The sequence below is a fragment of the Cricetulus griseus genome, chromosome 4, assembly GCF_003668045.3.
Source record: "Cricetulus griseus strain 17A/GY chromosome 4, alternate assembly CriGri-PICRH-1.0, whole genome shotgun sequence".
Taxonomy (NCBI): Eukaryota; Metazoa; Chordata; class Mammalia; order Rodentia; family Cricetidae; genus Cricetulus; species Cricetulus griseus.
Genome location: NC_048597.1, coordinates 113,337,858 through 113,439,328, shown reverse-complemented (window position 1 = coordinate 113,439,328; position 101,471 = coordinate 113,337,858). Strand labels below are relative to the sequence as shown.

Sequence of the window (101,471 nt, the reverse complement as noted above, 5' to 3'; positions counted from 1 at the left end):
TCTTGAGAACAGCAACAGAAGACAGCTAAAAGTTCTATATGCTTTCCATGTTGGACCACTATGGTTTTCTCTTCCTCTTCCTCCCTTTCGTTTGTTTGTTTTGTTGGTTTTTTGTTTGTTTGTTTTCCAAGACAGGATTGCTCTCCCTCCTTCTCTCTCTCTCTCTCTCTCTCTCTCCCTCCCTCCCTCCCTCCCTCCCCACCCCTTCCTTCCTTTCTTTCTTGTCTGGAGACAGGGTTTCTCTGTGAAACAGTCCTGGCTGGCCTGTCACTCATTCTGTAGACCCGGCTGGCCTGAACACACAGAGATCCCCTTGTCCCTCTGCCTCCTAAGTGCTGTGTTTAAGGGTGTGAATACCAGGCTGGGTCTTCTTTTGTTTTTGTTTTTGAAGATAGGATCTCACATAGAGAACTCAAACTTGCTATGTAGCCAGAGACTACCTTGAATTTCTGAGCCTCCTACCTCCACTTCCTGAGTCCTGGCATTACGGGCACGCATCACCACATCTGTTTTTTGCAGTGCTGGGATTTGAACTCAGTACTTCTTCCATGGTAGGTGAGTACCCTATAACTAAGCTACATGCCCAGCACCCACTATGTTCTTGTTCTAGACATTTGAAAATGATTTTTTACACCAAAGTTAACCACTCAAGGAATGTCTGTCTAAAAAGAACAGACAACAAAAAACAGGGATACCTAGGAACAAACAGTATGATGCAATGGCTGAGAAGGTTAAGTTGCTTGTGGCCAATCCTGAAGATCTGAGTTCAATCCCTGGGACTCACACAGGCGAAGGAAGGAACCTTTCCAAATTATCCTCTGACCTCCACACGCAAGCTGTGGTATGTGTATGCCCACACACATTAAATAAATAAATAAATAAATAAATAAATATAGTAATAATGATTTTAAAAACCCACCACAGTGGGCACCTACCCATCTCACCCTCCTTTAAAATTAAACTCAGACATGAGTAAGGTAGCTTACTGTCCATTTTATTCTTAATAAAATGTGTTGCTGCGAAGCTCAGGCTGGCCTCCAACTCACACCAGGCTTCCCTTCCTGGGCTGGTGCCCCTCCAGGCCTGACTACTGACTCTCAGCTCTTATAACATCTGTGTCCAGAACCCCCAAAGGCACCCGACGTTCCTATTACCTTGAACCCCCAGTTGCCTGGGGTCCTAGGAACAGCAAAACCTCACTGAGATTGACTCTGTGATGAAATCACCCCCAAGAAGAAGCAGTCACCTCTCGGGTATAGGCTTCTCCCCTCAATTAATAGAGACATCTTCAGAAATCTTGTGGAACGAGAGCTGGGGCAACCATCATGCAGACCTCACCTGGCCCATAACTGCTTAATTACACAGAGCTCTCACACCAACCCACGTTCTTACTCTGTTTAAACCTGAAGTTCAAGTCAGTATCCCAAAGATGGATTTGGGGGCCACTGGTGGCCCCTTTGTCTCTGCTTTCCAATATGGAATTTCTTTTCTCTGGTTTTCACAATTTTCTCTCTTCTTCCTCCTTTGTTTTCCTCTATATTTTTTCCTTTATTTATTCTGTGAATATCTATATACACACAAGAACCACAGTGCTTGTAAGGAGGTCAGACAACCACATGCAGGAATTGGTTCTCCCCTTCTATCTTGTGAGTGGCAGGGAGTGAATGCAGGCTTTACGTCTTGATGCCAAGCCCCCTTACTCACTGAACCAACTTGACAGCTATTGTTTTTATTTTTGAGAATGGGTTTCCTGTAGCCCAGCCTAGCCTAGAGCTTATGACTGAGGATGACCCTTAAATTTTGTGGTTTTTTTTTTTTTAAAGATTTATTTACCCAGGTAGTAGCGGTGCACATCTTTAATCCCAGCACTTGGGAGGCAAAGTCAGGAGGATCTCTGTGAGTTCGAGGCCAGCCTGGTCTACACAGCAGGGCTACACAGAGAAACCCTATCTCAAAAAAGAAAAACAAAATAACATAAAACAAAGAGATTTATTTATTTAATGTGCATTGGTGTTTTTTCTGCATGTATCTCTGTGTGACAGTCCTGGAATGGAGTTAGACAGTTGTGAACTGTCATGTCAGTGCTGGGAATTGAACCCAAGTCCTTAGGAAGAGCAGCAAATGCTTTCAACTGCCAAGCCAGCTCTCCAACCCTTGATTTATTTATTTTTTTGTCTTTTCTTTCTCTCTCTCTCTTTTTTGATATAGGGTTTCTTTGTGTACGATTTACTTATTTATTATGTATACAATATATTATTTATTATGTATATTATGTTCTGCCTGCATGTATGCAGGCCAGAAGGGGCACCAGATCTCATTACAGATGGTTGTGAGCCACCATGTAGTTGCTGGGAATTGAACTCAGGACCTCTGGAAGAGCAACCAGTGCTCTTAAACACCGAGCTATCCCTCCAGCCCTTGTCCCTGATTTTTATATCATTCTTGTTTGTTTGTTTTTGAGACAGTTTTTCCGTGTAACAGTCCTCTGTGTAACAGTTTTTATTTTATGTGCATACATATTTTGTCACCAAGTGTATGTGTGTACCGTGTGCATGCCTGGTGACTGTGGATCCAGAAGAGGGCACCAGACCCCCCTGGAACTGGAGTTATAGATGTTTGTGAGTCTATGTGGATGCTAGAAACCAGCTCCAGTCCTCTGAAAGAGCAGCTAGTGCTCTTGACCTTCCCAAGTTTGCAAGTTTTAAAAAGTCAAACACTGCTGAGTAAGTGTTGTGGGTCATACCTTTAATCCCAGCACTTGGGGGGCAGAGACAGGTGGATCTCTACAAGTTTGAGGCTAGCCTGGTCTACATAGCAAGTTCCATGCCAGCCAGGGCTACACAGTGAGACTGTGCTGGTTAGTTTTTGTCAATGTGACACAAACAGACATTACTGAGAAGAGACAATCCCAATTGAGGAATTGCCTTTAGCATGTTGCCTATAGGCAAGTCTGTGGGGCATCTTTTTTTTTTTTTAAATTAATGATTGATGTGGGAGGCCCAGCTCCTGTGGGAAATGCCACCTCTAAGCAGGTGCTTATAGGTGGTATAGGAAAGCAGGCTGAGCCAGGTGGTGGTGGTGTACACCTTTGGTCCCAGCACTCAGAGGCAGAGGTAGGCAGATCTCTGAGAATTCAAGGCCAGCCTGGTATACAGAGCAAGTTTCAGGACAGACAGGACTGTTATACAGAGAAATCCTGTCTTGAAACACAAACCACCCCCTCAAAAAAAGAAAGAAAGAAAGAAAGAAAGAAAGAAAAGAAAAAAAAAAAGTAAAGGAAGTAGGCTGAGCAAGCCTTGAGGAGCAAACCTGTAAGCAATGTTCCCAGATGGACTCAGCTTCAGTTCCTGCCTCCAGGTTCTGGCTTTGAGTTCCTGTCCTGACTTCTTTCTCTCCATGGTGAACTGTGATGTGTAAGCCAAATACACTTTCCTCCCCAAATTGCTTTTAGTCATGATCTTTTTCATAGCAATAGGACACACACTAAGACAGAGACATAATCTAGGGGGAAAAAGGCAGCTTGGTGGGGCCTTTCTGAGTGGGTGATGTAATGCTGCCTGGAAATGGAGGCTGGAATGACAGGCATCCTGACCAGTGTGTCTGCCACACACTTCTTGGCTAGCACTGAAGGACCATTGATTCAGGCCAGAGTCATCCCCCAGCCTGACCTGCACCTGGTCCTGGGGGGAGCGGGAATGCATAGTGACTTTAGAGTCATAGCTATAGCCAGCAGCAGTCACTTTGCTACTTGCTGTTTCCTCTGTGAGCTGTGCACTGTGGCACTTCCCATAATCACATAGGCTCTACTCTGTGTGTGCATGCATGTGTTCGGATAGGTATGCGTATACATGTGCATCTGATTATGTGAGTGCATGTGGAGGCCAAAGGCTGGGGACAGGTGTCTCCCTCAATCGCAATTACATCTTCATTATTTTTTGTTTTGTTTTTGAGACAGGGTCTTTTATGTAGCCCTGGACAGCCTGGAACTAGCTATGGAGACCAGGCTGGTCTCAAACTCACAGAGATCTGCCTGTCTTTTCCTTCAGAGTGTTGGGATTAAAGCTGTGCACCACCATACCCAAATTTACCTTAAAATTTTACTTGTTTGGGCTGGGCAGTGATGGCACATGCCTTTAACCACAGTGCTCAGGAGGCAGATCTCTGTGAGTTCAAGGCCAGCCTGGTCTACACAGCAACGGCAGGTTCCAAAGCTACAACAGAGAAACCCTGTCTTGAAAAACCAATATATATATATATATATATGTATATATATATATATATACATATATATATATATGTATATTATATATATTTACTTGTTTGTTTCATTTATGGTGTTGTGTGATTTTGTTGTTGTTGTTTTTGTTTTTCAATACAGGGTTTCTCTGTGGCTTTGGAGGCTGTCCTGGAACTAGCTCTTGTAGACCAGGCTGGTCTCGAACTCACAGTGTGTGTGATTTATGTATAGACATACTTGCTATGGTGGACAGAGCCACCTTCATGGTTGGTTCTCTCTTTTCACCTTTATGTAGGTCCTGAAGAGCTAACTCTGGTTACCAGGGCTTGCATAGCCAGAGCCTTCACCCATTGAGCCATCTCACCAGCCCTCTATCTATCTATCTATCTACCTATCTATTTGTAAAGGAGACACAGAACCTGGAGGTTGCAGGGAGCCCCAAGGACCCACACACAGGTTAATCTTGCATACTTCCACTGCCTTGTAGCTTCCCCATCTTCTTTAGTAGTCAGTTGTAAGGCATCCACCCATCCAGCAAGGCCAGTCTCAAGCTGAGCGTGGTGCTAAGTGCCTGTAATCCTAGCATTTGTAATGCAGTTAAGATGATGCTGAGTCCCCAGCCAGCCTGGACTATTTAGTTCTCTCTGTCTACCATGTGGGTCGCAGGATTGGACTCAAGTTTTCAGGCTTGATGGCAAGTGCCTTTACTCACTAAGTGATCTTGTTGGTCCAGCCTAGACAACTTAGGAAGACACTGAAGAAAAACAAAAGAGAAAAATAAAATGGAGCCTGGCAGTGATGGTATACATCCTTTAATCCCAGTACTCAGGAAGAGAGACAGGCAAATGTCTAAATTCAAGGCCAGCATGGTCTATATAGTGAGTTCCAGGACAGCCAGGGCCACACAGAGAAACCCTGTTTCAAAAAACCCAAAACAAAACCAAACCAAAGGAAAAACCCCAAATGAACTAAAATGTAGCTTTCCTCCCTCCCTGGGCAGTGTTTTCTGGTGGTGAGGACATATGTGTGTAGTGTATGTGTGGCATGTGAGATGTCTGTGCCCATGTGGGGGAAGAGGTCAGAGAGTGCACGTGATTTCCTGCTTACTATTCTCTACCATGTTTGCAGAGACAGGCTTTCTCATTGAACCTGGATCTAGGCTGACAGTCAGCACACCCCAGTGCTCCCCACCTACAGCGCCGATATTAAAGATATTCACAGGCTGGAGAGATGGCTCAGAGGTTGGGAGCGCTAACTACTCTTCCAGAGGTCCTGAGTTCAATTCCCAGCAACCACATGGTGGCTTACTACCATCTGTGATGAGATCTGGTGTCTTCTTCTGGTGTGCAAGCATGCATGCAGATAACTGTATACATAATAAATAAATAAAAATCTTAAAAAAAAATAAAGGTGGGCTGGAGAGATGGCTCAGAGGTTGGGAGCACCGACTGCTCTTCCAGAGGTCCTGAGTTCAATTCCCAGCAACTACATGGTGGCTCCCAACCATCCATTATGAGATCTGGTACCCTCTTCTGGTATGCAGATATACACAGAAGCAGATTGTTGTATACATAATAAATAAATAAACTCTTTAAAAAAAGATCATTTTTAAAATAAATAAATAAATAAATAAAGGTATTCACAACGCCACACCCAGCTTTTTTGTTTATTTTAGACAGGGTTTCTCTCTGTAGCCTTGGCTGTCCTGGAACTCACTCTGTAGACCAGGCTGGTCTCAAACTCACAGAGACCCACCTGCCTCTGCCTCCTGAGTGCACCACCAAGCAGCATACCCAACTTTTTACGAGGGTTCTGGGAATTTGAACTCAGGTCCTCATTCTTGCATGGCAAGGGCTCTTACCCACTTGGTTTTCTCCCAGCCCCTCCCATTTCTCTTTGTCAGGACCTTTCAATGCAGCCCCAACCAGTCTCAAGTTTTATCCTGTCTTAGCTTTCTAAGTGCTTAGATTACAGGCCTGTGCCACCACAGCTGGTTTATCTGTGAAATATGAGTACAGCCCATCTGAAATGAGGCCAGCTACAGATGAAAGAAGGGAGTGTGGCTACTAAATTAATTAATTAAATCAACGGATTAGTGAACTTTAAGACAGGCTGACCTTGAACTGGTTATGCAGCCACAGATGATCTTGAATTTCTGACCTTCCTGCCTCTACTTCTGAGTTTGGGCAATAAAAGTGCACATCTCCACTCCCTAGTGATATAGTGCTAAGGGTGGAACCCCAGGACCTCATTCATGTTAGGCAAGACTCTACCAACTGAGTTACATTCCCAGCCCTGTCAGCTGGAGCTTTCAAGACAGGGTCTCTCGGTGTAACAGCTCAGGCTGACCTAAAACTCCCTCTGCAGACCAGGCTGGCCTCAAACTCAGAAATCTGCCTGTCTCTGCCTCCCAGTTCTGGAATTAAAGTCATGTAGCACCACTGACTGGCAATAAATATAAATTAAAAAGAAATCAGATATGCGTTGGACATCATTGCACACACATATAATTCCAACACCAAGGAGATCTTGGCAGTAGGAAATTCAGTTCAAGGTCAGTATGGCAAACACAATAAGCCCCTATCTCAAAAGAAGTCATTAGGCCTGAACCCCCAGCACTCTGAGAGGCAAGGCAGGTGTACCCAGTCCAAGGCTGGCATGGTCTAATAATAGACCCAATGCTCCCAATTCCTAGATTATTCACCATTACGATGTAGCCATCAGAGGCAAACGGTGAAGCTTCACTGGCACCATGCTTGCTGAGCGTGCATGAGGTTATCTCCTGTATAAACCAGGTGTGGTGGTCCACATTGATAATCCTGGTACTTTAAAATCAGAGGCAGGAGGATCAGAAGTTCAGAGGAAAAAAAGGTCTTCAGTAACTTGGTGAGTTGATGAAATTCAGCATGGGCTACATGAGACCTGTCTCAAAAACAAAAGAACAAAGACTGAAAGCTCCCAGAATGGCTCAGTAAGTATAGGACGAATACTGTCAAGCCTGAAATCTTGAATTTAATCCCTAGACCCCCAAAAGTTCTCCTTTGACCCTGATACAGGAGTCATGGCTCACATGTGCCCACAGACAGACATACAAATAAACAAATGTAATTATGGGCTCAGGACATGGCTCAGTGGTTAAGAGCACTAGCTGCTCTTCCAGAGGACCTGGTTTCAATTCCTAGCACCTACACAGCAGTTCACAACTGTAACTCCAGTCCCAGGGGACCTGACACCCTCACACAGACAGACATGCATGCAAACAAAATGCCAATGCACAAAAAAATAAAAACAATACAAAACAAACAAACAAACAAAAAACCAAAAACCAGCACAGGCTGGTGAGATTGTTTATCTCAGTGGTTCTCAACCTTCCCAATGCTGTGAACCCTCCAATCATAAAATTATTTCATTGGTATTTCATAACTCTAATCTTGCTACCGTTATGAATCATAATGCAAATATCTGACATTCAAACCAGGGCATCGAGACCCACAGGTTGAGAACCACTGGCAATAGTTGGTAATCATGTTTGTCATAAAACTTCCTAAAGACCTGAGTTCATATACCTCAAACCCATGTTAAAAAAAAAAAAAAAAGGTTCACTGTGGTGACATCTGTCTGTAATCCCAGCACACTCCTCTGGCAAGATGGGAGGCAGAGACTAAAATGACCCAGATGTTCTTAGCAAACCTAGAGTAGGAATTGCTGCAAAAACAAGAGAGATCCTGCCTCAAAGTGAAAGGAGAGAGCTGAGGCCAGAAATGTGACCTCTGACATCCACACATGCACCAGAGCATGCCTGAAACTCCCCCCCCCATAACACAAGGAAGTAAAAAAATTGAATAGGAACCTCAGAAATGACTCAACAGGTAAAAGAACTTGCTGCCAAGATTGACAGGCTGAACCCCAAGACCCACATTATGGGAGGAGAGAAACAATCTAGGCAAGTTGTCCTCTGACTTACACACACACACACACACACACACACACACACACACACACACACTAAATAAATATATGCAAAAAAATTTTACTCTAAGATGTGGTAGCTGGAAAGATATCTCAGTAGCTAAAAGCTCTTGCTGATCTACTGTCTTAGGGTTTTCTATTGCCTTGAAGAGACATCATGATCACAGCAACTTATAAAGAAAACATTTAACTGGGGTGGCTCACTTACAGTTTCAGAGATTCAGTCCATTATCATCATGATGGGGACAGCATGTGGTGCTGGAGCTGAGAATACTACATCTTTCAGGCAACCGGAAGTCAACTGACTGTCACATTGTGTGAAGCTTGAGAAAATAGACTTCAAGGCCCGCCCCCACAGTGACACACTTCCTCCAACAAGACTGTACCTACTACAACAAGTCCACAAGTCCTAATATGCCACCCCCTTTGGGAGCCATTTTCTTTCAAACTACCACATCTATTATAGGGTACCCCCATTCTGTTCCCAGCACCCACATCAGTTGGCTCACACTTGTAACTCCAGCTGCAGGGGTATCTGGTACCCTCTTCTGGACTCCATGAGTACCTACCTACACACACACACACACACACACACACACACACAGACCTGCCTGTGATTTTTTGTTTTGTTTTGTTTTTAAGATAGGAGGATGTCTCCTTGCTCTCTAGCTTCCACCTGTACAGGGGTCAGATTACAAGCATGTACCACCAAGCCAGGCTAAAACTCATAAAATGGTGTATTTACCAAATAGGAGTCATAATAGCGTCAGGTATCTAGGCTGCGATAAGCAGGAGGAAATCACCTGCTAGACTCAACGGTATCTATCATCTAGTGATCTTACTTAGCCTTAGGGTCGGTGAAGTCTAAAAGTATGTTAAGCTTTGAGATACACCCTGGAGTTTATCTACTAGAATTTAGGTCAAATAGGAAAGGTCAGGTAACTGGCCCAAGATTAAGGGCCTAGATATAGGTCTTTTTTTTTTTTTTTTTTTTTTTTTTTTTTTTTTTTTTTTTTAGATTTTATTTATTTATTTATTATGTATACAGTCTTCTGCCTGCATGCCAGCAGAGGGCACCAGATCTCATTCAGGGTGGTTGTGAGCCACCATGTGGTTGCTGGGAATTGAACTCAGGACCTCTGGAAGAGCAGTCAGTGCTCTTAACCGCTGAGCCATCTCTCCAGCCCCTTGATATAGCTCTTAATACAGATAATTCTGGCTGGAGACCAACAACATTCCATTTCTAACGTACTGTACAGCAGTCCGCAGTATCTCGAGATGGCTACATCTCCCTTAGAGATTCAGTTCATATTGCCCAGCTACACAGAGAAACCCTGTCTCATAAAAAGAAAAGAGAAAAGAAACAAAAAAAAATGTTATTTTAGGTGTTATGGGTGCTTTGGTGCATGTATGTGTACCACATGGATGTTCCAGCGGGCCAGGAGTTGCATTTCCTGGAACTGGAGTTACTGAGGGTTGTCAGTTGCCACATGGATGTTGGGAATCAACACAGGCCTTCTTAACTTTTGAGCCATCTCTCTACCCCGGAGAAATGGCAAAGTAAGCATAGTCCTCGCCGGGCGTTAGTAGCGCACACCTTTAATCCTAGCACTTGGGAGGCAGAGGCAGGCAGATCTCTGTGAGTTCGAGACCAGCCTGGTCTGCAAGAGCTAGTTCCAGGATAGGCTCCAAAGCCACAGAGAAACCCTGTCTCGAAAAACCAAAAAAAAAAAAAAAAAAAAAAAAAGTGTATAGTCCTCAAAATTATTTCAGTAGTAAGAAAAAATAAACAAGTGAATGAATGAATTCGAGCTATACCTCATTTGTAGTGATTAGTAATGTAGCCATGATCTAAATTGCACTTCTGGTTCTCATGTGCCTTTGTGTGAATGGTTTAATTTTACTCATTGCAGAGCATTAGGGTACTTAGGGTGCTTAAGCCCCTTTTGCCTTGACTGGAGAGATGGCTCAGTAGGTAATGTGCTTTCTCTTCAAGTATAAGGAACTGAGTTTGATTCACAGAACCTATGTAAAAAACACCTGGGTGTGTTAATATTCACTTGTAATCCCATTGCTGGGGAGACAGAGACAGGCAGATCCCTGGGGTACAATGGCCAGCCAGCCAGCCAGCCAGCCAGCCAAGCCTTGTCTGTGAGTTCCAGACTAATGAGAGACCCTGGCTCAAAAAAACAAGATGAGCCAGGTGTGATGTACATGTCTTTTTTTTTTTTGTTTTGTTTGTTTCTTTGTGTAATCCTTGGTTGCTGTTCCAGAACTCCATCTATCGGCCAGGTTGTCCTCAAACTCAGAGATCCACCTGCCTCTGCCTCTGAGTGCTGGGAGTAAAGACATGCTGGTGGCACATTTGGGAGGCAGAGGCAGGCAGATCTCTATGAGTTCAAGGCTAGCCTAGAGTACATAGTGAGTTCCAGGACAGCCAGAACTGCATGGTAAGACCCTGTGTCAACTAAAACACAAACAAAAAAACCAAGGTGGATGTAGTGGCATCTTGCCTTGCCAGTGAACTTGTAGTGGTGGCCACACCCTTTGGGCATGGTTTCAGTTTCGGACATGACCCATTATAAGATAGAGGAGGGGCTTGAGCTTTCTTGGGTTCTGGAGAGCATCAGAAGGGCGGAGACTGCCTCTTTTGGAGCAGGAAAACTGTGGCTGTTATTTACTCTTGTCTGTGTAAGTGTTTCCCTAATAAACACCTATTTATCATTTATCTTGGGTCTGGTGGACTCATTTAAACCCTGCCTTCAGGTGGATGTCACCTAAGAAAAGCACCTAAGGTTGGCCATTGCCAGGAAATCTGAAGCTCTCTTTTGACTTCCAAGGACACCAGGCACACTTGTGATATGCATACATGCATGCAAGCAAAACACTCATACACATAAAGAAATCTAAATTTTTAAATTCTTATTATGTTTCTAATTATGTGTATGTCTGTGTGTCTGCATATGGGTATATGTAGGCATAACTATTCATCAGGACTGTTGGCCAGTTCCCAAATAATCACACAGAGACTTAATATTAATTATAAATGCTTGGCTGATAACTCTAGGCTGGTTACTAACTAGATTTTTTTTTTTTTTTTTTTTTTTTTTAGACAGGGTTTCTCTGTGTAGCTTTGTAGACCAGGCTGCCCTCGAACTCACAGAGATCTGTTTGCCTCTGCCTCTGCCTCCCAGGTGCTGGGACTGAAGGTGTACGCCGCTGCCACCACCACCCTGCTACTAACTAGTTCTTACAACTTAAATTAACCTGTATCTCTCATCTATGCGCTACCATGTGGTGGTACCTTTTTCAGCATGGCTTCCCTCCAAATCTCCTGGCAACTCCACACACTGCTTTTGTCTGCAAGTCCAACCTAACCCTTTCTTGCCCGGCTATTGGCCAGTCAGCTCTTTATTAACCAATGAGAGTATACATAGCCATTGTGTACAAAAAAATTGTTCCACTGCAGGTATGCACACATGTGAGTGCAGGTGCCCAAGAAGGCCAGAAAAGGGTGTTGGATTCCCTGTAACTGGAGGTACAGACAGTTGTATGTAGCCTGATGAGGGTGCTGGGAAGAACTCAGATCTTCTAGAAGGGCTGTATGTGATCTTAACTGCAGGGCAAGCTTTTGACCCTCTTGTTTTTTTAAAAAAAAGGTTGTTTGTTTGTTTGTTGTTTTGTAACTGATTAAGTCATTTTGAAGGCTTCTTATTTTTACATTTTATTTGCACATCTGTGTGTATGAGAGAGAAAGTCAGATAGAGATTGAGTGTATGGTTTAGATCAGAGGACAACCTTTAGGAGTTGGCTCTCTCCTTCTACTATGTGGGTTATGTGGTTCAAAGCCATGCTTGATTCAAGTGGCTCTACCCACAGAACCATCTTACTAACCCTTTCCATGTTTTTAAACCTTGCTTATAAATTGGGTGTGTATCTGATGCTCTCCTGCAGTCCTGGGAGGTAGAGGATCAGGAGTCCAAGGCTACATAGGCTAACCTAGACTTTGTGTGTCCCTAAAATTTATTCATTTATATTTTTATGTGCATTGGTGTCTTTGCTGCATCCCCCAGAACTGGAGTTAATAGACTGTTGTGAGCTGCCATGTGGGTGTTGGGAATCGAAGAACCAGTGTTCTTAACCTCTGAGCCATCTCTTCCAGCCCATGTGTGTTCCTATCTTAAACCAAAAACTTTAAACCAAAAATTCAAAGTAGCTTAAGGACATTTCCAGGGCTTGTAACTGCTCTGGATATGAGTCATTCCTATGTCCAGGGCATCCAGCCTGGGAGTGACACCTGCCCTCTGGTCATACAGTAATTGTCTCCCTTATCAGATCTAGGCTTGAAGTCTTTCTTGTGTTTTCAATGGTTGCATTCAAGGAATGCTCATTTTCCTAGAAAATGGCCTCAAGTTCAAGTGTACTGATGCTGTATCTTCTTGTTCTTTTGGCTAAGATAAAGGGAATAAGAGTACTCATTCTGGCCAGGGTTTCAGAGGCGATTGCCTTTAATCCCAGCACTAGGGAAGCAGAGGCATGTGGATTTCTGAGTTTGAGGCCAGCCTGGTCTATAGAGCTAGTTTCAGGACAGCCAGGGCTACACAGAGAAATCCTGTCTTGAGAAAAAAAAAAAAAAAAAAAAAAAAAAAGAGTACTGATTCTGGTTTTTCTTTTTACTGTTTTGTACATGTATGTGTATAAGGTAGTTATACCTGTGTGTGTATGTGTGTTGATATGTGTGTGCACGGGTACATGCCAGCCAGAGGTAACACCAAGAGTCTTTGCTTCTTCACCACCTTATTTATTGAGACAGGCTTTCCCAATTGAACCCAGAGCTTGCCAATATGGGAAGTCAGCCAGCTTGCTGAGGGACTCCGGTTATAGAGATCTGCCTGCCTCTGCCTCCCGCCCTGCCCTCTGTCTGCCTCTGTCTGCCTCCCAAGTGCTGGGAGATTAAAGGTGTGAGCCACCACAGCCGGGCTGAAAGTCTTTTCTGTAAGTGAAAAATTTCAAGTTAATTGAAAAGTCAAGATGTGTACATACCTGTAATCCTAAATATTCAGGAGACGTAGGCAAGGGGGATGGAATGGTTAAAGCCTTCCTGGGCTACAAAGTTGACTTGGAGAATAGCCTGGGCAATTTAGTGAGACCCTGCCTCCAAGTAATATGTAAATAAAGGGCAGAGGAGACAGTTCGTGGTAGATTGCTTTGCCTAGCATGCTGGAGGCCCTGGGTTCAATTTCTATCTCTAAATCTGAGAAAGAGAAAAAGAAAGAAAGAAAGAAAGAAAGAAAGAAAGAAAGAAAGGAAAAAAGAAAGAAGAAAAAATGTCAAGATCTACAACAAAGAGTCCTTTATCAAACTGTGAAGGAAAATGATATCCTCAGTATGCAAAGATTATAGTCAAGATATTTGTATAAGCCTTTGATATCAGCACTCAGGAAGCAGAGGCAGGCAGATCTCTGTGAATTCGAGGCCAGCCTTGTCTACAGAGTGAGTTCTGGGACAGCCAAAGCTACACAAATTCTGTCTTGAAAAAACGGGGCGGGGGCAGGGGTGGTGGTGGTTTGGAGAAAAAAAAAAGGTATTTGTATAAAGAAGATGAAAAGGGTTTCAACTTTGGAGTCTGAAAACATGAACAGAAAAACTTGTTTGGATTGTAGGCAATTGTGACTTGTCAGGATGCACTAAGTATAAGGAGATTTCAGTCCAGGCATTGAGATGTATATCCGGTAATCCCAGTCCTCAGAGGCTGATTAATAAGGATGGAAAACTGGAGGCCAGCTTGGGCTACAGAGTGAGACCCATTTCAAAGCCAAAACAAAACAATGACATCCAACGAATCTTCACTTGAAAGGACTGATTTTGTGTAAGAGACCATTTACTGCAGGAAGAGATGGTTACATTGGAACGAGTTTGGACTGGAAAATACAGGAGTTACTGGAGAGGTACTGCCGGCTCATGGAGGAGTTTGAGCGCATTTCCAGCAGTGGAAAAGGCTGGCTGAAGATCAAGGATGCCATCCAGAGCCAGTCTTTCCCTGTCAGGAAAGGGGGCAGAAGGGTGTGGACAACTTTAGTGTTTTCAGTGATCTTCACATAAATGCTATGACAGTATATTGTTACAAATGGTTTATCATTATTAGTACTATTATAATTTAATGCAAGGTCTCCTGTATCCCTGGCTGGTTTCTGACTCTCTTTGTGGCAGGGAATGATGTTGAATTTCTTATCTTCCTGCCTCCATCTCCCAAGGGCTGGGATTACAGAAATGTCCCACCATATCTGGTTCATGCAGTACTGAGGGTAAGGGTTTGCGTGTGCTAGGCAATCACTGTACCAACTAATCTACATCCTGGTCCTAAATCTTCAATTTTACTGTGATTTACTTATTTATTGGTTTTTCGAGACAGAGTTTCTTTGTAGCTTTGGAGCCTGTCCTGGCATTCCTGGCCTCAAATTCACAGAGATCTGCCTGCTGAGTGCTGGGATTTAAAGGCATGTGCCACCACCAACCACCTGGCTAATGTTACTTATTTTTAATCTTTTTATTATTTTTTTTGGGGGGGGATTTTTGAGGCAGGGTTTCTCTGTGGCTTTGGAGGCTGTCCTGGAACTAGCTCTTGTTTTAATCTTATGTGCCTAATTAAAAAAGCAACTTTGGCCAAGTGTTGGCAGGCAGAGGCAGGAGGATTTCTGTGACTTAGAGGCCAGCCTGGTCTACAGGGTGAGTACCGGGATACGCTCCAAATCTACAGAGAAACCCTGTCTCAAAAAGCCAAACCAAACCAAAACAACAAAAGCAACTTTGTAATGTTTCCTTTCTTTGTTTGTTGTTTACAGTTTGAGACAGGGTGTTGCAGCCGTGGCAGACCTGAACTCCCCACTTGGACCAGTCTAACTTGTGTCCATCCTCCTCTCTCTACTGCCTGAGTGCTGGAATTTCAGGTGTGCATCACCACATCCTGTAGAACTATTGTCCTAAGCATGTATAGGAAAAAATAGTACGTAAATTCGGACTGATTTAATTTCAGGCATGGATCTCAGAACACAGCCCCCGCTGAAAAGGAGCAGGAATTTGGTTACATATTCCAAAGATCAATGAAATCCAAGTGCAGAGAGAAAGTTGTTCTTTTGACAACTTAATGAATAGCTCTGGACAGACTCGACAAAGTTGAGTCAGTCACAATCGGATTAGGCAAGGAAACGAAGGGTGTAAAGATTGTTAGGGGGAAATAGTAAAAAAACGTAGGCGGCTTCTGTAATCAGATTGCTTCCCAGGGATCCTTAAAGACTTTGTGGAGTGCAAAGAAATCCAACATGGAGATTCTAGACGAGGCTTTGTGGGTGCGGTTTCATGCAAGAAAGTCGACCAGGGAACGCCAATCCTTGAACCCGAATTCAAAGGCAGGGTTTTGGAACTACATCAAAAGACCGGCTTGCATGGAAAGTTTTCCAGCAAGCGACAAAGAGGCTGGGAGGCTGGAAAAAGCCTTGTGGCCGCCACCTACCGAGAAGCAGCGGGTGGGGGAGGGCGCCCGAATACTCGGCTGGCGTAGGGGGTGGGCAGAAAAAGAGAAAAAGGAAAAAAACAAACAAACGAACCAACTCCACAAATTCACTCAATTTAGTGCTCTGCATTAACAAGTTCTTCAGACACGGGCTTTTCAAACTTTTGCATTTAAGTTAGACGAACAGTTAGTTGTTACTCTCTAAAGTCACTGATCTTACCAAATAGTTGAGAAGTAAAAAAATATATATATATAATGGACGGAGGGGCTTTAAGTTAAATCTCTTTGTAGTTGTGGGAACAATTGGTATTTTCCCAGTTTTCTTTCTAACTGTAGAGGTGTGCAAAAGACTCGAGAGAGGAGAAAAAGAAATCACGAGTTACCCACCCCCTCCCATCCGTTGTCTGTACCAAGTTAGGGCAAGTTCGTTCTGGTTGCTTCTAAGGCCAGCTTTGAAAACATTGAGTTCTTTGTGTACGGGAGCTGGGGGACTTCCCTCTGCAAAACAGGCGATAGTCCAGCCCTGGGGCTCCCCTGGTCTTTGCAATGTCCCCAACTTTGCAATTTGTTAGGGAATGTAGGTTGCAAACAGTTATTTAAGTGGAAGTTGTGGCCTGCAGCAGAAGCAAGGTGGGGAGGACACACACACACCCCACTCCCCTCCCCCATCCGGACGGCCGCGCAGGCCCCAGGTGCAGCCATGTTCTCGCTCCCACCACCCGCGCTCCTCCATCGACAATCCTAGCCGGAGAGGGCCGGGCGCCGCGGCGCTTCGCCTCGGCCTAAAGGGGGGCGGTGGGGAGAGAATCTGGGTTCATCGCGCAAGGCTGTCTGGGAGTTATAGTTCGGGGTACCCACCCGCCGTGTAGGTGAGCGCCAGTCTAGAACTACAACTCCCGGTGGGCGGCGCTGCTCGTGCGCACGCGCAGCGGCACCTTCGAGGAACAAAAAAAAAAAAAAAAAGCAAAAAAAAAAAAAGGGGAAAAAAGGAGGAGGAGGAGGAGGAGGGTGAGAGAGAAGCTCGGAGAGCAGAGAAAAGGGGGCACCGGCGCCCCCCCGCTTCCCTGCACGCGCTCGCCGCCTGCCTGCCGCGCTCACCCCCGGGCTCCGTCCCTCCGTTTCCCCCCGCGTGAGGCGATCCGAGCGAGGAGCGAGGCCCCGCCGGGGGCGGCCATGCGGCGGTGACAGGAGCGCGGCCGAGACGCAGGGCCCCCCTCGCCCTCTCACCTCCACCCGGCTCGCCAGCTCGCCTCCGCCGAGGCCCCTCCGGCCTACGCCCGCTCGCTGTCCGCGTCCCCCCTCCCCGACCCGACCCGACCCTCCCCGGCTGCACTTCGGGTGAGTCCCCTGCCCTCGCGTCCCCTCCGGCCTCGGGGCGCCGTGGCCGACGGGGGCGTCTTTATTCCGCACTCTGCCCCCGTCGGGCTCGTGCGCACCGCCCGGGGCGTGAGAGTTGGGGTCGCCCGGCGCGTTGTGAGTGACGGCGGGGACAACTTCGGGGTGAGGAAGAGGACGCGCCGAGACCCCCCTCCCCCCCTAGCCCACTCCACTCGGGGGCCTGGGCAGCGGCTTTGGGGGGGATGGGGCGGCTGAGGTGGGGGGCCGACGGCAGTTTGCACGCGCGCACCCGGGGCGCGTGGGGGAGGGCTCGCGGCGCTCTGCGCGTGCGTACGTGACAGACAGACGGGCGCGCGCGCGCGTGGGGGGGTCGCGGGACGGGGAGGGAGGGGCGGTCTCGCGCGAGCAGCCCCCCGCGCGTGAGCGAGAGAGCGAGCGCACCCCGCGGGGCCGCGCAGCCTTCTCCTTCGCTCTGATTGGCCGATCCGGCTTCCCGGGGGCGCGCGGTGCCGCGGCCCCTCCTGAGTGAGCCCCGTGGGGTCGCGCTCGGGCTCGCTGTGTGCGTGCGTGTGTGTGTATGTGTTTGTGTGTGCGCGCGCGCGCGCGCGCGCGCGTGTGTGTGTGTGTGTGTGTGTGTATGTATGTGTGTGTGTGTGTGTATGTATGTGTGTGTGCGTGTGTATCTGGGGCTCGCAGCTCTTAGGGCAGCAGACCGCGCGCGATTGGCCGGCGGGCACCACGGGGCGGGGCGTCGTCGGTGCCCTGGTAACTGCGGCGGGGGCCCTGGCAGGGGGGCGGGAGCTGCTAGGCTCTGTAGCCTGCGCCAGTGCCAGCGCCCGCCCTGGCCGGCCGGCGCTCCGCCCTGCTCCCAGGTGGAGCGCAGCCTTGTGGGCTTTGTCCGAAGCTGTTGCCTTGGGATCCCGCGGGGACACGACTTTTCTTTTGGCGGGGGTGGGGGGGGGGAGTAGGGGGAGAGGAGATGGAAATAAACACAATGACCGGAAGGAAGACTTTAGTCTTGAGGCTGTGGAAATAATCAGTCTGCGTCGGGGTAACTGGGTACAAAAGAAGGGATGGAAAAAAGTTTACTCCTGCACCTCCATTTCTTTTTCAAGTTTCTACCTTTTATTGGGGGTGCGGGAAACTTCAGTATGCCTGGTTGGTCTGGAACTTATAGAGATCCGCCTGCTTCGGCCTGGCGGGTGCTGGAATTTAAAGGCCGGTGCAACCACGTCCTGCCCAAGTTTTGCTTATTTTTTTTTTTTTTTTTTTTTTCCCAGACAGGGTTTCTCTGTGGCTTTGGAGCCTGTCCTGGATCTAGCTCTTGTAGACCAGGTTGGTCTCGAACTCACAGAAGTCCGCCTGCCTCTGCCTCCCGAGTGCTGGGGTTAAAGGTGTGCGCCACCAACGCCCGGCTGTTTTTTAATTTTTAAGTAAGGTATTTTGTATCTCAGGCTACCGTGGAACTCGCTTTGTAGCTGAGGCTTGCCTTGAGCTTCCGATCCTTGTGAGTGCTGGTGCTGGCATCACAGGTCTAGCTCTCAAGTTTTGTCCGCTAGTACATCTCGGTGCCTCGAGGCTTTGTGCTCCTTGACTGCTGAGAGTGCAGATCTGAGATGGTGCTGGTGGAGTGCCTGCTGTGTTTGGGAACAGGAGGTGAAGTGTGAGGCCATTGCATCCCGGCTGCTTGTGTGCTAGCTGCTGGCTCAGCCTGCCTGATTGTCTCTGGGCGTTTACAGGGCAAAAGGGAAGCTGGTTTGCAAATAAGGGGGTGCGGGTACGGTACCCACAGGCACCTGGTTTTGGATGTGGAATGGCTGATACTTCCTACACCAGGGTTTTTTTTGTTTGTTTGTTTTAAGTCTGTTGCCTCGGGCTCCTTTATGCCTGAGTCTCTGGATCTTGCCTCACACCCTGGAGGCACGGAAAACTTTCTCACTCATCTGCGCTCATTTCTGTAAGGCCTTTTATGTTGTGGGATTATGAGTTCTTTTCTTTTTTGCCCTGTTAAAATGTGGATCACTTTCTCTTGTCCCTTGGGTCGTCCTTGGGTAGGGGCATGCTAGTACCCATATTTACCATTTTGGAGTATGAAACACAGTAGCATGCGCCTTATTCAAGCACTCCTATTGAGCAAAGCTCTCAGCACCTTGAAGATGGACTGGCATTCTACCATTAAGTCACACTCCACCCCTGTTTTACTTTTTGAAATAGTCACTAAGTTGTCCAGGTTGGCTTTGAATTACCTCTGTATCCCGGGTCATCTTTAAACTTGTCAATTCCCCTGTCTCAGCTGCTTGAATAGCTAGGATGATGGACCTTAGGGGGTTAGGTTTTGTCTTTGTCCCTTTACTTTTTTTTTTTTTTAATCTATATATTTATTTTACATCCCGGCTTCAGTTTCCTTTTCCTCCCCTCCCACAGTCCCCTACCTTCCACCTCTTTCCACTCCCCCATTTCTGTTCAGGGAAGGGCAGATCTCCCATGGATATCAACAAAACATGGCATATCAAACTTGCAGTAAGACTAATACCTCCCCATGTATTAAGGCTGGGTAAGGCAACTCAGTATGAGGAGTGGCAAACTCTGGTTAGGGCCCAGTCTCCATGTCCTCTGCCAGGTGCCAAGTGTATGGTGCCATAGCAGCTGTATTTGAATATGTTTTCAGTGGCAGGTGTACTCCTTAAACACTTGATTAAATTGTTTGTAGAGAAGTCCAATTATAAAGAAATCAGGTACTTTCTCCCTGTAAGCAGGGCCCACATGACTTTTCATCTGGGAGCCGCTGGTTCTCTATCCCATGTCTGCTTCTGTAGAGGACCAGTGATGTCATTCCATAGGCTATGGTTCTGCAGGTCTGGGTTGGGGCCTTGGCCATGTCTCTAATTGTGTGTAGCAGTTCTCCTGCCTCAGCACTCTGAGTGCTTAGATTATAGCCATATGCCACAAAAACTTGGGCTGGGCGGTGGTGGCGCACACCTTTACTCCCAGCACTTGGGAGGCAGAGACTAGCGGATCTCTGTGAGTTCGAGACCAGCCTAGTCTACAAGAGCTAGTTCCAGGTCAGTCTCCAAAGCCACAGAGAAATCCTGTTTTGAAAAACAAAAACAAAAAAAGTGAATTCTAGGACAGCTAGAGCTGTTGTGCAGAGGAAAAAAAAACAACCAATCAAATAAACACAGGTTCTAAATGAAAATAAATGGAACTGTTTATTATAGATTGCTTGGAAGACTGGTTGGGAATTTTGTAAACAGTTATTTCTTTTTTTATAAGTTACTTTATGTGCATTGGTGTGTTGCCTGCATGTATGTCTGTGTGTAGGTGTCAGATCTTGGAGTTACAGACAGTTAGTTGTTAGCTGCCATTTGGGTACCGGGTCCTCTGGAAGAGCAGTCAGTGCTCTTAATCACTGAGCCATCTCTCCAGCCCTGGTTGAGAATTTTTAAAAAAGTAAATGGTAGTTACAAAATTCACAGTTTGAAAAGTGGCTTTGGGTTCAAGTGCTGAGTTAACTATGAAATCTAAGTAACACCGACAGTTATTCCTCTCTAATTTATTATTTTAGTCATGGCACATTTTTTTCCTGTTTCCCCCACTTCTCTTCTCCCATCTTCCCCTCCATTCACAGTGTTGGGGAGCAAACCCCAGGCAGTTCCCATAGACATTTATTACTGTGTCTTCTCCCAAGTGTGCTGGAAGAAAGCACCCCACACTTCCACTGAGGGTAAGGGTGGGCATGTAGGCCAGAATATGTCACTTGCACTGTTGTGACATGCAGAGGCTGCCTTTAGGATTTGTTACTCCCCAGCTTTCTTCTCTGCCCTTGGCGGTTTTCCCTCTGTCCTCAAAACTCCACCGGTACAACTCTCCCGTTGTTTCCTTTGTTCCTGCAGCTCTTGCCTGTTTCTGCACTACCACTGCTCATCACCACTTTGGGCAGTGAGAAAGCCAGAATATTTGGCCCAGCTAGAGATCATTGGATGGCTTGGAGGATTTTCTTGTTGTGACCTGATTAAAAACAATAGAGGCTGGTTGTGGCCGCTCACCTTTTCAGTCCTAGCACCCTCTCAGGAGCCCAGCCTGGTCTACATAGCAAGTTCCAGGAAAGCCAAGGCTACATAGTGAGACCCTGTCTTCAAACCAAACCAAAGTAGAATGGCTGGGTATGGAGTTCTGATAGGGCACAGCTGAGCAGGAAGGCTGAGAATCTTCTTGTACTCTCTTCCTTAAGTAGAACTCTGTATACCTCTGTATGCATTATATATGTGACAAACACACACATATACATACACACATAAACATCCACAAACAGACCAAAAACATATTTAGTGCTCGAGGGCCTTTACCACTAAGCTGCATCTGTTATTTGGGTCTTTTAAAGCATCTGTTTACTCAATGGGCAGTGGTGATGCACACCTTTAATCCCAGTACTTGGGAGGCAGAGGCAGGTGGATCTCTTGAGTTCAAGGAGTTTCAGGACAGACTCCAAAGCTACAGAGAAACCCTGTCTGGGGAAAAAACAAGACAAAACTAAGTAACTAACTAAGTAACTAAGTAACTAACTAACTAACTAACTAACTAACTAACTAATGCTTTGGTTTACTCAAAACTTTGTATCTTTGAGAGCTAACAAAGATTGAATGAGGGCCCCAGCTCATTCTGAGAGCTGTTCTCCTAGCCATACCCAGCCCCCATCACGGGTGGATGTAGTAAGCTACTGGAGCTCTTTATACCGAGCTGTTTTTGAGACAGTGTTTCACTATGTAGCCTTGGCTGGCCTGGAACTCAGTAGATAACCAGTGAAATGTATGTTTGTTTTTGGACGTTGTTGACTTTACTTTTGTGTTGCCTAGACTTTGGATATAGTAAGCTACATCCTGGCCCTGGTCTTAGATTGTAAAACATGTGAAATTACATTATCATTTATGGTTTTGACTAAGAAGGATGGCAACATAAGCCCTGTCACAGAAGAAAAAGGACAGAGAAACCAAGCATATAAAACTCATTAACTTCATGCATATCATCCCCCCAGCCTACCCATAGGGTTTCTCTGTAGTCCCCGTGGTCCTGGAAATCACAATAGATTGGTCTCAAAGTCAGATCCACCTACTCCTGCCTCCGAGTGATAGGACAAAAGGCGTATGCCACCATGCCTAGCTATTTATTTGTTTGAATGTTTCCTTTGGGAAGAGTTTGCATAGATCTGTGCAAAACTCTTCCTACCATAGAACTACATGTAAGAAGTGTTGGCTCCTTAGTGAAGAAGGAAGCTCCAGGATACATCTGATGATGCTGAGCCAGAGCAGAGGCTCCCCGAATGAGTGTCAACCCTAACTTGTAGCCCTAAATTTACCCTGCTATTTTTTTGTCGTTGCCACCTTTTCTCATTTGACTATTTATAGACTATTCATACAAATGTATAAAATTAGGTTACATTCAGCCACACATTTAAGAAATCATATTCATCGAAAAAGGGTTGGTTCAGTTGTTAAGGTGCTTGTCAGGCAAGCGTACTAACTGGGGCTTGCTCTTCAACCACCCACATAGGAAAGTCAGCTGCAGCATCACTGGTCTGTGATCCTACTGGGGAGGTGAGGACAGCAGCATCCCCAGGGCTGGCTGCATATCCACTCTAGCTGAGCCTGTGAATTCTAGGGTCAGTGAAAGACTGTCTCAGAAACAGATCCCTGGCTTCTACATGGTGACAGACATCCATCACACACTCAGAAAGATAAAGTCACACTAAGGTATGGCTTAACTTCAGCCTCCACATTTACTGAAGATGTATATGACTTGGCAGGGTGCATTCACAGCCAAGAAGTTTTTGTGTTGGTTAAATATACATCTAAACATCTAAAGCCAGTGTTTACAAAATACCAGTGTGGGGCTGGACAGATGGCTCAGCAGTTAAGAGCACTCGCTTGCTGTTCTTCCAGAGGTCCTGCTTCTGTTCCCAGCACCCATGCTGGGCTGCTCCCAGCCTACAGCTCTAGCTCTGGGGTGTCTGATACCCTCTTCTGATCATGTGTCTCACACATAGACATGCATTTCCTCATAAATAAAGTAAATCACCCTCCTCCCCAGGCAGGGCTTCTCTGTGGAATAAGCCTTGGCTGTCCTGGCACTTGCTCTTGTAGACCAGGCTGGCCTTGAACTCACAGAGATTCTCCTGCCTCTGCCTCTCAAGTGCTTGGATAAAAATAAATCTTAAAAAAAAAAAGAAATTCAGCTATGTCTTTAAGAAACAATGTAAGATAACATGTTAAGCATGAAAACTAAAATAAAAAAGCAGAAGAGATTAAAATAAATACACCACCCTGTACAAATATACCACTAGTCATGGAAAAGCTAAAGTGACTACTAATTCACATAATAAGACTGGAAAAAGCTGTGTTGTTTAGGCATAGGAGAGGCATATCTTGATCAAAGGTCAGTTCAGAAGGAAGATTACATTAAAATAGTGCTCAGTGACAAAGCGACAAACTACATGGTGCTGGGACCCAAACTCTGGTCCTCCTGGAAGAGTGGAAAGTGTACTTAACTGCAGAACCATCTCTCCAGTCCCTGCATTTATTTTTATTTCATTATTTATTTATTTATTTTTGTGGTACTGGGTTGAGCCTAGGGTTGTGTGCTGGGCAGTGGCTCTGCCACTGAGCTGCATCTCTAGATCTTGGGCAAAACAAGTGCCTGGTTTATAAATTTTTAAAAATAGGCATTTGGAATAAGGTGAGCAAATCATTGTGCATGTGAAAGCACTGATTCACTCTGATGCTGTCCTAGTTATTCTGCTTCATCAAAAATAGGTTATTTTATTTAGTACACTGGTAATTAAAGCAGCTGGCTGGGAACTGAGCCACTTTTAATTTATTGGGTTTAGGTTCAGAGTTTGTTTATAGGTATGTAAACAAACAGACAAAATGTGCTTTAGGTATACATAGTCTCCTTTAGAACTTTAATTTAGTAGGCGTTTTTAGTAATTCAATTTTTAAGTACAAAGTACTTAGCCACATTCTCCTAGCAGTCTTGTAGGGTATGGGTGCATACATAGGCTATTGCTGTTTTCTAGGCTATAAAAAGGTCACCCGGATGCAGTTCTTCACATGCAGGTGATTTTGCTGTGTAGAGTAAGGTCAGAGAACACACTGTGTGTTGGCCTTGAAGGCTCCTGTTCAGAATGCTGGACTGTGTGGTTGAAGAGTTAGATGGTGGTAAAGTTCTTGTTGTGTGGGCATGAGGGCCTGAACTGGATCCTGCAACCGTGTTAAAACGACTTGCAGGTGGTGTGTGCTTATAATCCCAGTGCTGGGAAGTGGAGCAGGTGGATTCCTGGTCCTTCCTGGCCAGCCAGCCTTCAAAAAACAAATTGGGCACCTAAAGAACAATACGGGAAATTGACCACTGGTTCCACACCTGTGCTCCAGTGTGTGGGATGCACACGGGGTGAGGTGGCGTGGGTGTTGATTTTCTTCTCTTTCTCTTGATTTTTGAGACAAAGTTTCATGTAGCCCAGACTCCAGTCAAACTTGGTATAGCTGAGAATGGTCTTGAGCCTCTCTGATCAGAGCTCTGGCCTCACCTCCCAAGTGCTGGGATTACAGATGTATGCCATCACACCTGGTTGTGGGCATCTTCTTGACTGTTTCCTTGATTCTTCTAGATAAATAGAATTTCCCCTTTGGATCATGTTAGAGCTTCATCAAGGGCTTGTGCTTAATGGCTCTCATTTTACCTTGATCTTTAAAGCAGAGATACTTCAATTCTCTGCTCTTCATACCCTAACCCTGAGGATCTTTATGAGATAGATTTATGTAGGTATACAAATCAAACCTTTGTTAGTAACAAATCATGAATATATTTTAAGCAGTTTTTGGTGTTCATAAAATTTTGCTTTTTATTAAGGATGGAATCTGCTGCTGGGTGTAGTGGTCCATACCTTTAATCCCAGCACTTCAGAAACTGAGGCAGGCAGATCTCTGAGTTTGAGGCCAGCTTGGTCTACATGGTGACTTCCAGGCCAGTCCTGGTTATCAAATGAGACTTTGTCTTAGTTCCCCTGTCACACTCACCCCATTTAAAAAAAAAAAAAAAAAGAGGGATGAGTGGGTTCTGGATGTAAGTGGCCTAGTCCAGCCCAGGGCTGCATTCATTGCCTCTAGTGCTGGCTGGGACACCTGGCATTTCCAAGCAGGCCCTGAGCAGTTTATAAGGCAGGTTCTCACTGTAGTCTGGGCTAGAAGTCACTTTGTAGCTGTTCCCATACTCCCTGCCACCTCCTGCTTTAGCACCCCAAATTACCATAGTGCCGTTTGAATTCTGGCTTCTGTCCTTCCTTCCTTCCTTCCTTCCTTCCTTCCTTCCTTCCTTCCTTCTTTCTTTCTTTCTTTGTTTCTGTTATTTTCGTGACAGGATCTCATGCAGCCCAGTGGATGGACTTCATTTGTAGTTGAGTAATTTCTGATCCTCTGCCTCTCAAGAGGCATGTACTACCACTCTCAGTTTATGGGATTGGGGGGGGGGGATCATACCCAGAGCCTCCCTTATAGCTTTCTGTTGACTACAGTGTATGGGGTCTGAAAGGTTCTGGAAAACTGAAGGTGTCTGGTCTGTTGGGTGGGGCTGGATTCCTCTTGCAAGAGTTCTGGGCCTGATGGCAGAGCACCTGCCTTTCACACAGGGGCTTCCAGGGGTGATTCCTAGCACTGCAAAGCAAAACAGAAGCAGGCAGCTGGTGACATGATTAACCTCCTCTGCTTTTCCTTTCTAGGGTGCTGGGGATGGAGCCCAGGGCTTTGGCATTGACCATATCCCTACTGCTGTTCTTAGGTTACAAGGAAAATGTGTTTACCAATTATATCAAGCAGATGACAGCCTTTCATAATAAACATCAAGATTCCAAAATAAACCAATAACATCAATAAATTACCTTAAATGCATCTAAAAATATAAACTTTTTTGTTTGTTGTTTGTTTTTTCAAGATAGGGTTTCTCTGTGGCTTTGGAGGCTGTCCTGGATCTAGCTCTTTTGGACCAGGCTGGTCTCGAACTCACAGATATCCACCTGCCTCTGCCTCCCGAGTGCTGGGATTAAAGGTGAACGCCACCACTGCCCGGCCATCTGTTTCTGTTAGAATCGTGATAATATGTGAAAATCTTCAAAAGCTGTCTTTCTTTGGCTAACTATAAAAATTTCCTTTTTCGGGCTGGAGAGATGGCTCAGAGAGCACTGGCTGCTCTTCCAGAGGTCCTGAGTTCAATTCCCAGCAACCACATGGTGGCTCACAACCATCTGTAATGAGTTCCCTCTTCTGGCATATAGGCATATATGTAGGCAGAACACTGTATACAAGATAAATAAATAAATCTTTAAAAAAATTTTCCTTTTCCTTTTTGGTGCTACTGATATTAACACCAACAATCAATAAAGGCAAAAATACAGTCAGAAAAAAATTTTGTGGAATTAATTACTGGATTGTTTTGAGGTGCAACAGATCAGAATTCTGAGGACACAGATGAACCTGATCCCTGATACTGATCTCCAACAGGAAACAGAAGAAGCTCTGAGAGAATGGTTGGTGTCTGTTTTCAGAGATTAGAGAAGGGACCTCATCTATTAGACAGTCGCCATCTGGGGCTGTGAGACAGCAACAGCACAAAGAAATCATAGCAGGGAACTAAAGAGGGAATAAAACAATCGATAATATAAAACACAAGGTAGGAGAATCAATGGTATAGAAGAAGGCACCGTGGTAGGTGTCCCTTATTACTCCCGTTTTGGCCTTGTGTAATTTGGGTTTGTTGGATGGGAAAAGCCACGGACAAACAGTGGGTAGTTTCCAGGATGCTTGGCCTGCAGTAGCAGGATGTGGGCTCCAATAGGCTGGACTGGGAATCCTCCTTGTGTCCAGTGCTTGCTTAGCTGCCCTGGCCTCTAATCCTAGTCCCCTGCTTGGGTTCACATAACTTCTCTGTGCTTTAACAATGGCCCCAAAGCTCAAGAGTGCTGCCCTGAGTGTCTCGATATGCTTGAGGAGCTGCTAGGGGCCTCCATTAAGCAATTAGTTGAAAGTCCTGACTACTGTAAGAACAGATCTTGGATTTGACAGTTTAAGTGATGAGAAGAGTGAAATCAACACCATGTTTGTGGCTCTCTAGAACACTAATGTCATGGCCACAGTGTCAGACAGGTTCCTGGTACAGATGGAGAAGGCGTTGAGCCTATAGATGGAGGACACACCCTGGGCCCAGGTGCACAGCTGTGGTAGCTGGCTAGGTGCCTGTCACCCCAGTAAGGGCTGACTGCACAGATTCTGCAGCAAGTAGGGATTACAGAACCCAAAAGCCACTGCAGAGGTGGCAGCTCAGACACTGGCTGTGTTTTATGTATAGTGGCAGAAGTTGGCCAAAGAGCAAAGATGTCCCCATTCCGGGCAAGTCTTCATCTCCATGACAGTGGGCCTAAGGGTGAGTACATAGAGATGATCCCACTTGGCTGTCATCACAGTGCATTTCGATAATTGCTGTAATCTCTCTGTACTTAGTTTACAATGAAACTTTGGCCTAGGTGTCTGTGAGCAGCAACAAACCAGGATCTGCAGGGTTTTGCCCAGTCCCTGATGGTGATGATGATGATGAGGAGGATGTCTTCTGTCTGCCTAACCTACTTTGCCATTCCTTTCCCATGATACTGCTGCTGGCTTTGCTTGGTGAGAACTGTGTAATTTGCAGAAGATTGGTGCTGATTAAAACCCGTCCTGGGTGATCCTATTGTGGATAGCCATTGAGATTGGTCTGGCCTAGGCTCCTGACCAACAAATTGTTTTTGCGTTGAGGTCACAATAGAAGCATGGGCAAGCTTGTTGCCTGAGACTCTTGCTTGTGCTTTGGAAATGGAGAAGACAGACAATATATTTTGTGTTCTTGGACCTAGCTGCTGTACATGGAATCCATGCAACCTTGAGATATTAACTAAAGTAATAAAACTCTGTTTTTATACTTGAGTTGGCTTGAGTTGGGAATTTGTAACCTCGAATCTAAGATCTGCCTAATAATTCATACTGTTACCTAGACAAAAAATATAGTTACACCAGGGCTAGAGAGTTGTCTTAGGTTAAAAACACTTGTTTTTCTAGAAGACCTGGGTTTGACTCCTAGCACCCACATTTTGGCTAGCAACTGTCACTTCTGACCCCTTTGGGTACATGATGTACAAACATATATATATAGGCAAAGCACTCTTACACATACAGTAATAGATCCAGCTGGGCACAGTGGCACATACCGTTATCCCAGCAGGGAGGCAGAGACAGGTGGATCTCTGAGTTTGAAGCCAGCCTGGTCTACAGAGTAAGTTCTAGGGCAGCCAGGGTTACACAAATCTTGTCTTGAAAAAGAGGGTGGGGGATGCATACATTAAAGAATATGTAAAGCATAAGGGGACTATTCATTCTTACTGAAAATGCACTGAAATTACAAAATCTTTTTTTTAAAAAAAAACCTAAGAGGGCTGGAGAGATGGCTCAGTGGTTAAGAGTACTATCTACTCTTGCCGAGAAATGAGGTTCAATTTCCATCACTCACACGGTGTTCAATCATCTGTAACTCCAGTTCTAGGGGATCTGATGTCCTCTTCTGATCTCAGTGGGCAGCAGGAATGCATGTGGGGCACATACATACATACAGGCAAAATACTCATACATGTAATAAAAGTCTTAAAAAATTAAAAACCTACATTGTTACCATAGAGAGGCATTTGGAGAGAAGTGGAAGAGGGGTGAAGCTTGGGGGTAGAGTGCAGTGCACTCCTCTAGCACAAGACAAACATTCAAGGGATTTTAGAGTTCCAGTAATAGGAACGGGAACTGCCTACCATGCTCTTGTGTGGAAAGCACTTTGGGATAAGAAGCTCAGAAATCAGCATATGTATCAAATTCGCTGGTCAGACAGGACACCCCTTCAGGTGAGAGACAAGTGGTTAGGGTGATGAAGGACCCTTGTTTGTGGGTGGTCCAGAGACTTCACCTCCTGTGGTCATCCCAGGAAGGAACAGTTTCATTCTGACTTCAAATTATAAACGACTTTAAAAATTTTAAGATAAGCTGGGTGGTGGTGGCACACAACTTTAATCCCAGCACTCGGGAGGCAGAGGCAGGCGGATTTCTGTTAGTTCCAGGACAGCCTGGTCTACAAAGCTACATGGAGAAACCCTGACCCGAAAAAGCAAATTAAATAAATAAATAAATAAATAAATGAAAAAAAATCACATAAAGATAAAATTAAATATCTAAGTATAGGAAATATGAGCAAGAACCATTAGAAATAATAGAAACAACTCTGCCCAGGCTGGAGATCTTTTAGTTACCAGAGACTCGTGAATATTCTTTTAGGTTAGAGGTAGGAGACCCTAGCCTAATGTGACAAATAGTGAGATGGAGGGTAAGTACAGAGGAACATAGTTCAGCACAGAGAGGAAAGAATGAGCGATAACCAGATGGTTAAGAGACCTCGGGATAAAATAATGACTAATGTACAGTGAAGTTGAGCCTTTTTGTTTTGAGATAGAGTCTCAGTATGTGTTCCTGACTGGCCTCTGCCTCCTGAGTGTTCAAGGTGTGAGCCACGATGCCTGGCTGAAGCTGAGCCTTGATGGGAGAAGGAAAATGGCACACTCTGAAGAGGTGGTGGCTGAGTTTTCCTGAGCCAGACACTAGCCATAGTTAGTCCTGTGAGTAACAGACACTGAGTGAAAGGAAGTCTGCACTAGACTGACACCGAGTAGAGCAAAGACAAAAACATCTCCCAGATATGCAGAGGTTTTGTGCACAGGGGTTAGCTTTGAAGGATGCTGTAGATGACTTTTCAGTGGAAGACAAAATATGATGACTCCAAAAAAGATGAAAGGGCTTCAGTGTGCAGAACAGAAATAACCATTAGACCAAGTTTCCATTTCAGTGAAAATGCTCCACAAGAAGGGAGAATTTTTAGCAGACAAAACCAGAGTTTGTCACTGGAAGGGAATTCTGAAGGATTGATGTTAGGCACAAGAATAAGCAAAGAGTAGCATAAGTAAATACATGATTGTTTTACATAGATATTAGATCGTTTCAAACAAAAGTAATGCTGTATTAAAAAGCTCAAGAATTATGGGCTGGAGAGATGGCTCAGTGGTCAAGAGTACTGATTGCTGTTCTAGAGGACCCAGGTTTGAATTCCAGCACCCACCTGGGCACTCACAAACAACTATAACTGCAGTTCCAGGAGATCTGATACTATCTTCTGGTTACCACAGGTACCAGGCACACATGTGGTGCACATACATGCATACACATATAGGTAAAACACAAGTAAATAAAAGAATAAAATAAAAACACCCAGAATTAGGTCAGCAAGATAGCTCAGCAGGTAAAGACACTTACCACCAAACCTGGTAACTTGAGTTGGATCCCTGGAATCTACCTAGTGGAAGGAGAAAACAGATTGGTACAGTTTATCCTCAGACCTTCACATATGTTAGACCCCCCGGAAAACTCAGGTATCCGAGGTCCCAGGCCACGAATACGGTCACCCCAATCACCAGGCGGATTCGAGAGCTTGATGCAACTGCACGAGGCTTTATTGTAATTTAACGAGCTAACCCCATGTTAGCGAGGGTCTTTCACCCACCCGCCATGGCGGATGGCTAGAAAAGACGGCTCCTAGGGCCTCCCAAGAGATCTTATAGGACAGCGTAAGGGGAGTGTCTAGGGGTACGCACAGGCTCACGATTGGTGTGCCTCCAGGCTTGGAGGGCTTGCCCTGTGTTGATTGGTCAACTGGTTGTTATGGCCCATAGGCCCTCCCAGGGTGGTTGCTATACTTTGTGCGTCATTGCTGTGCGCTTGTCCATAAAGCACACCCAGGGTCGTAAAGCATAGCGCCACCAGCTAACTTCTGATTGGTTCCTTGTCACGAGGCAGGCACCTGACTTTCTAGTGTCTAGGACAAGGTCATAGAAGCACGTGTTCAGCCATTATGGCTGCCAAAAGGGAAGCTGGTCCCTTCAATATCCACAGTGCCACATCCCTACCCCTAAATTAAACAAACACATAAATGTAAAAAGAAAACCCAGAACCAAATAATGGAGGTGTTAATATCACCAATATCACTGTAACATTTTTCAGAATTAAGAACAAGGGTTGGGATGATTGGCAGTTTATACAAAGAGTATGTTAGACCCCCGAAAACTGAAGTATTCGGGGTCTCAGGCCAGGTTCGCGGTCACCCCAATCACCAGGCGGATTCGAGAGCTTGCTGCAAACTGCACGAGGCTTTATTGTAATTTAACGAACTAACCCCATGTTAGCTCGGGTCTTTCACCCACCCGCCATGGCAGACGGCTAGAAAAGACGGCTCCTAAGGTCTCCCCAAAGATCTTATAGGGCAGCGTAAGGGGAGTGTCTAGGGGTACGCACAGGCTTACGATTGGTGTGCCTCCAGGCTTGGAGGGCTTGCCCTGTGTTGATTGGTCAACTGGTTGTTATGGCTCATAGGCCCTCCCAGGGTGGTTGCTATGCTCTCTACGTCATTGCTGTGCGCTTGTCCGTAAAGCACACCCAGAGCCATAAAGCATAGCGCCACCAGCTAACTTCTGATTGGTTCCTTGTCACGAGACAGGCATCTGACTTTCTAGTGTCTAGGTCAAGGTCATAGAAGCACATGTTCCACCATTATGGCTGCCAAAAGGGAAGCCGGTTCCTTCATTCCCCCATTTTCTTTTCTGGAAATTCCAATCATGGAATTGCTGTCTCTCTAGCATCCCCATCAGGGAGTGATAGATATTGGCATCCCCATGTAAGGGAGTTCCTTTTGACTTAGCATTTTAACCCGGGAAAATGGACGGCGAAATTCTTTTCCAAACTGCTTCCTGCTGACTTTGGGACGAAGTTAGGGACCCCAGAAGGTTGAAATGCTAGTCAAAAGCAAAAAGGGATTTAGGCAATGGGGAATTCATCAGGGGCTTCTGGGTAGCAGACACTGTTGCAGAGACAGGGGGTGTCCATATCAGCTGAACTGGTTCACATCCACAGCAAGTCCAGGGCTCGCAGTCTTAGAACAGTCTGTAGTCAGCAACTGATATTCAGATGTCTGTCAGAAGCAGAAACCTGTTTAAGACATGTTTAAACTAGGAACAGAGGTTAAAGCTTATTTACTGAAGCCCACAGTGTAGAGAAAGCAGATATCTGTTTAAACAGCAAGAACATATTTATAACTTTGAGTCCTAGCAAAAACTGCAGATTTGGGATATAAGCATGTACATTTTTCTTCTGTCCAGAGAGCCAGGTATGGATTGGACAGAGGTGCCTTTGGCCTGATGAAAAGCCCTTTAAGTTTGTACTTAGATGACAACCAAAATAAACTTAAAAACTTTGAGCTCGTGCCTGAACAGTAGATAGTTACTATTTTATTAGCTAACATACTGACTAGTCTATAGTGGACCTGACTGCCTGATGCTGTCAAGCTGACAACCAGTAATATTTCAGAGATCTGAGAAGGGTATATTTTGTCCGAATCTACTAAAAAGTGACAGAAGCCAGTCTATATACAGTTAGCCAAACCCAAGTTTCTCCATTACCGCTGGAGGCAGGTGTCTCAAAGACCAGCAATCCTCGCCAGGCCTATACTGTGAGAGTTTTTTCCTCTCTGTGGAAGAGGGACATGGAAAAGACTGACCTTGTTTTGTCTAGGCAAAGGGGTGCAATCAATTTTCCAGTGTCCAGCAGCTTTGTCCACAGTCTCGGCCAGGTTCTGGCAGGCGGCAGGTATCACATCTGAGCATCTCGCTCACTGGTCCAGGTGCAGGAACTGAGGTGCCTCGTAATCTTCTTTGGAGACTTTGGGTCACTGTCCGGATCTGGCAGTCTGTCTGACATTATAAACTTTAAAGATAACAATTTAAATGCCATATTCTGAAGATCTCTGAAGCATTAGAGGTCTGTTTGTCTGTTTTAGTTACTTTTCTTAAGCACACATTAAGCATACAGGTGGCTAGGTAAGGTCTTATTTCTGTAAATGATTTAGTCTGACTGTAACTGGTTTTAACTTAGTAAAATGTTTGAAACAGCACAGCTGAACTTAAAACTGTATAGAGCTACCTTATATTCCTTAAACAGTAGCTTAACTTCTTTCTGAGGCAGGGTTTTTCTGTGACTTTGGAGCCTGTTCTGGAATTCAATCTGCCGGACCAGGCAGGCCTTGAACTCATAAAGATCCATCTGCCTCTTATTCCCGAATGCTGGGATTAAAGGCGTATGCCACCAACGCCCTAAACTTAAAGGCGTGTGCCATCAACACCCTGAGCTTAAAGGTGTGTGTCACCAACATTCTAAACTTAATTTCTGAAAACATAAACTGTACCGTCTTATATAGATCAGCATCTTTTATAAAACAAGAACTTTACATTGTCAGGCTTTGCTTAAAAATAATTCTAAATTGAAGCTCTTTAAGTACAAACTTTAATAAAAACAAACATTTGAAAACTGGTTTTAAAAAGAAATTTAAATTCCCTTAAGGTCTTTCTGTAATATATAGAAGCATTAACATTTTAAATCTTAATTGAAAAACTTGTTTTTAAGATGGTACCTCTAATTTCCATGCGGTCATCTTTAGTCAAGATGGCGGTTTAAGTATTCTTTTTTAACTTTAGCAAAATGGCGACTAGTCAAGTCATGTGACCAGTTGGCCATGTGCTGGCTAAACCAGGAAACAGAACATTTTAAAACAAATATACATAAATTACTTGAGAAATAAACAGGACTTTTTAAAACAGAATTAGCTTAATATGGTTAAAATTTTAACTTATATTACCATTTTTAAAATTTACTGTTTGTAGACATGAGAAACCATAGCACAGTTTACATTTTTTTTTTTTTTTGGCTTGTAACAACCTTTTCTCTGACCTTCGACAACTTTCCTTTGACCTTCTACAACTTACTTTAACCCTCTATAATTTTCTGTAACAATCTTTTTCTCTGACCTCCAACAACTTGCTTTAACCCTCTATAACTTTTACCATTTGTTTTAACTCTCTATAATCTTTTATTTTATTTCTCTGACTTTCTTAGACATTCTTAGACAATTTTTTTTATTATTTAAGTCTTTTATATTTTTTTTTTTAATTTTTTAGTTAACATAAAAATTTTGTCAAAGTCCCTTTTATAGTTCTTAATAACTTTAAGGCCATTTAGATGTCCGGATCAGGCCAGATAAGTTCATACGCTCTAGCTCCATGTGGCTCAAGGCAGAGAGACCTGGGGTAGGGGTGCTGCTGGTAACCCCAGACCCTAGGCCAATACAGGGGTGGGAAAAAGACTCCTGCGGCCCCCCTGCATACCATGTGTGTAGAGCACAAAGAAAGATGAGTAGTAGATGGTGGCCTTGTAGCCATATTCCCTCAGAGCAGGGAAACACCCGAGACAGCCGCTGGGGCAGAAACAGCCCTACTGGGCATGCCTCATAGACCCTCAGGTGGGAATAGAAAGGGGGTGTTGTGGTGGATCCTGAATAGACAGGAAAGAATAGACGCCAACCCAATCCGCCCACGCTGCTCATAAGGCAATGGCGCCAGGAAGACGGCGGCAGAACCTGGCGGCTAACTGAGGCGGGTCCAAGTGTCCTTGGCCCGCGTCCATACCTCTTGGGTCCTGGGTGTCCTCAGAGTGGCAGTCTGTCCTCCGGCGCATCTGCCGATCACAGTTGAGGTGGCGCCATGTGCTCAGAGAAGAAAAGACCCCTGACCCCCTGACCCATGCATGCCACGTGCATGGGCAATGTGGGACAGAAAGAGATGCTTAAGAAACACATAACACAAATGACAGCACATTAGACAGCACAAACATTAGACAGGACAAACCGCGGCAAAGAAATGGTGCCCCAAACCAAAATTACAACCAAACCTTGGACTTTCATCCAGGGTGGAACCAAGGTTCTCGCAAGTCTGCTTACCCTATGGTTCAATTACAAATTCTGCGCAGATCAAATACAAATTACAAATTCTGCGCAGATCAAATCAAGCAACCCTCGGACTTTCATCCAGGGCAGGACTTCAGGGTCTTCCCCAGAAGTCCGAATTACAAATACAAATTCTGCGCAGATCAAATACAAATCATGGCACCAAACAAAACAGCAAGAGACAAAACAAGAAACATAGAACATTGAACATATACAAGTTTCGAGCTCCAATCATCTTACCTCCAAGATCGAATCCACTCAGGTGAAGGCTGATCGCAAATCCCGGACGAGCCCCCAAAATGTTAGACCCCCGAAAACTGAAGTATTCGGGGTCTCAGGCCAGGTTCGCGGTCACCCCAATCACCAGGCGGATTCGAGAGCTTGCTGCAAACTGCACGAGGCTTTATTGTAATTTAACGAACTAACCCCATGTTAGCTCGGGTCTTTCACCCACCCGCCATGGCAGACGGCTAGAAAAGACGGCTCCTAAGGTCTCCCCAAAGATCTTATAGGGCAGCGTAAGGGGAGTGTCTAGGGGTACGCACAGGCTTACGATTGGTGTGCCTCCAGGCTTGGAGGGCTTGCCCTGTGTTGATTGGTCAACTGGTTGTTATGGCTCATAGGCCCTCCCAGGGTGGTTGCTATGCTCTCTACGTCATTGCTGTGCGCTTGTCCGTAAAGCACACCCAGAGCCATAAAGCATAGCGCCACCAGCTAACTTCTGATTGGTTCCTTGTCACGAGACAGGCATCTGACTTTCTAGTGTCTAGGTCAAGGTCATAGAAGCACATGTTCCACCATTATGGCTGCCAAAAGGGAAGCCGGTTCCTTCAAGTATAGCTACCACCATCTTGATGATGGCCACAGGATCTAAAGTAAACCTAGCTCCCCGGAGTGTTGGTAAGTCTGGTTAGTACTTTACACATTCCTGCCGGCCATGATCATCTATCAGCTCTGAAGATGCGGGTACTGTTTGTTTCAGTGCTGAGAATTTTTACAGTGTTGCAGTAGGGGCAGGAGATGTTGCTCAATGGTTAAGAGAGCTAGTTGCTCTTGCAGAGAACCTTATTGGGTGGCTCACACCTGCCAGTAACTCCATCTTCAGGGGCTCAGGTGCCCTCTTCTAGACCCTTCAGGCACTCCAACAGGTGCAGATACATACACAAAGAAATGGTATGCACTGAGCGGTGGTGGCACACACCTTTAATCATAGCACTCGGAGGCAGAGGGCAGATCTCTGTGAGTTTGAGATACCAGTCTGGTCTACAAGAGCTAGTTCCAGGACAGCCTCCAAAGCTACACAGAGAAACCCTGTCTAGAGGAAAAAAAGAAAAAAAAAAATGAAAAGAAACAGTATGCACACACTCTCCAATCCACACCTTTAGTCCCAATACTAGGGAGGCATAGGCAGGCGGATCTCTGTGAGTTCAAGGCCAGCCTGGTCTACAAAGAGAGTTCTAAGCTATTAAACTGAGAAACTCTGTCTTAGAAAAAGAAAGAAAAGAAATAGAATCTTTAAAGTATGTTGAAATAGAAAGGTCAAGGCACTTTCACTAAGATGTTGAGAACTCCATGGCATTATTCGTTAGACTGCTGTGCCTGTAGGTAGGTACTTATTGTTCTTTGAGAATGTGGAGACCCATTAACAGCCCTCCCCCCCCAGACAAGGCCACCACCCAGCAGTAGCTCCATCCCCAGCCCTGTAGGCTCTTGGCATTGTGTCACTTCTCACTGACACATGACTTGAAGCTCTCTTTGTAGTCTCTTCTCAGACAACCTGTCATTTCCTTCTTTTTCTGTAGGTGTTCTGTGCCACTAAACAAGATGAGAGACTTGCTTACTGGTTGAGTGTCCTTGCTTTTCAACCCTTGCCTAGCTCAACCTGTTACTGCAGGTACCCGCCATGGTGCCTCTAGGGGCTATGAGAATGGAAATGCATGTGTTGGTCTCTTAGTCCAATAAGACTTTTTGTGGCAATGAAAACACTCTGTATCTAGGTGCAGGTGGCTTTTCTGCACTTGAGATGTGGCTAGTGGTCCCGAGGAACTGAACTTTTAATTTGCTTTCATCTTAGTTTAAATATAACTAACTGCATGTGGCTGCTGACTCCCACACTGGAGGTAGGAGTCCCTCCCTGGGTTGTTTCTCTATTGCACACTCTCTGCCTTGGATGGTGGTCTTCTCCTGGGGAGCCAGACCCTCAGGGGACCCCTCCAGCAGGCATTGGAGATCTGATGTGCTGTGCCTGTGCATTCTCACTTGGGTTCATTTTTCGCTTCTTAGTGTTACTGGGCTGGAACCCAGGGGCTTGCACTGAAAGGGTCAGTGAAAGCTCAGCCAGCCCTTGTTTATAGAAGACACACCTGGCTACAGTCCTGGGCTCTGCAGGTTGTGGGAAAAGGTTGGAGGGACACAATCACCAGGTGAGGGGCTCTGTAAATGGCCCCCACAGGAAGACTTGCTCAGGAAATTGCCTCTTGGAGCAACAAAGATCAGGCCTGTGAGGTAGAGCCCCTGACAAAAGTGTTCCCCACCCTCAAGCTCAGTTGGACTCCTGCCCCCACAGTCAATTCAACTGCACTTTCCCTTCAAGTGTTCTGCACCCTCCTGAGTAGTTCCAATAATGCAATTAGCAGAAGGTGGTGGGTGGCACCTGTGTGCTGTTGCTGGGGGTGGCATCTGTCTCCCATTAGACAAAAAAGAAATACAATCTTTATTTGAGAATTTCACACTTGCTTGCCCTTGCATATAGTATATTTTTATCATGTCTCCCTTTTCTTGTTGACACGGTATGTAGCCCTGGCGGGCCTGGATCTCACTCACAGGGATCTGCCATGAGATTAAAGGCTCTCCAGTTTCTTAAAGCACATCAAGGTGACTTTAGGGCAGTTTTATGACAAGTGAGTCTTGAAGCCAGCAGTGGATAAGACATCATCCTAGTTTTTTGTTCTGATTCCAGTTGGGGCCACATGGCTTTGACAGAGTCCTGTATGTGTAAAATGAGAACATCCTTTATTTTTTATTTTTTCCATTTCTGGAAAGTTTAAAAAGTGAGCTTAAGAAATAATATGAGCTTTCAGAAATGTCAGGATATTTTAAAGTAGATATCTGTGGTTATGGAAAAATGATTATTTGATTATTTCACCTCTCTTTTATATTCCAGTATTTATACAGGTTTATTCAAGAGAAAAGAATGCAGCACGGGCTTCCCTGTGTGCTGTTTGCTGTTTGCTGGCTGTGACTCCATCACCTGTCCAGTCACCATGGGGGGCCTTAGCATTGCTTGTGTTTGCAAATGTGAGATGGGGCCGGTGGTGCTATGGTTTTCAGTACAGAGCCTTTCTCCTAAGCAGGTATAAGTGAGCACTTGGTGGTACCTGAGTCTAGTGTAACAGCTGGTTCCTGAGGTCAAGGCAGGCCCAGTCAGACCCAGCCCTCCATTAGAAGGAGTCAGTCTTCCTCTAGGAGTGATGGAGGAGGCCTGTGCTCCTCTCAAAGCAGGACTCCGAGTGCTCCTCTGGAGCCCTGTGCCCTTGCCGAGGGCATTCTCAGCAGTTCAAAATGCAGTCATATACATAGGGAGGATTTTAGAATAATTTGCTATTTCAGTCATCCTTCCTTAAGTTCATCTTACGATAAAAATTGTTGCTTAAAATAGAATCTATTTAAGTTGAAAGGGATAATGTTAACAGGCATATGATTTGCATACTATTTGTAGAAAATGAATTTTAGAGTATTTGGTTTAAATTTTACCTCAAATTGTCTTGTGTCTCCCGTACCATATGCTAATGGAGTGTCTGTGTGGTGCCTTTTTTTTTTTTTCCCCTTCGAGACAGGGTTTCTCTGTGGCTTTGGAGGCTATCCTGGAATCTCTCTGTAGAGCAGGCTGGTCTTGAACTCACAGATATCCACCTGGCTCTGCCTCCCGAGTGCTGGGACTAAAGGCATGTACCACCACTGCTCGGCGTATGTGGTGTCTTCTTGGTTTTCCTTTTAAATTAACTTTGGCAAAATAGTATCATAAAATTTCAATCTTGGCTGTTCTCCAAGTGTTGGGTTCCCTGGCATTAACTATTCACATTGTGTGGGACCAAAGTTTCATAATGGCACCTGAGTTATTCCTTTCAGTCAGTGTCTCCCCTCTGCTCCCACTTCCCACCATTTTACCTTTTTTCTTGCAGTTTGACTCTTCCAGGTCTTCTGTGGGACTGGAATCATAGCATTTGTCTTTATGTGTGTGATTTATTTCACTTGCAGTACTCTCAAGGACCATCTGTGTTATAGTATGAATCGTGTCTGAGTTACTTTTCCACTGCTGTGAAAAGCACTGAGGCAGCTTATAAAAGGAAGCATTTAATTTGGGCTCACAGTTCCAGAGGTTTAGAGTCCATGACTTTCATGGCAGAGAACATGGCAGGCAGGTAGGAATGAACGGTGCTGGAGTGGTAGCTGAGAGTTCTCATCTGGTCCATAAGCATGAGGGAGGGATAGCCAGAGATTGAGCTAATTGGGAGAAGCTTGGGCTTTTGAAATTTCAAAACCTAGCCCCAATGACACCTCCTCCAACAAGGCTACACCTCCTAATCCTTCTCAAACAGTTCCAGCAATTAGGGACCATGCATTCAAATATATGAGCCTATGGGGCCCATTCTCATTCAAACCACCACAAGTCAGAGTCTCTTTCTCTCTCTCTCTCTTTTTTTTTTTTTTTTTTTGAGGCAGGCCTTGAGTTTACTATGTGTCCAGGGATGATTTTGACCTCCTGATCCTCCTGCCTTTGTCTCTGAGTGGTGGGACCACAGCTGTGCACAAGTCCTGGGGATGGAACCCAGGCCCTCATGCATGCCAGCCAAGCATTTCAGCAACTGATCCTCATCTCCAGCCCAGTGCCCTTCTTTTAAAGGCTGAGTAAAACTGTGTGCATTGCTCACATCTCATTTTTTCACATCCTGGTAGCTTTGGAGTGTTGCCACTGAAGAGTGTACGAGTACAATCCCAAATGTGGAATGGCTGGATTGGCTGGATTACATAATTCTTGGGGGGGGGGAGGCTTGTGGTTTTCAAGATGGTTTATCTGTGTGCCTTGGCTGTCCTGACACTTGCTGTGTAGACCAGGCTGGCCTTGAATTCCCAGAGATCTGCTTGCTTCTGCCCCCTGGGTACTAGCATTAAAGGTGTACACCACCACTGCCCAGTAATTCCAAGGGTTCTTATCGTCCTACATCTTTCCCTGTGCTTACTATTTTATGTTTTTTTTTTTTTGTTGTTGTTGTTTGAAATTTGGCTGGGCCTTCTTGCTGTACCACAGTACCAAAACTATCTCTGAAGTGAGTGATGTACTGTGTTACAGGGGAGTTCTAGGTGCTACCCTGTGCCCTGCAGCCTATTCACTTCCTATAGAGAAGCTGCTTTACCCAGCCTCAGTACTGCCACCTGTTCCTCCAGTCAGTGCACATAGAGGGAAGTTGGTTGCTTTCCTGTGAATTGGATCATGAAGTATGGCTGCTCTCCCTGAAGAGCATGTCACTGGGTCGGGTTTAGTTGGGGTGTGATGCTATGGAAATGACATGCCATGGAAAGTTAAGCATGTATCTTATCTTAAAGGAAAAGCGTTTGGGCAGATATGAAGCTATAAGTGATGTGGGCTGAGATGAATCTCTGGGGTGTGTGGAGAATTGGACATGGTGGGTTTCCCACGTTCACTTTCTTGTGTTTTTCTTGTGCAGGAATCATGGCCCAAGTAGCGATGTCCACACTGCCTGCGGAAGATGAGGAATCCTCAGAGAGCAGGATGGTGGTGACATTCCTCATGTCTGCCCTGGAGTCCATGGTGAGACACTGGTAGTTCTGCCCGTGTCCTGTTCATAGTTGGATAGGATTGGGCTTCTAGAGAAAATACTTGTGTTTCTATGAAACAAATAAACAAATTATTATTGCAATGCTGGGATTAAACCTAGAGCCTTGCCTATGCTAGGCCAGCACTCTACTGCTGAGCTGTACCCCTAGGCCTCTTTACCTTCTTTGAGGCCAGCTGACCTTACACTTTTTGATCATTTTGTCTCAGTTTCTCCAAAATGCCAAGATTCTAGTGGGCAAGCACTCTACCAACTGAGTCACATCCTCCCACTCCAGGATTTGAGCTTTCAAGTCATAATTTATTACTATTTTTTAGAACTTTATTTTGCTGGGACTCGAGCTAGGCATGGCTTCCAGCATTGTGCCCTACACATCTCTGCCCCTCTCACTGGAGTAGCCTTAGGAAAGTCGATCCGAATCTGAGTGGAACCCCAGCATTTTTGAAGCTGAGGCAAGAGGATCTTGTGTTCTAGCACAATTTGGGCTGTATAATGAGCCCTGTTTCACTATAGCAAGAGAAACTCCAAAGCAGCAGAAAACCGTAGGAGTGGAATTGCATAGTGGCTGTCATGGGTGGGCTTCAGAGATCCTCTCAGGACTGTGGTGCTGATCTTCCCGCTACTATTCATCTAGCATCACTGTGTCACTGTGTCTAGAGGTTGAGTCCTTCCCCTTTGTAGCGGCAGCTGACCCTTTGGACCTTGCCCGCCCTCCCTCCCTCCCTCCCTTCCTCCCTCCTTCCCTCCCTCCCTCCCTCAGGCCTTGAAAGTGCAGGTCAGCACACCTGAGCTTGTTTCTTGAGGCATCGAACCTTAGACCTTCTCCTCATTCATCTTTTGTTTTGTTTTGGTTTTGAGACAGGGTTTCTCTGTGTAACAGCTCTCACTGTTTTGTATACCAGACTGGCCTCTAACAATATTAAGGTGGTTTTAAGTGTTAGACTTTTAGATTAATTTAGAAAGAAATGGTGCTTTTAAACAGCTACATATAATATAACTTTGGCTGTTTCTGTTTCAGTGTAAAGAGCTGGCGAAGTCCAAGGCTGAGGTGGCCTGCATCGCTGTGTATGAGACGGACGTGTTTGTTGTTGGAACTGAAAGAGGACGTGCTTTTGTCAATACCAGAAAAGATTTCCAAAAAGATTTTGTAAAATATTGTAAGTGGAGTGTTTTTATCTTGTGGAGTTTGTAAATTTCAAATATAATTATTTGTAGATAAGCCATCTTAAACTTTTTAAGAGTAAGTTATGCCAGAAAAAGAAGACCCTTCTGACATGTTTTTAGGCGTGGGTCATGTGGAAGGAAGTGTGTGAGGAAGGCGCTGGGCTGTCTATGGGGTCGCCGAGTGCATTTGCTGCAGGAGTGGACAAAGCTGTGGAAGACAAAAGACCAAGATTGAGGCTAGGGGAAGCCTAAGTCTCCAGGCCTGTGAAGGGACGGGCACTGGCTTAGGGTTTTTTTGTTTGTTTGTTTTTTTGTTTGTTTGTTTTGTTTAGATTTAGATTTCTGGTTTTCATTTTTTTCAAGACAGGGTTTCTCTGTGTAGCTTTGGAGGCTGTCCTGGAGCTCACTCTGTAGACCAGGCTGGCCTCAGACTCACAGAGATCCACCTGCTTCTGCCTCCCGAGTGCTGGAATTAAAGGTATGCACCACTACTGCCCAGCTCTGGCTTAGGTTAATAGGGCTCCTTGGTCTCTCCTTACCCCTCCTATTTCTGACAACAACCTCCAAGCCTTTCCTATTGTTTCTCTTCAAAGTTGTCTTCTAGGTAGAAGAAACCAGCATCTCAGGGCCTGCCTACCATTATTCCTCTAACTTTCGTTCCTCCCTCCCTGAGCTTGTGGACAGGGTAATGGCCTCCCGCTGCTTCATGGTAGAGTCTGTGGGGTGTAGATCCAAGAGAAAGAACACTCTTATGTGGTGGCTCTTGGGGCAGATTCAGGTGTGGCAGCATTGTGGGCAGTGTGTCTCAGTCTCCATCTTCAGGACCAACTGTAGAAGCAGAGGGCGTTACAAGAGAATGCTAGAAGTTAGTACCTGTAGCCTAGCCAGGGCAGTTTTCCCAGGGAAGTACTGTATCTCCCTAGCAGTCAGGTCAGGCTGGTCTCGAGATGAGTCCAGGGTCAACTTTCAGGTACTTTGATAGCTATTGGAATGGCTGTCGTCACAGCGCGAGGCCCTTAACCATATAGCTTCTACAGAAGAAATTTAACCATCATTGAAACAATAGTGGGTCTGTCTCTTCGGGCTGCAGGTAGGCTCTGCAGGTCATACTGAGCTAAGGTCATGATGTCCTATTATCTGAGTAGCATTCTTATCAGGAAGAAAATCATTAGGGAGAAATAGTTGCTTAAATAGTATCTCATATGGATTTAAACCTAATGCCCAGGGCATGTGTTTCCTTAAACTATTAAAGAAACAGGCCAGCGGGTGAGACTATAGAGATAACCTGTTGTGAAGAACAAGACAAAACAAAATAAAACATGCCATTCATTCTACTCCTTGGCTATACTTCCCTGCTTGGGTGATAGAGACCATACAGGTAGCCAGCATATAATCACATTTATATTTTTTTACTGTCAAAGTCAGTTGAGGATCTGATCCATAGCATCAAATTGGGCTTGAGAGGAACCTCTGTCTCCTTTCGCCTGCCTTTTAACAGTTGTCCCATCTGTGTGAGGAAATTCAAAGCCCTCACTTGACCACGGCTTGGCTGGAATTCATGGGGGGAAATTTCTTCTGTATTGACCCTTCTCTTTGTAGACTGGACACTGGTTACAGCTCACCAGGTAGGGTCTCCATGACCTCTCTGAACAAAAGAACAGATGACTCTACACAATTTTTTGTTTGTTTTTTTCACACAGGATTTCTCTGTGAACCTGTAGCTGTCCTGGAACTCACTCTGTAGACCAGGCTGGCCTCAAATTCAGAGATCTGCCTGTCTCTGCCTCCTGAGTGCTGGGATTAAAGGTGTGCATCACTATGCCGGGCTGTGACTACCCACAATTATAGAACTTGAGAGATGTCCTAGTCCTGAGACCTATTAAGCTTTGAAGGCAAGGGGAAAAATAGTCTCCCTTTTGATCCCTCTGACCATGTTAACGTAGCCTCTAAATATGGCTATTGAACACCCAGAAGGAACCAGTCTGGTTGTTTAACTTTAGTGAAATATTTAGATGAAGCTTTGGCACAAATGAAACAAACTTTGCTTCTGTAAGCTAGTTCTTGTAATTGTTACTGAGAGTAGACCAATACTCTGCTGATTTAAGCAGAGGTTTGACGTCAGTGGTTTGAACTTTGATCTTTTGTATATCTCATTTAACTTGTTCAGACTCCTATAATTTGCTATGTTTCCCAGCTTTCTTTTCTGGAAAAGCATCCTGCCATCTTGTGAGACAAATAACATTAACAATGAGCAGTCAGCGAGCCTGGCTGTGATGATCTTTTACAGGTTTCTACAGCTGGTGTCATGGCAGTTGTTTGGCTTGGAAGATACTGCTATGTGGCTCCACCTTAATAAAGACACATTGAACCCAGACTACAGAAATGATAATCGGTAGTACCTGTGTGCATGCGTGCTGTTAGACTATGTTCCCAGGGAAACCTTACAGAAAACACAGGCTATCTTTATAAAGTACGTAGAGTGATCTGCCATAACCCTGCTTTAGGTTCTGAATGGGTGCGAGTAACAGATACACAAAAGGCGTTTGTTCCTCTGTAAACCTGAACCTAGCTAGCGGTTTACACTGTGAGTCTGGCGACAGCTGGCTGGACCCAAAGCACCTGTCTGACCTCTTTATAGTTAGCATAGATTTTTTTCCAGATGATTCTTGATAGCTGTTGGGTCTTGCATGGGGAATGGGGGTTGATAAGCTTTCCTTTTAGAGTCTAATTTTATAAGGTCACGAGTGAGTGGCACTGTCTTAGTTACTGCGTTTTTTTTTTTTGTTTGTTTGTTTGTTTTTTGGGTTTTTTGTTTGTTTGTTTTTTATATGTTTGTTTGTTTTTGCTGTGATGAAACACCATGACCAATGCACCTTATACTAAGAAGCATTTAAATGGGGGATTGCTTAGAGTTTCAACCTGGCAGGGAGTGTGGCAGCATACACTGGAGCATTAGCTGAGAGCTCACATCTGATCTGCAATCTGTAGGCAGAGAGACAGAGACAGGCAGACTGATTGAGACAGACTGAGATTGGGCCTGGCAGGAACCTGGCATGGGTTTTGCAACTTCAAAGCCCACCCCTAATGACACATCTTCTCCAATATGGCCACACCTCTTAATCCTTCCCAGACAGTTGCACCAATTGAGGACCAAACATTCAGTCATAGGACCTTAGGGGGGGGGGCATTCTCATTCAAACTACCACAGGTAGCAAACAACCATGATCAAAAGGAGGCTCAGACTAATATAAATACCTGCCTTTACCTATGTCTAACCTGAGACCTGACCAGACTTGGGGTGACCAACTGCTTGGAAGCCTATCATACCGTCTCTTATCTTTAGGCTGAGATAATAAGAAGGCCCTGTGGATAAGGTGTGTCCAAACTGCAAGGGAATCATCCTATGGAATATTGGGTCCTTAATTCCTGACAAAAGGTCTGAGGGTCCATTTCTGCCCAGTGTGTGAGAAGGCAGCTGAGGGGCAACCTTTGAAGAATCTTGGAACTAGTTTGCTCTATTTGCAGAGAAATAGAGAAGAAAGAAACTGCAACAAGTAGAGCCTGTGACATAGACAGTAGTCACAGGGTGAATTCTCAGTGGGGAGAGGTCTGAAGCTGTCTCTGGTGTGACGGAGGGTGACTGTCCTCTTATGTCTGGCTAGCTCATGGCCATTGTTTCCAGGCCAAGGGCAGGCCCAGTGGTTGGTTTCAGAGGTAAAAGGGCAAGTATTGGAAACTAAAACCAGATGCTGCACACCCCCTAGGAGGATCACTGCAGGTGCTCAGAACAGCGGCCTGATTTGAAGTCACCAGACTAACTAAGGCTGAGTATAGGCTGGGCATTTTATAGGATCCTGGGTCCTCCCTTTCCCCACTGGAGATTGAACCCGGAGCTTCATGCATGACTGGCAATTGTCAATTGAGCTATGTTCCTAGCCCTCTGTTTTCTTGGGATATGGTCTCTTATAGCATCCCTGGCTAAGTGCCATTTTTTTAAAAAGATGTATTTATTTTTATTTTATGTGTATGAGTGTTCTTGTTTGCATGCCACATGCATGCATCACCCATAAAGGCCAGAAGAGGGCATTGGAGTCCCTGAAACCGGTTTCAGACGGTTTTAAGCCACCATATGGGTGTTGGGAGTTCAACCTGTATCCTCAATTTTCTTGCCTCAACCTCCCCAAGTCCTGGGATTATAGATATAAGCCACCTCACCCAGCTAAGTTTTTTTTTGTTGTTGTTGTTATCATCATTTGTTTCTTTTTTTGTTTTAAAATTTCTTCTCATTCCTTTTCCCCCTGAATTTTTATAACAAATTATGTTAGAATATAGTTCCTGGGCATGGTGGATCATGCCTGTAAACCCAGCACTTAGAGACAGAAGGACTGCTGAGAGTTCAAGACCGTTGCTGCCTATGTAGGCTACATTGAGGCAAAGCTAGGTGATTTCATGGTACCTTATTTTAAAAAGGGAAGGGAGGTGGGGTGGGGGGTGGGTGAGTGGGTGAGTGGGGGGAGGAAGGCTAGAAGAAATAGGCATAATAAAAATACTCTTACTAAAAACCAGGTAATGAGGAGGTGGCTGGCTGGCTAGTTTGTGTCAGCTTGATACTGACGAGTTCCCTAGGAAGAGGGAACCTCAATTGAGTAATTGCCCCAGCAGATTGTGCCCTGTGGTCATGTCTGTAGAACATTTTCTTGATTGATGGTTAATATGGGAGGGTCCAGCCTATTGTGGGTGATGCCTTCCCTGAGCAGGGGATTGTGGGTTATATAAGAAAGCAGGCAGAGAGCTGGTGGTGATGGTACATGCCTTTAATTCCCAGCACTCAGGAGGCAGAGACAGGCGGATCTCCGTCAGATCCGAGTCCTGTGGGATCTACAGAGCAAGTTCTAGGACGGGCTCCAAAGCTACAGAGAACCCTGTCTTGACAGCCACCTCCCCCCCCCAAAAAAAAAAAATCACTGCTGTGATTTCCCCTGATGACGAGCTGTTGGCTGTAAGCCAATAAATTCTTTCTTCCCACAATGGTGTTCATTGCAGCAACAGAGAAACAAACTTTGCACCCCTGATTGTTTTACAGGCGTTGAAGAAGAAGAAAAGGCGGCAGAGATGCATAAGATGAAATCTGCAACCCCTGCAAATCGGATGAGCGTGGATGCTGTAGAAATTGAAACACTCAGAAAAACGGTGGAGGATTACTTCTGTTTTTGCTATGGTAAAATCTCAAGTTTGAAAAAAGTGCATTACATGATGGTATTTTCTTCTCTTAAAAATTGTGTTTGCTTGTATACACGTGTGCATTTGTGGGTTTGAGAGCTTTCGTGTGAAGGTCCGGACAGCTTGGTGGAGTTGGTTCACTTTGCCTTTATGTGGATTGGGTTTGAACTCAGGTTCGAGCAGTTACTGGCTCTTCCACTGGGCAGCCTCCCTGGCCAGTAAGACACATTTTCTAAGTGGTGGATTTTGTAATTGATTTGACATTTATCTAACATATTTTTACAAACAGAGTAGATTAATTTGTGAATTTAAGAGATTAAGTCAAAAGAATTCAGAAAAACATGTAACTTATTTATTTTTACCATTATTGGGCTGGCATGGTGGTATGTGAGTGGACCTTTGAATTTCAAGCCAGTCTGGTCTATATGGTGAGAGCCTATCTCAGAAAACAGAAAAAAAAAAAAAAAAAAAAAAGAACTACAAATTTTATGGTTCTTATTATTTGTATGTTCACGGGAGGGATGTGCATGCATGCCATGGTGTGCGTGCGGAGGTCAGAGGACAGCTTTGTGGAATCTGTTCTCCCACGTTATGTGAGTTCTATGTTCAATCCGGCAACAAGGCTTGCATGTCAAGGTCCTTTACCCTTTGAGCCATTCCACTGGCCTGAGACTTACCTGTTTTTGATATCAATGCTGGTCCTCAACTCTCTGCACCACAACTCTGCATTAGCCCCGTCATTTGGTACAACAGATTGTACTGTCATCATTATAGTTTATTTTGGTCTAGGGTTGAACCCAGAACCTCACTAAGAAATCATTTGACAACTGAAGTGCACTCCATCTTCAGCCTGATTTTCTATTTATTTTTTTATTGTAAGACAGGGTCTCAATGATTCTGGTGCTGGCTTTGAACTCTCTTCACTTCAGGCAGGCTTTGAACTTTCTTTTATCCTCCTGCCTGAGTCTTGTACTTTGTTGGGCTTATAGATACACCACACTGGCTAGAGAGTAAGGGACTTTGTGTTTTCTGGCCTTTGGATTGATGTCAGCTTCCAGGGCTAGTTGACTTGGGAATCGAAATTTAGTGCTTTGAGTGCTATTTGAATTACTCATTTAAGTTACTGTAAAGTCAGACACTGAGAGAAAAGTCAGAATGACACTTATTGATCTTTTATTTTGTTGTGTTGTTGTTTTTATTTTTTCAGACAGGGTTTCTCTGTATAGCCCTGGCTGTCCTGGCACTCGATCTGGAGACCAGGCTGACCTCAAACTCACAGAGATCCACCTGCCTCTGCCTCCCAAGTGCTGGGATTAAAGGCGTGTGCCACCACTGCCCAGCTAAGGCTGGGCATTCATAAGTAAGAATAAGTCTATTTATTTGGGAGCTGGGAGGCTGGCCCCCAACGAGAAAACAAACAGAAAAAAACCAAACCAGCTACAGTGGCAGTGTGGGTGCTAGGAATCAAACTCGGGTCTTCTGGAAGAGCATTGCTTCTGTAGCCTCCCATCTTTTTTATTTATTTATTTTTTGGTATTTTGAGACAGGTTTTCTCTGTGTATAGCTCTGGCTGGCTGTCCTGGAACTCACTTTGTAGAGCAGGCTGGCCTCAAACTCACAGAAATCCGCCTGCCCTTATTCTTGAGTGCTAGGATTAAAGGCATTTCCTTTTTGAGACAGGTCTTACAGAATCTGGAGCTCCCTGATTTCATGGACTGGGCAGCTTCTGCCTCCTGAGTGCTGAAACTAAAGGCGTGCACTATCACTGCCGGCTCCATGATTCCTTTTATTCACCACTGGGATTACAATGAAACTACCCTGCTCCACTTTTTTGTGGGTGCTGGAGATCCAAATTTGGGTCTTCATGGTTTAATGGTCATCACTTTAAATACTGAGTTATCTTCCCAGCTGCAGTGATTCAGTTTTCAATGGTGATCATGGGGTCATGATAATTCCATGTCTTCCTCCCACAGGGAAAGCTTTAGGCAAATCCACAGTGGTCCCTGTGCCGTATGAGAAGATGCTACGTGACCAGTCGGCTGTGGTGGTACAGGGGCTTCCTGAGGGTGTTGCCTTCAAGCACCCTGAACATTACGATCTTGCAACCTTGAAGTGGATTTTGGAGAACAAGGCGGGGATTTCGTTCATCATTAAGAGGTGAGGTGCCTTCTCCTGTGTTTTTCACAGTTTGTACATCCATTTTGACTGAATTTAATCCAGATGCTGTTTGTGTCTATGCTTATGCTAGTTTTGTGTTTTCATACATGGCTTCATGTTTTTTTTTTTCATGCAGACCTTTCCTTGAGCCAAAGAAACACCTTGGTGAGTTCATTCCCTTGTTTACACATTAGACTGCTGGATTCCTGATTGCTTTTGTTTCGTTTTGTTTGTTTGTTTTCTTTAAGTTTGTGATGTAAGACTTTTTTGTTTTTGAGATAGGGTTTTTCACTGTAGCTTTGTAGACCAGGCTGGCTTTGAACTTGCAGAGATCTGCCTGCCTCTACCTCCTGAGTGCTGGAATTAAAGGCATTCGCTGCCACCAACTGGCTGGTAGTTTCACTTTATATGTGTTGGCACCATGTATACTTCTGTGTACTTATGTATTTTATTTGTGCAGATGCCAGAGTTAGCTGGTACTGGATTATTCCACCATCATCCTCAACCTCATATTTGGGACAGAGTCTCTCACTGACTCTGGTGCTCACCAACTGGCTAGTGAACTGTGGGTTCTGCCTATTTCAGCTTCAGCTTCTGTTGAGGGTACAGGGAATCCAAACTCAGGACTTCCATGCTTGTGTTACTGATCCTTAAGCTACTGAACCATCTCTTCAGCGCTGGGTTTCACATAAAAAAAAAAAATTAAATTTAAAGACATCTTGCAGGAGTTAGTTTTGTCCTTTGTATGAATCTCTAGGGACCAAATTTGGGTTGTCAGGCTTAGCAGCAAGTGCTGTTGCCTGCTGAGCGGTCTTCTCTGACAAGCTGTGTTTGGGGCTGGGAGGGGATTGAGTCCACAGTTCTTACTCATCCCTCATGCTGACATGCTGTGTTGCAAAAAAGGAGAGCATCACCAGACTTTGGGGTATGGACATTGGCCTAGCAAGTAATACAGCTTTTTAGCTCCTGGATCCAGGTCTGCAGCCTTTCCTTTCCGGTGGTGCTAGCAGTGGGACTTAGCATGTCAATGCCAGTCAAATAAATGCTCTACTGAGCGACACCTCCCAGATCTATAGTCTATTTTGGGTTTGTATATTATATTGCAAATTGTAAAGGCACAAATTTGTCTTTGCATCTGGGTCTCCAGCATTCCATAAGCAATCAGTAAAGAGGCACTCTCTCTCTGTGTTGTCTTGGTAACTTTGCTGGAAGTCAGCTGACCCAGCCTGTATTTCTGTGTTTTCTTCACAGCAAATGTGTGAGTGGAGAAAGTGTCTCTCTCCTTCCTGCCACAGTGTGCCTTTTGTTTCTTACTCTTTGGTCTGGTTAGGGTTCACACCGAATGCTAGTGTCTGTAGTAGATGTCACCTTGATGTCCGTGTTAGGAGAGAACAGTCTTCTCACCTCCACATTGTTCTCCTGTTAGGCCAGCATTCCTCTTTGACCATTAAGGGGGAAGGTGTCAGTGTGGGGGGTCCTTTATAAGACTGAGAAAGAAGCAGGGTTGTGGCCTAGGCCTGAAATCCCAGCACTCAGGTGGCTGAAGCAGGAGGATAGACAGCTTGATGCCAGCACTGACTTCATAAAGAAACATTCAGGGCGGGCCGGTGGTGGTGCATACCTTTAATCTCAGCACCTGGGAGGCAGAAACAAGGCTAGTCTGATCTACAGAGGGAGTTCCAGAACAGCCAGGACTACACAGAGAAACCCTGTCTCAACCCTCCAACCCACCCCACCCCCCCAAAAAAAATAAACAAAGAAAAATTCAGAGTGTTTGTTATGTTAAAGGTTTAGATTATGGCCACAAAAGTGGCACAAACAGCTTGCAGGACCACAAGTAAAAGTACATGCTACAAGGCCTGATGACCTGAATTACATCCCTGGGACCCAGGTAAATAAGCTGCATGTGTTGGAATGCATTTGTAATGCCTTTGCCTTTGCTTTGAAATGGAAGGCAGAGGCAGGAAACTGTAGAAGCCCATAACAAGCCCAGTAGTCCTGAGTACACAGAGCAGCAGAAAAAAAATAGGAGAAAGACCCTGCCTCAGTAAGAAGTCCTCTGACCTCCCATTGTGAGGTGCACTTGGACACATGCTTATGCACACGCATGGTGGCAGACCTGGGGAGAAATGGCAGGTACTCTGAGTGACTTGGAGGTTGTGTTGGTGTGGCTGTGCCAGCTAAGGAGCATCCCTTACTCTATGGGCTTTTCTTACCAGTGATCATTCATTTTTGTGATCAGTCTTTTACTTTAAATACTGGAAGCAGTCAATTAAATTACCGAGTTAATTAAATTTTTGTCCTTGCAATCAACCACAATATCTTGAGAGTGTTAAGCACATGGCGTGTCAGTGACTTACATATCCAGTCCCTATTATTTTATTTTGTGTGTGTGTTGTGTGTATGTGTGTGTCTCTGTATAAGGGTACATCTAGATGTGTGTACACACCTCTATTATGCTACATTTTTTTAAAAAAAATAATTGAATTTATTTATTTTGGGTGTGGGTCTGGGTACATGTGTATCACAGCATGTGTGGGCCAGACAGCCTTATTTATTTGCTTATGTTTATTTATCTGGAAGCTTATCTAGAGACACTCTTGTTCTATAAAGTTAAGATCCTCCTGTCACAACCTCCTGGGCAACAGGAACTAGATTCCTGTTAAATCCAGACCAAGCTGGATTTAAACTCTTAGAGATTGCCTGCCTCTAGAGTGCTGGGATTAAAGTCATGTACTATCATGCCTGACTAAAATAAGTTTGTTTATTTAGTTTTTAAAACCAGTGTCTAACTTATTCTCAGATATTGGGGGATGGTCTGGTTGTTTCTCGTTTTTTTATCTGACCGACTTTTACAATGGCATCTCATGGTCCTTCTGCCCTAGTCTCCTTTAGTGTTGTGATTACAGAAGTACCATCATGCCCACCTAGGGATCTGATTGAATTTAAAAAAAATAGTTCTTTTGAGCTGGGTTTGTGTTTCATGTTAGGGAAGAGTGAGACAGGGAGATCATTTCTTGTTGTGTCCTGTAGAGTGAGTTCATGGTCATCCTGGGCAACTTCAGGGAATATGTATGTACCAAAATAAAGTAAAGCCAGTTGCATGGTCTGTACTCACAATGGAAGGAGAGAAGCAGTTCTTGCATGTTGTCCTCTGACCTCCAAGCTGAGGTCCTTGCACAACACCTGCCTCCCAGTACTCACACAAACAAGTCAATATATTTTTAAAAGTCTAAGGAGGACTGGGCATGGTGGTGCACATCTTCAATCCCATCACTCGGGAGGCAGAGGCAGGTGGATCTTGGTGAGTTTAAAGCCAGCCTCGTCTGCATAGTAATTTCCAGACTAGCTAGAGTGACATAGTGAGATCCTGTCTCAAAAACCAAACAAAAAATGAAGCAAGGTAAAACATGGAAAAAGAGCTGGAGACAGAGTTAGTTGCATGTGGAGTTCTTGTGGTCCTGATAGGCAGAGGACTTGAGGGCACATAGGTTCAGTCCTCAGTACAGTTAAAACAAAACAAACGGCATCTTACTTTACCACGAAAGTCGTTTTAAAGTCTTTTAGTGCCTTCTAGGGGTATAAAGTACAGTTAAAACAAAACAAACGGCATCTTACTTTACCACGAAAGTCGTTTTAAAGTCTTTTAGTGCCTTCTAGGGGTATAACTGACATTCAGTGAACTACAGACTTATAAAGTACACAGTGTGTGTGCCATAGGACCCATCACCACAAGATCTATTTCTTTTTTCTTTTCTTTTTTTTCTTTTATTGGGTTTTTTTTTTTGGGGGGGGGCGGCTACAGGGTTTCTCTGTAGCTTTGGAGGGTGTCCTGGAACTTGATCTGTAGACCAGGCTGGCTTCGAACTCTGCTGTATCCTCAAGCTTTCGTTGAGTCTTTTCCTGTCCCTGTAGGTTTACTTGTACATGATATGCATGCGTGGTGCCCACAGAGGTTAGAACAGGGCATCAGTTCCTTTGGACCTGGAGATTTGGATGTCTGTGAGCCATCATATGGGTGCTGGGAACCAAACCCAGGTCCTATAAGAGCAGCAACTGCTCTTGACCATTGAGCCGTCTCTCCACCCCAGCATTTCCAGATTTTTACATGAGTAGAATGATAATGTGTGTTCTCTTTTGTTTGGTTTCTCATTTTGAAATTATCTCTGCTTTGTACTAATAGTTGATTCTTATTTTACTGTTGTGCTGCCTGCATATCCTCCTGTGTTCCTGCCAAACACACTTAAGAAATAGTGGAAACAGGCCTCTCTGTGTAGCCTGGGATTCATGCCTCTGCTGCCACCCACACCGTTTTCCCCCCTGGATCTTGCTCTGTGGACCAGGGTGCCCTTGAACTCAATGAGTTGTGCCTGCCTCTGTCTCCCGAGCGCTGGGATCAACGGTGTATGCCACCACAGCTGACAAGTCTTTTAATTTTGTATACTTTGACATTTTAAAGTGTACCACAAGTTGGGCAACTGATCATTAACTGTGAACACTTCTGTCATATCTCCCAAAAGCCCACGCTGAGGGAGACCCACAGGCCTTGCATATCCCACTCAAGAAACGCTTCATTTCTGAATTCAGCTCACTGACACAATACAATTTTGTGTGTGAGATGAAAAGTGGATGAAGGAGTTTAGAGACTATGTTTGCACGTCTTATGAAATTTCTCCTGTAGGTCCTCCCAACCCCACCTCAAATCTCCCACAAGCCAGGTCATATATGGTAGCTTATGCCTGTAATCCTGGCTCTGTTTGAGGTAACCGATTGCCGAGAGTTGAAGGCAGCCTGGGTTACATAACCCTAGCTACAAATACAAAAACAGCAACAACAAAAGGTGTTGGATGTGGGCTTCATGGTGGTGCATGCCTTTAATCCCAGCAGCTGGGAGGCAGAAGCATCCAGATCTTTGAGTTTGCTCAACCAGGTCTACAAATCCAGTTTCCAGGACAGCCAAGGCTGTTACACAGAGAAACCCTGGCTCGGAAAAACAAAACAGAAACCAAAACAAACAAGAAAGGTGGGGAATCGTTTGGGAATATTAAAATATTAACCCTACTTGAAATGTTGTTAAACCCGAATATAATTGGCTTTTGTTTGTAGGTGGTCGAGTGATGGCATCAGATACTGAGCGGACCATCCTGTCTCCCAGTGGAAGGTAAACTGTCTCTTACCAGCATTTTAGTACTGTGTGCCCCAGAGTTGCCATAATAGACAGCCTTGTGCCACATATCCAGAGTAAAGTGTACAGTTGAACACTTAGTGGTAAAAATGCAAGTTTTGTTTTGAGAAAAATCCTTACTTTCTAATAGCCTAGATAGTGTCATACTGGAATAATCCTGCCTCAGGCTCCTGAGTGCTGGCATTACGGGTGTGTGGCACCAAGAATGTAGGTTTGACTCAGTAGTTGTGCACAGGGGTACTACTTATGTAAGTCTGGACATCGGGGAAGCTGTTGACTCTGGTTCGAGTGGCTCTCACAGTTGCATCCCATGATCCAAGTTTCTTCCTCCTTTCAGTTGTGGCCCGATCAAAGTGAAGACTGAACCCACAGAAGACTCTGGTATGTATGAGTAAATTAGAATTTAATATAAAATGCAGTATTTTCCTTGGTTGAGGAGGTTCTATTTTGAGTCGCTATTTATTGTGTCCTGTGATGCTGACCAGACTGGCCTTTCATGAGCTTCCTGCCTCAGCATGTGTTACTCTACCCAGTTTCATTGTAAGAGATGCCCCTAAAGCCTTATTTACAATTAGTAATTAATTTTGTGCATGTGCCTGTATGTAAATGTGGTATATTTGTATGCATGGGTCTGGGGAGAGGTTGTGTGCCTTGCATGCTTTAAGGCCAGAGAGGGCATCCAGTGTCTCCTGCTCTAGCTAGTCCTTTGAGGCAGGGTCTCTCAGAATCCGGGCCTGCTGATTGGAAGCCCCGTCGTCTTGTCATTGCCCCACTCAGAGCTGAGGTTCCAGGCTTTGGCTGGTTTGATCCACCTGTTATGCCAGTTCTGAGATACTCTAAGCTCTGGTGCTTAGGATTGTGTAGAAGGTATCCTGAACCTCTGAGGTGTCTGTCTCTCCAGCTCCCTCACTGTGGTTTGAATTTGTAATTTCCTCATGGGAGATGACGCTGAACATTTCTTTCATGTGCTCATAGAGAGAGAGAGAGAGAGAGAGAGAGAGAGAGAGAGGAAGGAGAGAGAGAGGAAGGAGAGAGAGAGAATGAGACACACAGTGGGGGTGAGGGAGGGAGACAATGGATCCAGGCATGTATGTACCATGGTGTGCCTGGTGAGATCAGACAACAACCTCAAGTGTTGGTCTGAGACATTTTGCTACTGCAGAGGCTGGACTCTTTGACCTGTGATTTTCCAGGGATTCTCTGCCTTCCATCTCCCTGTAAGAGAGCTGGTATTACAGACATATACCATCAACTTGACATGGGTTCTGGGGATGCTGTCTCCAGTCTTCATGCTGTGTGATTCACTTACTGAGTCTTTTCCCCAGCTCTTGTTGGCTCTATTTTTAACTTGTGGTTATTGATTTTTTTTTTCCCCAGTTGTCAGAAGTTCTGCATATCTTTTGGATACAAGTCAGAAATCTGGTCTTGCAAATGTTTCTTACATCCTGTACTTGGTCTTTTTATTTTCTTTTATGGTATCTTTCAAACTCAATAAATGTGGTTACTATGTTTTCAAGGTTTTTTTTTTTTTTTTTTTGATCTTAAAACATGTTTTACTCTTTAATTTTCTTTCTTTTTTGCCTTTTCCTGTGGTTGCTTGGTTTATTTATTTATTTATTTTTTGGAGACAGTGTCCCTCTATGTAGCCCTGGTTGTCCTGGAACTCTTTATGTAGACCAGGATGGCCTTCCACTCCCCATGTTCTGAGATTAAAGGTGTTTTCCACCATGTCTGGCTTATTTCATTGAAATTTTTCTATTTTTGAGGTTATAATTACATTATTTCTTCCTCTCCTTTCCTCCCTCTCTAACCTTCCATATACCTTGTCTTTCTTTCTTTCAAATTCAGGTCACATTGTTATTTACACACGCAGACACATACTCCTAACTTGCTGGGGGTAGGGTTAGTATCAGTTTGTGTACTGTTTATGTTTTAGCAGAGAAGACTTTCTTTCTAATCTCAGTATTCCTTAGTTGCTTGTAGTTCTTTGTTTAGAGTTAAAGTCTCATGGGTTTCATTTTTTTTTTTTTAATTTAATTTTCAAAGTTAGCATTCAATGTGGTGGGCTTATCTGTGGCATTTTTTTTTTAAATAATTTTTAAATCTGGAATGGTGTTGTACACCTTTAATCCCAGTACTTAGGAGGCAGACAGCCTAGTCTACAGAGCAAGTTCTAGGACAGCCAGGGCTTTACAGAGAAACTCTGTCTCAAAAGCACACTCACACACAAAACAAAAACAAAATAACATCTTTTTTTTTAAAGTTTATTTTTGGTTTAAAAATTGTATGGGGTCTGGAGTGATGGCTTAGCAGTTAAGAACACTGGCTGCTCTTCCAGAGAACCCAGGTTCAATTCCCAGCACCCACACGGCAGCTCCGTTCCAAGGGATCCAACACCCTCCCTTCACACAGACACACATGCAGGTAAAACGCCAATGCACATAAAACAAAAATAAATAAAATTGTTTGTATATTTGTGTGTGTCTGTGTATATCTACGTGGATGTGAGGGCAGTGCTTATAGTGACCAGAAGAGGGAATCGAAATCCCCTGGAGCTTGAGTCATAGGCAGTTGTGAGCTGCCAAATGTAGGTCCTGTGAACTGAACCCCAGAACCTCTAAAAGAGCAGTACATGCTCTTAACCTCTGAGCCATCTATCCAGTCCTGTCACTGTGGCGTTTTGTACAGATACCATTGTAGTTTTTCTTATCCCTTCCTCCATAGTACCACTTAACTATCCTCCTGCCCCGTTTCTGTTTTGTATGGCTCTGTGGCTCTGGCTGTCCGTTAAGCCTCCCTCAGCCTCCCAGGTGCTAAAATTAAAGGTATGCCTCTCTGAACCAAACACAATGTTTATTTTTATTTTCTTTTTACCTAAAAATATTTGTCCAGCCTAAAGTCAACAAAGCTTTGCAGTTAGGTTTCTTCTTAGGGTTTCTAGTGTTAGCTCTTAGGGTTGGTCTGTGGGATGGTGATACTGTTGTTTAGGCACGCTGGGAGGTAAGAGAATAAACCACTCAGCCTGTGTGGATGTTGAAGACCTTCCTGCTCTACTGAGGGACTCGAGTCTCTGTCAGAGGTAGTGGAGTTTTACCTCACTCTCCTTCCCCACCCAAGAGCAGTTGGGCAGCCATGTCCCTCTGGTACCTTGTGTTCTAAAGTTTCCTTTGTCTGTTCTGACTGGGCAAAACGAGGTATCTGTGCTTCTCTTCAGCTCACCTTTTCCCATAGAGCTACTTGATTTTTACTGTGAAGTTTGTTCAGGTTGGTCAGTCCGTTGGTCTGTCTGTCTATCAGTTGCCGAAACCTTGACTTGGTTTGGGTTGCAGATGCTTTTCTTCAACCCCTCCCTAATAAGCGTTTGCCCTTCAAAGTCTTTAAATGTATAAGGATTTGAATGTACAGTACCCTGGAACTGTGACCTACTGGAGACTGTCACTTGTTTTGTAGGCATTTCTCTGGAAATGGCCGCTGTGACAGTAAAGGAAGAGTCAGAAGATCCTGATTACTATCAGTATAACATTCAAGGTAACAATTGTTTAATGCAGTCTTTCTTCCTGACACTTGCTGGCGGCCTTTAGCTCTCTGAGCAAATCCCCTTCTTTGCCACGGTGCCTGTTCCTAGTTTTCCATTACAGTCAGGAGAATGTGAGAGTTCTGGTCCACATCCGTGTCTTCATTTGTACGGTCAGTCTGGTTCATCTTAGTGGTTTAAATGTGGCCTGGTAGCCCATGCTTGCATTCTCAGCACTTGGGAGGGAAGCCAAGGCCAGCTAGAGCTACACAGGGAGACCTTGCCTCAAACAAAAATGTCAGTGACTACTTCAGTATGTGTGTTGTGACTTTTTCACAAAGTTCTAGTTTGCACTTGCCTGGTAGACTTGATTTTTCTTTAAAAATTCTTATTGGATGTGGAGTAGTCTACAAATGCCCAAAATATTTCATGGTGTTTAAGTGTGCAAATATCTGTGTATGTGTATTGCTGAGTTTCAGTGACAGTCATTTAAAAAAAAAAAAAAAAGTTGGGTAGGGCCCCTACATGTATGGAGGTGAAAGGTCAGCTAGGAGTTGGTTCTTTTCCTTACACTGTGTGGTTCCTGGGGATTGAACTTGGATCTTTAGGCTTTGTGGCTAGTGCCTTTACCCCCTAACCTATCTTTTGGGCCCCACATTTATGTTATCTGTAGTTAGTTTTGGACAGTTTTACTGACTGTGATACAGAACTTAAAGCTGAGATAATCGTGAGGATTATTTTTATGGTTTTAGAGGTAAAATGTTCAGAGTAGCTAGACTTGGTTGTTAGTGTTTGCTCATGTGTACATAAAGGTAACAGGTAGACTGATCTTTTAAATAAAATATGCCCGGGGCTGGAGAGAGGGCTCAGAGGTTCAGAGCACTGGCTGCCCTTCCAGAGATCCTGAGTTCAATTCCTAGTCAACTGCATGGTGGCTCACAACCATCTGTAATATGATCTGGCACCCTCTTCAGGCCTGCAGGCATACATGCAGGCAGAATGCTGTATGCATAATAAATCTTAAAAAAGAAAGATTAAAAAGAAAGAAAATCTGCCCTTTAGTATTTCTTCATTGTTACCATTTTTATTGCCTGCTGTGAGTATTAGTCCCCCACGGCCCTCTCCCCATGTGCACACATACCCTTAACACCCACACTCGGGAGGTGACATTTTATTTATTTGATATTTTTTCAAACCATCTCTTATGTAGCTCTGGCTGTCCTGGTACTCATTAAATAGGCCAGACTGGCCTAAAACTTGCAAAGATCCACTTGTCTCTGCCTCCTGAGTGCTGGAATTAAAAGCATACGCCCTCACTCCTGACCTCACTTATTTTTTATGAGTATGTCATTGTACAGAATGATGGTTTGCTTGGCTTGCCTTGAGCCCTTGTGTCTCTGAGGGTGGTCTCTATCTAACTTGTGATGATACTCTTGTCCTGTCCCCGCCCTCTCCCGCTCCTGACTGTTTGGTTTGGCCATTTGTTGTTCTCAGTGATTGTTTCTTTAGTGCAGTTGAAGAAGTTTAGCTACAAGTTCAGCTGGCCATTTCCCAGGCCAGCAGAGCAGTGCCTTGTGGGTATTTCCCTTTTTTCTTTCTGTCTTCTTCTTTTCCACACTCTCCTTTCTGTGCTGGAGATTGAAGCCAGGGCCTTGGGCTGCTGGGTGAGCAGGTGTTCTGCCCCTGAGCCACACTACAGCCACCCCAGAACCCCACAGTGTCTCTCCTTTATACATGTCCCTTGCTTGTACTGTGTGTTAATGTCTTTGTGAAATTCCCTGTGTGCTATTGCAGACTGTTCAAACGCAGTGGTTCTCAACCTGTGGGGATGAATCACCCTTTCTCAGGGGTCACCTAAGACCATCAGAAAACACATATATTTACGTTATGATTCATAACAGCAAAATGACATTTTTGAAATAGCAGTGAAGATAATTTTGTGGTTGGGGTGTCACCATAGCATGAGGAACTGTATTAAAGGGTCAAAGCACTAAGAAGGTCGAGAACCACTGGTCTAGGGTGTTTTTTGTATTGTATTTAGATAGTGTTTTGTGTTCATGTTTTCTTTTATTGTGGATATGTGGTTTTGCTATGAGCCCAGGTTCTCAAACCCAGGATTCTCCATACTCTTGAGTGTTGGTGTTACAGACTATGGTTAGTTGCTGTTTATTTCATTTTATTTAAGAAGTAGCCATTGAAAGTAGTGCTTTGCTTCTTTAAATTGATTAATTCTAAAAAGCTTGTGTAAGGCTTTAGCTCAGTGGGTGGTATTCACCTAGTATGCCAGAAGCCCCAGCTTTCATCCCCAGCAGAGAATAGACTTGCATTCCTAGCACTCTGTAGGTGGAGGCAACAAGAAGTCAGAGGTCAGCCTGGGCGCCATGTAACTGTCTCCCGTACAGTGGAAACTTACCAGTACTGTAAAATGTGATGCCTACATCTGTGGGTTTTGGTGGCTGGAAACTACGTTTTCCCTAGTGAATTAACTTTCATTATGGCATCTTCATACATGTGTGTATTGCACTTGGACCATAGCCCTGTGACTCTGCTTTGTCTCTTTACCCTTGGAGTATCCAAATCACCTTCCTCTCTCCCATGTAATCCCGTTTTCAAAATACTTTACTAATGGAAAAACTTTGTTAACTTAATGAAAAGGATTCTGGACCAGAAAGTGCCTCGATTCCCGCCTGGTGGTTTGTTGTGTGTGCCTCTGTGGTGGTTGACGGTTACTTACAATAGTGTGCTTTCTTCAGAAAGCCTGGGGGAGGTTAACAGTTTCTTCAGTAATCTCTGTAGTGGCAGGCGTGTGCGGTCCGCATCAGCCTTTGCTGTAGCCAGCGTTTCTGTTTGAACTACTCGGAGCCTCCATCCCAGACATGCCATTGCCATGCCATCCCATGCTGTCACTCATCCTCAGTTTCCTTTAGCTGTGTACACATACCTTTACCTGACACACATCAACCAAGACCATCGACTAATGTCACTTTTTTTTTTTTTGCCTGTTTTTATTTCTAAAAAGGCCATCATTCCATATACCTCACCCAGATGTGACTAACATGACCAGCACATGCTGTAAAATCCCTTTTGAAGCTTCTCTTTGTATCCCAAAGCAGGCCCCTCTGAAACTGGCGATGTCGATGAAAAGCTCCCCCTTTCGAAGGCTTTGCAAGGTATCGCCTTTCACTTCTGCTCTCCCACGAAATCCTGTTCGTATTTACTGTTTCTTTATATTGGACAGACTGTTTTAATAATTATAACTATATTACTTTTCCGAATGGAAAAGGAAAAAAATGTATTGGCCTTTAAAAAAAAAAACATAAATGAACTTCACAAGCAAAGTTTTTCAAAACCAATTTTCCCTTTTGTGAATCTAGTAATGAATCTCGAAATGGGTACATGACACACTTTCCTATTGAAGGTAAAGTACACTTTATACCTTTATCAGCATAGTCAACAGTCAGGCTGTTACTGTTGGGTTAGCAGTATGAATAATACTAAGGCGTGGTGATGCTTAGCTTGGGAAGGATTGCAGACTATCATTTGTAAATCCCTGTGCTTAGTAGATTATTTCTTTGGGTAATTTTTGTGCTGTGTTTCCAGACTTGGTCATAGCTGTTAGTGATGGCGTTCCCTTTATCCCTTCTGGCTTTGATCTCGTGAGATTTGTTTTCTTTAGCATTACTCTATAATGTAAATATAATTGTCTCTCTTTCATTTTCATAGATTTTGGTAGAGCAGAGAGGACACACAGGGTCATAGTATGCATGAGCCGCCTCCTTAGCATGCCCTCAGTATCTCAGCCATTCCTGTTGAACTGCTGGCCTCTTCTCCCTTCTCTTATGTTTTGGCTTCGCATCTTTGAGTTCTAGTGAGTTCCCACTGTAGAGCAAGTGGGAAGCACCCCAAGACAGTCAGAATGTGGTGGCACATGGCACAGCAGCACGGAGACTTTGACCTAAGCTGGCCACTGAGAGCTCCAAGACACTCAGGCCAAGTGTACCGATAGCCTTGGCCTAACCCTCAGGCATGCAGTGAGCACAGTTGTCAGGAGACCTGCTGCCTACCCACCCCTCAGTGGCTCCTATGCTGGCAGGTGTCTATTTTCCTTTATGCACGACGGTGTTTCTCCTCTTTTCCTATCCCCAGCTTAGACACTTAGAGATTGAGGGTGCACTTGGGGGCAGCTGTGCACTGGATCCTAAGGGCTGACACCAAGTCCTGGCTAGTGACTCTTGTGCTGTGCCTGGTCCTCTTGCTATAGTAGGATGGCCTGGTCTTCCTGACTGCCTGACACAACAGGTGGCTGAATGTATGCCCCATGTCCAGAGGCAGGCAGGTTATTTCCTGAACTAGATGTTTTTGAAATGAAAATATTCTCTAAATTTTAAATTATGGGGTAGTGTCCTATTATAATAGAAAGGAAAAGAGGGAACGTTCCACACATAGTAAGCCTTGACCTTATTTTGTTTTGTTTTTTGACACCTTGTTAAGTCTTTAAGCAAGGAAAGAATTTCTCTGATTTGGTGTTTTTGTTTGTGAGTTGTTGCCAGAAAAGCATGGTACCTGGACTGTAACTGCTTCTCAGATCCCGGCATCCCTCGGCAATGCAGCATGCGGTGATAGGGACTAATACCAAAACCCCCAGCCCTGCATAGTTTTGTTCTGGATGTTTGTATTTTCAAAAATTTTCAGCTTCCAAATAGCAGAGTTTAAATATTTTTTTTGAGATAGAAAACATTGTTTGAATTTATTACTGAGTTAAAAAATCTTTTTGTATTTGTTTATTATGCTAAATTGTATGGTCACCTAGTTTTTCTTCTTTTACTGTTAGTTTTTTTTTTTTTTTTTTTTTTTTTTTACTGGATTAGTATATACTGTTCGTTTTCTTTTTAGGAAGCCATCATTCCTCAGAAGGCCACGAAGGAACAGAAGTGGAAGTGCCAGCCGAAGGTTAGGAAAGAAGGGACCTGGAATTTTACCATTTCTGTTGCACGTTCTTCAGAGATGAGATGGTGGTGTTTAGTGCCTTCATGGCCAGCACTGTCATTTTTTAGAGAGGAGGCATGTGGTGGCTCGTACTGTGCTAACAAGCACTGGGCCTGGCTGTCAGGGCTAGGGAGGCTCTTGGCGATGCTAGATAAGTGGGTTATTTTGTTTCTTTTTAGCTTTCTTATGCCATGTTGAAAGTACATTGGGGAGAAAAAAACTCCAATCCTTTATTTTATAAACTTAGTTAATTTACTATTTTTCAGTATTTTAGAATTAAATGATTCCTGGTTGTATACTATTTAACTTTAAAATGTACCATTTGTTTTCCCCAGTTTGTTCATAGGCAGCAGATAACTTTGTGACTGAGAAGTTCTGTCTTCTCACTGTTACCATACCCACAGCTAGCTACCCCAGGAATGGCTGCCACTCAGCTAGCCACTGACTTTAACTTGGCACTCAGCGACATGGCTGAGAACTGTTAAGGACCAGATGGCAGTATCCCCTGTTGAGGGGTTGGAATAGCTCACAGAGGTCTTGTAGCCCTGCAAGGACTTGATCTCTTGTTTCCAAATCAGTGTTCCTCTCATTAACTGCTGTTTATAAAACACAGGGGGAACTTACCCTGAAAGTTCTTGTATGTGTTGTTTCATTTTATCTAAGGAATCATGATTTGACCTTTTACTGTCTAGTGAAGGAGTGATCCTAGCAAAGACAAAGGCTGATCTATGCACATTCAGCAGCAGAAAGTAGGCTTCTAGTATGAATACATTTCTCTCGGAAATTTTGACATTCTAGCCGGGTGTGGTAGCTTGCGCCTGTTATCCCAGCACATGGGAGGCTGAGACAGGAGGATCAGCCACGAGTTTGAGGCTAGCCTGGGCTACATGGTGAGTTCCAGGCCAGCCTGGGCTATATAGTGAAACCCTGTCTCAAAATAATAAAACAGAAAAAGAAATCCTTGTGCTAATTTGAGATGTTCTTCGTAGGTGATTGTGTGGTGAGAGCCCTGTTGGGCTTGGGGAGGTAATGTGATGAGCCTCTGCAGCAGGGCTTAGGTTGGGGTAGGTGGCCCTGCTAACAACAGGCCTCGGCACAGGACCTGCATGGTTCATCCAGCTGCCAGGCTGCTTCACGTATTCACAAGTCTGTCAACACATACCAGGTCTCGGGAGAATTGTTTCTTGTGAAGTTCTTACTGATGTGTTAACAGCTGAGTGCACTGGGCTCTGCTCTTTATTCCTGTACTAACAGCAGACATCATCTTTGGCAAGTCAGCTAATCTCTCAACTTTTGCAAAGTGAAAGACAGCTAATGAAAATTCCCTGTGCTTCCGGCACTAACATTTCCTGTATATGTACGTTTTGTGTAACCCAAATCCCAGTCAAAGAGTCTTGTAAATGAGTCAGCTGCAGGCATGCATGTACTTGTCACCAACTTTCTCTTAATATGAAGGTCTCCTTTGCAAAAAGTTGGTTGTGGTTTTATTTAACAGTATAAACCACTCGTAGGATTCCTGGAAGGAGAGAGGCTATAGTGTCCACACTAGGAAGCGTGTCTTTATCTGGCATCCTCCAGTTACATAGCAAAGAAATAATTGTGAGTTTGCTGTAACCGCATTCCTCTCGAGTCCACTGATGCAGGTAACTCGGTATGGTCTTAACATTACCCAGCGCTTTTCTACACTTTGTTTTCTTTTATCCCTAGTTGTAATCAAGGGGCAAGTATTTTTAATGAACATGAAATGAATTCAAATGCCAGTTGCATTTCATTGTAGGCTTCTTTGGGAGCACCAGACAGTAAGTGTTGGAGCACACGGAACATGCTGAATAATGAATGTCATTTTAGAATTTTATTTTTTTCAAGATTCTACTCAACATGTCCCTTCAGAAACAAGTGAGGACCCTGAAGTTGAGGTGACTATTGAAGGTTAGTTGTTCAAGCCTGGACTCTAAGAGTTCACTTCTGGTCATGAGCATATGTGTCACAGTCACACTGAGTATGCATTTCATCCATTCTGAAAGACGCTGGGGACAGAGCAGCCCACGCCCCAGCACGGCTCCCCCAGTGCCTCTGGGAGTACTGGGTAACAGGTTTAAGCTGTGCATAGTGAACATGGCCTGGAGGTGTAGACCAAACTATGCTTTCTGTCAGTAGTAAAAGGGGGGGGTGGCATCCAAACCTAGGTCCACTCACAGAGCGGATTCCAGAGTTATGACAGAAGACATTTTAGAAAAGCTGGAGATCCTAGTATCTCAGTCAGCAGAGGCGAGGAGAAGGCTGCCCAAGCTGGCCTTAAATGTTTAGGCTCCTGCCATCCTCCTGCCTCAGTTTCCCAAGTAGCTGAGACTATAGGCATATGCTATCACACTGGGTGAGTCGGTAATTTTAAAGCAAGTTCCTCCCCAATACCACTTATTTCTCTTTTGAAAAGTTTGGAAGCAATGGGTACAAGTAAAATTTAATATAATCTCGAGTAGCTAAGTTGTCTTGATATTAATTTTATTTATTTATTTATTTATTTATTTATTTATTTATTTATTTATTTATTTATGTTTTTAGATGGGGTTTCACTGTGTATCCCTGGCTGGCCTTGAACTTACTGTGTAGACCAGGCAACCTTGTACTCATGGAGATCTGCCTGCCTCTGCTTCCTGAGTGCTGAGGTGTGCACCTCTATTTATTTATTTATTTGTTCGTTTGTTTGTTTGTTTGTTTATTTTTTCCTAGAATAGTATCTCACTATGAGGCCTTGGCTGTCCTGGAATGGCTTTGTAGACCAGGCTGATCTTGAACTCTTAGAGATCTGTCTGTCTGCTAGCCAGTGCTGGGATTAAGGCATGTACTGCCCTCCAGGCTTTTCTTCCCTTTAATTTCACTGTCTTCCCGTACTCCTCTGTAAGTGCTCCTCAGTGTAGTGCTTTCTTGTAAAGCTCTCCCCATCTACCCCTTCATCTGGGGACAGTGGCAGTGCATTGCTGATATCTGTGGACATGTATGTTTCTGCAAATGAGTAGATGCATTATGGTGCAAGTTTTTGTCATATAGCTCATGCCCCCCACCTCCCCAGAACCACACAGTTGGCAGTTCTTTTTTCCTAACCACAGCATAACCTTTCTTGGTTTGGGAGCTTGGGTGTGCTCTGTCTCCCTCTCTGTCTTTCTCTGTGAACTGTCCTTCTGTGTCTCCATTGTATTGAAGATGTGCACTGGTTTGGTAGCTTTCACGGGGTAGAAAACTTTTCATACTTTATGTTTTAATTTCAGTAAATTAATTCATAGATTTGTCTTTCTCATTAACATAATTTCATTAACCTGAAAGCTACTTTGAATTCTGTGTAGTCAATTAAAGAATTGAAAATTTGTCACTATTAGCTAAAACCTGGTGAGGTGGCTCAGCTGGTAAAGGCACTTGTCACCAAGCCTAGTGATCTCAGTTTAATCCCCAGGACCCACATAGTAAAAGAAGAGACCCTGCTACTCTCTTTATCCTAGCGATGGGATGCCTGCACGCCTTTCCACACACATACAATACATTACTAAATAAATACATAAATTGTAAAATTTTTAAGCGATTTATTTTATTTTTGTGCGTTGGTGTTTTGCTTGCATTTAGGTCTCTGTCTGAGGGTGTCAGATCACTTTGTTGGAGTTACCATGTTGTGAGCTGCCATGTGGGTGCTGGGAATTGAACCCCGGGACCTCTGGAAGAGCAGCCAGTGCTCTTGACTTCTGAGCCTTCTCTCTAGCCCCAAATTATAATGTTTTAATAAAAAAAACTCTAAGTTCTGGAAAATTATAAGCATGTAAATGAGATAATCATCAACTTTGTCCTTTATATAGAAGTGGAAAAAGTAGGTACATCTTTGAATTATAGAAATAAAACTTTGGATAAGACATAGAACCAAGCTGGGTTTTGTGTTTTGTTTTTGTTTATTTGTTTTGAGACATGGTCCCTCTATGTAGCCCTGGATGTCCTGAAACTTGACATTTAGACCTGTGGACCAGACTGGACTCAAACTCACATAGATCCACTGGCCTCTCCTTCCCTAGCACCAAATTGGCGTAGTGGCTGTATTGATTATTGACATGGTAAATCCTGTCTTACAGCACCAGAGTCACACAAGTAAGCACACTAAAAGGATGAGAAAAGGTCCCTACTGTGTAATGTGGTTAGTGCCTTTCGTGAATGAAACCATTGTCAAAGGAAAAGTACAGGGTCCAGAGATGCCTGAGCACTTAGAGCGCTTGTTGCTCTTTCCCAGGATCCGTAATTTGCCGACACCCCTTGATAGTTTCAGTTCCAAGGATCCAGTGTCCTCTTCTGGACTCCAAGGGCACCTGGCATGATATGGTGCACATACATTCATGAAGGCAAACACTTATGCACATAAAATACTAAATCTTAAGGAAAAGCATGTCTAGAGAAGGAACCTGGTTTCTTTAGGGATGTGCTTCTATTTTGAAGAAAGGTTTAAGAAAAATGAACACCCCTGTTGCCTGGGGAGGACTGTTTCCCCTACTGTATCTTTTTACATTTGCCAAGGAGTTTATAGATAAGAATAAAGAGGAAAAAAAAAAAAAGCTTGCTTGGCGGTGGTGGTGTATACCTTTAATCCCAGCACTTGGGAGGCAGAGGCAGGCGGATCTCTGTGAATTCAAGACCAGCCTGGTCTACAAAGCAAGTTCCAGGACAGCCAGGGTTACACAGAGAAAACCCTGTCTGGAAAAATAAAAAAACAACAAAGTCTTGGTCACACTTTATTGTGTTAGACCTTGATGCTTCCTGAGTCTCTGATTTTCCAATGGTGACCTCTTTGGTTGGAGGTAGGCGTTAGCAGCTCACAGCTGACACGTGTAAGTGAGCTGTGTTTGGGAAGCTTTGAGGCTGTGTGGCTGACTGTACAGGCCTCAGTCTCATAAACACCATGCTTACAGATGGGGCTTTGATTGGATGCTGTTTCCAGTGGTATATGCAGAGATGTAGGGCATGTGTAGTGCACACTCAATGGTCTCAACACTCAGACACTGAGGGAGGAGTGTCAAGGAATGACTGACTGCCAGGCCAGCCAGATCCTGTGTATGGGAGTGCATGGGGGAAGGCGGAGCTCAGCATGTTGTAGCTTGCTTTTGTGAAAGCTCTGTTTAGCTCATGAAGAGACATCTTTGAAAAGCTGTTTCCTTATCACAAAGTTGTCCTTCAGGGCTCTGCTCCAAACCCAAATCCTTTACGCACTACTGAGGTGCTGTAGCCAGCTTCTCACGGGACTTGTATTTCACTGTTTTCTTGAAGTTGCTTTGCAGTCAGTTTGTTTTCTGATTCATGTTGTGTTTTCAAGGGTGGACTATCATGAATTTTTTCGTGTTGCTATTTAGGACCACACAAATATTTCTGCCTGCTTGTGGTCCATCTGGCCACTCACTGTGCGTTGCCACAAGTGCTATGGCAAAACTGAGTGTGCCACACACGCTTGACAGCTGTGTTATTCTGCTTCAATCTAGTAACTGCTCCCTACACAGTATATGTACCTCATCGCATGAGTGGGGTCTTCACTGTTAACCCTACTGAACAACCATTTGATTACAAACAAATGAGAGCTCTGAGAGTTTGAACAGTGTCCTTTAGGGCTGTGGTGTCACTGGGAAGCTTAAGCTTGACAGTAGATAGATGTCATGTTCCAGAGATGGCTTTTTTTTTTCTGTGAAATTAATGCTGAGGGCATGGGCTGCTGCCTGTAATTGAAGCACATAGGGTATATGCTCATGTAGTCATTCCATGAACAGAAGAGCCTCTCGTGTACCTGGTGATGCTTTGCCTGGAGCAGGAACAGTTTCCACCCTTCACGTTGAGACTGCAGGACCATCATTTATGGCACTGGTATTGGAAGGAGGCCCTATCTCAGGCAGAGGGGGTGGAAGCCATTGGGGCTGCTGTTGCTTTTGTAGGCACTTGACTAAGCCAGAATTTGTAGTTTTTTAAACAGTTTATGCATAATTGGATAGGAACTAATGTGAAATTCCAATTTATGGATTAGATCCAAAGGAAAAGATGAGCCACAGCTCCTAGCAGCCCCCAGCTAGGGGCTCTGTCAGCAGTGGGTTTTCCACTGACTTAAGTGAGGTGGTTTTGTTTGTTGTTTGTTTTTTTAGGCAGGCTTTCTATATGTAGCCCTGGCGGTCCTGGAATTCACTATGTTAATTAGGCTGGCCTTGTACTCAGAATGCCTGCCTCTGCCTCCCAAGTGCAGGATTAAAGGTGTGAGTTACTATACCCAGCCTAAGAAGTGATCTCTTGACACAAGAAAATCTGCCTGGCTATTTTTCCTGGGCCTCAGTTGGAAGCCAACCATCTTTCAAGAGGCCTACTAGAAAGAGTTAAACCGGGAGTCTGTCTTCAGTCTGATCCCCCAGTGCCCAGCTGTTTTGCAGGGTCATATCTCAGTCCCTGGCTGGCAACTCTGTTTCCTTCTTCTTTTTAAAAATGAGACAGTGTCTAATGCATCCCAGACTAGCCTTGAATCCACTCTGTAGCCTACCTTGAATTTCTGATCTGTTCTGTTCTGTGCTGAGATTACAAGTGTGTGCCATGATACCTGGTTTTCCTCCCTGTTTTTGGAAGTCTAGACTGGCCTCAACCTTGACATCCTCTGTCTTTCAAATGCTGAGATTCTAGCCCTGTGCCATCACACCTGGTTTTTGTTTTGTTTTGTTTGCGGGGAGGGGGTTCTCACTGTGACTGTGTAGCCTTGGCTGTCCTGGAACTCACACTGTAGACCAAGCTGGCCTCAAACTCACAGAGTTCTGTCTACCTTTGCCTCCCAAGTGCTGGGATTAAAGGCTGATTTTTTTTCTTCTATGCCCGTTTGAGAGTAACAATTACACCTTAATTATTCTTAATAATATTTTTTGTTGTATTTGAATGGTCGTTTGTGATAGCTATTGTCCTTGAGTAGTAATTTTTTTCTATTCTATACTTAATTGATTTTTGAGATAGGGTCACTTGTATTCCAGGCTGGCCTTGAATTTGTCATTTAGCTGAGGATGACCTTGAATTTCTGATCTCCCTGTTTATACTTTTCTTTTTTCTTTTCTAAGATAGGTTCTCACTGTGTAGCCCTGGCTGTCCTGGAACTCATAGAGATTCACCAGTCTCTGCTTCCCAAGTGCTGGGATTAAAGATATGCATCACCACCCCTGACAGCCTACACTGTCTTTAAAGATTCTATAATTTCCATTTGCAGCTTAGGTGTGGGATCAGAAGATAATAGTGGCTTTTCTTTTTGGACCACATGTCCTTGGCTTTAGTGTCAGGTGCATTGAGAGATGGGATTTTACTTGAAGGTCCCCTCTGTGCCATTGAAATAAGCATGGAGTTCCCAAGTGTGCTGGCCTGTGTGTGCCCCACGCTCTATCTGGTGGTGATTACACATGGTCCTGTGTCATGGTGTGCTGACCTGTGTGTGCCCTACGATCTATGGTGGTGATTACACATGGTCCTGTGTCATTGTGTGCTGACCTGTGTGTGCCCCACGCTCTATCTGGGGTGATTACACATGGTCCTGTGTCATGGTGTGCTGACCTGTGTGTGCCCCATGCTCTATCTGGGGTGATTACACATGGTCCTGTGTCATGGTGTGCTGACCTGTGTGTGCCCCATGCTCTATCTGGGGTGATTACACATGGTCCTGTGTCATGGTGTGCTGACCTGTGTGTGCCCCATGCTCTATCTGGGGTGATTACACATGGTCCTGTGTCATGGTGTGCTGACCTGTGTGTGCCCACGCTCTATCTGGGGTGTTTACACATGGTGCTATGTGGATCGAGTCAACATCTCTGTCCCTTTCTTTCTGGAGATTCTGTGCTATTGAGATTATTTACAAAGCTAGCTTGGTGGTGCTTTAGGAAGCTGAGGCAGGAGGATCCTCAGTCCAAAGCCACCTTGTCTCAGGTAACAACAACAAAAGGTGTAGTGGGAGAGCCCAATGCTATGGAATGATCCAACAGAAAAAAATAATAAACTAAAAAAAAAAAAAAAAAAATCCCTACCTAACAGAAACCAAGAACAGTATTTGACTTAGTCCCCAGTCCCCTCACCCTCCAACTGCCCTTGTTTAAGGCCATTGGGATCGTTTATAAGCCTGCATTCAGAGCTCATCTTCCTTTTCTGACAACATATGTGTATAGTTAGTAGTGGAAACAACTGCCTCTGTTAAAACCTTTTCTTCTCAGAACACTTTAAATGGAGCACAGCTTTGGTCATGGAAACTTTTGGAGGAGGGAGAACTGGACAGAGGGGATGAGCAGCTGGCCTGCAGGGTGGGAGAGCTGGTGGCCATGTGGGCTGTTCCCGTGAGTGCCCAGAGCTGTTCTCTCACGGCACTGTGACTCCAGCAGCTGGTCCCTGCAGTAATGAAGGTTTTCTTTCTCAAGATGATGATTACTCCCCACCCACCAAGAGGCCAAAGAGCAGTGAGCCGCCCCCGCCTCCACCGGTCCCCGAGCCCGCCAACGCTGGCAAGCGCAAAGTGAGGGAGTTCAACTTCGGTGAGTAACCGCTGGGAAGAGGTGGGCAGTGGCCAGCTGTGATACAGGAGATGGTGGATCTACATGGATCCTGTAAGCAGCTGGTGTAGATGGCATTGTGTTGGCCATTGGTGCCCCATTATCCGGCAAGGGACTAAAACCTTCATTTGCAAACTTACCCCTCTTGGTGTTCAGTTTTGCCCTGTCCCCCACCTCTCCTAAATAATTATGCCTCCAGTTGCCAGTGGGTTTCCACTAAGGGACTGAGTCAGATACTAGAGGTTTCGTTTTGTGGTCCATATTTTAAAGATCACTTAACTTTTGAAAGTCTTTGTTCTGTTCATGTTGGGGTAGACCCCAGGGCTTTGCCTAGACCAGTGCTCTACTAGTCCTGAACCCCACCCCGGCCCTGATAAAGGCATCTGAATCTCCCATTTTGTTCTTGAAGTATCTGCTGGTGCTACCTGGGTTTTATGTGTGTGTGTGAGTTTGTTGAGTGTCCTCAGGGTTGTGTGGCTGTTGCAGCTGCCTCCCTATAAAAAGCCTTTGCTTCTCCACAGCTGACTTGCTTCAGGAGGTTTCCCCACCCCCTACCCCCCCACTACCACCACCCTGCCCAGGACCCATGGAGGCCTCTCTTTGCTGATGTTTTGCAGTGCTTAATTGGACTGGTCTTTTCAGGTCACCTATCTTTAAGAAGTTTTAAAGCTCCAAAGGCAGTCTGTAGAATGTTCTAAAAATAAGTTTCAAATGTCCTTCAGCCTTCAACTGCTCCTAAGAATCCAGAAAAAGGAAAGACCCTGGGGAAGCCAGGGAAAAGCCAGACTGAAATGGGCTGATAGGCGGGTTGTCTGCTATGGCGAGCACCCAGTGCCAAGCTGCCCTTGTACTGAAAATAGCTTCCTCTCATTTTCAGAGAAATGGAATGCACGCATCACAGACCTACGGAAGCAAGTTGAAGAGCTGTTTGAAAGAAAGTACGGTATGTCTGCAGTCCTTTCAGGTCCTGCCTCAGACCAGCCAGGCAGGGCTGCCAGGAATTAGGCCTTCCTTACACACCGGTCTCTTATAAGGTCGTATTAGAAACCTGAGCTTCTAGATCCCCATATCCTGGCACTCGATCTGGAGACCAGGCTGGCCTTGAACTCAGAGATGCACCTGCCTCTGCCTCCTGAGTGCTGGGATTAAAGGTGTGTACCACCACTTCCCAGTAACTTTTTTTTTTTTTTAAATTTAAAATACTTTTTTTTTTAAAAAAAAAAAAAAGATTTTATTTATTATGTATACAGTCTTCTTCCCGCATGCCAGCAGAGGGCACCAGATCTCAAGGTGGTGGTGAGCCAACATGTGGTTGTCGGGAATTGAACTCAGGACCTCTGGAAGAACAGTCAGTGCTCTTAACCGCTGAGCCATCTCTCCAGCCCCTCCAGAAACCTTTGGAAAAAAAAAATTATTTTTATATTAGTGTTGTTGGTGTTTGGAGTGTGTCTATTTTCTGTACCCTCTATATACCTGATGCAGAGATGGTTATAAGTTGCCATGTGCATCCTGGGAACTGAACCTCTGCAAAATCAGCAAATACTTTTAACCCCTAAGCCATCCCTTCAGCCACCCGACATACATAGATTTATTAAATGTGGCTGGGAACTTAAATGAAAAGTCTAGAGTTACAATACAATTATTTTGCAAGGTGCTTCATATTTCCCTTTATTTGCTTTATGATTCCTTCCCTGTTCCTCCCACATTATGTTTAGGCCTTACTTTGTGCTTTTCATTCACTGGTTTCAAAGCAGGAAACATAGACACAGTTTGTGTAGAAACCGTGAGGTACAGCAGGCAGGTCATGGCTAGGCCAGGGTGTCATGTCTTCATGTTCCTGGCTTCCTCTCCTGAGTAGGCATGAGGACTACAGGTGTGTCCTGAAGATCTGGTAAGATAGCACCGTCCTCGCAGGGTGCTGGCTGGTAGATGGTTCCTGCTTGCTCTCTGTGTTCTCATGTTTTAATGAGCACCATTCTGAGCTAGACTACTTTAGTATGGAGCAGCACCCTGACCCTGAGGTCCTCAGCCATTTAAACCACAAGGTCTTACCATGTAGAGCAGGCTGGCATGGAACTTACAGAGATCCCCCTGCCTCCTGAGTGGTGCAATCTCCACCATGCCCACCAAGCTTCTTTTGTATATGTGTGCCAACTGCTATGAAATTATCATAACAATCTTTATGTTTTATAAATTGAAAGCAACTTGGGGTGGTAATTGGCTGCGTAGAAGGAGGAATTCTCACTGTGTTCTATAGACGTGGTATTTGGGCCAGGGGATCAGTGAGTTCATGCTTTCTCTCCATATATGATATACTTGAAACTTTAATGTAAATGCTAGTGTTTATTGGGTTCACTTATGCACAGCACACCAGCTGATGGTGATGCATTTGGCGACCATGTCCTCCAGGCTGTGGACACATCTATGACTGTTGTATCATTTTACCCTTGAGTAAATATATGGCTGTTAATCATAAATTATGCAGATCAAAAATGTCTTCTTTTCTGTTACTTAGAGAAATCCTTTTAGAAGTTTAGTGGTAAATAACAAATGCTAGTGTTCTAAAACCTCGGCAGTTCCATTTATAACATCCACACAAACCACTGTGGTTTTGGCTTAAACAAACTTAGGAAGACAAAGCAGCATTGCATATTTGGTTGACATTCTGTTGTGGAGTTTCCTCTGAGCCTTGTCTTGTAATGATGGTCCCTTTCTCTTTTCATCCTAAAGCTCAAGCTATAAAAGCCAAAGGTCCGGTGACGATCCCATACCCTCTTTTCCAGTCCCATGTTGAAGATCTTTATGTAGAAGGGCTTCCTGAAGGGATTCCTTTTAGAAGGCCATCAACATACGGCATTCCTCGCCTTGAGAGGATATTACTGGCCAAGGAGAGGATCCGCTTTGTGATTAAGAAGTAAGACACCTGCACTTGTTTGGGGCTCTTGTCTGTTTTGGTTGGTGCTTTTTTTTTTTTTTTTTTTTTTTTAAATGCTGGCAAATACTCATTAATCACAGGCTGGAATGATTGTATCTCTTTATGTTGCACTCTTCCTTTTTCCTGTGTTTGTATGTGCACGTTTGTAGCACGTATTTTTACGTGTGTGTGTGTGTGTGTGTGTGTGTGTGTGTGTGTGTGTGCTAGTGTTAGTATCGTGGTGGATCCGTTCTTCCACCTTATTCTTTTTAGACAGGTCTCTTAGTCAAACCCAGGGTTCCTGATTCAGCTTGTCTGTCTAGCCTGTACTGCTCTAGGGATTATGTCTCTGCTATCTGAGGCTGGAATTACAAGTGGGCTACCATCCCTTCCTGACGTTTGTTGAGTGCTGAGGATCTGAGCTCTGGTCCTCTTGCTTTTGGGGAAAGGGCTTTATTGAGCCATCTGCCCAGCAGCCTGGCTTCCACCTTGTAATGTGTGTGTACAAGTGTGTTCAGGTCAGACTGGGATTGGCTTTGAATCATGAGCTCCTCCTGCCCACCCAGTAGGCCTGCGGTCATCACTCTTCCCTCACTGTTTTCACAATGGGAAAGAGTAGCCACAGCATCTGTGTGTTGCTTTTAAGTCTGGAAAACTGAAAGCATACATGTAAGCATAAGGTTGAAAATTAAAATAAGCAAAGCTGGAAGGAAGAGTGAAAAGGAAAATGAGGGATATCCTTCACACTGACTAGAAAAGTGTAGCGAGGATGGCTTCCTTCATGTCTGCTAAGCAAGTGCTGTCATCAGAAGAGGCGGTGCTAATGCGTCTGGGCCTCTTTTGTTTTTTTACATTTCTTTTTCTGTGTGTATGTTTGCATGTGCATGCATGTACACGTGGAGGTCAGAGAAAGTCAGGAGTTGGTTCTCTTTCTGCTGGGTGCATTTTCATGATGAACCCCAGGTTTCATACTTGGTGGTATCATGCTTATGTCAGCTTGCTGACCCCACTTCCATATCTCTTGACTAAGTTTACAGAGTAAAGTTTCAAGATCTAGGAGGGCATTTATAGTGATAGCAGGAAATAAAGATGGAGGTAGCTGCCTCTATCCTGAAACATTGTGCACACTTTGAAGGCATAGGTCCAGGAAACTAAAATACTGTAGCAGACATGCACTGAAAATGAGAGGGCTGGAGGGTTCCAAAAAATGTGTGCCAGCACATGGGAAGGAAGTCGTGTCTTTAGCATAGATAGACCATTCAAGAGGCAGCGGCAAGAGAGTCTTTATGAGTTTGAAGCCATTCTAGTCTACATAGTGAGTTCCAGTAGACCTTGTGAGAAAAATGAAACAGTCAAAGTTTGTGACAATTGTTTTACAAGATGGAAAAAAGTAACGGAGTATTTGCTTTCTTCAGTGGTTGGTGTGAGTGAGAGGGTCACAGATCACAGGGGTCAGGGTCACTTTCCACAGTACTGGGTGGTGTGGGTAAGCGGTCACAGTTCACAGGGGGTTGGTGTCCTGAGTATCCAGAAAAGGCTTACCTGCTCTGCCTGTCTGTTCATAGAATTAGCAGGCTCTCTATGTCACAGCCTACCATCCTTCAGGGTTGTATTCACTGACTGTGACCTGGCTTCCCTCACTTCCTGATGCCTTGGGTTGTTCAAATAGTCCTCCTGCTCTCCACTCCAGTAAAAAGCTCTATGGGGCTGTGTGGAGTTGGGTTCATGTGTTTTATGGGTTGTTTGGTTGTTCAGAAAAATACAGCATATCTCTTGCCCTGCATATACAAATGTTAAGTATATGCAGAGCTTTAAAAACAAAGTTTGTACCTGTTCGGGAGAATATATTTTTGTAATATAAAGTTTAAGGAGTAAATTGCTATAAAAAATGTAAAATATTTGTAGCAAGGTCCCTCTTACTGTGAGCACAGAGGCTCCATGGAGCATTTTCTGAGATAGTTTGCCCTTAACTGCTCTGTAGAAGCCTTGTGAAGTTAGGTCGAGCTGTGCTGGAGTACAGTCTTGATGATTGAGTGTTGTACGCGTGCTGTTTGCCTCCTTGCTAGATACTGCCTGGCAAGTTCTCACCATTGAACTCTTTCCTTTTAGACACGAGCTTCTGAACTCTACACGGGAAGACTTACAGCTTGATAAGCCAGCATCAGGAGGTGGGTCTGCAGCTCCCAGTTAGTCACAGCAGTGTGTGTGGTGTGTGTGTGTGTGTGTGTGTGTGTGTGTGTGTGTGTGTGTGTCACTCAGGGCAGTGTGGCCCTCCTGTGGGTTGCTGTCTTCATAAATAAGTAGGCCTTTGGCTGGCAGCTGAGTCTTTACAGGGCATGCACTCCAGAACCCAAGTCCCCCATAGAAGAGTAATACTTTTTCTGTTGATAACCACGGAAGATGGGTAGATTGTGCCCTAACGACAGAGCTCTAAAAACGTCTCTGTTGCTGTGAAAAACACTGACCAATACCGAATTGGGGAGGAGAGGGATTATTTGGTTTTACAGGTTACAGCCCATCATGAGGGAAGCCAAGGCAGGAGCTCAAAGCAGGCAGCCAGCAGAAGGGACTGAAGCAGAGCCCATGGAGGGATGCTGCTTACCGGATTACTTCTCTTGGCTTGGTCAGCTCTCCTTTCACAGCGAGTCCCACTTGTCCCAGGGTATAGCACTTGCTCAATGTGGACTGGGCCCTCTCACATCAATCGGCAGTCAAGAAAATGCCCCACATAGCTCCATAGGCCAGTCTGATGGAAATATTCCGTCTTTCACCTGGGCGTGGTGGAGCACGCCTTTAATTCCAGTACAGGAGGCAGAGGCAGGTAGATCTCTGTGAGTTTGAGGCCAGCTTGGTCTACAGAGCAAGTGAGCAAGTTCCAGGATATCTGGGGGTGGGGTGGGAGGGTGGGATTTCTTCTACCTGGGTATATCTAGCTTTATGTCAAGTCAACAAAAGCTATGACACATACCCAAACATAAATACTGCATTTGTGGGTAGACTTGCATAGATGTGTTTTCTACCTGGTATGGCAGGTCATTAAAAATTCTAGTACTTGGGCTGGAGAGATGGCTCAGAGGTTAAGAGCACCAACTGTTCTTCCAGAGGACCTGAGTTCAATTCCCAGCAACCACATGGTGGCTCACAACCATCCGTTATGAGATCTGGTGCCCTCTTCTGGTGTGCAGATACACATGGAAGCAGAATTTTGTATATATAATAAATAAATAAAATCTTTAAAAAAAAATATTCCAGTACTTGGGAGTTCCAGGCCAGCCAGGGCTAATGAGATACTGTCTCGGAAATTAGCTAATTAATAAATTAGCCAAAAAGTGTATTGTAAAGTCTGTATTTGTCAATTGGATAATGGGTCATCAGTTCTATCTAATTCAGAACATAGATAATTATGTATACGGTCATGCCTTCATGTGTTTTTAAAGGAAAGAGGTTATAGTTTGTCTTGTGTTCCTCTGGATGGAGTGGGAGTTGCCCTATGAAGATTAATAAGTATTTCCCAAAGTTTTAGATATAACTTCTGTCAAAAAAAGATAGGGAGAAAAAATTAACTTAAGATGTTCTTGTAACATTTCATAACCCGAGTAAGTAAGAGCTCTTCAGCTGAGAAATCTTATGCTTCTTCCCTCACAGTAAAGGAAGAGTGGTATGCACGGATCACTAAACTGAGGAAGATGGTAGACCAGCTTTTCTGTAAGAAATTTGGTAAGTATATTTTTCCCCCAAATTGAACATTACAGAGCAAATTTTAAGAAATTACGTATGTGAGTTTGTGTTGTGACTTTGTGTGTCGGTGGGTGGGTGCCCACAGAAGGCTGAAGAGGGTGTCAGATCTCCTAGAACTGGAGTTCCAGGCAGTTGTGGGTCATCTAATTTTTTGAACACAGGTCCCCTGGAAGAACAGCAGCAAGCTCTGAGCTGCTGAGCCATCTCTCCAGCCACAAATGGTTTTTGTTGTGTTTTTTAAGAGTTGTTTCATCTTAGGAGTGAATTGAGATGATTTTGACTTAACTGTGTGTTTTTCCTATTGCTTTTGACAAAGGTTAATTATAAGAAGTTTTAAAATTATGTAGAAGACAGCCGGGTGGTGATGGCCTCCGCCATGGATCACTGTAGAGGCAGAGGCAGAGGCAGGCGGATCTCTGAATTTGAGAACAGCCAGCGCTATACAGAGAAACCCTGTGTTGAAAACCAACCCTACCCCACCTCGTCCCTCAAAAAAACTATAAAAGAAAATAGAATAAACCCTCAGTGTTTTCTTTTTTTCGTTCATTTTTCTTTTTGGCCTGGGATGGATTTGGCCTTGAATACCCTAAGCAAGTGCTTTATCTCATACTGACAGATGTCAAGCAATTCCTTTATTGTGAGCCACACCCCAGCCCTGAGTAATTGCTTAATACAGTTGCATTTATGCAGTGTAGCTATTTGACCATTTGGGTTCATTTCTCTTTTGGATCCCTTGTCATTGTGTTACTATGAAATGAGAAGGGCATTAGGGCCAGGACATGTATTGGTCCACTAGTCTCCTAAAAAGTCACTATGATTGTGTTTTAAGTTATCTTGGTCTGTGCTATGTGCTATTTATTTACTCTTATTTTTGTTGTTTCAAGACAAAGTCTCGCTATACAGATGACATGTAGATCAGGCTGGCCAAAACTCCACCTGCACTTGCCTCTGAGTACTGAGACTAGAGGCATAATTGACAGTGTTGGGTTCATGTGGTGCTGGGAATGGATCCCAGAGCTTTGCATACTAGGCAAGCACTCTCCCCCATCCCCAGATCTCCTTTTTGTTTGTTAGGTGATGTATTTCTTTTGTTTTTTATTGTTGTTTTGATACAACATATAGCCTTTGCTGGCCTCTGTATTCCAGGCTGGCCTTAAACTAAAGCCACCATGTTTTGCTTTTTAGTCTTACGCATTTGGACACATGTATTTGGTTTGTTAACATTGCAGTGCCTTAAAAAAGAAAGAAAGAAATCTCATGTATGCCTACACATGTGTCTGTTCACCATTGGACAGTCCAGTGTCCATGGAGGCCAGAAGAGGGTTTGAATGCTCTGGAGCTGGAGTTGCAGATGGTTGTGAGTTGCCATGTGGGTGCTGGCAGCCTCACCCAGGTTTTCTGCAAAGGCAGCTTGTGTTCTTACCCACTGAACCATCTCTCCAGCCCCCAAAACATCCTTTGTTACTCACTGTTCCTGCATTAGGAACAAATCCAGTTTCTTTTTGGAAAGGAAATTTTATTTTTTTTTACTACAAATTGTAGAGTTTCCCTGGCTGTCTACAGTGAGTTGGGCCTTAGTAATATCTTCTTCCATCTGGGTGTAAATCAGTTAGGGAACAGTAATGAATCCGCCCTTTGTGTCCAATCGGTACTTTCCTGGACATTTAGCAATCGAGAGCAAGTGATGGCCGTTGTTTATTGTTGGTCATGTCACCATTATGTCATTGGGTTTGTGTGTAGGAGAGACATGGGGTTCTGAGTGTTTTGTACCCTAAAAGTATCCTACTGGTGTTGGCTACTGTCAACTTTACCCAAGAAGTGGTGAAGGAGGAGAGAGGAAGGGAAAGGAGGAGTGAAGGGTGGGAGACGGCTGGGCTTGGGCAAGCATAACTAAGGAGCCAGGCTTGGGCTGGGATGTGGCTCTTTGTAAGGTGTTTGCATGGCATGCCTGAGCCCTGGTACTATAAAATAATCTTAGAAAACTTTTAAAGAGAGAAAATAGATTATTAAGAGGGTTGATGAGCCGGGTGTGGTGGCGCACGCATTTAATCCCAGCACTGGGGAGGCAGAGGCAGGCGGATCTCTGTGAGTTCGAGGCCAGCCTGGTCTACAGGGCGAATGCCAGGACAGGCTCCAAAGCTACACAGAGAAACCCTGTCTTGAAACCGCCCCCCCCCCAAAAAAAAAGAGGGTTGATGATGTGGTTTAGTTGGTTGAATGCTTGCTTAGTGTAGATGAAACCCAGAATTTTATTCTCAGTGACCACCATACAAAAAAGATCTTGACAGGGCTCAGTGGATAGCATTTTTGGTGTATCTGGAAATGTGGCTGCTGGGAGCTGATGGGAGATTGGCAGCCTTTGGTGTCATTTGTAAGGAGGGAACTCGATCTCACTGAAATCATTCATGCGCTTGCTATACTTTCACCAGCGTTCACTGCCTGTTACTGGTGCCTGCGCATCCCTGTGCCCTCCTGCACAGTGCCCACAGCTCAGGAGGGGAGGTGACCCAGCCCAGATCCATCTTGGGAGCACCGATTCCTGTCAGGCAATGGGCAGGACTTGTGTGTGTGGCTTGTAGAAGGTTTTAGGCTAGGCAGGGGTGGAGACTGGAGGGTGACAACAGACAGTGGGAGAGCCCGCTGACCAGTAGGCAGTGAGTTTCCTTCGGCCTTGGCCCTTTTCTTTCCTTGGTTCCTCTGTTGAGACAGGCTCTCACTGTGTGTCCCAGGCTGGTCTCGTAGCAGTCTCTCTGCCTCTCTGAGTGCTGAGAGTAAAGGCCTTTGCCACCTTTTGTGTCTTAACTGCTTTTGGTTCAAGTATGATTTTATTTCATAAAAAGCCTGTTAAAATTAGGATTTTGTCTATCTAGCAGATGAGACAGGTGCAGATCTGAGCTGTAGCCCTTTTCTGATCCTCTTGGGCACATTCCTTTTACTGCTCTGGCGGTAATGACCTCGTATGTGGTTTTCTAACCCTAACCCTAGTACGAAGGAAGAATTAGGACAGAATGAATTGGGGCGATTCATTCAGTTGTTTTAAAGTGCTTCCCTCAAAGGTGTGAGGCCCAGTGCTTGAACTCCAGAACCCATGGAAAAGAAAAGTGGACATGGTGGTGTGGCCTTCGTAATCTCAACAGTGAGGAGGTACAAACAGGAGGGTCCCTGGAGCTTGCTGGCCAGCCAGCCCAGCCTACATGGAAGTCTTCAGGCTCATCAGTAAGAGAGCAAGCCTGTCTCAAAGACACAGGTCCTTTGTTCTGTACATGTATGCACATGTGCACAAATGCATACTCGCACACTTGGACGGAGACAGAGACCTTAAATGTAAAAGGGAAAAAAGTCTATCCAAGAAGAGAGAAACTCAGGCTAATCCTATGTCCTGGTGCTAGGTTATGCAGAGGTCACCTACAGGATCTAGGTGCCATCTGGCTGTTGGCTTGGTGTTAGTTGTTGAATATTTCGTTTTAAAGTTGTTTGGATGTAGTTTCAGATAGAGATTAGAAAAATGCATTTAACCCCCTCCTCTCCCACACAGCCACTCCCCTCCCCCAGGCTATCCTGGAAATCCACCTCCCCCAGCCTCAGCCTCCGAGTTTTGGGATTACAGGCTCACATGGCTTACTCTTTGTTGTGTTTTAGTTGCATTTTTGGAACTTTACACTTGTGGGTGTTTGTTGTGTGTGACTTCAGCCTGAATCTCCTGACTTGCTCTTAATTTCTACAGCTGAGGCCTTGGGGAGCACTGAAGCCAAGGCTGTACCATACCAAAAATTTGAGGCCCATCCCAATGACCTCTATGTGGAAGGACTTCCAGAAAACATTCCTTTCCGAAGCCCCTCGTGGTATGGAATCCCAAGACTGGAAAAAATCATTCAAGTGGGCAATCGAATTAAATTTGTTATCAAAAGGTAAGATCTGTGGAACAGATTAAATTTTTTTTTTTTTTTTTTGCCAAGTGGTGGTGGCACATGCCTTTAATCCCAGCACTTGGGAGGCAGAGGCAGGTGGATCACTGTGAGTTCAAGGCCAGCCTGGTCTACAGAGGGAGTGCCAGGACAGCCAGGTCTGTTACACACAGAGAAACCCTGTCTCAAAAAAAAAAAAAAAAAATTCCCCCCCGACATTTGAAGATGGGTCTTTTCACCTGAGTGGCCCTTCCTGTATAACTGTAAATATTTCGTTTACATGAGCTCATTAAGCAAGTGTATCTAGTATCATACTGAGGTGTGCTGAATGGGGCCCAAGAACAGCTGTCTGTGATCTTGGTACTGAGAAGGAATTGACAGTATACAGCTGTGTGGGAGTCTTGGCACTGGTCCTGAATACTCTGACCACTAATGTTGCCAATACTTTCACAGGCCAGAACTCCTGACTCACAGTACAACTGAAGTGACTCAGCCACGGACGAACACACCAGGTATGGTTGCCCAGAACCCACCCACCCATCCACCCACCCACCCACCCACCCATCCATCCATCCATCCATCCATCCATCCACCCTTCCTCCATCCCTCCCTACCTCTTATTTATTTTCAGTTTTTCGAGACAGGGTTTCTTTGTGTAGAGCAGGCTGGCCTCGAATTTACAAAGATCCACCTGGCTCCTTCCTTTTGTTTAAATAATTAAATATCTTTGAAATTTTTTTACCCACGTTGGTGGTAACTGAGCCCAGTGCCTCATGTGTTTGGCAAGAGCTATGCCACTGAATGCTGTCCCTAACACTCTTTCCTTTTCCCTCTAAGTTGCACAGACTAGCCTAGAATGCACTTTGTAGCTCAGGCTGGCATTGAACCTGATTCTGAGGGAGCAGATGCCAAACATGCCTGAGGAGTTCTCAAACACTTTACCCCTCCCTCCAACTCTTACATTTCCACACCTGTTTTCTTTGATGTTTCTTGTACTTTAAAGGGAGTGATACGGGTGTCTGTTTGTCTTCATACCATGGTGACATTGTACCCTGGCAGCTTGACTGAAGTAACCACTTTAGAAAAGAAGTTTTCCATGTTGGGCGGTGGTGGCGCTTGCCTTTAATCCCGGCACTCAGGAGGCAAAGGCAGAATGAATACAAAGCTAGCCTAGTCTAAAGTAGTTGCAGGATAACCAGGCCTATACAGAGAAACACTGTCTCAAAAAACAAACAAATTCCTTAGCTGATATTTTATGTTTAGGCGATTGCAGGACTTTCTCACCCATTGGAGATGTGTATACCTCACCCAGGTATTTCACAGCTGTGCCGGCCCCTGTACCCTGTGTAACAGGCTACACCGTTAGGTGTGCTCATGTGTATGATAGATGCTTTGCTTTTTGTTTGAGACAGGGACTCTTTATAGCCTACACTGGCTTCAGACATTCAGCAATCCTCCTTCCTCGTTCTTCTGAGTGCTTATATGGATTTGTGAGGCCCTCAGAGATGCGCATTTGTAATGGGAATTCTACTAGCCACACTAGCTATTAGCCACAGTTCAGTGAGAAGTGACTAGAGCAGTGGTGACAGCTGCTCTGGAGGAGGAGTCCACAGTGGCAGTCATGGGAAAGAAGGTGTCTCTTTTGTCCTTAATTCTGTGATTTGTGTCAATGCTGTAAACAGCATAATTGGTTACATTTGACTTTGCCTCTTTCCAGTCAAAGAAGATTGGAATGTCAGAATCACCAAGCTTCGAAAGCAAGTGGAGGAGATCTTTAATTTGAAATTTGGTAAGTGAGATATTGTGGTTATGTCTTAGTTTACAGACCATGGCTGTGTTCCGAATGGATTTTAAAAGTCCAGAATGTAATGAAGAAGGTGCTAGAAAGCGGGCCTTAATTTACTTCTTCTGCTGCTCAGCTCACTCCTTAAACCAATTATTTCCTGTCGCCCTGTTTCTGTTTCCTGCTGTGTCATAGTGAGAGGGAGAGGGAGGGGTTGGGGAGCCACTAAGGGTCACTGTGCTCACCTGGAGAACACGTGGGCTTCATCGTTTGCTTAAGCTAGTTGACCGTGTCCTGGACTGCTGTGTTAAGGAGGTTCCCGGGCACAATGTGGGTTTCCAGTGGGTTCCCCAGTCAGTCACAGAGAAGAAAGGGTGATGGGAAATGCCAGCATTGTCTGCTGCATTGTGCTCCAGCATCTACTCTCTGTGGGTCTTTTGCTCTGTGCTTCTGGAGGCCTCAGCTTGGACCTGGCCTCTGCAGGTCTGGTTTTCCTGGGAGAATTGGGCCTACAGGACAGCACAGATATATCACCAACCCCATGTTATATTCAGTGGCCTTAGTGACCCCTGCCTTCAACACAGAGACCATTGGATTCATAGCCCGGCTGTTTGCAGTGAAGATGTTTAAGTGTCTCTTTGTTGGCTGGGCTGTGATGGCACAGGGCTCTAATCCCAGGACTTGGGAGGCAGAACCAGGTGACCTCTGTGAGTCTGAGTCTAAGCCTGGTCTACAGAGTGAGTTTCAGGGTAGCTAAGGCTGTTATACAGAGAAACCCCGCCACTGCCACTACCCCAAAGGCACTGTTTGTAAACCGGAATGGAGACCTGATGGTTAAGAGCAGCTGCTGCTGTTCCAGAGCATCTATTTTAGGAGTCCAGCACCCACAAGAGAGCTCACAACCTGCTGTAATTCCAGTTGGAGGGGAACTGACCCCTGGCCTCCTTGGGTGCCAGGCATGCATGCGATGTGCAGACAGACACATAAAGTAAAATTTGTCTTGTAGGAAAAATGTTGTTTTTAAAGTGCTGTTTGTTTTTCTAGGTGTGGTAGCTCCTGCTATAGTCCTGGCTCCCGAGAAACTGAGGCAGGAGGATAAATATTAGTTTGGAGCCAGCCTGGGCTTATATACCAAGAACCTGCCCTGAAAACAAAACAAAAATACTGATGTTAAAAAGCATAATGGGCCAGGTAGTGGTGGCCCACGCCTTTAATCCCAGCACTTGGAAGGCAGAGGCAGGTGAATCTATGTGAGTTCGAGGCCAGCCTGGTCTACAGAGAGAGTTCCAGGACAACCAGGGCTACACAGAGAAACCCTGCCTGTAAAAGCAAAAATAACAACAACAACAACAAAAAAGTATAATTTAACTCATTTTTTTTTTATTCCAGATGTTTTGAATATTATCTTCTGTGTATGGGTGTTTGATCTACATGTATGCATGTGTGCCTAATGCCTGTAGGGATCAGAAGAGGGTATCAGATGCCTAGAACTGCAGTCATGGATGGGTGTGAGATGCCATGTGGGTGCCAGCTACCAAATCCCAGGTCCTACAAGAGCAACAAGTGCTCTTCATAGCTTAACTATCGTTCCAGTGCTGACTTTTTTTTATTATTATTTGTTTCCATGTTGTCCTAAGCTAGGTCTTAATAGTGTCTGTGTGGAATGCCAGGATGTTAGCACGACCTGGTTGATTATAGACACAAACAGAAGAGTAGCTTGGTGAACCTGTGTGCTCATGAGTTGGCTTCTCTTTGTCTTTCAGCCCAAGCTCTGGGCCTCACAGAGGCAGTGAAGGTGCCCTATCCCGTGTTCGAATCAAACCCAGAGTTTCTGTATGTGGAAGGGCTGCCTGAAGGGATCCCCTTCCGAAGCCCCACCTGGTTTGGGATTCCACGCCTTGAGAGGATTGTCCGTGGGAGCAATAAGATCAAGTTTGTTGTTAAAAAGTAAGCTGCTTTTGCCCATCCCCACGCTATTTGCCATGGTCCCAGCCTTGCTGTGCCTTCACGCTTGGCCAGACCTCCTGTGTGTGGGAGAGCAGTGACTCCTCCACTGCCATGCAGAGAGCGGCTGCCTCCCTCATTCCTGCCACATGCTGGTTCAGAACACGGAGCTTGGTCGAACTGGGGATCAAACCCAGACCTTGCACAATCTAGGCAAACACTTTTCTGTGAAGGCCCTAGCTCCTCATTGGGGGAGTAAAGGAGACAGGGCACTATTCCACTGAACCCCTTTAGCTAAAGCCCAGGCTGCTGCTGTTTTCCCCAGTTCCCCGGTGACGAATCTTACTTTCTTGCAGAGATTCAGTGGTTGAAGGAATCGGTCTAGTGTCAATTTGCTATTATTAAAGGAGTTACACAGCTGCAGACGTGACTGTCTTAGTCACTGTTCTACTGTGTCAAAAACACCATGACCAAGGCAACTCTTAGAAAAGAAAGCATTTAGTTGGGGGCTAGCTTACAGTCTGGGGGGGGGTCCCCGGTCTGCTGTCGTCACGGTGGGGAGCATGATGGCAGGCACGGAAGGCATGGCACTAGAAAAGGAGCTGAGGGCTACATCATGATCCACAAGCAGCCAGCCTAGTGTGGCCTTTTGAAACCTCAATGCCCACCCTCAGTAACACCCTTCATCCAACAAAGGCCACTGCTTGGTGACTAAACATTCAAATATATGAGCCTATGGGGGCCATTCTTACTCAAACCACAACATTCCACTCTCGGGTCCCCAAAGGGTTACAGCCATTTCAAAATGCAAAATACAATTAGTCCAACTACAAAAATCCCCATAGTCTTTCACAGTCCCAACACTATTTAAAACTCTAAAGTTCAAAGTCTCTTATGAGACTCATGGCAGTTTCTTAACTGTAACCTCCTGTAAAATCAAAAGGCAGATCACATACTTCCAACATAAAATGGCACAGAGCATGCATTGCCATTCCAAAAGGGAGCATAGTGAGGAAATACCAACCAAAGTAAGACCAAAGACTCATTGGCCATACTTCAAACTCTGCATCTCAATGTCTGATGTCAAAGTGCTTTTCAGATCTCCAACTCCTTTCAGCTTTGTTGATTATAACATACTTCCTTCTCTGGGGTTGGTTCCATTCCCTGTTAGCAGTTTTCGTTGGCAGGTAACCCATTGCTCTGGCATCTCCAACATCTTAGGGTCTCCAGGGCAGTCATGGCCTCCTCTCTGGGCCTCCATTCAGGGACAGCCCTGACACACACCTGGCCTCGGGAGCTTTCCTTAGCCATGGATGATTCCAAAACCTCTTTCTTGTATTGTTGACTCTAAATTCAGTTTCGTGGCTGAAGCTGCCAAGTTCTTCTGCTTGATGGGGCTGAACCTGCCCACTCTTCCAGTTACATTTTCATCATCAGGTTGTGTTTATGGTTTCCTTCGCTGCTTAAGCTTTTCTTCACAAGTTGGGAGCATAGCTGGGTGGAGTCTTGCCCTGAAGTCACCACTCCCTTTATTCCATTTAATATCAGACTTTTCTTTAAACTTTTCATCTTGAGTACTGGACTTAGCTCCTGGTACCCTTTTCTCCTCAAACTGCACATTTTGTGTTTCTCTTTGACCAGCTAGGATGTCTGAAAATCTCTGCCAATCCATCAGAAACTCTTCAATTTAATCTCAGGCAGATTTTTAGGACAAGACAGGAAGCGGCCACATTCTTTGCCATAATATCCCAAGAACAATCTCTAGGCCACTTACTGCTATTCTGCCCTTCTGAAACCTCAGTACTGTCTTCCATGCTCCTACTGTTATGACCCATTAAGGCTTGCTTAAAGCGTTGAACCACTTTTTAGTCCAGAATTCACAATTCACCAACAGGCAGCATGGTCAGGCTTGTCACATCAACACCATTCCCTGGTACCAACTTCTGTCTTAGTTACTGTTCTGTTGCTGTGAATGACACCGTGATCAAGGCAGCTCTTATAATAGAAAGCATTTAATTGGGGGCTGGCTAACCGCTTCCAAGGCTCACTCCATTATTGTCATCAGCAAGGGCAGCATGGCAGCAAGCATGGCAGGATGACAGGCATGGAGAAGTAGCTGAGTGCCACATCCTGATCCAAAGCATGGGGGGGGGGGCGTGAGCACCTGGTGTGGGCCTTTGAAACTCAATGCCACCCTCCAGTGACACTTTTCACCAGCACACCTACTCCAACAAAGCTGTATCTCTTAATCCTTCTCTCAATTAGGGCCACTGCTTGGTGACTGAGCATTCAAACATATGAGCCTATGGGGGCCATTCTTATTCACACCACCAGGGTTAACAGCACTGGCTTCTCTTCTCCTGAGTTCAATTTTCAGTACCCACATGGTAGCTCACAACTGTCTATCTCCAGTCCTGGGGATCTAACACCCTCTTCTGACTTCCATGGACACTCGGTATGCATGTGGTACAGACAGACATGCAGGGAAAACACCAATATATACTTTTCTTTTAGAAGTAGTTCTGGCTGTTTGTGCTGTGTGTAGAGTGACGCACTGTATGTTCTTTCTAGGCCTGAGCTAGTAGTGTCCTACTTGCCTCCTGGGATGGCTAGCAAAATCAACACTAAAGGTAAGAGGCAGCACCTCAGGGCATGAACACATTACATTCTTTGCTACTGTTCCTATGTCACGTGGGTCATATTCCATTATCACCATGGCCTTTGGTTTATTTCTTTGCTTTTAAGCTGTTTTACTTAGTGGATCTCTTTGTCTGTGTTGTGTTTTCTTGCCATCTCGGATATTGGCATCCTCCTTCATCCCTGTCTCCACAGCTTGTTGGCATTCATGTGGAGGGTTACACTGCCGTTTAATGCATCGGGTTTCTTTGAAAAGAGCCAAACTGTATGATTGTGTTTAATTCTCTGCTTTTGCAAAGCACCCTCTGTGGTTTTTCATGCAGCTTGCAAAGGTAATCTTGCACTTTGCCTTACAGCATTGCAGTCCCCAAAACGACCACGAAGCCCTGGGAGCAACTCCAAGGTTCCTGAGATTGAAGTCACGGTGGAAGGTGAGCCGTCCCACACTTTTCTCTTGATTCTTTACCTTACAGTTGTGTGGACTCAGTAACTCTGCTGCCTTTGAGGTTTTGTCTGAAAAACAACTGATGCTAAATTTATTAATTTTTTCTTTTTAATTGTTTTTCAAGACAGAGTTTCTCTGTGTAACAACCTTGTCTGTCCTGGGACTCGCTTGGTAGACCAGGCTGGCTTCAAACTCACTGAGATTCACCTACCTCTGCCTCCCAAGTGCTGGGACTAAAGGCTTGAACCACCACCACCCAGCGAATATTTTGCTTTTTAATGCATGAGTATGTATGTGTGCTCTCGAGTGTGTGTGCATGCGTGTGTGGGCGTTCATTGTTACAGGCTATCTCAGGTGTCACCCTCAGGAACACTGTCCATGTGCTTTGAGATAGGTCCCCTTTTTGGACCTTGACCTAGCTGGGTAGTCTAGACTGGCTGCTCTTGAGCCCCAGGGATCCATGTAGCTAGGGATCAAACTTTGGTGACTCAGCTACCTCCCTGGCATAATTTATGACTGTTTGTAATCTGAGGGTCCTGTGAGGGTTACTTGAGGGGAACCCCTTGGATTGTTTATCCATAGTCAGGCAGACCAAGCCCAGAGAGATGTTTCTCATCTTTTTCCTGGTGGTTTTTCCTACTTTTGATGAAATGCATTTATAGGTGGTTTGAATAACAGTGTGCTTGTTCAGAGCAGCTCTGTGTCTTCACATATATTCTCTTCCGGCCTCTGGTGTAGGCCTGTGAACTTTGGAAGCTCATTGTCTAAAACGGCTGACATAGTAACAGGCAGCCCTGAACCCTGGAACTGCTAGGCACATTGTTTTCATCGACGCAGAAGGAAGCAACTGCCTAGGGGACAGTTGATTCTTTTTGATCCTCACTTTCTGTATCCTCTCAGTTGTCCCCACTTAGTTGTCTTGCATACTTGCACAGAGCCCTTTTTCTCAAAGAAAAGGGAATCATGTTAAGTGATTAGTAAATAATGCATCCTAGCTACCAGAGTAAACAGCCCTGAGGAGCAGTGGCCCACAGGGAAGCAGTCTTCCTTGCTGCTTTTACAGAAGATCTGAGAAGGGTGACTTGTCCCCAGGACTCTGGCCCTTCCTTCCTTGTAAAGTGCAGGTGATGTTCCTTTTAGTCAAAACACTTCAACAAGAAGCCAAGTCAAACCCGGGCTGAGCCCAGGTGACCTGAGAAACATCAGCAGTGAGGGATGAACGGACGCTACGTCAGCCTGAGGTTTCATCCTAAGGTTCTGGTTCACAAAGGAGATGACACTGCCTTTGGTCTACTTGAGGCAGGGACAGAGGATGCTCTTTCCTGGACGGCAGGCATGGGAAGAGAGGGGAAGAGAGTGTTGATCATGCAAAGCCGTAGCCTGGTTGTACATTTTGTTCCTGTTTGTGCTGGATCTCAGGTGCATTTTGACATCTGTTGCCAGTTTCCTAGGGAAAGCTGAGTTGCTGAGTTTAGAATCAGAATGGGTAGGGGGTATGAGGGAGAGGAGAGGAAGGGAGGGAGAGAGAGAGAGAGAGAGAGAGAGAGAGAGAGAGAGAGAGAGAGAGAGAGAGAGAGCGCTGTATTTTCTGGTACATGGTACATGCTAACCACAGATGAGCACACCTGGTAACTGTGGTTCGCCTTTGAATTTTCTCTAGGCCCCAACAACAACAGTCCGCAAACCTCCACCGTTCGAACTCCTACCCAGACCAATGGTTCAAATGTTCCCTTCAAGCCTCGAGGGAGAGAGTTTTCCTTTGGTAAATACATCTCTTATTTTTCTTGATTTCAGCATTTCACATAAAAAGAATTAGTGTGGTGTGTCAGCAGGACAGTGGTTTTTCTTGGGTGAGTCAGTGTGTGTCAGGTACTGACATGCAGCAAGAGCCAGGTTGCCTGTGCTATGGTGTGAGTCTTCCTATAGGCCGTGAGCGAAGTGTGTACCCCAGGGGTGCCTGAGGATTGTAAGTTGGGTTACTGCATGTACCCAGAGCTAGAGCTGGCGTGTGGTAGACACTGTAACAGGTTCTTTTGTTCTTCATTTCAGCGTGGGTCACAGTGTTGGTAACCCAGTCTAACAGTTTAGTTTAGTTATATGAGGATTGGAAGGACAAGCACAGCAGCCGTATTAAGAACCTGCATGTTTCTTATATAAAGACGTAGAATCATGTATGTATACATGATGTGAATGGAGTAACACTGTCTACGGGACACGGATGCACTAGCGGGCAAGGGAGAGAGCATGCGCAGCGCACAGATTCTGTCACACAGTGACACGGTGCACATGAAGGGAACAACCTGCTGTGTGTTCTCCTGTGCTCTGTAAAGCTGCAAAATAGATGAAATATGAAGCCAGGGCATTGGCGTGCTCCTTTAGTCCCAGCACACGGGAGGCAGATAGAGTGACCGAAGAAACTATTCAGTCAATGAAACGCTAATGTGAAAATCCCTGCCCTCCCCGGGGGACCCTTGCTGACGGCGGCTGCTGCTCTCTACTCGCAGAGGCCTGGAACGCCAAAATCACAGACCTGAAGCAGAAAGTGGAAAACCTCTTCAATGAAAAATGCGGTAGGTTTGTTCAGAAGCATTGAATATGAAGTGGTTCTCTAATAGAATTGGTCTAATTTGATATTTAAATGTTTTTGGAAATGTGTGGGTTTCAGCTTTCCATTTCTACCCATTCTACTATCAAGAATTCTAAGAATATTTTACAAAATTAAAATGAATATGATTTTTCAAATAAATAAGGATTTGTAGCTGCTGCAGAGTGTTGCAAATGGCTGTTCTAAGTCGTGCTATGGAATGAGAGTGTCCTGTGTTACAGGGGAAGCTCTTGGCCTTAAACAGGCCGTGAAAGTGCCATTTGCATTGTTCGAGTCCTTCCCGGAAGACTTCTATGTAGAAGGCTTACCTGAGGGGGTGCCCTTCCGGCGACCATCCACATTTGGCATTCCAAGGCTGGAGAAGATCCTCCGGAACAAGGCCAAGATAAAGTTCATCATTAAAAAGTGAGGACCGGGGCTGGAGAGATGGCTCAGAGCACCGGTTGTTCTTCCAGAGGTCCTGAGTTCAATTCCCAGCAACTACATGGTGGCTCACAACCATCTGTAATGAGATCTGGTTCCCTCTTCTGGTGTGCAGATTTACATGGAAGCATACATAATAAATAAATAAAGTCTTTAAAAAAAAAATAGTGAGGACCTTCAGTTTGAGAAGATGTCCAAGGGCTGGCTTCACAGTGCGGTGCTCTGTCAAAGAGCTAAGTTCTTATAGGATGGAGAGACAACCCAGTGGTTAAGAGTGCTTCCTGCACAGCTTTGAGAACCTGAATTCAGATGCCAACTCCCTCATAACAAGCTGGGGGTAGCCTGGGACCATAGTGCTGGGGGTTGGGCAGAGGCTGGAGGGTCGTTGGGGCCCGCTGCCTGGGGTGGGAATGTGAGCCGTGGGTTCTGGGAGAGATCCTCTGTGAAAGAAATAAGAGGAATAGAGGACACCTGAAGCCCTCCTCTGGCTTGTGCATGCAGCACACGTGTGTACATGCAGCACAGGCCCTTTTATTTGTTTGGAGGCAGGGTGTTACTTGCATACACACTCTTCATGCATGTACCCAGGCTGCAGGCTTCTGCTCTTGGGTCTCATACTGATTCTCAGTATGTGCTCTGCCCTTGGGAAGAAAATGGCAGTGACATCAGGGTGGCCAGAGAGGGTCCAACAGCCGTAGATGCTGGTGTGATTGGTCTGCTTGGGCCCAGGTTGCTTCCAAGTGTGGCACATGATTTGCAGAGCTGCAGGCTCCAGCGATTCTTCCCTGTGTGCCTTGCTCTGAGTTAACCAGCCCATGCCCTTTTCCTCTTGATTGTAGACCTGAGATGTTCGAGACGGCCATCAAAGAGAGCACCTCTTCCAAAAGCCCTCCAAGTGAGTGTCCTTTGCAAGCAGTACCGTGACAGCGTGGCTCTTGGGCAGTCATCGGTTCTAGAGCAGCAAACACTGTGCAGTGTTGCTCTGCAGAAAGATGGGCTGTCAGAAAGTCTGCCATCTTTAGTGTCTTACTGGAATACATCCAGCATATAAGTACCTGCCCTACGGGGCCAGGCTGAGGCCAGCTCATTGCTGACGAAGCATGCGGCTGTGGGCTATTAGAGAAAATTTTGACTATGTATGTTTTGCCTAAACCCTAATCTTTCATTTTTGCTTACAGGGAAGATAAACTCATCACCCAGCGTTAATACTACTGCATCAGGTGTGGAAGACCTTAACATCATTCAGGTGACAATTCCAGGTATGATTTCTGCCTGCATCATGTAATCTTTTGGACTCCAGATTCCTTCAGGGACAGCTCACGTAGTACAGTGTGTTGTGTGCTTTGACCAAACCATCCCTCCATCAACCTGGCTGCACAGGGTCTGACCTAAATTCAGCCCTTCTCATTACTTCATGTCTCAGTTCTTCAAAAAGTCTCTGTGGAGGCTGGAGAGATGGCTCAGTGGTTAAGAGCACTGGCTGTTCCTGAAGACTCGGGTTTGATTCCCAGTACCTGCATGATGGCTCACAACCATTTATAACTACACTCCCATGGGACCTTACAACTCTACTGACCACCTTGGGCATTGGGCACACACATGTTGCATGGGCCAAACACCCATGCATATAAAAGAAATCTTTAAAGAATAAAATATTCTTTTAGCCAGGCGGTGCTGGCACACACCTTTAATTTTAATCTCTGAGTTTGAGGACAGCCAGGGCCACATAGGGAAATCCTGTCCTGAAAAACCAAAATAAGTAAATAAGATTCCTTTAATAAACAGCCTTTATGAAACAGCAAAGATGTTTGCTTAACAGGAATGGAGTTGGATCCTCTTAAGTTGGTTTTAGAACATTTTTTATTTTTCCCTTTTTTAAATTTTATGGTTATTTTTGTCTTGGTGATGTCATAATGTGGAAATACCCCCCTCCCACACACACTTTTTTTTTTTTAGGACAGAGTTTCTGTATTAGCTCTGGCTGTCTTAGAACTCACTAGGTAGACCAGGCTTGTCTCGAAATCACAGAGATTCATCTGCCTCTGCCTCCCAGGTGTTGGGACTAAAGGTGTGTGCCACCACTGTATAATTCTGGCTGGCTTGGAACTCACAAGGGATCCACTTGCCTCTGCTTCCTGAATGCTTGGGTTAAAGGTGTCCATTACCATGCCTGACTTGAAAACCCTTTCTAGAAAATATGTGAGTCAGATGCAAGTGCACTCACTCTCACCTCTCCTCTTGTCTTAGATGATGACAATGAGCGACTGTCCAAAGTGGAAAAGGCCAGACAGCTTCGTGAGCAGGTCAATGACCTCTTCAGTCGGAAGTTTGGTAAGTTTATAACAATTGAGGAAATGCTGTTTCCATAAAAGCCTTTGAGTGGATCCCCATGGGGTAGTTATGAATCGGTAAGTCCTGTTCCGGACATTAGATGTTAGATGGCACACTTGATGACCAGGGTCAAAGTTTAATAAAACAGGGTTGCTGCTGGACTTTGTGTTTGCGATTGCTTTGAAGATGACGGTCACACTGGTCCCTGTGCTGTTTGTCTCACTGCAGGTGAGGCTATTGGGATGGGCTTCCCTGTGAAAGTCCCGTACAGGAAGATCACCATCAACCCAGGCTGTGTGGTGGTCGACGGCATGCCCCCTGGAGTGTCCTTCAAAGCCCCCAGTTACCTGGAAATCAGTTCCATGAGAAGGATCTTAGATTCTGCTGAGTTTATCAAGTTCACTGTCATTAGGTGAGAACTCCCTGCTTAGTCAGAACGACACCAGGCTGTCATTTCCCAGAGTGTAGGGATTATAGATGTATAATGTGTCTTTAACTTTATTCTCCAGTGGTTTGTTTGTTTGAAAGAGTCTCAGTATGTGTCCCTGACTTGGAACTTTTTGTATAGACCAGGTTGGCCTCAAACTCAGGGTCCTGAGTGTTGAAGTGCCTCTGCCTTCCAAGCGCTGGGATTAAAGTTGTGTGTGCCAACTTGTACATTCTCAAGATGTCTCTTGGCAGTCATTGCCTGTTCATCTTTTAAAATGTGGTTACATCCAACTGTTGACATTTTCTGGCTGCTTTCTCATGACACTTAACGAAACACCAGTAATGGAGCCTATAAAAACCTAAAGTATCTGTTAATTATCACAGAAGTAGTTGGTGTCACAGAGCATTGGTTGTGGCATTCCTGGCAATCTGATAATAGACTTGTCATTCTGTTCTGACTGGCTTAGAACCCACACCAGGATGGCCTTCAACACTCAGAGATCTGCTTGCCTCTGCCTCCTACAGGCTGGGGTGAAAGGCCCGCACCTGGCCCGGTGTATCATTTTCTAGTAGTGACCTGCATATACTATCTACATGTGCTATATAGATAAGTAGTCACAGAACACATAAAACATAGTTAACTGCCATATGCCCTGTATATATGTGACTGGTTATAAATAACTGGTGTATATTGTATATGATACATACTAATAGCACAACCAGAGTCATTGTTACAAGATGTAGTAATCATTTCATATGCATCTTAAATGTCCCTTCCATGGGATTATAAAGTAGTACATAAGTGGCATTAACAGAGTAAGCAAATGTCCTTATGAAATGAAACCATCACATTATACATTTTTTTCCTCTTTAGACCATTTCCTGGACTTGTGATTAATAACCGTGAGTATTTCATGAAGTTTTGTTTTGTTTTGTTTCTCGGGATCGGAGAGTGCACATGGGTTTGGGAGTGGGTGCTGTGCAACCTGCAAAATAACGCATTATATCATCCATCCTGTAGTATGTCGCCTACTTGTGAAATTGGTCGTGTTGCTTGACTCCCTCATCTTCACTTAGTCAGAAGATGGTAACTCGGGGGAGGGTGGGTGGAGACCATTTTTAAAGGGCTCGTTATAAGCAGAACTTTACTAGCTCCTGCCTGGGTTAATAAAGCTCCACTATGTGGTCACCGTACTAAAGTTCAGGACTGTGCTGTAGGCCACCAAAGTGCTGGGCATAGTGGAGCAAAACCTGCAGTCCCAGTGCTTGGGAGGCTGGAGCAGGAGGATCAGGCTAGAGTTCAACACTGTCTCGGGCTGTATACAGTTCAAGACCAGCCTGAGCCACTGAGACCCTGTCTCCAGAAAGAAAGGGAAGAAGGGCTGGTGATGACTCTGCTGGCAAAGCTTACTGCGTGGGCCTGGCCACTACTTCCACCCCCAGGACCCATAAAGGTAGAGAGAGAACCAACTCCACAAAGTTGTCCTCTGGCCTTCACACGAGTGTTGTGGCATGCATGCCCACACAAACTTCATACACACAACAATTTTAGAAGTCCATGGTAATTTTTTGTTGTTAAATCTCCCTTGCAAATTTCAGTTCATTTGTCTTTTTTTTAAGACAGGACTCATATGTCACCTTGGCTGACCTGGAACTTAATATTCAAGGTTAGCCTTGAACTCAAAGATCCACCCACCTCTGCCTCCTGAGTCCCACAGTAGCAGTGTATGCCACCGCCACCAGCTCTCCTGTCCTTCTATGTGGTTTAATTTCCAAAGAATGCTGTATTTTGTAACCCACTTTTCGTAGGTTCCTATGTATGACACTCAGCTTTATTCTTGCCCTTCTACAGGACTCTGATTTGAGTTTATGGTGGCATCTATTAGGATGCTTGCTTCGTTCTACTCTTTACTCTTTTGGCTTTTGGGGGTCCTGCCACCCAGCTCCCAAATAAATCACACACAGAGTTTTCTTCTTTCTTACAAATCCCCTGCTTTAGCTTGGCTTGTTTCTAGCCAGCTTTTCTTATCTTAAATTATCCCGTCTATCTATTGCCTCTGGGCTTTTATCTTACTCTATTTCTGTATACCTTTCTTTATTTCTTTCTCCATGACTTGCTGTGTAGCCGGGTGCCTGACTCCTGATGTCCTCCTCTCCTTGTTATATCTTGCTCCTTCTTTTCTCCCAGATTTCTCCTATTTATTCTGTCTGCCTGCCAGCCCTGCGTATTCTTTCTCCTGCCTTGCTGTTGGCATTCAGCTCTTTAATAGACCATCAGGTGTTTTAGAGAGGAAAAGAAACATAGCTTCACCGAGTTAAGCAGATGCAACATAAAAGACTGTAGTAATCTTTGCATCATTAAACAAATGTTACATTCCTTAAAATAATATTCCATAACAATTAGTGTTCCTTTTTTTTCCCTTCCCCTTTTGTTTGTGTGTGGGGTCCTGGGGTCCTCAGAACTTGCCATCTCACATGCAGTGGTCAGAAGACAACTTGTAGCAGTCAGTTCTCTCCTCACCTTATGGGGCCCAGGGATTGTCAAGTTTGCAGGTGGCACCTTTACCCGCAGTGTTCTACTGCCAGCTCTCCTCCATTCTTGTGCTGAGATGCAGAGTTGAAACATAGATGTCCTATGTGTCAGTGATTACATCATCTAAACTGTCCTGTTTCATTGCAGAGCTGGTTGATCAGAATGAGTCCGAAGGCCCTGTGATACAAGGTAAGAGAAGCATACCACCCTATTTCATGATGGCATCAAGCCCTGGTTCTTACTGTGCCCACTTCCAGTGCACACCTGCACACACTCAAAGACAAGTTTCTTCCTCTCCTGCCATGACTGAAGGCCAGTAAACTAACAGAGACTTGAGCTGTGATTCCTACGTGGTAACTGAACCACAGACCATGTAAACCCATGATCCCATGATGTCACGATGCTCAAGACCAGTGGCCTAAAATAAAGCATCAATATGAGAAAGCTGCCTGTTGAAGTATGTGTTTATGTGAGTGTGGGTGTGCATGCCTGTGCAGGCTTGGACTGCAGAGACGGCTCAGTGGTTGAGAGCACTAGCTGCTCTTCAGAGGCCGCTGGTTGAATTCCCAGCACCCACATAACGGATTACAGCTGCCTGTAACCCCAGCTCCAGGGTCTCTGAAGGCACCGACATGTGCATGGTAGTGACACACATGCAGACAAAATAGCTAAATAATTACAATAAAAAGAAAGTTGACAGGCTGTTTCCATCATTGGATCTTTTTCCTCCTTCCTTTTTCTTTTCCTCTCCTTCTAGGCTTTTTAAATAATTTAAAGCAACCTTTGAAAATTGTCCAAATGAGACTTGATGTGTTTCTCTTTAGAATCTGCTGAGGCGAGCCAGTTGGAAGTTCCAGCCACAGAAGGTAAGGGCTGTGCAGCTCCCGTTGTAGAGGTCTGGAATGACTTTGGTGCCTCAGGTCAGCATGATTATTTTGTGTTGTTTTTTAAAAGTGTGTGGGTATTTTGCCTGCTTATATATCTGGAAGGCATCCGACCCCACCCCTGGAATTAGATGGTTGTGAACCTCTGTGAGGCTGCTGAGAATCAAACTCAGGTCCCCTAGTGCTCTTTACTTCTGAACAATCTGTCCAGCCCCAAATTGATAAGATGTCTCCCTGTTCTGTGGAGGGAGACTCCCAGCAAGCTCCTTCTGTCCTCCCTGTGTGGCTCTGGCTAAATTCTAGATCCCTATAGCCTAGGTGGGGCATGGCCGTAAGTGCACACAAAGCAATATGGAATCTGTTCCTTGCAAATCAACTCATGAGTTGGCTGTGGCTTAGCAGATGAACTTTTGGCAAGCATGTGCAGGCCCTGGGTTCCATAACAGAAACCCATAGGCTTGTGTGGCTTCCTTTACAAACAAGCAGGTTTGCATCAGCAGTGCAGCTCACTGTCGCCCTTCTTTCTCCCTTAGAAATTAAAGACTCGGATGGGAGCTCACAGATCAAGCAAGAGCCAGACCCTACGTGGTAGACTTTGTCTGCAGGGTAAGAGCCTCTCCCCAACTGCCCTTGGTCCATACTTGCCTGCAAAAGCAGGTACCACCACTTCTGCTTTAGCTGAGTGCAGGTCAGCTGGAGCTGCAGACCAAAGGTTTTTCGCACTCGAAGATGTAGAAGGACTGGGCTTGGAGGCCCAGGTAGAGGCTCATGTGTCTCCTGTGCATTCCAGGCCAGCCAAGTGACATAGTGTGGCCCTGTTTTGGGGGTAGGAGGTGAGAGGTTATGTAGAAGTATTTCCCCCTTAGAAGAGACATATTTTGAATCTGTTGTTTCCCTTTTGTTGCTGACTTGCTAGGTGTGGCCCAGCCACTAATAGGAGGGTTATCTGTAACCCACAAGTGAGGAGACTGCATTCTGCCATATGGCAGATGAGGGTTTGCCCAGTGTCAGAGCCTGCTCCAACGAGTCAGCTGGGTTACCTGAGTAAGGGCATGAGGATAGGCAGATAAAATAAACACAGGATAGATTCAGGAGGACTGCCCAGTCCATGCCTTTCAGCACACCAAACAGCCGAGTTTTAGACCCTTCTTATATAACAGAACAAAGAGCAGCATAGTCAATTAACCAGTTCCCTGCCCTGTCCTTGAATTGAGCAGCAGCCAGGTTCACTGTCTATCACATGAGTCCTGCTAGGAGCAAGCAGCTTCATTCCCTGTCTCTATGGGCCTTTGACTGGCATCAGAAGCTTGTCTTAAGGAACTTGTCTCAGGGAGACTGAAACAAACATGTTTGAGCTCTAATGTCTTGTAAGTTAGAATAGACTCCAGATGGAAACTGAGTCACTGTGGGCTCCCACAGCCCGGCTGTGTGCCTTGCCCTATCAGACCACAGACACATCTTTCACAACTGCATTTGAGCCTGGTACTTTATCAGATGGCAGTAGGGTGTGTGACAAGGTCTGTCTTGCTCCTGTCATCCGGTTAACCCATTGCCTGCTTTTTTTGTTTGTTTGTTTGTTTGTTTGTTTGTTTTTCTTTCTGCAGTTCAGCTTCCAGTGAGAGTGGTGGAGAAGATCTTTCGGACCCGCCCTGCCAGCTCTGTAATATACTTGTATAACAGAAATACCTTCTATACAAACCTTCTTTTCTACTTCTAGATAGAAATGTCTACTTTCTCAGCAGTTCTGTGAATTGAAGTACGCAGCGTGACGAGATGCGCGTGCCTGGCTGGTTTGGGAATGCACTAGAAGGATTTCGCAGCAGTGCTGGGAAGTGACAGGGAGTGGCAGGGACAACTCTTAGATTTTTTTTTATGCATTGGGCAGAGCCTTGGGCTGCGGTGTGTATTCCAGTCAGTGGAGATATTCCTACTGGGCATCTTGGCTTCTGCAGCCAAGAAAACCCCTGTGCTAGGCAGTGCTTTAGTTTTTCTATTGAAAATCATTTCTGTGATCTTGCACTTGGCTTCCCTTCCTGCCTGAGGGAGGGCTGCTGTCTGTCCCTCTGACTAAGCCTTTGACTAAGCTCCATCATGGTTCCTCTTGTTTTCACTGTAACTAAAAGCAAGGCCAGTGATGAACAGCCAGTGTCTCCGAAGAGAGAGGACATTCTCAGAGCCTCCCTCACCCTTACTTGGCAGCAAGTAAATACGGGGTGTACCCTGATGGTCGGAGGTCTGGTGTGCATGCTTTAGCAGCTGATGACTAAACCCTCCCCGGCTGGGCCCCACCATAGCCTGGGGTGCTCTGGGAGGCAGCTCTGGGTGGGAGTCAGGCTGGGCTGTGGGTCTGCCTGGTTGGTTAGTCTCTAACCACCTGTCTGACCAAGGTGCCCGTGTGAGGAGTGGGGCAGGCAAGCTCTTGTGCACCTCCGTGTTCACACCCCCTGGGCCTGAAAGTGGAGTCTCACAGATGATGCAGTTGTATAAAATAACAGCTCGCTCTCTCTCAAGAGGTAGAGGATGGGATGGCACAGTTCTCAGTAGTGGCACCACGATGTTCACAATGGGAAATTATATCACACGGTAGCAAAGATAGGCATTTTTATGTGTTCCTTATATTTTACCTCAAATTGTAGATATAGGGTAATAAATAAAATCCATCCATGCCTTTCACATGCAAATTCATTCCTTCTAAGCTGTCTTCCCCAGTGTCTGGGGTGGGGTGTGTGGGCTGGTGGCTGTAGGAGACGGGAGGGCTGGCTGGGGTGTTCATCTCAGTCCCTCTGGATTGGATGCTGTTGTTCCTGGTGTTTTTGAAGAAGTCACTGGTTTTCCCAGAGCTGTGCCCAGCCCCTGCACTGCTACTGTCCACGTTTCACCTGTGTTGAAGACAGAGTCCCTGCACCTAGAAGCCATTTGCTGCCCAGAGCATGGGAAGAACCAGAAGATGGTGCCCCCCACACTGAGGCTGCAGCCACCCAAGGGTGTGAGGGATGGCAACCGTGCTGGTTCCCTGCCCCCAGTGGTACCTTAGTGTTCTTTGTACTTGTCTCACTGGGGGGGGGGGGGGCAGCCAGCAGTAGTTTGTCAGCTGTCATGGTAACAAGACATCCGGGAGCTCCAGCCAGGAGGGAGAGCCCTTGTTCCTTCTGAGATCCTTCCCACAGTGCTCTGTTACAGGTGGGTAGTAATGAATTAACATCCCCATCACTCCTTGGC

The 101,471-nt window shown here is 45.0% G+C and overlaps 1 protein-coding gene across 9 annotated transcripts; it reads left to right on the top strand.

Annotated features, from left to right (window-relative positions):
• The first annotated feature begins 16,928 nt into the window (after positions 1–16,928).
• Gtf2i (general transcription factor IIi) lies at positions 16,929–100,927 on the top strand. Of its 9 annotated transcripts, XM_027416109.2 has the most exons (35): positions 16,929–17,054; positions 40,766–40,869; positions 41,913–42,051; positions 47,142–47,276; positions 49,252–49,435; positions 49,572–49,600; positions 54,542–54,596; positions 54,958–55,001; positions 58,071–58,148; positions 61,245–61,304; positions 63,028–63,084; positions 64,987–65,049; positions 71,550–71,663; positions 72,559–72,624; positions 74,412–74,595; positions 76,705–76,763; positions 78,241–78,312; positions 82,058–82,241; positions 82,692–82,750; positions 83,956–84,027; positions 85,785–85,968; positions 88,537–88,595; positions 88,959–89,033; positions 90,708–90,809; positions 91,552–91,617; positions 91,874–92,057; positions 92,915–92,970; positions 93,254–93,334; positions 94,323–94,406; positions 94,635–94,818; positions 95,710–95,738; positions 97,516–97,557; positions 98,193–98,234; positions 98,786–98,858; positions 99,857–100,925. In XM_027416109.2, the coding sequence occupies exons 2-34, from the start codon at positions 40,771–40,773 to the stop codon at positions 98,842–98,844; spliced, it is 3,000 nt and encodes a 999-aa protein (XP_027271910.1). In that variant the 5' UTR covers positions 16,929–17,054; positions 40,766–40,770; the 3' UTR covers positions 98,845–98,858; positions 99,857–100,925. The 9 variants fall into 9 exon arrangements, with proteins under 9 accessions (XP_027271910.1, XP_027271916.1, XP_027271918.1 ...); XM_027416115.2 differs by lacking the exons at positions 58,071–58,148; positions 61,245–61,304; XM_035443374.1 differs by lacking the exons at positions 16,929–17,054; positions 61,245–61,304 and having other exon boundaries at positions 40,771–40,869; positions 99,857–100,927.
• The last annotated feature ends 544 nt before the right edge of the window (positions 100,928–101,471 follow it).

What these genes read in the sequence shown, in the direction of transcription:
- Gtf2i (XM_027416109.2), top strand. Translation starts at nt 40,771, where the DNA reads ATGGCCCAAGTAGCGATGTCCACACTGCCTGCGGAAGATGAGGAATCC. An exon ending in CCTCTTCAATGAAAAATGCG is followed by an intron (nt 91,618 to 91,873) that starts GTAGGTTTGTTC and finishes CCTGTGTTACAG; the next exon opens with GGGAAGCTCTTGGCCTTAAA. An exon ending in CTCTTCCAAAAGCCCTCCAA is followed by an intron (nt 92,971 to 93,253) that starts GTGAGTGTCCTT and finishes TTTTGCTTACAG; the next exon opens with GGAAGATAAACTCATCACCC.